Genomic DNA, 121,395 nt, shown 5'->3' on the forward strand with positions numbered 1-121,395 from the left:
GTCAAAGAAGATCTGTTAAGACAATTTTGATATGAATACATTTGTATTAAAAAAACTACAAGACAGATGTGGTGTTACTCTGGATTTAAGAGCGTGAATAGATTGTTCAGGGTGTGGAAGGGACTACTGGAGAAGGCTGTTGGTCTTAGGTTAGACTGATAGATTGGCCGGAGTTCAGATGCTCTATATATAAGTTAACTATATCTCTAATAACGACTGTTGTTAAGCTACTAGCAATGAATGACTATTAAGTGGATACTAGTGAATTACTTAGATATAAACCACAGCAGGTGTCTTTCAATCCCATCCCCTCACCCCTCCCACACCACTCTCTCCCTGTAGCAGCAATGCCATTTATCAAAGGCGGCCTTGAGGCCCCGGATAATGCCTTTCACAAACTCTTTGCAACACAGACACGCAAGTCATCTGGAGAGGGTTTAAAGTGCACACTTTTATTTTCTATTACAAAGGCTAAAAGAAGCAAGTTTGTTTTAAGAACAAAAACAAAATTGTTAAAACATCTACATTATTATCTTGGTACTAGACCTTATGAAAGGTACTAAGGTTTTCTTTAATAGTAAAGCGTGGTATTCTTAAATTATATTAATACAGAGACATTGTAAAGGACTCCATCTCATTACTATCCAGCTTAGAACTGCAGCAGCCCCTTGCAATTTTCCCCTTTCACATGCCAAAAGCACGTCCATTTCTGACACACTGTTCATATGAACTGATTTGTTGTTGTTTTTTGCTTCAAACATTTGGTTACTTCTGACACCAACTTCACAAATCCCTCCCTTCACTTGAAAGGATCAGGAGAAGGATTTGTATTATATCCCTCAGCATTTAACAAGCTGAACTAAATCAAAGTCTGGTGTGTGTGTTGGAGGGTTTTGGTTTTTATAAATAAAGGGACAAGATATTTTTCGTAACGTTAAAAAAAAAAGTTAACGCCGCTCGTTAGCCCTCAGATTTGGTTCCTTGCTGAAAATCCTCCCCTTAGCCCCCACATTGCACAGGCTAGATTGTTATTGTAGGAGGAGTGCGTGCTGGGCTGAGCGGACTGGGTTCGTTGTAGAGTTCCTTTAGAACACTGGAGCTTATGGTTTAAATTATCATAGAGCTGCTAGTGCGGTGTATTTTGGTGAGATGAAATATCATACTGAAAAAAGCTATAGTGAAAGAAAACGAGGGGTCAAATCTGGAGTCTCCTGCCCTTAACATACATATAAGCAAAGCTTTTAATCATAACTTTACTCATTAGCGAAGCACCTGAATATTCTTTCACTAGGGTGGAGTAGGAAGGTCATCACCGGAGGGTTTTCAGAGGCGTGATCAGGAAAACCTGTCCCAGCTTGAACTTTATTTCTGTCTATAAACTCCTCCCTTCCTCCTCCTTTCTGCCACCCCAGCCAGGAATTAAAAAAAAAAAAAGCCTTCACATTTAAACAGGAGATGCTGCATTTCCTGGACTGAGTCCTTTTCCTTTACCCTCATTAAAAAAGATTCCTTCGATACCACACACATATATAATATTATATAGAGCGATATATTTAATACCTGTGTATATATGCTTCACAGGGGTCACATATATACACACTAAAACAAGTCTGTGACAAAATACTGCAACACCACAGATCAGGTTATCATATCTGGGAAAACAAAAATAGATACGCAATGCTCGTGAGCATCCCCACCCCCTTTGCCCCCATAACAATAGCCCCTCCCCCCAGCTAACACTATCAGTCTGGAAAAGAGTGGGTGCAGAGCAGTTATTTTGATTAAAGAGAAGGGACATCATCCCGCTCCATAATCTAAACATAATGATCAACTCTTAAGTCCTGGTGCAGCAAACGCGACAATTACACTGTAAATGCAGATTTGTTTTTAAACTAAAAAACAAGCATTCCCCCTCCCTTGATTAATTTTTCCTCTCTTCTCCCCTGCACACGTCGCTGCCGCCACTCCAATGAACATGGTACAAGCCTACGCACTGGTGCTAATATCACTTTTTTGGTAAATTCTGCAGAGGGAGCAACCGGCTGAACACGTGTTGGTAAAGCAGGGATTAAACAGCTACAAAAAGGGGTGTGTGAAGGGAAGGCTGGATTAGTTCATTTAGCAGCAGCTGGGTTCCTGTTACTTTGCTTAATCCAGTGTCACAGCAATTCTATACATTATGAGTATACTTGGCAAAATAGAGACAAGCATCCCTCTCCCTTGCCATCTAGCCTTTCAATTTCAGTGCTTGAGACAATGAAATGTACGTACTAGGAGATGAGATGCCCAGTTTCAAATCTGAACAGAAATCGCGCCTCACCCTATCGGTGGAAACAAATACAGCATCAGCCTGCTCATAAACCATGGGCATCCAATAAAACTTGGGATTGGGAGGCGGATCAGTGGAGCAAGGATCTTTCCAGCTGCTCAGCCGTCCCCTTGGGGCATGCGAGAAAAAGCATCCTCCCTTCTCCCACCTCTCTATCATAAACAATGAATACATACTCAATCTCTGTGCTTCTAGTGCCACTTCCGGGCCAGGACCCCAAAGAGTTGTACACACACTAATGAATTAAGCCTCATATTGTTATTATCGCAATTTGGCAGCAAGGAAAACAAGCATGGAGGGGCTAGCGGCTTGTCCAGGGGACCCAGTGACTTAACAGCAGTGGCTGGAAAGACTAGACCCCAGGTCTCCTCATTAATACTCCCAGGTTCTAACCACTATGCAAGAACTGAGCCAGCTGCCTATGAGTGGTGTACATCCAGAGTTAGGTCTGTAAATAAAGATGCCAGCTGCCAATTCAGTATCTCCCACATATTGCTTCCTACCTAATATCTCTTGTCTAGGGGACACAGGTGTTCTCAGAGGTGGGGAGAAGAAAAGGGGACCCAACGCTGCTGAACCACCATGCAAAATACAGCCATGTTTTATTTATTGTACGTACAGCACTGGAGGGCTCTGACTTCTCACAGGCAAAACAATCTCATAAGACCCTATTAAAAAAAAACACAACTACACACACATTGCTCTAAGAAGGTGGGACTGTTTGTTCTTCAGCCGACGGTGCTGTATCAAACTATGTACACACATGCACACTGTATTAAACTGTAATCAGAGTGAGGGAAAGGGAGGCTCAGGACAAAGGGGGCAGATGTCAGCGTACCCACTCCCCAGTGACAGATGGACCAGAATGAGGCACAAAGCTGACCCCAGAGAAACTCTGGGGTGTTGGCATAAGCTCATTATTGCCATTAGAAATATTGAGATCCTGACTCAGCGGAGTTATATTTGAGACTCTACTCCGCACCCCGGTTCGGCCAATCGGGTTCCTCCATTTGAGCTGCCCTATTTTAACACAATTTATATCATTCCAGTATTGGAGATAGGATGTCTCGCAGGATTTTCTACCACCACTCCTCAAACAAACAAGGCAACAGTGCAGGTGGTATAGTAGGCACTATGGACAGTCTCTGCCATCTTCTTAACATATCCCTGCATCAATCCCACCCCATCCAAATGATGAGAGATCACCCCGCCAACTTGCTGACAGATGGCACGTGTTGGGCCACATCACGGATCTTCCCTCTGGAGCCACACATGCCACATGCACTAATGAATCCCCTCAGCCGGGCTCAACGGAGAATGGTACCAACTCTGACAGGAACAGCGTTCAGCGGGGCCACTTCATTTGGCAACACTAGCTTCACTTACAGCTGACACAGTCTAAGGGCTGGTCTACACTGGGAACATACAGCTGTACAGCTACAACTCTCAGGGCGTGAAAATTCCACACCCCTGAGAAAAGCAGCTATGCCAACCTAAGCCCTGGTGTAGACAATGCTGGGGCGACAGAAGAATTCTTCCACTGTCCTAGCTCTCCCCTCTCTGGGAGGTGGGTTATCGACGCCAATGGGAAAACTGCTCCTGTCAGCGTAGGTAGTGTCTACACTGAAGCACTACAGCGGCGCAGCTGCAACTTTGCCCCAGTAGCATTTTCAATGTAGACATACCTTGAGTGTCAACTGCTTCCCCTAGAGCTGACCTAATTCAAAATGCAAGTCAGCACAATACCAGCAGCAGACCTGACAGCTGTTGCCTCTCTTGCTCCACGAGGCGGGGTGATTCTATCAGAGGCTCCTGTATCCCCTGTGCACCTGAATGTTCCCATGGCAAAGAGGCACTCCTCTATTCTTCCTGCCAGCAGGGGCCAGCTTGCTGGAAAATGACATTACTTGCCACACTGGAAGTCTAGTGAGAGGAGGGAGGCACAAAAGCCTAGAAGCCAGTTTAAATGCAATGTTTATAATGATTTAAAAAAACCAAAACAATCAGAAAAAAACCACACTTCCCACTGCTGAACATTCCCCACCAAAAAACCAAGGTGTAACCTGATGGGGACACTGGGGCTGGGTGGTTGTGTGTTTCTATTTACCCAGAGGGACTCTCATATTACAAATATGATTTTCCTTTTCTCTTCCAGACAGTTGTTGGACATCTTGTCCTCTGTCTGACAAGGGATACAGGAAGAGTTAATTTCCTTTTTCTTTTCCGGGAGGGGAGACTGCAAGGGGAGACACAGTCAAAGTAAAATCACACGCTAAGAACAAACATTCTCCTTACTTGCATTAATAACTGGCTTCAATTTAATAATCTAAAAGAGCCTTTAAAATTGGTCTCTTCAGCACGCTATTGGTTTGTGTTTTGCACATCACTCAGCTCCAAACTACCCTGGTCAGTTTTGTCTTCCATTTCTAGTTAGCTTTGTTTTCTGGTTCCCAGGCACTCGTCAAATGCTATTGAGTTTGATTTTGCAACACTGCAAGAGAAGGTTTCAACCCCCTCCAGCAACCACATTGTATTCATTTCAATCGCGAAATCATTTCTAAACGCATTCTTTGTCAGACACAGACTCTGAATTTTGGGCCTATGCTACTTGATAGTGTCCTTGAATTGATTTATGCCCACTTCCTCTGACAGCACCTTCAGCCTCTACAGACAAAACCCGTATCCAAGTAACCAAGTATATAGACTATTTAAAGACATAATCCCCGAAGCAGAAGCTGACTGACTTTACACTGCTGACAAATACAAATACAAGCTCCTTTTCTGTTACTTCCTTTTTTCTGGCTGATCCCAAGGCCCAGAGCACACAGATGACAACAGCACCATAGTATTAGCTATACCCTGTGGACAGATTCAGTCTTACTTACATAATCACACTAGTTTAAAAAAAAAAAAATCTGCACTCTCTTCTGTCCATGAGAAAGTCAAATGACCCATTACTAGTTTGCTTTTTGGATACAATCAATAGTAACAGCAAAAAAGTCATCCATGATCACTTTCAAACTGCCCCTTCTGCAAAAAGCACCTTGGTTGTTTTCTCAGCTATGCTCCTTGCACCCATGTATGTGGGGGGGCTAGACAGCCATTACCCTCCTCAGCAGTTGTGTGCCTCAGGGGAAGACTTGGGATGTAATTTTGCTCCTTTGCGGTCATCCACAGCAGCTAACAGGCCAGGTGTTTTAAAACAACATTTTAAATCAGCTACAATTGTTTTTTACATTGTTCTTCCAGGACAGCGTGAAAGAGAAGGGGAATTTGCTCCATCATACGGAGGAGAATGAGCACAGAGGACTGCAGACACCTATGCTCCAGTAACCCTGTCCCCTCTCTCAGCTGCATTCATGACACTGCGATGTCCCAAAAAACCTCCCAGCCACACTTAGAGTCTAGAGACAGGGAATTAAAAGGAAAAGATTTTCTCTCTCTCATGCCCAACTGTGTTCATTCCTTTCAATTAGGAAGGAAAAAAAAAAAAAAAAAAAAAAGGGAAGGTGGGCAGAGAATAAGGAAAGAAAAGAAGATAGAAAAGAAACTTTATGAGCTCGGCATTCACTGGCCACAGAGGAATCAGGTCACAATTTTCACAATTTCATTCACCACCGGAAAATCATATTGGTAATCTTGAAACAAAAGGAAAAAAAAAAAAGTTCTCCTTGTGATACATGTCTCTCAGTTGCCCTGCCACAGCCTCACCCTTTGAAAACTTGCTTCTGTTTCTCCAGTCAATGGGTCCCCCCACCCCACTATACGCCGTCCCGCAATAGGAAGTTGTATTTGCCGAAGTCGTCATCCTTGGGGCACAGCAGCATGTCCTTGCGAGCTTTGGCCAGTTTCTGCTTCAGCACCTCCCGTCGGTCCAGCCACTCGGTCAGCTCGTCCTGGCCATGAGCATAGCAACATTTCTCCCCCTCAGGGCAGGCCTTTGTCTTCTGAAACCTGCCAGGAGAGAAACACAACTCACTGGACTATTTTATTTTTAAGGGGCAGGGTTTAAAGGGTTGCTCCATTTCTCTAGCATTGACATTGTGCTGGATTCTAAAGCACTTTACAAACGCTCTACCTGTATTGGGCTCATTGTCTGAATGCAGAAATGTAGCCACCACCTCTGGGGTGATGCCTGGAGGTTGTTTAACTTAGGGCTGGTCTACACTGGGAGGGGGGAATCGATCTAAGATATGCAACTTCAGCTATGAGAATAGCATAGCTGAAGTCGATATATCTTATATCAATTTACCTTGGGTCCTCACGGCGCGGGATCGACGGCCGCAGCTCCCCCGTCGACTCCGCTTCCGCCTCTCGCTCTGGTGGAGTTCTGGAGTCGACAGGGAGCGCATTTGGGGATCGATTTATCACGTCTAGACGAGATGCGATAAATCGATCCCCGATAGATCGATTACTACCCGCCAATCTGGCGGGTAGTGAAGACGTACCCAGAGTATAGCAATAACAGTTTTGGCCAAGAAGAGACATACCCATACCCAACTGAGACTAAAGGGGGATTTAGGACTGCCAAGTTAGAACTGGGCTAACATTTAGGGTTGGACAGCCCTACTCTTGAAAAAAATGCCATGGGATCTTGAAACAGACATGAGTGATCAGGACCTCAGTTTTCTACTTCACCTCCAGCAGCACAATGCCTCGTATCATCATCTTGAGGCATGGACAAAAGAGAGAGGGGCACTCTAGTGAGACATTAAACCCACTTACTGAAGCAGCTGGGTTTCCCAAAGAGGTGTCTCATGCAAGCAAGGACCCAGCCAGGCTCTGATTAGCTTGTGAGATCTGACGTCACCACAGTCATGGGTGGCATGGCTGTTGGGTTAAAGGTTCTTTCATTTCCCAAAGTACAGACAGACCGTGTGAGACTGGAGAAGCATCATTCATGCCTTTGAGCTTTGTAGTTTATCACTTTTAGGTGGGGGAAGGGGGTGTGAGCTTGATTCTGAAGCGTTATCGGAGGGGGTGTTCCCAATAACGTCTCCCACTTTTTGACCTTCCCAGAACTCCCCCGAGCTGCAGTTCCTTGGGGCTCCCCATTTAGGAGCAGAGCGACTCGGTACCAGATCTGCTCTCCTTTCACCGGCAGCGAACCCGTGTAGAACGGAGGTGTGGCGCACGCGGTACCTGTCACAGAGCCGGAATTCGCCCATGGGGAAGCGGTAGGTCCAGCAGCTAGAGTCGTTGTCAGAGGTGAAAACCTTCTCCTTATGCTTCTCTGACTGGATGTGTTGCTGCCATTGCTTCTTGCTGTTACTGTTCTTCCCACACAGCCAGCAGTGGTATCCCATCTAACCAGCACAGACCGAGCAGCCCATTAGCAGTGCCTACGCTGACCTTCCCAGCACTGGGGAGTGGAAAGGAAGGGCTGTCCCCCTCTCTGCCAGAGCATCCAGGGTCTCCCCACCCCACCCAGCACCTCCCTCTCCATACATATCAGTGTTGGGAACATCAAACTGCTGGCCACAGGGGACAGGACTGGATTCTTTGTCTGAGCCCACCAGTATCACTCCTTAGAACAGCCATAGGAGGGATTGTGGAGCAATTAGATATCGTTTCTCCAGACCTTAGTGACCTGCCCATCCGCCTTTCCCATACCTCTCCTCTGCACTCTCCCCCTACTTCTCTTCCCACCCATTGGTGGGCCAGTTACACCCTCATAGATCTCTCACCCCCAACCCAATTCTTTTCAAAATGGCCAGCCGTGGCTTTGCCGTTCCAGGGCTCCAGGGAAGGGCGGGAGCCCAGGAAGCAGGAGTTGATGCGTAAGATACAGTTTCAGCTGACTCTTGGATAAAAACATGTTTAACTGACAGAAAAGTCCTGGAGCAGCCTTGCTGACCCAGGCCTATGCCCTCCCGCCTCATCACTGCTACCCCAGCTGCCCTCCTCCTAGCTGGCAAAGATCACAGGCTCTTTCCCAAGGGAGCGTTCCAACCTCACTGGATTTCCAGTCAGCACAGTCTCCTCTCAGGAGACTCCTGCAGGGAAGCACAGGAAAGAGGGGGAGATGTCAGAATGAGGAAAGGGAGGAGAGGTATTACCATGATGTCGGCGTAGTCAGTGGGCATCTGGATCTGCTTCTCTCCTTCACGCGACGTGAGTGGTGTCCCCTCTCCTGGCTTCCCAGGGTTGTGTTTCTTTAGCCACATGTCATAGGTCTGCTGCATATCCAATACTGTGAGGAGGGAATCAGCCAGGTCAGCCAGGCAACTCACCTACCCACCCACTATGGACACACTCAGAACAAGGGACCTGTACAGATCTGGTGTTCTGAGTGTGCAGCCCTCCCCCGCCCACGCTTCCTTCAGTTACAGACACTCCTTCTCCAGTGCGGTTACCTCCTCAGGTGAGAGGCTGGGTAGAGAAATCTCTTTCCCTTGGTCTGGGGGAGGGAGGCAGAGTTCTGAAACCTACAGATCAGATCTGAGCCTGGTCCCTCTCACTGGATAGCTCACCTCCTGCTGCAGCAAAGCAGGAGATGAAACAAAACAAAGTAGTAGTTTGTTTGGGTTTCAAATGTTGTGATTTTTAAACAAAATATTAATTCAAACTGACATTTTCTTCAGAAACAAAGTATCCAAACACTGACCGGGGGGGAAGGAGGGATGGGGGAGGAGGACATTATTTTTTAGCCACAACTATTCACCAAATTTGACCCAAGTTTGTGAATAGTTTTTGAACACCCCCTCCCCCCCCAAATTAATTTTTTTAAGCAAAATTTCCATTAGCCAAAGCATTTTGGCCAGCTCTACAACTCATGACACTGGTGGGAGAGTGAGGTGGCAAGGGGAGGAGAAGAAATTTGGCCAAGACCATGGGGTGTGGTGCCCACCTATACTTCCAAGAACTATTAACAAGTGAGGACAAGCTTGGTTGTAAGGGGCACTGCCCAACTGGGTCCTCACACAAAGTTCACACACCTGTGTACGACCTTTCACACAATCAGCAGGGAGTGCTGCAGCCTGGGCATGAGGGACATTAGCAGAACTAGGTGAGAGGCCAGGACAGGCACAGAGGTCAGGAGGAGTGAGGTGTATGGAGCCAGGGCTAGCCTAGCAGAGGAAGAGCAGAGCTGTGGAGCGGGCAGGCGAAAATGGAATAGCACTGGGTGCAGGACTCGGGTGCGCTGGTGGAAGGGTGATTGCACAGCTCTAGCCCACGCTCTGAGAGCCTCATTTTTCGGAGTAATTTCACCCTCCTCCTGGAAAGGCGGGGGTGCTCAACGTCCTTTCCAGCTCTGGGACGCTGGGGAGAAGAGCCGTAACACACCCTGTGCTCTTCAGCATCCCTGTTCCTGCCCCCATCTCACCACTCACTTTTATTTTCTTTCATGAAGGTCCACATGTCTCTCTCCTCAGGGCTGTGGGCAAAGGAGCAGTTCCCAACATACTGGCACTTCCTGCCATTTTGTGCATGGATACACAGCTGTCAAGAGACAGAAAAGAAAACACAGCCCCCGCCCCACCCAGACCCTTCTGGTTAGGGAAAGAGAAAGGGGCAGACCAACCAGCAAAGGCACTGAGCAAGTGATGCTGATCACTCGTGCCTCTTCTCCCTGGGTCCCCTAAGACTTGAGGGATAAGATCTCTGTATAAACGTAAAGGAGGCTTGAGTTCAGTGACTGTCCTCTCACTACCTATCCACCAAGCCCACGGCTGGCCCGCTTACAGGTAAGGTTACTCATGGAGCCAGGTGAGGTGGTGGAAAGCAACTTTTGCTAACCCATCAGCGGCGTCTGAAGGGGACTCTCACCCGTGTCCTCTCCAGCCTGATGGATGAAGGTCTTGAAGGGGGGGAGAGGCTATCAGAGGGAAGTGGAGAGATGCCCAAGGCGAGTTAAGATTGATTCACAGCAAAAGTTCCTAATGACAAAACTCTAGTAAGAACAGCAAAGAGCTTTCCCTGCACACGTCCAGCCCACCCTTTGCTAGTTACACACTCTCCCCCTTTCTCCCTGTAAACAGTCCTACCAAGGAGAGTCAGCAAACGGAGGGTGGCCTACAGAGCCTCTCCTCTCCATTCATGGCTGTCCTTATGCACAGCCAAAGCAAGCAGCTGGTTGGGGCCCTGCCTCCTTCACAACTCACCGGCTGACCTTATCTCCCACTTCAGCACCAGGAAACAGCTCTCTCCCAGATCCCGGCTCCTCTTCCAGCAACTGGACCAGAAGTGGAGAAAACTTACAGCTGGGTTCCCCCCCATTTCAGCAGCTTAGGCCCTGCAAACTGTCAAGCTAGCCCTGACTAAGCTGATGGCTGGAATCCAGCCCAGATCAGCAGTGACCCTTAATTGTGACCCACCAGGAAGCTGCAATGTGGCCCCACATGAAATGAGCACGGCATGGTATGAAGAAGGGAAATTGCCTTTCGGAAGCACCTGAATGCAGAGGTTTTTGACACGGCAGCCCTCGGGGGGGGGGGGGGGGAGGATGAGGGCACGTCTACCTTGCAAAAACCTCCCCCGCTGTTGACACACACACTGACTCCCTTGTTGCAGCCTCAGCAGAAGGGCCAGGGCCTGAAGGCGTCACTGGAGACGTAGCCATTCTCTCGCCCGTTGGAAGCGAGAGAGACAGCAGCAGGGCCGGGGTGGGAAGCTTGCACTCTTGCTGCCCATGCACTGCCTACTGTGGGAACAAACCGAAGGGTTCACTCCCCAGCAAACACTGCCCACACACATGCACCTACACAGGAAAGAGGGGAAAAGCCCCCCAGACACTCCAGTGACATCAGTGCCAGCGGCAGCGTTTGGGGCCACAGGTCCATGACTCCCTCATGAGCCACACCCAAGGCTCTTGTCAGGCCCTTTTCTCAGGACACAGTTTACAGACTCACAAAACGAAAGCTGTCGCCCTAGAGCACATGTGCTGCCCCTGCCCGGGGTCCTTCCTTCTGCAGCTCTCCCACTGGGCACCTCCCCTTCCTCTAAAAGCCCTGCTGAGCCACGTGACAGGCAGGCCTTAGCCCTCCCCTGGCCGTGCCTCCCTGTCACAGGCTCTTTAATGGAGGCATGGTGGAGAAAACAAAGGGCTACTTCTTCTGCCAGACACTGGCTCCCATTTCCCGTAGCGCTCATGCCTCCTTTTGCACTACAGGGAATCTTAAAAACAAAACAAAAAACCCAAGCTAAGCTGCGAGTCCACACCCTTCCCCTCTCCCCACCCCACAGCTGGGATCTCCCCTGGGTGACATCTCAGCAGCAACTTAGTCTGACCTATCGCCCCCTCCCGCCACCAACACACACATGATTTTGGCTTTGGGCTGAGAGGGGAGAGACACAAAATCTGATTAGAAACAGACTGAAAAACCCAGGGCAGTTTCCCAGAAGTCAGCAGCCACTCTAGGAAGAAACTCCCACTCCCCCAGGCACCGCCTGCGACTGCCATGGCAGCACACGGAAATCTTTTATTGCGAGGCAACGGAACACACTCACGCAGCTGAGTGATCCGACTGACGGAGAGGTCGCAGGTGCTTTATAGCTACCCTGGCTGTGAGCAGGAGAAGGGGACCCCCAGCATTTTCACATGGGCTCCCCTCTGGCTCTAGATTAAGAGATGGCAGACACCTCTTCACTGAAGGGAGGGGAGCTCTCTGTTAACCATGGCTGGGGCCTGTCCCGATCTCCTCCTCCTCCCCTGAGGCAGAAAGGAGAAGAGCGCTATCCCACCTCCTATCACATGCTGAGCTGGGACTGGGCTTCAGAGCTTTTCACGTCGCTCTGGGGTTTTAATTTAAGGTGTGTGGGTTTTTTTTTTTAAATATCGGTGTCCAAATCACCTTTCAAGTGAGCTGTAAAAACTGGTGGAAGTGGCTGGATTGGAAGCCTAGGAGACTAATGCGCTCAGTTTACCAGCAGAACAGGTACAGCAAAAGCAGGGACAACACAAGCTTATCCTGTGCCTGCTGCCCCACCTGTGACCTGGCCTGGAAAGGCGTGACCTAAGGAGAAGGGCTAGACCCCATCCCCAGCCCCTGAGCCGGCCAGTCCTATAGGTGGTGATGGTGTTAAGAACAGTGTCAAAAACCTGGTTGCAGGGGTCCTTTCATACCATGCCACGGAGCTGACTGTTTGAGATGGAACTGATCTCTCTTCGTTTTCAGTTGGTCTCTGCTTTTCAGCTGAGTCTACGTCTACCTACCCACCTGTCCATATACAAAAGCACCTGCCCCAAGAGCATCGAAGCACTGGCTCCGTGCTCGGTGCATGCAGCGTTGCGATAGGAAGGGAGAGGATTCTGGAGCCGCGAAGGGGTACAGGGCTTACATCATATTGCTGTGGGAAGTTGCGGATGGAAGGCAGCGGTCGGACGGACACCCACTTCCTCTTTGCTTTGGACATCACCAGCAGGACGCGACGCTCCTTTGTCCAGCTAGGAAACGGGGAGAGGGGGGATTAAAACAAAAAGGCAGGAGGGGAAGCAAAGGGGGTTTAAAATATCCCATCACCACACCAGAACCGTCACTCAGCCTGCCCCTCGCACTGGCTGGTAGCCATGGGCTACAGGTAACTACAGCAGACACACTAGAAGAACAGACTGTAGCTCTACAGGGTGAGTCAAAAGGGAGCCTTTCCTCCTGCTTCCCCCCGCTCCCCCCACTTCTTGTGAGGTGCTGAACACCTCCCACATTCCATCCCCAGGGGTGGCTGAACCGGTCCTGGTCTACAGAGTCTGTCAAAAAAAAAAAAAAACACCCCACACTTCGGAACCCTTCAGGGCGAGAGCTGCTGTAGAACTGCAGGTCCTTACACACAGACACGGCACTGTGAACCAGATCCTAGTTAGGCAGATCACTCTTCCACAGTGTCCTACAAAAGGATCTGAAGAGGGTACTGTGGCAAAAAAAATCCAGGCCAATGCAGCACAGACAGAGAAATGACATCCCAGGAAGGGAAGGTAACCGTCCCTCTCTATGTGGCACTGAGGAGACCTCTCCTAGAGCACCACATTCACAGAACAAGGCATACAAATTGGATGCCTTTCAGAGAAATGCAACAAAAATGATCAAAGGGCTCATTTAAAAAGGATGTAAAGTACATACCATGGCTAAAATTACAACCAATAGGGATAGGATTGCCATCTACAAACAGCTGATGTCTGGAAACAAGTTTGGAGAAGAAACTTGGGGGGAGGGATAGCTCAGTGGTTTGAGCATTGGCCTGCTAAACCCAGGGTTGTGAGTTCAATCCTTGAGGTGGCCATTTAGGGATCTGGGGCAAAATCAGTATTTGATCCTGCTAGTGAAGGCAGGGGGCTGGACTCGATGACCTTTCAAGGTCCCTTCCAGTTCTAGGAGATATAATAATAATAATAAATAATGAAGATATCCTAACTGTTTTGGGTGCTCCAGTTGAGTATAGCTAGGAGAGATGGGATGAATTGAACAAAGGGAAAATGGAGGCTCCCTCTACCCTAGCTTGTAAGCTCCTAGAGAGGGGACTGTCTTTTTTCTCTCTGCAAAGTGCCATGCCCAAAGAGGGCCCTGCATACAAATGATAAATAATAGAACCTGACTGCAGAAAAAACCCAGTTACCTACCTTTTCATAACTGTTATTCTTCGAGATGTGTTGCTCATGTCCATTCCATTCTAGGTGTGTGCACACCCCATGCACAGTCATCAGATATTTTTGCCTTAGCGGTATCCGTAGGGCCAGCTGTGGCACCCCCTTGAGTGCCGCACTCATGCGCTGGTATATTAAGTACCGCCAGCCCTATGCCCTCTGAGTTCCTTCTTGCCGACTACTCCGACAGAGGGGTAGGAGGGCGGGTAATGGAATGGAAATGAGCAACATCTCGAAGAATAACAGTTACAAAAAGGTAGGCAACCGTTTTTCCTTCTTCGAGTGCTTGCTCGTGTAGATTCCATTCTAGGTGACTCACAAGCAGTATCAATGGAGCTGGGCTCAGAGTTCAAGGTCTTGCAGCTTGCAGCACTGTTCTGCCAAAGCCAGCGTCATCTCGAGCCTGCTGGGTAAGCGCACAGTGAGACGCGAACGTGTGGACAGGCGACTGGGTAGTGGCCCTACAGATCTCTTGGATTGGCACCTGTGCCAGGAAGGCCAACGACACTGGCGCCCTAGCCAAGTGTGCCGTCACGACTGCTGGCGGAGGCACCTTCAGCAGTTCATAGCAGTGGTGGAAGCAGGCCATGATCCAGGACAAAATCCTCTGAGCAGACACTGGGCGACCTTTCATTCTGTCTGCCACCGCAACGAACAACTGCGCTGACTTACGGAACAGCTTCATTCTATCTACGTAGAAGGCCAGCACCCTCCTGACATCCAGGGTGTGTAGCCTGGGCTCCTTATCTGACGTATGAGGCTTTGGAAAGAAGATGGGTAAATGTGTGTCCTGGCCAGTATGAAACTAGGAAACTACCTTAGGCCGAAACGCCAGGTGCGGTCGTAGCTGGACCGTATCCTTGTAGAAGACCGTATAGGACAGCTCTGAAGTAAGGGCCCTGATCTCGGAAATCCTGTGGGCTGACGTTATCACAACCAGGAATGAAACCTTCCAGGAGAGAAGCAGGAGAGAGCAGGAAGCCAGAGCTCCAAAGGGAGGCCCCGGCCACCTCAACAGCATGAGATTCAGGTCCCAGGGAGGGATGGGATCCTGGATGTGCGGGTAGACACACTCCAGACCTTTCAAAACCATGCTATCACGTCACGAGCAAAGATCGACCTGCCTTGGAATGGAGGATGGAAAGCCAAGATAGCAGCCAGGTGAATCTTGATCGACAGGGACAAACCTTGGAGTTTGAGGTGCAACAGATAATCCAGGATCTCCTGCAGTGGGGCCTCCTCGGCTCAGATACGCCGTTCAGAAGCCCAGCACGTGAACCTTTTCCATTTGGCCAGGTAAGTCGCTTTGGTGGAGGGTTTCCCGCTACTCAGAAAGACCTGCCCGTTTGTCCGCGCTTAGCCATGCGGTAGCCAAGCCGTCAAGTGCAGTGCCACCAGGTTTGGGCGCAAAAGGCTGCCGTGGTTCTGGGACAGCAGATCCAGCCAGAGGGACAGCTGCAGCAGGGTGGCTACTGAAAGACTCAACAACATGCCGAACCAGTGCTGGCGAGGCCACGCAGGGGCTATTAGGATCATTCTTGCACTGTCTTGCTTGATCTTCACAGGGACCCTGGGAACCAACGGCACTGGCAGGGAAGCATACATCACCGCCCCCGACCATGGAATGAGAAAGGCGTCTGATAAGGAACCCCTGTGCATCCCCCGGATCGAACAGAACATGTGGCATTTTCTGTTCCGGAAGATTATGCTGACCACCTCCAGATGAAGTGACCACTCATGGCGGGACGAGAAATCCTGCTAAGGTGATCTGCTATGACGTTCCTGGTTCTGGGCATGTGCGCAGCTACCAGATGAATGGCATGCCACACACAAAAATCCCAAAGGTGGAGAGTTGCTTGACAAGGGCCGAAGACCTGGCACCGCCATGCCTGTTGATATAATACATCGCAGCAGTATTGTCCGTCAGGATCTGCACCACCCTGCCCTTCAGGTGGGGCAAGAAAGTTGCAGAGTATAGCCCTGAGATATTATGTCCAGCACCCAGCAGTCTGAGGTGACCCGCGACTGAACAGTAGGGACAGAGATGGTTGAGGAAAGAACAAGGTGGATCCAGGGAATTGACTGGGGCATTGCTCTCGAGCGCACCTTCAAAATGAGTGTTTCTGGCCCTGGGACGCTTTGCCAGGCTGGGCTGCGCGGGTGAGCAGGCGGCGACGACTAAAGCTGGTGTCTCTATCCCTTCTCCTTGCACACCCCTGATGAGGCTGCCAAGGCCTTGGTGATGGGGGCAGCTGGAACTGCTTCCTTGCAGACTGCAGCATATGCATGCCCAGCGAGCGAAGGGTGGCCCAAGTGTCCTTTAACATGTACAGCCTCGCAGCAGTCTGCTTCGAAGAGAGACTGTTCTCATCAAATGGAAGGTCCTGAATCGAGGTCTGCAGACTGCCGGCCTGTTCCGAGAGATGAAGCCAGGAGCTGCGCCTCATGACCGCCGCGACCACCCTAGCTGCTGAGTCCGCCACCAGGGTGCCTCCTTCACCAGGGTGCCAAATTCCTGGGCCAAACCCTAAGGGAGAAATTCCTTGAACTTATGGAGGAAGTCCCACAAGTTAAAACTGTACCTGCCAGAGAGGGCCTGTTGGTTTGCCACCTGGAATTGCAGGCTGGATGTTGAATAAATTTTTCTCCCAAAAAGGTCCAGTCTTTTGGCCTTTTTATTTTTGAGAGTTGAATTGGTGTGTCCCTGCTTGTCCTTTTCATTGGCCACAGAGACAACCAGCAAGCCCGGAGGTGGATGGGTATGAAGGTACTTGAACCCTTTGGCCAGGACGAAGTACTTCTTTTTGGCCCTTTTGGAGTGGGAGGGATGGACGATGGGATTTGCCAGAGGGCCTTGGCAATTTTCAGGACCCTGTGCCAAGGTAGAGGCTGAGAGGATATTGAACAAGGTGTTCACCTGCCCGGCCATCTCCTCCACTTCTAGGCCCAAGTTCTCGGTTACCCGTTGAAGCAGGGCTTGGTGTTCTTTTAAAACTGTCTGGTGGGCTGGCCCTCGAGGGTCCCGCAACAGCCTCGTCCAGGGATGAGGACGACAACTGTACTGCTGGGGAAGGCTCCAGGGCATCATCCCCCCGTTGGGGAGGGTTTTTTTTTTGGGGTGGACGCTGTCTCCTCTACCCCAACCTCCAAGCGGGTCTCATGCACCGAACCCAGTGCCGCCAGCTGTTGTGCTGAGGTGGCGGCAGATGAGCAGTGCAAAAGGGTCATCATTACTGGCATGCCCCACGCACTCCAATAAGGCCACTGCACTGGCCATGCTGCCAAGGCAGCGCTGTAGATGTCAATGCAGCCTCAAGTGCCCAAACGCGCTGGTGGGGTCTTGACGAGGGGCTGAACTGCCCTTCCGTGTCGGAGGAATCCCCTTCCGGTGACCACAGGGGGGCCGTCACTGCCTGTGTCTGCCTGCTGACCGTCGCCGCTGGAGACCGGTGTCTGGAGTGGGGGTGGGGGAAGAATCGGTGCCGGTATTGAGGGGATCGGAATCGCGATGGGGAGTACTCCCATGGGGTAGGCAACCAAGATGTGTGCCGAGAGGATGACTGGCAGGAGGGTGAACGGTGACGGTAGAATGGAGACCGGCTCCTCCCTCAGGCGATCCGCGTTGAGATGGTGGGGACCGCGATCGTGGTGCCGATGACCGCGGGCAAGCCCCAGAGGATATGGGCTGCGATGCCAGAGATCTGCAGCGCGGAGATGGAGAGCGCTGCCTTGTCTCGGGGCATTGGTGGAGCTCCACTGCCCCCTGAGGGGTCTTAGCGGCTGGCTTGCTCTTGTAGGGAGCCTTTGCTGCTTCCTGTGGCATGGGAGGGCACATCCACATGGCTCCAGAGTGGCCTAAACTGGGTCCTTGCCAGAGGCCCCATGGCCCTTCTTGCCCGGTGCCGGGGAGCCGTGCTGCTTCTTTTTCTTTCTGGGCACCGGCAACGGGGAGCGGTCCCAGGGGTGCACTGAGGCCGAGGTACTAGGTGAGTCTCGGCAGGATGGCTCGGAAGCGGATGAAGGGCAGCCTCCATGAGGAGAGCCCGCGAACAAATATCCCACTCTGAGTCCTGGGTCAAAGTTTTTTACAAATATGACTCTTGTCCTTCACATGTGATTCCAAGCACTTGAGGCAGCTGCTGTGGGGGGTCCCTTACAGGCATAGGCCTGTTACAGTCCATGCAGGGCTTAAACCCTGGAAACTGGGGCATGCCCCGCTTGGGGCAAAGTCCCCGCTGGGACTCTAACTTCTAACTACACTTAACAGCTACTTAACACCAACTACTATGAACAACTATTTAAAGGCTCTAAGGCTCGAAGTCAGAAGAAACATAACTGTGAGCCCTTGCTATGTAAGGAAAGGCGCTCCAACTAACCACCCTGGGCAATAAAAGATAACGGAGAGGGCATAGGGCTGGTGGCACCTGATATACCGATGTATGAGCGCGGCACTCAAGGGGATGCCACAGCCGATCCTATGGATACTGCTAAGGCAAACATATCTGACGACCAGGCACGTGGGTGTGTACACACCTAGAATGGAATCGACACGAACAAGCACTCGAAGAAGAATGCTTGCTAATGGTGATGTCTATAAAACTGGAAGAGTCTCCCCAAGGGAATAGTCTGCCAAGATGGAAGCCCTCACAGATATTTCAAAGTAGCCTGTACAAAGCACTGGAGAATGAATATATGGCAGGGGGAAATCCTGCACTCAGGCTAGGGGGAGACAGAAGAGAGGACAAGAGCACTCACCAGTGGCGGGCTTTGGCACTACAGTACTTGAGGTCCTTGTCTGGCTCCACCACCTGCCCGTTCCTCCAGCATTGGCCACACACAAATTTCATCTGGAGGTCAAAGCTGCTTGATGTCGGAGCCCGGGGGGCAGCCTGTGAAGGATCACATGAAGAAACAGGATTCAGGCAAATTGACCTCAACACCTTGCCCCAGTCAGTACTGTGTACAGGCACAGGGTCATGCACGCGTTTGCCCTGGGATAAATGCCTTTCCCCATAGGCACTTGTACACTACAGCAAAGTGCATAGCATAAAAGCCAAGACAGAGGCAGATTGAGCTCTCATTTGGCAGTACAAGCCATTGGTCCATCAAGATACCAGATTAGATCAAACCACTGGTCCGTTTAGTCTGGTGTCCTACCTCTTGCCATATGATATGGGGCCATTGATCCGTCCTGTCTGTAGCCTCTAACAGTGGCCAAATCCAGGTCTTCAGAGGAAGACACAACCACCTCACAATGCACATGAACAGGCCACACACACTACTAGCACTGACTGAGGGTTCAATCCAGGCCCACTGATGCAGCTGCAGACAAGGGATGGGGATTCATTCGCAGGGAGGGTAGGGGGGCATCTGCACTGAACCTCCTGGGGATGTTGTCTATCTGGAGAAAGCAGTTTAAAGTCACAGTTTGGGCCTCTTAGGAGCTCTGATAGCAGAGGAGGCACCCCCGGGCTGCACTGAATCAACATGTCTCCTGGCCACACTACATCCAGCCACTGCCACCCACTTTTGGGTCACAGCTGGATGATGTAGGCCCCACCTTGTGCCTCTAAACTCCATTGTGGGCAGACTTTCCACCCCTGAGGTTCCTTTGCCCTGAGTTGCAGAACCAGACTCAACCCACCAGCCTATTAACCAACATGTGACCCGAAGCCTGAGAATTCACAGCCCTTTCAGCTACGGATCGTGATGTAAGAGTCACAAAATGTCCGTAGTCCTTTCATATGCTCTCGAGGGATGAAGGACGGTCATATGATTAAGATACATAATTTGCAATCAGGAGGCCTGAATTCTGTACCTGTCTCTTCCACACACTTACAGCAGAGTTGCATTTTGAATTTGCGCCACTAACTTGGGCACTTAGATCTGCAACAACAGGGAACACGTGATGTTTGAGTCCACAGCTCATTTCCCAAGGAAAAAGCAAATGCAGATGCAAGGAGCTACACTCAGCAGCCAACTACATGGGGTGCAGCCAAGAATCCAGAGCCAAGGCGAAATTTCCAAAGGAGCGCACCTGGAGGCGAGCAGGCTGTGAGAGCCCAATGGTTTTGTGCCAGTACATGTGACTGTCTGCCTGTGCCAGCTAACCAGCTTGCACCAGCTGTCCCACACTGACTTTCTTATGCTGGGCATTTACCAGAGAGCAGACAGAGGCAAACAATCTCCATGAGCAGCAGGTTTTAGTCAAAAGCGACAGAGTCCTGTGGCACCTTATAGACTAACAGACGTATTGGAGCATGAGCTTTCGTGGGTGAATACCCACTTCGTCAGATGCATGTAGTGGAAATTTCCAGCGGCAGGTACAAATATGCAGGCAAGAATCTAGTCTAGGTTTTAGTCAGTTTTCTCAACACAATGTGGATCCTAGGGACATTTGGGCCAATATCTGGCAGGTTGTGACGGCAGGCCAAAGGTCCAATGGACAATGCAGAGCCCAACTGCCTCAGTTAGGGACCTACGGGCCTCCAGTTGGCAGACTCAGTTCTTCTGATTGAGGCAGATCTGGTGGCATATTCATTTTCACCAGCCCTGCAAGGTCTGCTGTATTATCCTGCCATGTGGTGTATTTCACAACATAACCATGAGATGCAGGTTAGTTCTACCTGACAGGCCATACTGATGTGTCAGATCCAGAGCATGACAACGTTGAGGGACCAAAGAGGATTAGCTGAAAAATTCCTAACAGCGTCTGGCTGCTATTCCGAGAACTTCAGGCAGGAACTAACCAAACATGTTTTCTGACGTGAGTAGTGCAAAGACCTTGCATATTTACTGTGAGAATAAGGGTCCAGACACCCCAAGGGGAGAACAGCGACAAAGAGTCCTGTGGCACCTTATAGACTAACAGAAGTATTGGAGCATAAGCCCACAAAAGCTTATGCTCCAATACTTCTGTTAGTCTATAAGGTGCCACAGGACTCTGTTGCTTTTTACAGATCCAGACTAACACGGCTACCCCTCTGATACAAAGGGAGAACAGAAGGTTTAAACCCACAAAATGAGCAGTTAAACTAACTGATTTATAGCATAATACAGTACACAAAATATATCGAGTAAGGTCTTTCACGAAAGCTTGTCTGAACTTGCTGGTCAGTATGAGATGTATACAGAAGGTGGTTATGAATCTATGTGTATAGAAAACTGCATTCAGAATCTGTACTACGACTCCAACTACATCTCTCAGTAGAGCAGTGAGCAGTCATGCAGGGAGGGGGACACCACCCAAGCCAGGTGTTTTTACATGAAACCGGCTTTTTTTTCAACCCAGGAAAAGGCAACGATGGACCATTAGTGTTAGTGGGAAGGCAGAGAGACAGCCGGGCTATCAAGCCAAGAAGGAATTTCTCCACTCTGGCTAAGCAAGAGTCATCATGGACAGAGAGAAAAATAAAAGGGAAACCTTTTAAGAACAGGCTTGAGACTGAGGGCTTGTCTACACTTAAAAGGCTCCAGTGACACAGCTCGGCCGCTGTAGTGTAGACAACAGCCACACAGACGGGAGGGGTTCTCCCGTTGGGTTAGGTACCCACCTCCCCGAGAGGCAGTAGCTAGGCTGACAGAAGAATTATTTTGCCAACCGAGGGCGGTCTACACAGCAACTTAGGTCAGCTTAATTATGCCGCTTAGGGGCGTAGACGTTCCACACCCCTCAGCGATGCAGTTAAACCAACCTAGTCTTCCAGTGTAGACCAGGTCTGAGGTTTTTTTATCCAGAACTTGAGGGACAGTCTCTAGAGGTAGGAGGCTGCCCATGAATGCTGGATCCCTCCTATAGCTAGAAGGTATGTGGAGAAACTGTTTTAGGGCAATAGGTAACTTGTATTTGAAAAGGGATTTTATCTAATACAGAAGTGTAAAGTCGGAGGCTGCGTCTACGTTTATGTACTATGCAACTTGTACAGGTTTTCACACCTTTACGATTTCATCTTTGAACCGGTGTTTTTTTTCTACCCTAAGCAGGTCTCTAGCATGCAAACTGGGTGGAGCATGGGGGCCAAAGTGAACTGATAACTGGGAGCCGGTTTCATGCCTTTAGGGGTGAGGAACCAGATGGGAATAGTCTGAGCATCTAGTACTTAAGAACTCGGGGAGGATGGATTTGGGACTGGAAAGTCAGGTGGTGTCTCTCTGTAAGTAGCACCTAGGCTGGTGAAAGCCAGGGTGAGACCTTGTGCTTGTGGGCAGGCTGCTAGTGTCAGGGGATTAAACCATAGCTGACCAGCACAGGGACACAAGGTTACAGGGCAGGCAGTGATAGAACCCCTAACCGGGCGGGTGGATCCCCAGAACGTCACACTGACCACGTGCAGTAAATCCGGCATGCACGCATACTCAAGAGGGGACTGGGCGTAGAGTCAAAGCAGCTGCTGCTATACACAGCTATATTTGTAAGGACATGCTACACGCCTGGCAGACTGGTAATAAAACAAAATCGCCGTGACATGGAAATTAGGGTCTCGGGAGGTTGCTACACATTAAGTCAGTCAAAGGGCCTTCAGAATACAACAGCACCCATTGTTATGAAGCCAACACAGAACACTACAACAAAGTTAGCTACTAAACTGTAGCAACCAAATGAATCAAGACTTTGGCAGGGCCGTTCTTAGCTTCACGTTCTAAATAAAGCACCAGACACATTATAAGGGAGGTAAAAACATTCTCCTTCCCACCTTTTCCCTCAGTGCCTAGCTACCAACTCTGATGCTCACCTCAGATGTTGTTCAGCAGCTGGCTACTGTGATGTGGCACAGTAACTTCTGGAGTCACAGAGACCTCCGGGAGTCCGGGTAGGTCTACTGCAGAGTCCCCAAACCACCTCCTCTCCCACCCACGTCCAGCAGCGGTTTGCCTCTGCACTGCAGCAGACTCTGATCAGAAACTCCTCTGACCAGCTCTGGGTGAATGGCCTGAGATCCACACGTCCTCTGGGACTGAGCTGAGTTCCAGCACTAGCCTGAAGAGCAGGCCTTTGGCATGTGGCACCTCCTGTGTGAGCCTCCTCGTCTGCACAGCATTTCGAGTCAGCCCAGTATTGCGGCCTTACGCTGTTCTTCTCCAACCAGAGGCATCTAGCTCGTTTTGGGGCTCAATTAGCTGCTGTGACAGTTTAGGTTGCTCCTAACCGTATAGGCCAGTGGTTCCCAAACTTGTTCTGCCGCTTGTGCAGGGAAAGCCCCTGGCGTGCCGGGCCAGTTTGTTTACCTACCGCGTCCGTAGGTTCGGCCGATCGCGGCTCCCAGTGGCCGCGGTTTGCTGCTCCAGGCCAATGGAAGCTGCTGGAAGCGGCGAACAGTATGTCCCTCGGCCTGCACCGCTTCCAGCAGCCCCCATTGGCCTGGAGCAGCGAACCGCGGCCACCGGGAGCCGCGATCGGCCGAACCTGCGGACGCGGTAGGTAAACAAACTGGCCCGGCACGCCAGGGGCTTTCCCTGCACAAGCGGCAAAACAAGTTCGGGAACCACTGGTATAGGAGATGCCTTGTTCCTGCTATCTGAAGGACACCCCGAGAAGCTGACCTTGGAGCTGTTTAAGTTAAGGGTGGGAGAAGGGGCTGGTTTGCACAGTGCTCCTGGGAAGTTGTCTTTGCCATGCAGCCGAGTTGTGAAGCTGGGCGGATGTTATGCCAGATTAGCCTGCTCAGGCTGGAGAAAAATAAAGGCAAAAACAAGCCTCTCTCTGCCGAGTGGGCTAGCCCTGCCCTGCAGTCTGCAGCAGCGAGTTGCTGACTCTCCTGAGCCTATTGTCTGAACACTCATTGGTGCCAGAGCTGTGGTGTGCTGCCAGGCACACATGTGGCTTTAATTGACTGCAGGAGTCTCTCTCTCTTTTTAAAGACAAACAATGCTATGCACTGGCGTCAGGCTGGGGGCCAACCAGCGCCATGCTCGTGACATGGGACGGCATGATAAGCAAGCACCTTCCAGCCACACTGACAATGCATCCCACGTGTCCCACGACAAACGCGGGGACATGGGCCCTGCAGCTCTGTTATGTTGCAGAGCACCACAAAACTCAGTGCCTGGCTGTCATGCAGCTTTATGAGAATGTTAGCAAAGGGGCCTGGAAACTGTCAGCTCAGTCTTCAATCCCCACAGGCACGGATGTCCTCCTGATCCTGGCACTGCACATGTCGCTGCTACAGGCCTTTAGCAATAAGGGGAACCCATATTTCAGGTGTTATTTCCTACTCCCTAACCTTTGTCTTTATTGTTTGTACATTGTCCATTTTAGGACCTGATCCCTCTGCTAGGCCGAGGCACCTCAATTCACAGTGATTCTGATGGGAGCAGAGGACACTCAGTGTCTCACAGGACTGGATCCTAGATTTTCAGCTCTGCAGGGAGGGAACTGGCTCCTGTGGTCTCTACAGTGCCAACAAAGTATTGTTGCTCTGCCACCCAGGCACGGCCTCTACATCCTGGTTGAGCCACTCAACTCCTCAATATGTGGCAGACGGAAGCAAAGACCCCCTTGTGGTGGGAGGGTTTAACAAGGCCTCCCCTGCCCCCTCGGTGGGGTTTGCACGCCAAGGCCTTGCTTGGAGGCATAAAGAAACTCTGCTCCTACTTTTCTCACCTTGTCAGCTGCACCAGGCAATTAAAGGAGAGAGAACTCTGTGTTCTAATGCAAGAGCAGCTTTAATCTGACCCCAGGGCGGGGCCGGGCTCAGACGGTTAATCACCAGCTGGGCTCTGCTCCACAATGCAAGCCACCACCACCAAGAAAGCAAGCAAGTGGTTAGGGCTGTGGCTGCCTGACATCACCTAAACCCTACAGCTCAGAAGGAGGTAAATGTGGCCTCTGCTTAAAACACTCCTCTCCAGGGTCAGTGCTGCCTTGAAAGCCTGGGGAAGGGGGGGGGGGAAGAGTACAACCAGGGGGTCAGGCAATGCCTTCCATCTGCTCTGTCCCCCAGCTTCCCCTGGATTGGTTGCCTGGCATGACCAGCTTCACCAGCACCTGAGCTTGCATGTCCCCTGGAGTTGTTTTTAAATGGGCTCCTCCATCCTAACAGGTGTGTTTGAACCCGGCACCAGTATGACAGTTACTGCTCCCCACGGGATCTGGCTTGCATGAGCATGATGTCCTCCTTCCCTGCAGAGGCAATGCGGGGGTGGGGGGAACACAGGGTCACATGCCCCCCCAGATTTCTCAAGCCACCTCTTGCCGGGATGCCTAGCAGTGAGGAGGCAGCAGTGCTCACCATGTGTCCGCGGGGAGGGAGGGAGGGAGGGAGGAAGCAGCAGGGCGGCTGTGGCTGGCTGAGCTCCCCCACCCACTACATGGGGCTGCTTCTCCTTCTCTGCTGCTAGAGTCCCAGCGCTTCCTGCCGCCTGCTTTGCAGGCCGCCTGCTGAGGTGAGTCAGGGGCATCTTCAAAATCGGGAAGAGGAACTGCGACTTGGTGCCCAGCACCAGGCAGCTCAGGTGGAGCCCCATCCAGCCCGAGTGCCCCAGGGTGAGTGAAGGGAGCAGGCTGGGGGAGAAAAGGGGGGGCTGACCCTGCTGCTGCAATGCACCCCCAGCAGCAGCTTGCAGCTGCTGGGAGTGCATTGAAACAGCAGCAGCCTCCAATGTCTCTATTAAGGAGAAGGCGATTTGTGGGTGTCACATCCCCACTCCAGCCAAAAGTGGCTGATAATTCTGCAGCTTCTTGTTAACTGAGACAAGCCAGCCCCAAGCACCGTCCCACCCTGGCGCCACCCATCCCGGACTGCGCATCCCATCAGTGTTCAAGCTCTGCAAGGGGCAGGCCAGCCACAGGGCAGAGAGCAGGAGGAAGAGGAAGTTGCTGGCGTATCTTGTCTACATACAGATCAAGTTTTAGGGGATGGAGGCAGAGGCAACATGAAAAGGGTGGTCACATGCCCCCACAGAACCTTTCAGTTGTGTGACACCGCCCCCCCCCCTCTACACTCATGTGTCACCTCTGATTCCCCCCCCCCCACCATCATAACAGGCACCATCCTCTTTGCTCCACCCCAGGCACACAGCAGGGGGGAAGGCAGCCCTCACCGTGACTGAGAATGCGGGAAGTGATGCCTCACGCTAGAGAAGAAGCGAGCTCCTGCGCGGTCCCATCTCCTCCATGGCCGTGCAGAGCGCCATTCGCGCTGGAGTGTGGCAACAGCAGGGCTTCACCCTTCCCTGCAGAGCACCTCAGGTCCAGCCTGGGCCGCTGTCAGGCGCTCACTCCCACCCTGCTTGCTATGGTGCACAGGAGGCAAAGGGGCCCCGGTGGCGCCATATTTTCTCTCTGATAGGTGGAGAGCGGCAGTGGGAGGGGAAGGCACCGAACTGGCTAGAACAGGTGCGAGTAACAGCTCCAAAACCACAAACCAGTCCCAGGGTCTCCGTGGCTTCTTACCGTGCTGCTGGTGGCTTTGCTGGCGTGCTCCATCAGCTGCCAGTACTTTTTAGACTCCTGGACAATATCTTCATGGGTCATCCCTGAAAACGACAAAGCAGAGACATGACTGAGCATCCCCACACCAGTCTGCTGACCCAGGCACCGAGGAGGGAGGGAAGGAGGGTGGTGTGGCTCCTTTCCCATCACCAGCCCAAGACTCCACTTCTAGTAATGCTGCAGTTCATGTCTGAATCACATGGATATTTAGTTTACAGGCTAAAAAGGTGCTGGAGTCACATCCCTGGAGACTCCGGCCTTTTACTTATCACCAGAACAGGTTCACCACAGGCCGAGGAAGTTCACATTTCCTCTACACTCACTCTCTCTCTTGCCCATGTGAATCAACACCCCAGAAGAGAGAGAAGAATTCAGTCTCCATGACTCAGTCAGTCTTTGGCCTGCCTGCTGAGACAGAAATTGCCAACAAAGGAGCCAGTGGCTAAGATGTGGACACTTGTCCTACAAAATCTTGACAAAGACCCACCAAACGATTTCACGCAGAGCACTGACCAGTCAGCAGAGGTCTTGTACATTACTACCAACCTGCGGCCGGGTTGGAGCTGGTGCCTTAAGATGAAAGGCTGCATACAGTAGAACGTCAGAGTTAGGGACACCTCGGGAATGGGCTTCTGATCCTCAGGAGCACCGGGGCTCAGAGCTTCAGCCATGCAGGGGGCCCTGGGGCTCGGTGATTTAGCTACAAGGGGCCCGGGAAGGGGGCCAGTTTCAACCCCAGCACTCCCCCCGTAGCTAAAGCTCCAAGCTCCAGCGCCCCCACAAAACCAAACCCCAGCACCCCCCTGATCTAAAGCCCTGACCCTGGTGCTCCAGTGGGTCAGAAGCCCTGTCCACCCCCTGCCCAGAGTCCTGACCCCCCCCCCCACCATGCAGCTGCAACCCCAACCTCATCCCCCGCCCGAAGCCTTGAGCCCCAGGGCTAAAGCCCTGAGGCAGTAAATATTTGGGGGGAGGGGAGAGAAGATGTCTGTCTGTCTCTCCACTGCTGCCTCATGACTTCCAGTTCCAGAGGGTGTCCGGATGACTGGTAAGTCCAGAACTCTGGTGTTCGTAGCTTTGAGGTTCTGCTGTATATCACATTCCTCTGAGTCAACCAGTCTCTGATCGATCTTGAAAGTCTAAGCTAATTCCTGGCTCCCAGATTCAGTCTGTCTGTTTATGGAAAATCCCTAATCAAAACTGGGTGACTTAACAAATCCACTCAAAACAAAAACCCAAATAGCGGGCCGTACATTTTACTGGATACCAACTATGGCTCCTCCCACTAACAAGACATTCACATATTTAGTTGAAGATAAAGGTCTACAGTTTTTGTACCAGTATAGCTATATTGGTTAGGGGTATGATTGTTTATCAGTATAGCTCCTAGTGTGGACAGTTATATCGGCATAAAGATACCTTATACCAGCATAGCTTTTCCTGTACAAGAAGAGGCATAAGCATATTTATACCAGTAAAACTGTGTCCCGTATACAACTTGCGCCTGTAGACAAGTCACAAGGGCTGAGCTACACACAAACTGTCACTAAATAACTAAATCAGGTGTAATTCACACCTTGTCATACTTTCCTGCAAGTCTGTGTGTAGACACTCTTGTTTCAAAGTAAATGTCCTATTTCAATTTTGCTAAAGTTGGTAAGAAAAAGACTCTTACAGAAACATTGCCTTGGTCACAACTTATCTCAGGAGTTAACTCCTTGATGGGTTCAAGGATCTGAACCAGAGCCTTTGCCTACACTACCAGCGTGGAGAGAACCAACCAGCATTAAGATTCTCAGAGCACCGAACAGTGAGAACTTGTTAATTTTCTAGCAGGCGTACAAGCATGTAGTCAGTGGAGCATTATGTGGTGAGACATCTTTAACTAGCTGGGTTACTGCCAAGCCTAATTATCTCATTATTGTGCAGTTTAGAGATGGCGTATGAAGGATGTTTAAGATGTCTGACCAATTTCCAGCTCATTGAAACCAAAAACACCAGAAGTTTGCTTTAATAAGGCCCCACTGATACAGAAAGGCAGCAAAGCTGTATATATTACAGTCACTGAAAGCTGTTGTTGTTATGTTAGCTTTGCTATTACAGAGTACCACGTGAATGCTCTCTTGGCTCTGAGAGCCTGTGTAGTCCTGAGGGTCGGAAGCCAGGAAACTCTATACTTATGACCTGCTGCGTGGCCCTGGACGAGTCAGAATATTCTGTGCCTCAGTTTCCCCATCCATGAAATAATACCATCTGGCAGCTTTCCAAGCATGTTGGGGCATTCATTTTGTTAAAGTCTGTACAGTGTGTTGAGGAAATCCAAAGCACTAGGTAAGCATTTTTATTATTCAAGCACACCCAGAAATGCCTCTGGAGCAGCAGCTGCCCTATGTTTGGTACTCAAACCAGTGTTTTGTTGGTTATCTCCTTGTTGATAGAATGTGGGGTTAGCCCCCAGGAAAGACTGCATAATGTCATTCTGGGTTCACTTCTTCCAGCCCTCATGCATTCGGCAATTCCAGAATGTAGGATAAAACCAACCTCTTACCAGAAGATCCTGCTCAAAAATCTTTTTAGTTTTAAAATCACATTTCTTGACCTTGTGGTTGTGTAAAAAAAACCTACCAAGTACAAACAGTGCTGTCCTCTTGTGTATGAAGACAGCCTGAAACAATGGCTCTGAGCCCTGATCTACACTATGAGTTTAGGTCGCATTTAGCAGCATAAGATCAATTTAACCCGGCACCCGTCCACACGACGAAGCCATTTTTGTCAACTTAAAGGGGTCTTAAAATAGATTTCTGTACTCCTTCCCGACGAGGGGATTAGCACTGAAATCAACATCGCCGGGTCGAATTTGGGGGTAGTGTGGATGCAATTCGACGGTATTGGCCTCCGGGAGCTATCCCAGAGTGCTCCATTGTGACTGCTCTGGACAGCACTTTCAACTCAGATGCACTGGCCAGGTAGACAGGAAAAACCCTGTGAACTTTTGAATTTTATTTCCTGTTTGGCCAGCGTGGCAAGCTGATCAGCACAGGTGACCATGCAGAGCTCATCAGCAGAGGTGACCATGGAGTCCCAGAATACAAAAGAGCTCCAGCATGGACTGAACAGGAGGTACTGGATCTGATCGCTGTCTGGGGAGACGAATCCGTGTTATACGAACTCCGTTCCAAAAGTCGAAATGCCAAAATATTTGAAAAAAATCTCCAAGGGCATGAAGGACGGGGCTATAACAGGGACCTGCAGCAATGCCGTGTGAAACTTAAGGAGCTCAGGCAAGCCTACCAAAAAACCAAAGAGGCAAACGGCCGCTCCGGGTCAGACCCCCAGACATGCCGCTTCTATCATGAGCTGCATGCAATTCTAGGGGATGCCCCTACAACTACCCCACCCCGTCCGTGGACACCTGCAAGGGAGTCTCATGCAACAGGGATGAGGATTTGGGGGACGAGGAAGATGAGGGTTAGGAGGAGGATGAAGATAGCGCACCGCAGAACTAGCAGAGAAAAACTGTCTCCCCGACAGCCAGGAACTGTTTAGCACCCTGGACCCAGTACCCTCCCAACCCTCCCAAGGGGGGCTCCCGGACCATGAAGGCGGAGAAGGCCCCTCTGGTGAGTGTACCTTTGTAAATATAATGCATGGTTTAAAAGCAAGCATGTTTAATGATTAATTTGCCCGGAAGACTTGGGATGTTTTCCCAGCCAGTACAGATACTGGAATGCAGTCAAGCAACATCCGTTCTTTATCTCTCGGTTATCCTCAGGAGAGTGAGATCATTCATGGTCACCTGGTTGAAATAGGGGAATTTTATTAAGGGGACATTCAGAGGTGGCCCTTCCTGCTGGGCTGTGTGCCTGTGGCTGAAAAGAAATCATCCCCGCTGTTAGCCACGCGGTGGGGGGTAAGGGGGAAGCGATCATCCCAGAGAATTGGGAGTGTGTGTGGGGGGAGGAGGGGGTTAGTTGCACGTTAACCCAAAAACCTTAGCCTCTCCTTTTAAATGGCCAACCCATTTTAAATGGTCAACCCAATTCTCCCTTTTTTCCCTCCCGCAGCTGCAAATGTTTCAACGCTACCACTATCATCTCCGTCCCAGAGGCTAGTGCAGATAAGGCGAAAAAAACTGCACTCACAATGAAATGTTCTCTGAACTCATGCAGTCCTCCCGCACTGAAAGAGCCCAGCAGAATGCGTGGAGGCAAACAATGAGGAAAGCACAAAATGAATGCGAGGACAGGAGGGACGCGCGAGATGAGAGGTGGCGAGAGCAAATGCTGAGGCTACTGGAGGATCAAACTGATATGCTACGGACTATGGTTGAGGTGCAGGAAAGGCAGCAGGAGCACAGACCACCACTGCAGCCTCTGTGTAACCAATCACCCTCCTCCCCAAGTTCCATAACCTCCTCACCCAGATGCCCAAGAACACCCAACCACTCCACCCCAGAGGGCTGCCCAAGCAATAGAAGGCTGGCATTCAATAAGTTTTGAAGTGCAGTGTGGCCTTGTCCTTCCCTCCTCCACCACTGCACCCAGTGCTTTCCTCCTCCACCACCCCTCCCGGGCTACCTTGGCAGTTATCCCCCTATTTCTGTGACTAATTAATAAAGAATGCATTCATTTGAAACAACAATGACTTATTGCCTCTGCAAGCGGTGATCGAAGGGGGGAGGGAAGGGCGGTTGGCTTACAGGGAAGTAGAGTGAACCAGGGGGGGTGAGTTTTCATCAAGGAGAAACAAACAGAGCTTTCACAAAGTTTCATGAAACTAGTTTTCAAAGCTTCTCTGATGCGCAGCGCGCCCTGCTGTGCTCTTCTAACCGCTCTGGTGTCGGGCTGCGCATAATCAGCAGCCAGGTGATTTGCCTCAACCTCCCACCCCGCCATAAATGTCTCCCCCTTACTCTCAAAGATATTGTGGAGCACGCAGCAAGCAGTAATAAAGCTGGGAATATTGGTTTCGCTGAGGTCTAACCGAGTCAGTAAACTGCACCAGCACGCTTTTAAACGTCCAAATGCACATTCTACCACCATTCTGCACTTGCTCAGTCTATAGTTGAACAGCTCCTGACTACTGTCCAGGGTGCCTGTGTATGGCTGCATGAGCCATGGCATTAAGGGGTAGGCTGGGTCCCCAAGGATAACTATAGGCATTTCAACATCCCCAACGGTTATTTTCTGGTCTGGAAAGTAAGTCCCTTGCTGCAGCCGTTCAGACAAACCAGAGTTCCTGAAGATGTGAGCATCATGTACCTTTCCTGGCCACCCCACATTGATATTAGAGAAACGTCCCTTGTGATCCACCAGTGCTTGCAGCACCATTGAGAAGTACCCCTTTCGGTTTATGTACTGGCTGTCTTGGTGCTCCGGTCTCAAGATAGGGATATGCGTTCCATCTATTGCCCCACCACAGTTAGGGAATCCCATTGCAGCAAAGCCATCCACTATGACCTGCACATTTCCCAGAGTCACTACCCTTGATAGCAGCAGCTCAGTGATTGCATTGGCTACTTGGCTCACAGCAGCCCCCACAGTAGATTTGCCCACTCCAAATTGATTCCCAACTGACCAGTAGCTGTCTGGCGTTGCAAGCTTCCAGAGGGCTATTGCCACTCGCTTGTGAACTGTGAGGGCTGCTCTCATCTTGGTATTCTTGCGCTTCAGGGCAGGGGAAAGCAAGTCACAAAGTTCCATGAAAGTGCCCTTATGCATGCGAAAGTTTCACAGCCATTGGGAACCATCCCAGACCTGCAACACTATGCAGTCCCACCAGTCTGTGCTTGTTTCCTGGGCCCAGAATCGGCGTTCCACGGCATGAACCTGCCCCATTACCACCATGATGTCCAAATTGCCAGGGCCCATGCTTTGAGAGAAGTCTGTGTCCATGTCCTCATCACTCTCGTCACCGCGCTGCCATCGACTCCTCACCTGCTTTTGCAGGTTCTGGTGTTGTATATACTGCAGGATAACGCACGAGGCATTTACAGTGCTCATAACCGCCGCAGTGATCTGAGCGGGCTCCATGCTTGCCGTAGTATGGCATCTGCAGGAGAGCAGAGTGGCAGCGGAAGCGTGACGATGGTTTGCAGCCCTATTGTACTGTTTGCTGCCAGCAGCATCCAGAACACAACAGCGGCGGCTGAGCTGAGCTGCCGTGGTATGGCGCCTGCGCGGAAAAAAGGCACGAAACGATTGTCTGCCGTTGCTCTCACGGAGGGAGGGGCGACTGATGACATGTACCCAAAACCACTCGCGACAATGTTTTTGCCCCGTCAGGCAGTGGGAGCTCAACCCAGAATTCCAATGGATGGCGGAGACTGCGGGAACTGTGGGATAGCTACCCACAGTGCAACGCTCCGAAAGTCGACGCTAGCCTCGGTACTGTGGACACACTCTGCCGACTTAATGTGCTTAGTGGGGCCACACAATTGACTGTATAAAATTGCTTCCTAAAAAATAGACTTCTATAAATTCGACCTAATTTTGTAGTGTAGACATACCCTGAGAGATGTGAACTGCCCAAGCATCTCAATGGGATAGGAATGTGAAACCTAAAGCCAACTATTTACATTTCGACATTGTCACCTTCCTCTGTACCATCCCCCGGTATGTAGGGCAACTGCCCAAGGAGTCCAAAAAACCCCAAGTGTTGGATAGTGGCAAAAGAATGCCCACTACCATCTGCTACTCGCCAGAAGATTGCACCCATCTGGCTGTGGTGGCCCAGGCATGTGTGTCCTCCAGGCTTGATGAGTGCAATTCATCAGCCCTAGAACAAAGCCTGAGAAAGTTCAAGTGGCTTCAAAACGCAGCAGCCCACTTGCTTAGCAACACAGGTCACTGTGAACACATCACCTCCAGTACAACCACCCTTGCACTGGCTCACCAGTGAACAGAGTCCAAGTCAAGCTCCCAGCCCTGCTGGTCAAAGCTCTCCATGGGATTGGCCTAGGTCCCCAAGAGAGCCTCTCTCCCTCCATAACCATGAACTGCCACGGCAGCTACATTTCACTGGGACCGTCAGCCATGGAGGGCAGGGTCTGGAGTGAGCCGGAGACAAAGCTTTCCCAGGGCCTGCCCCTAGATAACGGCACTCAGTCCTGCAGAGACAGGAATGAGCATGGAGTGAGTCCCCTGCGCAACTAAATGCAAAACCCACACACACACACTCACACCCAGGCTGAGGAGGAGGATGGAGATTATATCCGTTATTTCTCTTTTTACGTACTCAGGAGGTGCTTAAATACTACAGAGGCCATGAGTACGACAGGCCACACAAGCACCCTGAGAGGCAGGCAGATATTTCTCTGCTTTCCCCTCCGGATGGGCACCAAGTGGAACTGCCACAGGTTTAGGAGCCTGCCTAAATGGCCTTTGCCTGCCTAAACAGGTCTTCTCATTTCGACCGAACCCCTCCAAACACACTGCTGGGTTCTCCGTCAACTGCTCCAACACAAGAAAAAGAGTCGGGCTTCATCCTGGGACAGGTCAGTGAAAATCTCTGCTCAGCATGCAGTGAGTCAGAGAATCAGACAAAGCACTTGGAGGGGAGAGAAAAATCAGACTGAAGAGATCTCCGTGCCATTATGTAAGTGACCTGAATTGAAGAGCGTGCTCCAAGAGGGGGCGGACGGCCTATTGCCAACTACATAGTTTCCATAACACACTCTTGGGAGTGGCTTTATCAAAGTTTTTTGAACGTTCAGAGAAATCCCATTGGTTACCACTATTTTGTGACGGTGTACAAAGAAGCGAAACATCAGAGGGGCCCACTTTCCTTTCACTACAGCTGCACCAGCTTATCCCTGCCATGTCCCGATCACCTAGCTGTTCTAGGACTCTGCTTCTAACGAGCATTTCCTCCAACAAACATGGTCCTGAGGTAAAGGCTCGCTGGGCTAGAATTCCCAGGATTGCCCCTAGACAGACAAACCTGGCAACCGCACTGGAAGAGCCGACCTCTCACGGTCCCATCTCTATCTCCTACAAGCCGGGAGAGGGAAGGGAGGGGAGAGAGTGCGTGTATTGAGAGAGAACATAAAATTTCCTGAACTCTGACAGAGCCCCCTGCCAGGCCCTCTCTCTGTCCCCAGTGGCACAGTACCTGGGCTGGAGAAGGCACAAGCACATGCTCTCTGCTTCTCTTCCCTTCCCTCCCCACCCCACAGCCACACCCAGCGGCACGCTTACCCGAGTATTGCTGCAGCAGCCAGACCTTGAGCTCGATGAAGCTGTGAGCGAAGTGGCAGCTGTCCTCACGCAAGCAGCCGTAGCGCACCTCATGCCGGCACACGTCAAACTGGAAGTGCTCCTGGAACTGGCGGATCTTAGAGTATTTCAGGGAGGTGGAACGCACAATATGAACCAAACACCTACAGTGGGGAAATGGCCGAGCCAGAGAAACACAAGGATCAACGGATTGACTCTTCACCCTTCCTCCTCCCCGCATTCACTGAGCCGGCTGAGGCACGGGTGGGTGTTAAAGCCGATCCTAGGAGTCACTAACAATCTGGGTGGATCGAAGTCCTGGGTCATGCCTTGTCCCCAACCCCGGAGCACTTCAGGCAGACACCTTGCACCACCTTGTTTAAAATATCTGACCTCTGAACCCCTGTGCAGCATAGGCCAGATCCAAGCTCATTGGAGTCAACTGCAGTCTTGCCACTGACATCAATGGGCTCTGATCTGGCTCCAAATCCCTTGGCACCAGGGGTCAGACATGCAGCGCAACATATCACACCTTGTGCTTTCATGTGCTGGGGATGAGAGGAAGAAATGGGCAAGTAACATGAGCTAGCTGGCTGGGCTCTAGCGGGGTTACTCCGGCAGGCACTGCACGGGCCAGTTCACTCACTTGTTGTCGTAGAAGCTGTGTTTGGCAGCAAGGTTGGAGCAGACAGCTGGAGAGTCCTTGGTCCCTTTGCTGATTATCCGGGGTTTGCTGTCAAAGCAGATCTGAGAAGGGAACAATCAGCACACTAGGAAATCTCAGAGAGCAGGAAAAAGGAGAGATGCTGCCAGAGATCTCACCCAGACTGGGATCATTTCACTTGGAAGGGAGAAGAGCCAGAGGGAACTTACTCGAGAGGTCCAAAAATTAGAACAAGCCTGATGGAAACTTAAGCAGTAGAGCTGCTTGGAAACCAGTAAACACATTTTGCAAACATTTCCAAACAGAATTTTTGGCTTTTTTTTTTTTGACATTCCAACAGTTTTTTCATCACAGTTGGAAAATTTTCAACCAGGTCAACCTATAATTCCCTTCTTTTTATCCAAAAATGCAAAAGCAAGGGGAAACGATAGGGGAAATTAAAGCCGCGTACGTCCAAAACAAAAGTCATGTTCCTTTACACACACAGTCACCCTGGGGAACATGCTGCTGCAGGAGGTCAAGACAGAGAGGGCCAGATCCTCAGTTGATGTAAATCAAGGTAGCTCTACTGGTGTCAAAACAGCCTGTGTTGTGCAGGAGGTCAAACTAGATGATCACAATGGTCCCTTCTGGCCTTAGAATCTATAAACAAGTGACACTAATTTGCTTCAGACGGGGATTTTTCCCATCACATGGTTATGGTTTGTCAAACAGCCGGGTCAAAGTTATGATTATTAAACTACCTTGCTAGCTATGAAAACCCAAGGTAGTCAAACTGCATGCTGCGGGCGTGAGCTGACCACCTGCAGGGGGCAGGGAGGAGTTACTCCCCCCACACCTACAGCATCGCACAGTTGCTCAGGTACATCACGGATTGTTCCGTTTTGTCACCTTCCTCTGAAGCAACAGGGAACAGCTGCTTCTGGAGGCCGGATACTGGCCAGGATGGACCAATGGTCCGGCTGCACACCGACAGCTGATCTAGGGTGGGATGAAGCAGAAGGGAGCCTGCCTCTTTCACGCACTTACAGTAGAGTTACATTTTGGATTTGCACCACTAACGCGGGCACTTATATCTGCAACAACAGGGAATGTGTGAAGTTTGTGCCTACAGCTCATTCCCCAAGAAAACGGTGCTCCCCCCTCCTCTTCCTCCCTTTACCTCGCAGAGGAAGGTGAAGATGCCCTGGTGTTCCTTCAGGAGCTTGGCAATGGTCAAGTTGCCCCGCTTGATCCCTCCCAGCGGGTCAAAGAGGAGGTCACGATTGAGTGTTCCCTTCCTTTCCTCCGTCCACACGTCGATCTCCTCCTGGTGGTACGCGAAGGTGCAGTTATCCCCGTACTTACAGTCCTGCTTGTTAATCATATCTACAAAGCAACAAAGAGCAGAGCACCCCGCATGGAGGGGGGCCAGGTCAGAAACTGAGCTCGCCCTTGTCAGCTCGCCCTGCTCCCCACAACTCACAAGGAGCTAAATCTGAAGAGTTAAGAAAGACACAAAGCCTGAGCTTTTGGCCCCTCGTTAGACACTTTATAGTTACACCACCTCAGAGATTAATCTGGTTACATCTCATACACTGAGCAGGGTCGGGCCTGGTCTGGCCTAGGATGGGGAACTTCTTGGGAAAGCCCCAGTGCCCCGCAGCAGGGTTGGTTACTCAGCAGGGAGGGCTCTGGCCAGAACCAAAGTCCCAGCACGTGCTGGTGGGAGCAGTATTAGTAGTTCAGTGCCAGCGGGAGACAGGCTCTCCGTCTCAGCGGGGCACCTAAAACTGGTTGCTTTGAGAGAAGCAGGCTGCAGTCCTGCCATTCCCACCACCCTGCGAAATTTCCAGCGGCCAGGCGCATCGCTCTTTCCAAGCCATCCTGTACCCAGAGCGATAGCACCAGCTGCTGCTCCGCTGTGCGAAGCTCCCGTTTTCTACCATGTGTTACGGGTTCATCTGTCTTGTCTCTGGTTCTCATTCCCCCCCCCCCCCCCCCAACCCCAGCGATCATTTCACGAAGGAGCGAGAAGCCTCCAGAGGGAGCACGCGATCCCTGCTGCAAGCTCCCCTGCTACCTCTGCTGGCATATGCCTCACAGCCCCCCTTCCAAGCTCACCTTTGCACAGGTAATAGGATCCCACAAAGTTGGTTTTGGTGGGTCGGGGCCGGATCCTCTTCCAGGTCTTGTCTTCAGAGTTTCGCAGTCTCCCTAGCAATATGTCCCTCTTACACTTGTGCTCCAGGCCTTCCCGGTAAGTGTAGTCACCAGCCTTGGGGCCTATGGGAAAGGAGGACCCGATCAGCAAGAGGGAAAACAATCCCCAAGCCCTCGAACTGCTGCTGATGTCATAAGCACATCACCTGTTTTGGGGTAGCAGAGGTGGCAGGCTTGCTTGAAGACATGAGTGGACGCCAGGGGGTTCTTCACGAGCAGGGCAGTGTTGGGCATCACCGCCTCTGGCTGAGACTGCAGTAGCTCTGCCCCCTTGGGGATGGTAGGGTGACTCACCCCACTGAGGCTGACCTGAAAGACAAAAAAACCACACACATCCCTCTTCTAAACCTAACAGCCAATGGACCGAAACTGGCCCCCAGACTAACACTGGGCCCCTTCATGACCATGCAAACACACAACAGAGCTCGTGCCTCAGCAAGATGGCTGCCACCAGCAGCAGGCGGTTCAGAAACGGCAACAGGAACACCAGAGTTGTGTTTTCAAATACAATCAATGAGCAATTTATCTGCAGCAGAGAAGGACCTCTCCTTCCCCACGGAAGGGCCAGCAACTCAGGAGACAACAGCTCTTTCTTCATCCCTGAAGGAAGGGCTTCTCTCCCCCACCTTCCAGCACAATGAGTTGTGCATTCCACGGCACTTGAACAAAAGAACTAACCCTGCCGTGCAACGTGTCAGACAGAAAGAAAACAGGAAGGACGGAGGTTCAGCGATGTCCCAGTCCCACTCAATAACCTAGTTTAGATAGAGGCAGATCATCCTACCCACAGAGCTCCTGAGGGGAAAAGCCTCAGCCCAACCTCAGACCCGGTGAGACCAATGTACAATCCCATGCATGACGGAGACTGGAGTGGAGCATTTAACTCCATGCAGACCCTAGTGATACAGTGGGGGAGGGGACAAAGAAGGAAGGGGAAAATGCTGTGTGACCACATATGGAGAAAGGCCTCTACACAGCCCTGCCACCACACGGGGCGAGTGGGAAGGAGGTTACGCACACAGGGCAGGGTAACTGAAGCCACCAGATTTTGGAACTGATTAAGAAAGGGCCCAGAGTGCAAGAATAGCCCCGTGCCCTCCCCACTCCCATGGCACATGGGCACCTTGGTACATCCAGCAGGGGTAGCAGCTCACTCACCGCAGGAGATGGTTTCTGGCTGCCAGCAGTGTGTCGCAGTTCCTGAGGACCAGCTTCTTCTGGGCAGAGGAAGAAAAATCCCAAACACATACATCTCACTTTCAGAAGCTGCTCTGATGCCCGAGACAGAGATTTGAGCTTGTTCAACAGTTTTTTAATTCTTTTTATCTTCCAGGAACATCCAGTACCCAGGGCAGAGACTTGAAAACTTCTGCAAGAGCCTCCCCTTTTCTGAAATCCCCAAAGGCAACAGACCCCCACTGCCAGCTGCCTGAAGGGTACTTTTCACAAACAGCAAGAGACCAAAGGAATTCAGCGCAGACGGGAGCCTAGGTTCCAGCACAGTCCTCACTGGGCAACCTCTTCTCCGCTTGTGATGCTCCAGCATTCAGTCTGCTGTAACATCCCCATGCAGCCTACCTATGCCCCAAGGGGCTGAAATGCTCCTTACCTGATCTCCCTCCAGAGCCCGGCTCCACAGAACATGACTGGAGTGCTCTTTGGGCTATGACACTTATTGCTCACAGAGATCAAAGGAGGCAAAGACTGACTAAACCATCTAGTCCATCCCACCCTGCCCAATGCAAAATCCTGCCCTACAGTAGATTTGCCAAGACTTTGCCAAAGTCTGTTTTAAATGACTTGGCATGAAAGGGCTCCCACAACTTCCCTTAGGAGACCAGTGTCAGGCAATGTTTCTTTGATATGAAGCCTGAATGTCCCCTCATTACTCGAGCTTTACCCCCTGGGATAACCCTGAACAACAGCTCTGCCTCCTTGGTGTCTACACCCTGCAGATGCTTGTAATCAGCGGTCACACCCCACCACTCCCCCATTATCGCTCAGACAAGCCATGCTGATATTTAGTTCTTTTAATCTTTCCTCCATCTCAATCAATTATCTGGAAGCTTAATTATTGGTCTCTTTCTTCTCTGGCATTGACATCTGTCTGCTGTGGAGATGCTCAGAGCTAAACACAGTGTTCTAGGGGCACTGTCACAGCCACAAATGCCTGCAACCCCGACTCCTCTGTGCCCTGCACCTACCTATAGCAAAGGAATCCAGGGCATCCAGTGAGCCCCTGCTAGTCCCAAAGGTGTCCAGGGCATCGAGCCGTGGCTCTGTGTACGGGAGCAGGTCCAGTGAATCCAGAGAATCCAAGGGGGAGCCACCACTGCCCCCAGTGGGCTCAAAGGCATCCAGGACAGAAGAGGAGAGCTGCTTGGTGGGATCCATCACCAGGCCGAAGGAGGCAGGTGGCAGTGGATGTTGGTTAATCGGGATGTTGGCTGTCACCACAGGGGGCAGCAGAGGGGTTCCGCCCGGAAACACAGGGATCAGCTGGGGCATCTCAGTAGGCAAGTTGGTGGGAATGGTTCCCTGGACCAGAGACTTTGAGAGTTGTGAGGAAAAGGGGGCAGAGAAATCATATTAGAGAAAGGACTGGAGGAAGCATGTTTCAGAGAGATGGGTGGATGGACAGAGCGCACTACAGCAGCGAGTGTAACAGTCTCCCACTCCAGAGTGCACAGCACTTAACTTCAGTTCAGAGCAATAAGCCAGCCTCTACCCTCCAGGCCCATTTTCACCCCCAAACACTGAAAAGCAGGGGGTGGAAGGGGGAAAGGTGCTCTCTTCATTCCCATGGGGTCTAGCCCCTCCATCTGGATTTATGTATTCCACTCACACTAGGCCGTCCAATGAGTCAAGATCTAAGATGGGCTCCTTAGAGACACACAAGCCAGCGATGGGAAGAAAGAAAGGGACTGAGCACACACTGCCAGACGAACACGTGACAGCGAGGAGAGAGAGAACATGCTCTAAAGGATGGATTCAGAACACGACCGGAGCTCTTACTAGAGGGTACTGTGACCCGTCAGCCAGGGAATCCAGAAGAGAGTCCAGTTCTTCCCCAATAACCTCCCCATCTGTGAAGTCCTCCACACTCTCGGGCACGGGCAGGGATACGCAATCCGGAGAATGGAGCAGTGGGGCGGCAGGCAGAGAGGTGGGCAGGCCCTTTGCATCCATGTCAGAAGCTGAAAGGGCTGCACCCTCGCTCACAGGGATGGAGGTGGCGAGGGGAGCAGGGATGCACTGCAGGTCCATGGAGAAGTCTGCAAGGGGGAGAGGGGGGGGGAAGACACAAAGCCAGTCACATGGTGCCTGGGGGTGAGCCGAGTGCAGCTTGGCCAAAGAACACAAGATGTACAACTTAGTTGGACCTCAAGCACTTAGCAGGTGAAACCTTTATAGATTGGCAGCTCCAGTTTCAGGGATTCTTGGCCTTTGTTTTTTGTCTCAGACCTCCCAAAGGCCTTCGCAGAATGTCTCGTGAATAGCCAGACAATGCTCACCTCCCATGATGGTGCCTGGGAAGTGTCTGCAGGCCAAATCTTGGTCTCACTGAAGTCAACAGCAAAATTGCTATTGAATTCAGTGGTGTCCGGTCGTGACCCCATGAGTCCAGTTACTCTATACCCCATTGTCCGGTGGTTTTTAAATGCTTCTGAACTGCCTCCTCCTGCAGAGCTCAGTTGTCCTCCCAGCACCTCTGCTCCTTGCTGTCCCTGTGCCCGCTCCCCCCCCCCCCCCTAAAACCCACTTCTCCTCAGGCTCTCTAAGTTCTGAGCTTCCCTGTTGGGGAAGGGAGGGAGACACCCAAACCCTGACTGGGGAGGGGAGCAGGGTAAGGAAGCCCAGACAAGCCTCCCAAAGAATACAGAATATTGGGTCCCCAAACATACATTTGAAGACTCACCAGATGCCCTTGCCAGAGTGGTGCCTAACTCTTGAGTACCCCTCCCCTCGATGTCTGCAGGAGACAGGCTTAAAGATCTTTACTGTGTTACTGAGGCTTCCCTCAATAGTTGTAGGGGTGATGGGGGGGAAGGAGAGACAACTTTCCCTACAGCTTCCTTCACCCTCTGGCCCAGTGTTCTGACTATTCGAAAATGAGGCAATTCTCCCCCCGCCCCATCTCCCCACCCCCAAATACTCTGTTAAGGTGAAGTTAAGGTGGCAAGCACACGTTTGTCACCTGAGCACGCTCCATCCTGCAAAACTGTTAGAATTTAAAAAGAAACAGTCCAAACGTTAGACCCCCAGGAGATGCAGAGTTACACATGTAAGTCTCAAACCAGGCACCCAAACTACCTTCATTCTGCCCCTGTAGCGATGCCCTGAAAAGAAAAAAAATCAGAAAAATACTACCACCTTCTCCATCCACTCTAAAGAGTTCCATGTTCAGAGATTCCAAGGCCCGAAGGGACCCACCCCTGTGATCATCTAGTCTGACCTCCTGTATAACACAGGCCATAGAATCTCCCCAAAACATTATCAGCAACCCCAAAACTAGAACGCCTTCATCTCCTCTGATTAGTGATTGGGCTGCTTTGTGGTCGTACACAGTACATATACCAATTCCTGAGCAGACAAATAGCAAAGCGAAAGCAATCATTCCTCACTCTGCATTAACAGCCCAATTCTGCGACGTCCTGAAGGCTCATAAGAGACGCTCATCACCTCACAGGTCTGGGTCTTATGATTCCATGTGATAGTCAATTATTCAAGAGTCATTAAGCACAGAGCTAATGTGTTTCCACATACAAACGTCATACACCCAGATCAGAAAATGGAGCCCTTTAATGGGGCCCAGCCATAGTTAGCATTGCAGACATTTATGCAAGGAACAAATAAAAACCAATGTGCTGTGGAGCATGGTTTTCAATACGCGGTTAAGAAGGGCGAGTGTCGGAGTGGCATTTCTACCGGGGGGGGGGGGGGGGGGGGGGGAAATAGAGTTAAGGTAGTTTAGTCCCTGGCAGGAAGAGGGCAACCTTGCAACTTTCACTCTGCGTTTCCTGGGGTTCTAAACATAGAAGGCTCCAATTCTAATGTCTCTGGAGGGGAGAGTGTATTCAAAGCACGGCTCCATATCTACAGTCTTAACTTTAAAGTTGTTTTGGTTGGGAATGTACAGCAGAATCGCATGTGTTCAAACCCGGCTTTAGAGCTGAAAATAGGTTACGTCCCCATGTGTTTGTTATTTGCATTGATTAGTCCCCATTTATCCAAAAATATGACATGTCCCTTGTTCTGCTTGGATAGCTAGATTTCTGTTGTACAAGGTTCTCCTAGCAAGTGCCTTCTTAACCTGATTTCCCCCTCTATCAGTGTCTTAACAGTTTACTGAGGATTCTGAAGTGAAGAGAAACCAATATAAAGAACAGCACCTCCATATACTCCTGCTCCATACCACCTCCTGCCCCCATCCCCGCTAGGCTGGTTTCTTCCAGTCTCCAAAGTCAGGAAGCAAAAGAGGTCCAAATGAAGACAAAGCAACTATTAGTCCAGCCAACCTGAGCAGGTGCCTTACGGCTGCCATGAGAAACAGAAAGGAGAAAGCTTTACCTGTTTCAATATCATCTATGGAGCCCAACCCATTGGAAGTCATCTGTAAGGCAGGGAGGAGGAGAAGAACTCATCACTACAAAGACATCTTTTGAAAGGTGTTAGTGCTTCACAGCCCCAAATCTCCCCTCCCAAATATCTTCAGTGCAGTCTGCTGCTGCTTCCCTCCTCTCCCCCCACCCCCGCCCCCGCCTTTCAGTGCTGGAACCATTAAACTGATGTACTGTTAGACCACTATTCCTCCAAGCCTGGTATTTCACCTTCAGCAGTGACCAAAACCTGTATTCCTCTGAAGTAATAAACCCCCATAATACCCGACCTTCTCAGTAATTCTGCACATGGGATTTCATGTGGGTGAGAATATTCCTTCCTGATTCCCAGAGCCAATCAGCTAGCCCCACAAAGCATGAGATCTGATTAGCCTTATCTTACATAACTAGCCTTTCTTAGCTTACATATCTTTCCATTTAATAACCACTAATTTTTACAGCAAGACTAAAAACAGGAAAAGGTTCCCACCAAAACAACTGCTGACTGTGAGCCCTAGGCAAAGAATAAATGAGCAACTTTACAGAAGTCTGAATGCTGCTACTGGAAATACATTTTCCTAATAATTGTATTAGGCCTACCATGACTCCGTTTCCACACAAACATTCCTGTGTTAGTCCAAAGGCCACTTGGTGTTGGTTATATCCAAAATACAAAGATAAGCAAATATACCTATATTCTATACGCCAGCAACAATACAGTTCTAAGTATTTTGGCCAAACAGGCTCCGGTTCGGGAGACACCATCCCATCATGGCATCACTCTGACAAAGAACCCCTAGAAAACCTTGCCTTATATGCACTCTAACAAACAAGTGATATCATTGCTGGTTACCGGACCTTGGCTAAGGTCAGATGAAGCAGCTTAGAGCCGAGCTCTATCCTCTGCCCTGGTCGAGACAAGATTAATGACTGGGAACCTCTTTCCTCGAGGTTTTCTTATCTCCTCATTTTACCATATTTTGCTCTCATTACTAAACTAAGCATTTCTCTATAATCAACTCAACCAATTATTTACTGCACCTGGTACCCAAATAATAATATTTTTAAAATTTCTATGACCTCAGCCCAAACCTTAAATAAGATAACACTAGTATTTTAAGGGTCACCACAAGTTTAACACAAACAACTCATCCTTCTCATAATCTGACTCTTTTTAAAAAAATCACAGGCTTTGGACCTATTCCTTATGCTAAGATCCAAACTCAAGTTAAAACCACAGTTCACCCTGGTCTAATGTGAGCCTATATTCCAACAGTGCAAACACATTTTTCTTCCTGCTTTCAGTTAAAAATGATAGACACCAGCACAACAAATATTTGAGATTACACATTTGCAACTCCATCAGTTACAACTTCAGTTTTTGCAGTGTTCTAATTTTCCATAAAAGGGAAAATTTTCAATGGAAGAAGATTATGGGTGGCTACAAGAAATGATCTTAGGCTGATTCTCACTGCTAGACAGATATTAAGGCAAGTCACTCATCAACATAAACTTCAAATTGTATTGCTCTAGTATCTTTTAAGGGGTTTTTAGGTTCATTTAAAAAGGGATAATGTCAAATAGTGCTAGGTCCCAAATTTAAGAGCCTAAAATGATTGTCAAATATTTTTTTTTAAATATGAAGCGTTTTAGTGAAATCTCTTAAAAACCAGCAATGAAATCAGTGATCTGATTATTTTTCATTCTGTGTTTGTACAGTGCCTAGCATAATGGTGTCTTGTCCATGACTGGAGCTCCTAGGTGCTACGGCGATACAAAAGAGTAAATAATAAATTAAGCAATGTTTAAATTTGCATGCTTCACTCGGCTTGGACAGTGAAATCCTCCAGTCTAGTTTCATTTTATAAGTTTCTTCATCTGTTTCATTTCCTGGTTCTTGCATATTAGCACTTTGTAATTGTACCAGAACCAGAGAGGGAAACAGAAAGTGAAGTCATCCAGTCTAGATAAGTGAAATGTAAGCTTTGACAGTGAAAAGCAAAATTAGATTAAGAATTTTTCTGCTTTAATAATGTTATCAGCACTGCTGCAATGGAAATATTTAAAAAATAAATGATTTTCTTGATACTGTTCCTTGAAAAGGGAAAAATAGATAAACACTGATCTTTTACTCCTAAAAGATGGTAATAAACTTGCATGAAATAAAATATAGAAACTCTCATGTAAAATAACGTATGGACATTGAGAATGTCAGACAGGAACTGTACCTGATTTGCTAAGCTGGCTGATGTGCCATTACTGAGTAGAGAGAAAGTTTCCAATTCCTGCTGCAAGGAAGAGAGAGATTTCATGACACAGGGATTCCGTGAACTCCTGCAAATTAGGTAGTGACTGATTGGATCTTGTCAGCCACTGCTATCCAACGGTACACTTCCCTATCAGGCATTCTCTACAACCACAAACCATAGGGAGAGAAATCAGGACCACCTGCTTTTCCTTAGTGTACACCAATCATCCCAAAATTCATGTGATTGTACCTGAAGCCTGTTGCTTGCAGGATTATGAAAGAGCCCCAGATTCAGTCCAGCCATCCTGGTGCAAAATGCACATCGATGCAATATCCCAATGTGAAAACACCCCTGTACAATGCTGCATCATGAGATGGTAAGTTTGAACCCCACCCCACGACAGACACATTCAACCTTGTCATTTAAAAAATTAGTTGTGGAGTGCATTAAAGCACTGGAATGAAAAACAGAAGCTAGAGTAAACTGCAGCAAAATGCTACTAAAAAGGTTTCAATTAATTAAAAAAGGGAGTCTTGTGTTTTGCTTGCATAGACACAGTTTAGACTCATCTGCGGAGTAACGAGGTAGAGGGAAAAGTGCAGAGGGCCAATGGAGTGAGTAAGTATGAAAAGTATTTCAGGGAAAGTTTCCCTTCTCTCAAGATTCAATAATTACAACATTTTTAGAGCTCTAGCAAGTGGAGGATTTTCCTCTAATCCAACAACACTTGCAAAACATGCAGAGCTTACATTTATATAGCATAGCATCCGTTACCCAAAAGCACTTTACCAACTACTACAAATCATTTCACTTGGCACAGAAATGCAGCCACTTCTCAGCTGGAATGTGCCAGCTGTTTAACACTGCACAGCAAGATTACACAAGAGTTAGAGACAGGAACTGAAGAAGAATGTTGCATCTAAATAAAACTGCAGAGAGGAATTTGAGGGACACAGAATATCAATCACTCAAGCTGGAGTTCAGCCAGGGCCTTGGGGCTAACATTCCTATTCTTGAGAAATGTGTCACAGGAGCGTCAGTGACCAGAAGTAGTTTTGCCTTATCTAAAGGAGACTCCCATCTGTAGCTCAGCACCCCTTAGCACAACCCTAGGGCGTATGTTTCATACTGATAAACAGAAGAATGCTCCATTTTGAACCACCACATCCATTTATTGCAGCACTAGGGTTTTCCTTAGAGCAGTGGTTCTCAAACTTCATTGCACTGTGACCCCCCTTCTGACAAAAAAAAAAAAAAAAAAAAAGTTACTACACTACCCCAGGAAGGGGGGACCGAAGCCTGAGCCTGCCCAACCCCTGCCACCCTGGGTAATCTAAGCCACACTGCCCAAGGCTGAAACCCTCAGGCTTCGGCCCCTTGCCCCAGCAAGTCTAAGCCAGCTTGGCGACCCCATTAAAATGGGGTCACAACCCACTTTGGGGTCCCGACCCCCAGTTTGAGAACTGCTGCCTTAGCGCTATCCCCTCAAACAACATCCAGGCTTCATTCTGCTTAGCTTGGGATATGAGATTGCGCACCAAGCCAAGATGCTTATGGCTCCAAGCCAGAAATGCACCTGCAGGGGTGCTGCAGGCCAGGACTGAAGAATGACTGGCAGATCTGGGAGTGGGGGCATTCCCAGGAGTGGAATAGCAGGAGGTGCTGAAGGCTGTACCTATGGCAATGCAGCCGCTCAGAATCAGTAGCCTTTACAGAAACATATCAGTGGAATCCAAGGGACAGTCTAGAAAGAGTCATACCTGAGGCCTCTTATATGCTTTCCGAACCCTTAAACCCAGCTTCTGTGCGAGCTCCTGACCAAGCTGCGTAACGCTCTCATCCTAGAGAAAATGTAATTCAAGGACATTGTCATTTTAAAGCATGTGGTTTTATTTTACTGCACATACAATAATCAACCAGAAACAGACCACAAGTTATACAAACAGACCACAAGTTACAGCTACACAGACTGAATTACATGCTAGTATTCTTATTGATATGCAAGACGAGAGGTAGCCAATTGCCCGACTCCATTCCAGGAGAGGCTGTGCAGATCTAAGACATCAGTCATTCAGCCCTGCAGAGATACAAAGCTGCGGAAATGGAGAGGCAATATCCTCTCTCCAACAAAGTATCGAGTCTCCAAATGCAGGGCTAGTGATCCTTATTGACACGATGGCCCCACCTTCAACCCTGCTTGCCCCTCCAATCCCAGGATCTGGGTGGGAACACTGGTTCCGAGACACCTTTGACCTTCCCCACCCTCTGCTGCACTGAGCTCTGCTAATGATTTAGCTCATCACGTCCAGTCTGTGCTCACTTTCTCAGTTTCTCTCTTTAAAAAAGTTCCCAATTTACACAACACATAGATGCTACTTCCTGGAACTACACAATCCACAATGTAAATTCAGCCAATCACTGCCCCTCTCTCCTGTTAAAGTCCTATTAACCCACAGCACTAGGTCACTCCGAGCATCCACTCCTGCTCCCATGTTGCTCAACACCTTTGGAGGGTGGCCCATGACCACACTGCATCCCCCACCACAGTTTCATTCTCTCTTCCTTCAGCTCTTTCATCTCCCTGGCCAAACAAAAACAGGCTTCCTTCCTCACTGAGTCCCACAAGCACAATCCCCAACACTTATTTTCACCCTCTGACTGCCTCCTTCAGCCTCCTGTTCCCCACCCTTTCTTCCCTCCTTGCAAAGTATTTGGTTAACTTTGTCACAGGGAAAAAATCAACTAAATCCTATATGATTCACCCCCTGCCTCGTTCCCTTGAAACATCTTCTCCCTCATCATCAAACTTTGAAGTCTGCCGCCTTCTCTCCACCACTAACCCCTCCACCTGCCCCAGCGAGTCCACTGCTGCCTGGCTCTTTACCTACGTTGCCCCCATGCTCCTCCCCTGCCTCCCCCTCACGATACTAGTATGCCCTGTTTTTCCCTCTCTTTAGAGCACCATCCTTCAACCGGACCTATTTCTCCAACTACTGCCCTGTCGCCATCCTCACCGTCTCTGAACTCACTGAGCACAATCTAAAACCAACATGTTTACTTCCTCTCCTCTAGCTCTGTCTTGGACCCCTTCCAATCTGGCCCCCACCTCTCCTCTCTACTGAAACTGCTCTCGCTAGTGTCTCCAACAACCTCTTCCTGGCCAAACCTCAGGGCCTCCAACTCTGTGCCGCTTTTGACACGGTCCATTTCCCTCCCCTTCTTGACATCTTATCCTCTTTGGGTTTTCAAGATACCACTGTCTCCTGGTTCTCCTTCTACCTCTCTGTCCATTCCCTCAGCTTCTCTTTCAGTGGGGCCACCTCCTCCCCTCTCCCACTCCTGGTGGGGGCTCCCCAGGCCTCTGTCCATGGCCCAGAGACAGGATGTAAAGTGAGGACAGCACAGGGCCAGCTTGTCTGCTTATTGACCTGTTTTCTTCTGTCCAACTCCGCTTCCCAACCTGTCTGTGACATCTCCTTTTGGATGTCCCAGCGTCAGTTAAATAGATGTGGTCAAAACTGAACTTCTCTCCCCTCCCAAACCTCCTCCACTTTCCCATCCTTATCTCTGTCAAACAGACCACCCTGTCATTGTCACACACCCCTGTCATTGTCATTCAGGCCTGCAATTTGAGGGTTTCTTTTTTAGCTTCCCACTCCGCTGCCACTAATACTCAAGCCATAGCCAAATCCTGCTACTGCTCCCTCCTTAACAGCTCCTTTGTTTTCCCATTTCCCACAGTAAAAACCTCCATTCAGGCCCTCCTTACATCCCATCTCGACTACTGCCGCACACTCCTCTCTGATGTTCCAAACCATGCATTGCTCCCTTCAGTCCATACATAATACAGCTGCTAAAATCATCTCCTTTACTCAATCTGTTTAGTCTCTTCCCTCTTCAGATTCCTCTACCAGCTGCCCATAAGCTATTATAGCAAATTCAATCTGCAGGTCACCACCTTTAAGGCTCTAGGGGACTCTGCCCTGCCCCAATTATCCTCCCTTCTCAAACTCTGTTTCCCCTGTCAGTCTATCCCACAAATGCCTCCTGGGCCCCCTATACATGGGCCCAGCTCCCTGACCTTAGCCACAAGACCCCTACTCTGTCCACATTTAAGTCTCTCTTAAAGACCCACTTCTGCCATGCTGCCTACACTGAATCTAATGATTTATTTAAACAATTTAAATAATACCCATACCAAATGCCCTAAAAATTCCTTAACATTACAACAACGAGGAACACACAGAAGCATTAAATACTATATAGCACCACAGTATTATTTACTATTATTTATATTTTAAGCTCTTTGGGGGATAGAACTTTTTTTGTCAAGTAGGTGCACAGGGCCTAGCACAATGGTGCCCTGATCCATGATGCTACAGCGATACAAATAAAATCAATATCATCATCATAGTGGTAATGTATTAACCACACAAGCCAGCAGCAGGAAATAGCAGAACCAGGTACCAAATTAACTCAGTCAATCACTTGAAGTCTTTAGATAGTCTATAGCTCAAACAGGAGATACGGGATTGATGCAGGAATTCCTGGTGAAGCTCTCTGGCCTGGGTTATACAGGAGGCCAGACTAGATGGTTACAACAGTCCCTTTCTGGCCTTAAAATCTAGGACATCAAAGCAACATTACAGAATCCCAGAAATGTAGGGACTTTGAGAGGCCATCTAGTCCAGCCCCCTGCACTGAGACAGGACCAAGTAAACCTAGACCATCCCTGACAGCTGTTTGTCCAACCTGTTCTTAACAACCATCAGTGACAGGCTTCCAAGGGATGGAATCCCCATTCCAGAGCTTTACTATCCTTATAGTTAGGAAAAACTTTTTAATATCTAACCTAAATCTCCCTGGCCGCATTACTTCTTGTCCTACCTTCGAAGGACAATCAATCACAGTCCCCTTTATAACAGGCCTTAACATATCTGAGGAGTGTTATCAGGTCCCCCCTTAGTCTCCTTTTCTCATGACTAAACATGCCCTGTTGTTTTTTAACCTTTTCTCATAGAAAACCTGACCTAAACCTTTTATCATTTTTGCTGATCTCCTTTGGACTTTCTCTAGTTTGTCCACATCTTCCCTAAAGTGTGGCATCCAGAACTGGACACAGTACTGCAGCTGAGGCCTCATCTGTGCCAAGCAAAGTGGAACAGTTATCTCCAGTGTCTTACATATTAACAGAAGTGCCATATACCCATATTAAAGCCCCTTTCACACACTGACACCTCTCATCCCCGAGAAACACTGGCCCCTGAGGACCTGAACTCTGCTCTTATTAGGTAAAACAACTGCTATTTATCACTTAAAACATATGTATGGTGCTCTACTGAGACTCAAGGCATTAGGAATAGGGTATTAAGGGTATGCCTGCACTAGAAACTTAAGTCGACCTACATTAGGTCGACTTGCACCACTGCAGTAATTACTGCGCTGGCTGTGTGTCCACACTACCCTCCTTGGGTTGGTGGTGCACATCCTCACAATGAGCACTTCCACCGACCTAAGAGGGGCAGCGTGGAGAGATGAAAGCCCGGTCTCTCAGCTCCACTTGCAACTTCCTGCCCGGAGCCCAGCTGCCCCACAGGCTCCTGGACTCCAAGTGGGCCGACTGGGGCTTCTCGCCTCCCCGTTCCTGGATGGAACAAGAAGCCATCTGGGGCTTCTCACCTCTGGGGAGTGGGATCCAGCTGTCCCAGCTTCTTGCCCTGCCCCAGGAGTCAGGAAGCCTTGTCAATTTCACAGCTACAGCTACAACAGGGAGCCATGAAATTGACAAGACTGCCAACATTTCCAGTCCAGAGATGAGCTGCTGCCTGGGCTTCTCCCCGGTTCCCAGCTGGGAGCAGGATCCCTTCTTGCCCCTGCTCTCCTGCCATGAAACTGACAAGACAGCCAGCAGCTGACGTAAGTAACACAGTGTCTTCACAGTCACTGTGATGTCCTAACTACACCGACATAAGCTCTAAGCCTCTCGTGGAGGTGGAGTTATGTCGTCAGTGTAGTAGGGCACTTACATTGACGGGAGCAAGGCTGTAGTGTAGACACTGACCTAATTAGGCCAACATAAGCTGTTCTATGTCAATGTAAACTGTGTAGTGTAGACCAGGCATGAGTCTCTCTCTTCCATGTCTCCAGTTCCCATCTGTCCTGGACTGGTAGTGACTGACAGTCATTCCCACCCGATAGCTGTTCCAACATGAACATGAAGTGCGTTGATCTCAGCTCAGTTCCAAGTGGGACAGGCTTTCACATCACAAAGCCAGCTCAACTGGAACGAGGTGGCCCTTTTGTTGGCAGCCTCAGCAGAGATGACTTGGGCTGACAAGGACATGGAGTCAGAACTCCCCAAGAGATGAGATTACTGGGAACGGGTGTATCATATAGAACAGCCAGCTTCTCTCTTCCACTACCATCACCATTCACACCGCACTGGACTGCGGGAAAGGAAAGACGGAAAAGTGCCTCAGAGGTTGGGGTAGACAAGCATGTCACACACTTACATGTGGGAGGGACAGCAGGCAGCGGCTATTACATTCATACGCCTCCTTGTGCCTCCCTAGCTCTTTTAAGGAGCGGGCTTTGCGGAAGAGGGCACGGATGTTCTCCTTGTCAAGCATCAAAGCCTTCTCACTGTCTTCCAATGCCTTCTCGTACAAGCCCTGCATGAGAAGAAAGAGACCACCTGAGCAGGCAATGGTGTGTCACACACTGGAATCCACCTCCTCTCCCCACTTGAAAGTTCTGCCCAACCATTTACTGCAGTTCACTGGAAACATGTCATCAAAACCCATGAATATAAAAGCAATTGGAGATTAGATACAATTACACACAACACACCAAACTGCATTAAAAGATTATAAAGGTTGCAGAGTCAAGCACTCAAAAGTTAGGAAATGCCAGAATTAAGGGTGTCTGTGTGATCTTAATTCAGCCCCTTCTGTGTATACAGTAGTCTTTTGTGATCCCATACTACTTTTTCCACAGGACCCCTGCACCATTCAGTGCACAGGATGGCCCTGCTCTAGGAATGAATAAGGGTTGTGTAGTGAAGGGGCCTATTGTATGTAGGACTCCTGCATGTAGGGAGTTGGAAGGTGTGTAGTAAGAGGCCGGCAATCGAAGGAAGGGAAAGGATGGTCTCATGGTTAAGACAGGTGAATGCTGCCCTAGAGAATGGGATTCTAGCCCTGCCTCTGCCAATGAGTTCTTATGTGATGCTGGGCAACTCACTTAAACCAGACTTTTTACAGGTGGTCACTACTTATGTGTTCCTCATTTTCTTGGTGCCTGAGACCCTGGGATCCATTTTGGAGAAGTGCTGAGCTGCAACTGAACACAATGAGAACCCTGATCTGAACATTAAAAGTGCTATGTAATGCTGAGTACTCTGAAAAAAAATCAGATCCTAGGCATTTCAAATTAGGCACCCAAAATTAGTAGAACTTTTTACTTTAATCATTGTGCCTCAGTTCCCCATCTGTAAAACTGAGATAACCCCCCTCCGCCCATCTTACAGGGGTGTGTTGTGAGAATAAATTAATTAACGGTTGTGAAGCACTCAGATACTGTACTTATGAGTGCCATAGAATAGCCTATGGGGAAATTAACAACTCTGTCTTCAGAGCAGAGTTTGACTAGTGAACATTAAAATAAGGCCTGGGGCCTCACTCTGTCCAATGAGGAGAAAACAATATATTGACTAGCCACTCATTCAGTAAGCGCTGCCTGTTCTGTGCACCATACACACTGAATGAGGCAGGAGTTGTGTGGAAAAGTTAGTATGCAAACATGTAACTAGAGACTGCCTAATAATGCCAGGCACACGGGGGCCAAATTAAGATCACACAAGCAACCATAAGTCAGGTATTTCTTAACTTTTGAATGCTTGACTTAACCACTTAATGATGTTTTTTTTTTTAACATGTGTGTGTGTAATTTCCTAGGTTTAAAAAAGGCAAATCAAATACTATCATGTGGCATCATATTGATAAATTTTTAACAGTGAGGGTAATTAACCTCTGGAACAATTTACCAAGGATCATGGATTCTCCGTCATTGAGCATTTTTAAAACATGATTTGATTTTTTTCCAAAGATATGCTCTAGTTCAAATAGAGTTACTTTGGGGGATTTTTACGGCCTATGTTATTCAGGAAGTCAGACTGGATGATCACAGTGGATCCTTCTGAGCTTGGTATCTAAGGGTCATCAGCAGAGTTGGAAACTTTAGATTTATATCACAGACCTCTGCCACTTGAGCTAGTGGAGTAACTGATAGCAGAAGTAGGTTGTCATCCTCTTTGTGTACCAGCACTCCAGGGAGATGAGACAGTCAGTGGATTTCACAGATATTTGCTGACAGCAGAGGAATGCTGAGACTCAGGAATCCTACGTTCCATTTCAGGCTCTGGAGGGGAGTATTATCTAGCAAGCACAGACTTTTCCACCCACTTCCTCCAAGCTTAACCCCTTCTGCCCCTGGCCCCTCCAGCCCACACCTGGCCCAGTCCCGTCTCTTTCTCACCCCTCATTCCTCATCCCAGTCCCATTCTCTGCATACCTAGCCAGTCCCAGTCTCCACTCCTCATGCTTCTCATCCCAACCTCCTTGCCCAGCCAGTGCTAGTCTCTCCCACTGGACTCCTTGTCTCAGTCCCCCCAACTTTCAATCTCCCCCCACCCCTGCTCAACCAATCCCAGAGCCCCCCTAGATCACTGTCCCTAGTCTCCTTGCTGAAAGAGTCTTAGTTCCCCCTCCAAGCTCCTCATCCGGTCTCTCCCACATGCTGGCCTCCAGTCATTCCCACCCATGTTCCAGTCTCCCACCCCAAATTCCTAGACTAATCACAGCATCATCCCCCACAAGCTTCTTGTTCCAGTCTCTTTACCCAGCCAATCTCGGTTCTCCCATTGCACTTTGGCTCCTTGTCAGATCGGTCTCCTCTCCTCACACAGCTACTTCCCCCTCAACCCACTAGTTCACAGTTCCGGTCTACTTGCACAGCCAGTACTAGTCTCTCTCTACCCCAATTTCCAGTCTCAGTTTCCTTCTCCCACCTCACCTGCCTGCAGTCCCAGTCTCCCTCCCATCAGGCTCCTTGTCCCAATCTATTCTCCCTTCCCCCACCCCAGGTCGGGCTGTTGTTCCTTCTGTATTTGAATCAGTCAGCTTCTTCCACACTGCATGGGCCCAGCAAAGAGGGTTCAGTGTTAGCACAGGAGAGACAGGCCCTTTGCTCCAGTGCCTGGCTCCAGACTAGCTCATAGCATCAAGGAGCAGTAATTACAGGTAAAATCCTGCTCAGCCCTAGGCTAGAGCAAGCTCAGTGCCCACAGAACCTTTGGGAATTTTGTTACAACGTTTCAGCATGTCTCAGTTGGGTATGTGCAAACTTAGAATTTTTCAAAAGCTTAAAAGTGGGCTAGATTTTCCTAGGGATGGCAAAAGACACCTCCCTGTCACAAAGGCCATCTCGCTGCCAAATTTAAGTCCCCGCTCCAAAGCACAAGGGAGCAAGAGCATCTTAAAGAAAAGCTTGTCAGCAATTTTGAACATGGGCAAAACATAATTTTTCCCCTCGCCTTGTTCTCGGAAACAGCTGCACCGTTTGAGCTGAAGTTTTCCCAAAACATTCAGCCAAAGGCAGACACCCAGTGTGGAAAATTTCAGCTTGAACAGTTAGTCTGGCAAAGTTATAAGCAACTTGAAACAGGATCTTATAACGGGATGGAAGCAACCTTAATAATAGAGGGTGCCTACCAGTCCCACACCTATAACAACTTTGAAATGGGCATCTGAAGGGAAGAAATCCTACTGGTTGACTGAAACCTCTACTGCAAGAGTATCTGGTATGACCACATTGGGATCCTGGAAGGGTAACGTTTAAAACCAGTTAGACAGGAATATAGAATATACTACCATACCAGATCACAGCACTGATCCATCTAGTACAATATCCTGCCATACCAGTTCAAATAAATAAATAGTCCACCCAATCCAGCATCCTTTCACTTACCATACCAGCTTTGATCACTGGTCTATTTAGTTCAAGAGCTTATCTCCACCAATGCTTGATACTTCAGAAGAAGGTGGCCCTGTAGCCAGGGGATAAGAAGAGAAAATTTCCCCACAACTGCCTCCATTTTTCATCTTATCTCCAGAGACACTGCAGCTAATAACCCTTTTCTTGACCTGTAATGTTTTATTAAATCTGTCTTTAGGAGAAGGAGTTATAATGGATGCCAGCAATTTAACTAGGAGGGGACCAGGGGCTCATGGCATACTTTGCTGAGAGACTTATGAAGTTAGGGCTAGTAGAAATTTTTTCATCTGATTTGGGATGGGGGGGGGGGGTGTTGACAGAAAATTAGGTTTTCACTAAACAAAACTTTTGCAAAATGTCCTATTTCCACAGAAAACTCTAATGTTTCCCATTGAAAAATTGAACATTTGAAATCTAAAATATTTATTTGTTTTTCATACAAAAAATGAAATATTTTAGTTCTGAAATGCCTCATGGAAGCGGTAGTTTGGGTACCACATGTTCCTATACTCCTCTCTGGGTTGAGTTCCCAGGCAGACTTCACCTTCCATGACTCATTGTGATCATGACACTACCATGATGCACCACCTCCACTTACCAAGAGGGGAGACTGAGGTGTATTATGGGAGATGTAGTCTGACCAGGGAACCTGGTGTATAGAGAATGAGGCCCTTGAACTACAGCTCCCATGAGCTACTACTGCAGCATTTCAGAATGAACATATTTCAGTTTTTGGTTGAAATATTTCAAATTCAAAATTTTCTATGGAAACCCCCACACCCACCATGTTCATACCAGATCTAGATTAAATGTATTTTCCTCAAGCGCAGGAGAAAGAATAATTTACAGAGCAACGCTCCCCAAGATTGCATCATCATCATGAAATACCTGAAGGAACTGGCCCTTTATAGTTCAGAACTCCACAGCACCTCAACCTCTCCCACAGCACTGTGATCTATATTAGTGCACTCTCAAGGCCTGTAAGGGCACCTCCTCATGTATTCTGTCTTTATCTTGTGACACCTATGTCATAATGAGAAGAGTTCCGAGTTTTCTGCATTCCTCCTCCCATGCTGGAGGCAGGAAGAGTGGACGGGATCAGTCCAAACCCCCATCTTATGCATGGCCATCTGTTGGGTCTCCCCACTTCCTGAGGTTTTTTGTCCAGTTCTTGGGAATGGCTCTGGTAGGTGCTCACCATGGCAAAGTAGCAAGCAGCCCGGTTGACGTGCAGCTTACATAGGAGCTCCACTGGGATGGTCACCTCGTCCGAGGCTGCATAGTCCGCCACGTTCAGCCCTTCTACGTACTGCACCAGTGCCAGCTTGAAGTCCTTCTCCCGGAACAGGTCATTCCCCTCTGCAAAAAGGTTCCGCACCAGCTTCTGTAAAAAGGCCTGGGTGGAGAGAGAATATAAACAGAGTGGAGTAGAAATTCATAGATTCCGTGGCCAGAACAGGTCACTGTGATCATCCAGTCTGACCTCCTGTACAACATGCCCAAAAACTGAGAGGGGTTTCCCCAACCCCTCATTCACCTTCACGTGTTTCCTCAAGTCAAGTCCTCCTGTCAAGAAATTAATTCCCCATCCTCAAATTCCATCTGTCACCTAGCGGGGAGGCTAATTCAACCAAATCTCCTTCCCTCTTAAGGCTAAGTGCCATCATCCAAATTCCCCCTCTCTTAGATGTTAACTCCTCCCAGTATTCTCCCCCTTAAAGATCTTCCACTATAGACAAATGGCACTAGACCACTCCCACACATAACTAGCCCCTCTTGGCTCTCAAATGCAAGGACATGAATTTATAACATCTGTGCAAGAGGGCAACACGTATTGACCGAAAGCTACCATTATGTGGTTTCAAACGCCTTCAGAAAAACAAATCTTAAATTACCTCATAATCTTCTTGGCTTAGGGGTAATGTGGACCTGAAGAGAAGAAGAGGAAGGTTTCATGAAACATGGATCTGTGCAAGCACATGCATCTCCCTCAACTAAAGAGGCAGTCTTTCTGGCTCTGCGTTATGGATCTCATTACGCATTTACTCCACATTTACTATCGATTACTCGTACTGCTGTTATGCCAAGAAGGCCAGTTAGAGATCAGTGCACCACCGAGCTAAGCACCGGACACACACAACAAGAGATGGTCACTGCCCCAAAGAGTTTACAATCTGACTAATTTAGGAGACTGCATTTTCATGGCTATTCCCTATGCAAACCAGCTGCTCTGGGGGCTGCATTCAGACAGCCAGGTTTCAATCTGTGATCCAAACAGATATTGTCATGATAAAACGTTTTTATAAAACAACATCAATTTTTAAGAGAATTTGGCACCAGTGAAAGATGTTGGATCGGTAGTCTCAGAACGCTGAATTCCTCTGTTTAGCAACAGAACAAGTAAGGCCAGAGCACAGCAAGCTTCTTCCACGCTTCCCCCTGACAAAGGGTCTAAACCAGAGGTTTTTCAGGACAAAATATTTGGTGGCCTCTCTCACACTTTTTCCTAAAATACTTAATTAGCTTTAGGAAAACCAAATAAATATGCACATATACACATCCAAATCATTGTAATTTATTTATTGCTAGCTAGTAAGTCTGTTGTGAAAAGTGATATTAACATACATACAAGTATCACTTTTCACAGCAGACCTATTCAGCCCTGGCAAGTCAGAGACTGATTAATCCCTGGATGGGGGGGCCAAGGAAGGCAGCGGGGGGGCTAGAGCCTGAAGCCCAGCTGCCGGAGTCTGGGGCCTACTGCTGCACAGCTGGAGCCCGGAACTGGAATCTTAAGCCCCTCACCCACCACACCTCCCCAGGGCTGAACCCCAAAGACTGAGCTCCACCACCCCTGGGAACGTGGAGAAATGCTCCTCCAGTGTTTTGTCCCAGGTATCTCCAAAGGGGGGCAGGGCCCAACCCCGTGTCTCCAAAGGGGGGCAGGGCGCAACCCCTGCTGGCGGCCCCAGCAACCAACACCAAGGCAGGGCATCCAGGAGCAATAGGGTGGGGGAGTGGCCGCTACTTTGCCTCCCTCCCACCCCACCCCAAGCCCAGGAGGTTGTGGCCACAAGAAAAGTTCCTAGTGGGAACTCTGATCTAAACCCTCCCCAGGGGTGAGCACCTCACAGGAGCTCTGGCTCCATAGGCCATCAATCCTTGCCTTTTCTGCAGAGACCATCAGCCAGGGGGCCAGTAGTGCTGGGTGGCTAATGTGGTGAGAACACATGTCCCACAACAGGACTGAGATTATGCCATTTCATACAGACCAAACAGCAATCTGACAGTAAGGACTTTTGGTCACTCTCAAGATCGGACCAGACTAGAACAAGTGACCCAGAGGTGAAAGACTCCATATCCCAAACCCAATCCTTAGCTCATCCAGTCACCTTCAATAAAAAGTGTCTTTTGTTTAACCATCACAGGATAACCCATGTTCCCTCCCCTTGATCAACGCACCAAAGCCCAGATCCACAGTGTTTCTTTTCTTCAGGGAAGAGAATGCCAAGTCCCCCAAAAAGCCCATAATTTCCCCCATACCTTTCTAACCCCTGTCCACCCTTGGAACACTACATCATAATCATCTCATTAGCCAGATACACCGGACTCTCTTCTAGAGCTCATCAATTATTGCGCCTTAAAATTAGCCAGAAGAATTTGCATGGACTTCATAAGTAAAGTGGGGGCGAGGGAATCATCAGGCCACTAAAATTTGAAAGCCCCTCCTCCGCAGTGATCCCTCGAACCAAGCCATTAAATGAAAACTTACACTGCTCCAAGATTCAGGAATACTACTTCACATTTCTTCAGCACTTTCCAGATGAGGATCTCAAGGCACTTTAGAAATATGAACAAATTAAGCCTCACAACTTCCCCTGTGAAGCAGGAAAGCATCATTAGCCCCCCATACTGAGTCTGGCAGAACTAGGGCCAAAATAGCACTGTAAGGCCAAGGCACCAGCGATGGTTTTAAAGTCCTATATCTCACAAATTGATCCATTGGAAGTACAAATACACATTACATGCTATTGGAGAACTAGCCCTCTCAGCTTTCCATTACACCAACACAATTCTCATTACCACCTTGCTTCTCTCTTACACACACTGGAATTTTGACCTGAGTTTACAGCATTTGCTAACTCAACTGTTGGCGAAAGAATACAAAGCTGTATTCCATGTAAAAGCAACTAAGACTCCTAGCTTCCAAACACTGTACAAACTTTCATCTCAAACTCTAGCAGTCCATGGATAGTCACATAAGGATGGTCTGGAAATTAAATCCCAGGACTGGCAGTTAAGGGATCGGAATTCTTTTTCTGACATTTGGCACCCCTTCTGCCTTGGTTTCCTCATATCTCAAATGGAGATACTACTACTTACTTATCTCACTGAGGGAGTGAAAGGCTTAAATTATCAATGCTTGACCAATGCTTTGAAATCCTCAGATGGAAGGCTTTGAAGAAGTGCAGAGCGTTACTATTATTATTATTATTACTGCTACACTGGCTATTAAGATCACATTGGAATACCAGTAGTGGGCAAAACCAAGATGGGAATTGGAATGACGTGATTTTAAGTTTGGATATCTTGCAGGACTAGCAACACTTGGAAGGATCAGGATAAATGCTCTCTGGACCTTTCCGAGCATCAGCCCTGGACTAGTGAACAGAATTAAAAGAAAATGTTATTTCTCCTTATACCATATGTTGTAAGAACTATCTCCAAAGTCCAAAGAAAATAGCAGTGAACCTGCTGACTTACTGAATGAATTGAAGTCCCTTCTCTATTTCCTCTTTCCTTTTCTGTCTCTCCATTATAGCGTCTGCAGAGAGAAAAAGACAAAGCCAATTATTACAGATCTTACTGTCAAAGTAGCAGTGCAGTATTTAAGTGAATCTAGCACTAGCAAAATGTTCCAGACTGCCTGCCTTAGACACCAAAATATTTTATTTACCTACATCGTGGGAGGCAGCAGCAATGCAAACTTGCCACCCATGCATCTCCCCCCTCCCTATATGCCACAATGTTGATTTGCAGGAGACCATCCAATGGGGTGAAAAGGAATTCATTCCCACTGGCCCATTCAGTCCAAGCTCTCTGCTTAGATTGCCAACAAGAGTAGCATGTTGTCTGTGCACGCAATACATGCATGGCATTCCCCAGGACCAGCCATGCCTGCAAGAGGATTCCATCCAGTCCCCAAATGCACATGGAGGATGCCGTTTTGAAGAATAAAATGGCATCTTCTGCACAGCATGACCCTGTATGTACCGTACGTGCGAGGTCACGCCACATCAAGGATACAATTTTGCATGCAAGTGTAGAAGTGCCTGCCTGACTAAAAATGTCACGGTATGCCATTGGCCAGCATGGAAGTCAATTAGTGAAAATTGTGATGGCAGATGTTCAATAGAAAATTAACTCAGAATTTCCCCCCACTAACTAATTTAATGCAGGCTACCAAGCCACCATCAGATGATAAGCAACTTTGATCACTACTTATCTGGGTTAGATTTTAACCTGGTGTAAGATGCGGGGTTCAGATACCATGGGAATATAGGTAAACTGTCTACAGTATTTGAGAGATGTGAGCACCATGGCAGCTGAGGAATTGATTTGTGTGTTACAAATAAAAGTACAAGGATGAAACTGGGCAAAGAGAATTTCAGGCTGACTATTGGAAAATGTTTCCTAGCGGGGACACCTGTTAGACTATGGAATATTCTCCTAAGGAAAGTGGTGAAAGCCCCATCATTTAACATGGAATGAACAGAGCCTAGGGGAAGACACTGTAGAGAACAATCCTTCATTGGCCAAGGATGGAAAAAGACCAGATCCATTCTCTTTCACCTATTTTCCATGACTCTATGAATGCAAGCAAGTTAACCATACAAAGGGGCCAATATTCCCCCTACCTTAGATTTGTGAGGAGTGAGACTTAGAAGGCCCTGTTCTCAACTGAAATGGGTTAGATTCAAACAGTTACATTTGCATTGTCCATCTGCTGCAGCTTTGGTGCAAAACCAGGAATAGCCCACTCGCCACACCCACACTGCTATCTTAGCAAGTGCATAGGAGTAGCAGAGAGAGATAGGAGGCACCCTGGAATTCTGTGCCAGGAAAGATCTGTTAAAGCCCACAGATCCACACTGACATAGAGAAGCCATGTTCATGAAAGGTGTTCAACCTGGTGTGTGGGGGGAGGGGAAGAGGCAGATAAACAGAGTGAGAGCAAAAACAGGGAAGTGAGGTGGAATTCAAGCCACCACGTTCTTCAAGGCATGATTTATACTCCCAGTCTAGGGTTGCCACTGAAAAGGTTGGGGGGGGGGTCACCCCTCCAAGTCCACACCAAAACTTCCAAGAGATATGGTCTACTTCTTATTTACATTAAGGCCATTTCCACCCATTTAAGTACTGTATTCTTTATATTAAAACCAGAACAGGTTGAAGGAGCCTTACAGTAAATGAGAATTAAACCCTTGATGTCTAAGCAAGAAATGGCAGCAGAATCTAACCATTATCATTTATTGAAGCCCCTCACCGTGCTCTGCATTGTACATAGAGAAACAGAGAAAGGCATGGCCCCTACTCCAAGGAGTCTTTCCTTGGAAGACTGGATAGACACTAGTGCTCAGATATGTAACACACCAGGGATCAGGGGGTAAAGTGGGGCAGATAGTTTAAATCTCTTTGAGGATTCTCTTTATTAGGACCCGTGGAAGAAGGTCAGCTTTATAAGGGATCTGGATGAGGAGGGAGAATATGCCTGATGCAAATGAGGTGACTGTTCCAGGGGAAAGTGGAAGAAGGTATGAAAGCTAGAGCTGGAGATGGCTACAAAGAGAGCAGTGAAACAGGAAGCTTGAACAGAACAAAAGGAGCCAGGGGGAGAGTAAGAAGAAATGCAGGGAGGTGCCAAACTGGGCAGGGCCTTGAAGGTGAGGTTGGGAAGCAGGTACCTGCCCCAAGTGATGGGAAGCCAGAGGTCAAGTTCAAAGAGAAGAATGGCATCGTCCGAGCAACAAGTGGAAAAAGACTATTTTAGCATCAGCATTTGGGATGGACTGGAGGAAAGAACCAACGAGGCCAGAGAGGAGGCCACTGTAATGAACGAGGCAAGAGATTATCAATGTACAGACAAGGGCTTTTAGCAGAAGGGATGGAGGAGACCGGACGCATATCAGAGAGGTTGTAATAGAAGAACCAGGAGGATTTATCAACAACCTGGGTGTAGGTCAAGAGAGAGAGGAGATAAATGTAACAATGAAATTGTAAGGCTGGGATGATCAACCATGATAGAGAAGGGAAGGCTTGGAGAGGGGAGGATATGGACTTGAGTTTTGACCAAAGAGTTTGGTTTGTTGTCAGGAAGAGGTAGATTTAGGAATGATCCACATAGTTGAAGTGATGAGAAAGAAAAAGGTAACCCAAGGAGGAAGTAAAGAAGGAGACAAAGACCCCTAGCCAAAGAACCTTCGGGGACATGACAAAGAGAGGGAGAGGAAGTGGAGAAGCTACCACCAGAGACACTGAAGCAGCAACAAGAAAGGCTAGAAAGGCAAGAGAACACAGAATCACAAAAATCCAGAGAGGAGAGAATGTAGAGGAAGAGGGAGTTATTGGCCATATCAGATAGAACAGGGGTGGTCAAACTACGGCCCGGGGGCCGCATCCAGCCCTTCAGACATTTTAATTTGGCCCTCAAGCGCCCGCCAGGGAGCAGGGTCCAGGGCTTGTCCTACTCTGGCGCTCCAGCTGGGGAGCGGGGTCGTGGGCTTGCCTCGCTCTGCATGTGCCATGGTGCCACGTGGCTCCCGGAAGCAGCGGCATGTCCCCCCTTCGGCTCCTACACGTAGGGGCAGCCAGGGGGCTCTGCACACTGCCCTTGCCCCAAGCACCGCCCCTGCAACTCCCATTGGCCTGGAACCATGGCTAATGGGAGCTGCAGGGGCGGCACCTGCGGATGGGGCAGTGCGCAGAGCTGCTTGCCTGCCCCTCTGCGTAGGAGCTGGAGGGGAACATGCCACTGCTTCTGGGAGCTCCTTGTGGGAAGCACCACCCGGAGCCTGCACCCCTGACCCCCTCCTGTGCCCCAACCCTCCGCCCTGATCCCCCTCCCGCCCTCTGAACCCCTCAGTCCCAGCCCGGAGCACCCTCCTGCACCCCCAACCCCACCCCAGAGCCCGCACCCCCAGTCAGACCCCCCTCCCTGAACCCCAACCCCCTGCCCAGCCCGGAGCCCCCTCCTGTACCCTGAACTCCTCATTTTTGGCCCTACCCCAGAGCCCACTCCCCCAGCTGGAGCCCTCACCCCCTCCTGCACCCCAACCCCCAATTTTGTGAGCATTCATGGCCCGCCATACAATTTCCATACCCAGATGTGGCCCTCAGGCCAAAGAGTTTGTTCTATCTCAGGGGTGGGCAAAGGATATGAAAATAAAGCAGTTGCCCATAGACTTGGCCCACTGGGGACCATGGTGAGAGCAATCAAACATTGGCAGGTCATTGCAAAGCTAGTGGCAACAAGCCAAAAAAATGCTGTGGCAGCGCTTTGAACTCCTGTTTACCCACACACCGAGTACAGCATGAGCAGCAGCTATGAAAGTTTCCTGTACACATCACCTAACCCAACCTCTGCCACTTGCATCAACCCTATTCTCAAGGGACCAGTAGGAGTTGGCGGGGGAAGAGGAGTTCAGCCTCCATTCTATTACATCCTTAGCCTTCCTGCCCAGACACCCCACAAAATGGCCAAATGGGGGGTGGCCAAAGGTTACAACAAGAACTGGACTAGGACTCCTGACCTATTTCACACTGAGAATGACTTTCAGTCACTACGAGGGCTGCAGGATTGTTACGGTGGTGACAATGTGACAGACACTGTGCCTTTTCAGACGGGAGTGAGGGGGCATTGACAACACACAGCAGCATCCTCCGTCCTGGCACAGCAACCCTAATCCTGGCCAGGTCTCAGGCACAGGGGCTGCAGAGCCGGCTTGCCCCACACTCACTCTGAAGCAGCAGCTCCTGTCCCACAGGGCTGGGTCTGGTTCCCTGCTCCAGGGTGTTGCAACCTGGGAAACAGAGCCACAGTACCGCTCAGGTTTGGTCTGGCCGTTGCTCTGTCATGACTCATACCTCATGACTCCTATCCAGGACTTTACATGCCATTTCCCCTTAAACCCATGATTTTTACTAAATTTACTATGACTGCTCTGTGATTTTTGATTAAAAATGCCACAACAAATCTGCACCTCATGTCATTACTGACCAGAGGCCTGGTTGGAGCCACTGACTTTGCAGGGAAAAGGCTCCATAACTCTTCTCTGATCCCCCAGACTCACTAAGCTCCCCTTGGAGCTCATTTCAGATTTTCACCACCCCTGCTTCCCCCACACCCATCTAACCTGCCACACCCCACATACCTCCCCTCCAGAGCTCCTCACTTTGATGACTCACCAGCCTAATCTATCCCTGCTGTGACTCTCTACCTGACCACTGATCCTCACTGCATAACCCCACATAAAAGACTACTATCTCCAGCTGAATCCTGCATACTGTCTCCTCTGCACCATCCTCTGTACCTGAGAGGTGCTCTTACCTCTCTGTACTGCAGGCATAGCCAGCCCTTTCATTGGCCTTTTTGTGCTCTACATGCCTAATTGTACCCCTCCTATCCCACATGATTAACCAACCTCCTTTACTGCTGACCCTGATGACTTTCCTTTGCTGTTGAGCCCACCCACACCTTTTCATGCGCCTCCATCCCTGCTTTATATAACCCCACACACAAGAACAGTCCTCCTGTGGCCCATCACCCTGCAATACTACCCACTCCGTTACATATCTCAGACATGTCATCTCCTTCCACTATCTTTCACAAGGATCACCATCATTTTCCACTGTGCTCCACTCCATGAAGCTGACCGCTCCCCCATTCTCCCTCCATAATGGCTGTCACCTGCCTGCCTGACCACTCCCCTATTCCCACATTTGACTACACCCCCAACCCCTTCTGCCACCCCTCACTCTGCAAATCTGACCACTTCTCCATCTCCCGCTGTCATTACTTACTCTGGGAGCCTGACTATTCCCCAATCCCCCCTGCCACATCCCATCCTATGCCTCACAAACTTCAAACCGGCTAATGTGGAACACCAGCAATCCAAATGCATGACAAACAAGCAATATGTGAAGCACCTGGATTTTGTGGCATGTCATACCATAACTGACACATAACTGTTTTTAATTATAAAACCTGTTTTAAAGGATGTGGTCACACCATCTTAATTAAATAAGTTAGTTTTGTTTTTTTAAAGAAAAATGGAAAACCATACTATACCACGTGCAACAACACAATACTCCCTCTGACTGAATCAGAAGCAAGGTTTAAACCCTGGGCCTTCACATCCCCACCACAGACCTCTACCACTTGAGACACAGAAGTTAACTGTTTCCATCTGTGTGGATTAACCACTAGAGGGGGACTTTACACACATTTTGCCAAGGAGTTACAAACTATTTACTAGACAGCAGCAAAACATTGCCAACCACACATCCTAAATTCTGTCCCTGGCTCTGGGAGGGAAATGTGGTCTAGTGGTTAGACAGGGTAACCCAAGCACACAGATTTGGCACATTCAGTCTGAAAGACAGTATGACAAGAAAAGACTTGAGTCTGCCATATTAGAGATCTGGTTTTTATTCCCAATTCTGTCTGTGCAAAGTTTCTGTGAATTTATTTGAAAAATGGGGATTGAGAAGGCTAATACTTGACTGCTTTCCAGGGTTTGGTTACAATGCTTTGGTCAGTATTATGAGCTATAAATGCATTGAAATATAAATGGCAATCAGTAGAGAGGAGATCAGAACTCATGGTCTTCTCACTCCCAGCTTTCAGTAGGCACAGAGTATTTAGATAAGGAGTCGCTAACCTGCAGAACTGTACCAGATTTGGTGCAGCAAAACAGACACCCTAATTCGGCTCAAATGCGGAAGATTCTGCATAATCCAGTACACCAAAGAGCTCTCCCCAATCCTGCACATTTGATTGTCCTTCACTCCATGTGCTTGAACTCTTCCCCAGTCCTTCTCCACCCTGGCCCATGCCTGACAACTCCCCATGTCCACCCTGGAAGCCTGACCACCTCATCCCATGCCCCACTCTCCATGTCTGACTAACCCCCATCCCCTCTAACATGCCCATCCCATATGCCTGGCCACCCTCTCTCACCCTACCACCCCTCCATCCCCCTTCCTGCCATGCCCATTAGAAATGCTGCAAGCCACCGAGGTCATCATTACCACCTGAGTGCACCCTCCCCCCATATTTAAAAGCACACACAATAATGCCATTTAGACACACTGCTGGACAGGCAGCCAGCGCACCAAGCCACCCCCTCCCCTACTCGGGCCTTGCCCCACTTTATAGCAGGCTCCCACCTGCACTGAGTGTTTCCCCCAGTCGGTGGGTCCGTGCATCTCCTGAGGGGGTGACATTTCAATGCAACAGGCACCCAAAGGGGCAGGGGTTTTTTCCCCCCAGCCATTTCTTTGTATTACAGGCGCTGCAGCCCTTCTCCCCGCTCCTCGGGGCGGTGTCACTCCCCTGCCCCACTGAGGGCCCTAGCAGCAAAATAGCCTGGTTTGATCTCCCAGGAACAAAGTCATCGCCTCTCCCCTCCCCCACCAGCCGTAGGCCGCCGATCCCCGGGCTCGCTTGGCAGAAGCAACGGGCGGCAGGAGCATCTCGGCCGGGGACATGCGCTAAGGCAGCGCCGCCTTCCTTTGGCAGCAACAAACGTCTCCCGTCTAGTCTTCCAGGCGTTGATCACCCCAAAGTCAGCTCTCCCTATTGCTGGGAGGTTTCTCCCATCGCCAATATCGCCCAGCTCCACCACCCACTTAAAAAACAACTCCCAGAAAATTTCAATAACAAAAAAATCACCTATTTCCAAGAGTTTTGGGAGACAACTTAACCCCCTTTTTTAAAACCAATCGTCCGCCCAGAAACCATAAAAAGGATCAAAGAATAAAAACAACCTTTCTTATTTGATGAACTTTCCAACCCCTGAGAAACGTACATCTGAAAAGCTATTTCACAAGCATTTCTTTGCTGTTTCACGGGGCTTATACCCACAAGAGGGGAAACTGCAGGCAAAACACAGAGACGGATAAAGCTTTGCAATCTTAAAACCACACCAACATAAAACCAATTACTATCCAGTGTTCACATCAACCCTAGGGGCTTTTTTAGCTCGCTAGTAACTTTTAAACTTCAGTTGCATTTTTTTTCTCCAAAGGAGGGGATTAGGATCTTTGACAATTATTTCCTGCAAGCCCCACATTTTTGGTAGGAGGTGGCCTCGAAAATAAATCGTTTTCTCTACTTATTTTTTGCTACTGCAAAAGATGTCCTCTATTTAATTACTATTAGGAAGGGGGGATTTTGCTAGTGTAAACAATATTTAGCTTTTCTTCCTGGTTCTCAGACCTGTCCCTTTTATGTCTAGAGTTAGAGAAAAAAAATCCAAAAATATAATAAAGGACTCACCTCTGCTTGGGTTTTCCCCCACTCACACTATGTATAACTTTCCTTGATAAATGGTATTATATTAATAGAGATATTATTAGAGTATTATTACAATTAGTAATAATAATAGTAAATGCTATTTAATTACAGAAGGAAGCATTCTGCTTCCGGATCTGCTGCCCCTGCAGCTCCCTCCATGTGCCTCCTGGTCTCTTTACTTTCATTTCCAGGTCTCTCTCTCTCTCCCTCCCTCAGCAGTAACAGCAGCTTCCCTGAGCTTCCTCTAGGTCCTAGTGATAACCGGGTTCGCCTAAATAGACCCTTCCCTCATGGCGTTGGAAATCGGTCATTTGATTTTTACCAAGACAACTTTCTTGCTACCGCAAATGATCGCAGTGTTTGTTACGGTTGATATTATTTTGATCACCGATTTCAATAGTTTTTACTGCTCTTTTTAGTAAATATATGTACAATAACATAGGCCTGGAATCTTTGCATACACACTTGAGTAACTTTATGCAAGTAAGGCATCACATTGAAGTCATCAGTGAGAGAATGCCACCTAAAAGGACCATCACTACATATCTGTGTGCACTGGGACTATCATATGCATGAAGTTAAGCAACTGCAGGTGCCTAAATTATTTGCAGGATGCGGGTCATGAAAATTAGAGATGGCAATTACCTAGTTCATAACCAGGAGTCTGGGGGCCTCAAGCAGGTTTCGGGGGGCCTCCAAGCAGGTCCAGCATTAGACTTGCTGGGGCCCAGGGCAGAAAGCTGAAGCCCTACCACCACATGGGGCTGAAGCCCAGGTCCCTGAGCCCCACCGCCCGCAGCTAAAGCTGAAGCCTGAGCAATGTAGCTTTGTGGGGGCCCCAGTGGCATGGGGCCCCAGGCAATTGCCCTGCTTGCTACCCCCTAATGCCAGCCCTGGCTTTTATATGCAGAAAATCAGTTATTGTGGCACAGGTGGGCCATGGTGTTTTTATAGTGTGTTGGAGGGAGGGGGGGCTCAGAAAGAAAAATGTTTAGAACCTCTCCTTTACACTACACTCTTAAACTCTTTATCTCAGTACAAAAGACACAAGCAACATATCCAATTTCAATTATTTTCAAACTTCTAATTGGCTTCTGGTGGGGACTGATTGTTGCTAGAAATATCAGCTGTGAAATACTTTTTGCTGATTTTTAAAATCCATACATATTTCCAGTTTAGGCCCTGATCCCACATAAAGCTCCAGGCAGGCAGAACCCTGCATCCATGTGGAGCACCACTATCTACAATGAATTCCATTTGGATCCCATTCCAGGATGGGGGCTTAATCTAATATTGCTGGCGTTTTTTTCCTCTCAACAATATTGTTTAATGGCAGATGTTTCTCTTTGGACCAATTCTGAAAAGACAAGACATAACAGGTGGGTAAAACAATAAGAGGGACAGGGTGGGGGTTAAAGAAGCAGGGTTAAGGGCCTAAACCCTAAAGGATTGTGCACAGTTCTTAGCCAGTCAGGAGCAGTACTCCCAACTCACCACCTGCCTCTCGGGCGACTGACATTGAGTCTGAGACAGTGGCCACAACCTTCCATCTGAACAATTGCCTGGCTAATCAACCACTTACAGCCTGTGTTGTGGATTGTCTACTCCCTTTCCAATCAGTTGTCACTTATTTAGGAGTCAAACTGGACCACACTCTATGATACCTGTTCCATCTAGAACACTTAAAGATCTGCACTGTCTTGATCCAGAAGCTAGCAGGAATCTTTTTTACGAACCTCAGTCCCTCTTGGTGCTGGTATTTGCTCCAGCGGAATATTTTGTGCAGCAGTTTGGGGCAGAAGTTGGCTACACATCTCATTGATTCGGAGATGAACACATATCATTAGTGGCTGATTTAGCCACACATTAACATCTAATTTATATGTTGGCTCATATAGCTCCCCCAAAACTTTGCCAAGATGCCATCACCCTTAAAACTGCACAGAGGGACTGTGGTGGATGAAAACAACCTGCTGCACACAAGGCTGACAGTGGTCCCAATAGGCGCAAATAAGCAACACAGAAGATCTGCCCACTTCCAGAAGAAAACACCTACACCTGAAGTTCCTGCTGACTTGGCACAACTAACTTTGCAGCATCCTTTTGTGGTGGCCATCAATGCATCATAGCCAATGCTGCCTGCCAGTGCCAATCTTGGATGAACAACAGAATATCAAGGCCAACAACTATGTCCTCACAGAGTGGCAGCAACTGTGGGATAGAGAGACAGGCATACTGATGAATTTCAGTAGCCCCTACTTACAGCCACCTGTTTGCAACCAGGGATGTAGATCTTGAACTAGGCTTCACAGACTGCTGACTGGAACAGCTAGAGCGGCTGCCAGAATGCAGAAATTTGATTTAGTCCAATCTTCACAGTGTGACCATGGGGCAGCGGTGCAAATGGCCACACATGTGGTGGAGAAGTGCACAATTAGAAGATTGGAGGGTGGACTGCAACACCTTGCTGCCCTTGATGATGCAGCAGTAAGATGGTTGAACAATCTAGATATTGGCTTGCGACCCATATGAAAGAAAAGGACAACCTGCCTAATAATTAATCTAGTTTAAACTCATCCTCCAGCTGCCCATGCACTAGGTTGGAATAAGGACTAAATTTTTCATATAAGAATGTTCAGTTTCAAGAGGGAAATACACAACTGCAATCTGTGGGAGTCCTAACTTGCTCCTGCAACAACCCTTGCCTGTAACAGCAAGGTGTATCCAACAGTCACATGCCCTAATGTGTACTGCTCCAACTTGGTCAAATCATGTCTTTCCCCATTGGTTAACCCCAAGATTCTACCACCAGCAGTCAGCCGGGAAGGCTATTCAGGCATTATCTATACACACAAAGGTTGTACTGCTCGATCTATAACAATGCAGTTAAAGTGGTACAGCCCCCTACCCCCATCCCTAATGTTAACACAGTTATATAAGAATGTTCACAAAATCTTGTTTCTCTCAACACAGTAAGATCAAACAACAGTAGGCAGTTTCCTTGCTCACAATTTCCAAGTCTGCTTTTCCAGCCAGCATTCCGTCCAAAATAAGCCCTCTCTCCTGGTTTCCTCTTAGGACGGCATTACCAATGCTTCTCTTGCTATATGATCCTGACTTCCTGGTTGCTTTATACTTCTCATTCATATGGCTAAAATCCAATCAATGTCCCATTGTGACAATCTGCTGGGGTTCCCAGAATTGTGAGTTCTTTGTCGAGTGATTGCACATGTCCATTTCACTGTCGATATGAGCACACCTCATGCACAGTTGCTGCAGATTTTTTCCTCAGCGGTACCTGTTGGGGCAGCATGAGTGCCCTCTGGTGCCTCATACAACTGCTTGAGGTATAAAGGGCTGTGCTGCCCCAGATCCCCTCAGTTCCTTGCTTTGTTGGAGTTCCAATATTTGTATCTGCAAGTCTTCCCTCTTTCAGTCTATATAGTACCCGCAGAGTTACTTTTCAGTCTAGGGTAATGTGTTTGTACTATTTAGATATAAGAATAAGTTAAGGATAGTAATTTTCTAGAGTGGAGTTATCAGTTAGCGGCTAGGTACCGGGCTTGGTACCAGACTAATGCATTGTTTTCCCGGCTTCAAGGCCTGTCATTCATGTAACAAGTCTATGCCAGTGAGCAACCAACACTCCAGCCGCCTTAAGTGTCTGGGATAGGCACATGTGAGTGACAAATGTGACATTTATAGAGGGGTCAAACTTTGATAAAAAAAGGACGAGGCTGGCAGACTCAAGTACCCGCTTATGGTGTCTGTGCTTCACCTGCCATAGGAACCTGCTCAGAATAGGTACTGAGCATATCCAAATCATCTAGGAGTGCTCCTCCTGTTCTGACTGAATCCAGAGGCAGATCCTCATTGCCGATACCTAAGACAAGACAATGTAAAGTCTCCCATAGGCTCAGTACTGGGGCTTTGAAGTCGACAGTGAAGGCACCAAGCAGAGGCAATATCTCAGAAGTGCACTCAAAGAAGAGGCACTCCTAGACACAGTCCATAAACCAGGGGGGGATTGCTGACTTGGGAGTCCAGGAAGGGTCCATTGATACCAATCCCTGAAGGACCGGTGTGCACCTTTTGGTACTGCAGACTCAGGAGCCCTTTCTGGTGCTGTCTACACCTGAAGCTTTTGAGGCAGCCAGAGAGTTCCTTATCCTGTCAGTACCAGCTTCCCCTGCTGTTCAGGAATCTCAACCAGTACTGGAATTGGAAGTGCATGCCCCCATGGTCCCAGCTCTAGCCCCAGAGCACCATTCGGTGGGCTTCTACAGTTGCGGCTCCTCGCCAGGGGTGCTAGAACAATTTGTATAGTGGGGGTTCTGAGAGCCATTGAACCAAACTGTAAACCCTCTATATGATGGAAACCACTTCAAGACAGGGGATGTGGTAGCACCCCTAGTTCCAGCACTTATGCTCCTCTCCGTAGGGTTCCACCTAGAGGGAAGCCAGTGATGATCTCGCCAGAATTGCCATCTCCAAACTTGGAGCCAATCTCCCCAGTACCAATAGGGTCAGCTCACCTATGGTCTGAGAAGTGGACTCTACATCAGACCCCAAGGTCGGATCATCTGTGTCCCGACCTGAAAATGCCCAGTAGCCCCAGTGGGGCATCGGACCACTGTGGTACCGGCCACAGCCTCAGTACTCTAAGGACCAATGGCCTGCACATAACTGGGTCCCATCTCCATATTAATGGCCCTTTTGGGCCCTTTGGGGCTTCCCTCCACATTCTAAAGCCTCTATGCTCCCTTCCTGCCCTTCTACATTGGCAAGGCACCAGGAGCATCTGCAGCAATGTCACTGTCTTCCCTCCCCCAGTACAGGGACCGGTACCATGCATGGGGAACTGCATGCTGACAACTCACCTGTGGAGGAATTGGAGGAGGAAGGTCCTCAACAACCCTATGCCTCTTCTTCTTCGTCGCCTGATGAGGTGGTACCTACTTCTTCCACTCCTGATGATTTCAAAGCTCATCAAGTCTTGTTGAGGAGGGTGGCTGCAGCTCTGGCTATCTAACCAGAAGAGGTGCAGGTAAGGTCACACAGGCTCATAGACATTTAAGCCCTAGGGTAAGCCAACAGGATCCTCTAGGGTAGCTCTCCCTGTTAATGATGCTATCCTGGAGCCTGTCAAAGGTTTATGGCAAACTTTCCCTTCCTCTCATTGCTAAAAGGGTGGAGAGAAGACATTATGTCCCTTCACAAGGATTTGAACATGTCTAGAACCACCCCTCCTCTAGGCTCCTTAGTAGTCACTGCTGCTAATGAAAAAGAGAGGCAGGGACACCAGGCCTCTACCTGAAAGATAAAGAATTAAAAAAGCTAGACCTATTTGTCAGGAAGTTTTATTCCACAGAAGGTTTACAGCTTGGGATCACAAACCAGCAGGCTCTGCTGGGTCGATAAGACTTCAGCCTGTGGGATAATATCCTGAAGTTCAAAGTCAAGCTTCCTGATGAGGCAAAGCAGGAGTTGACTGCTGTGGTGGTGAAGGGCAAAGTAGTTGCAAAAGCAGCACTACAAGTGAGCCTTGATGCGGCAGACTTTATGGCTTGAGCTATGGCTTCTGCCATCACTATGCGGTGTTCATCTTGGCTGCAAGTGTCAGGTCTTCCCCCGGAGGTGCAACAAACCATTCAAGACCTCCCATTTGAAGGCGACTCATTCTTTTCTCATAAGACACAGAAGAGGCTTCAGAGCCTTAAGGATTTACGGGTGACCTTTAAGTCCCTGGGGATTTATACACCGGTGGCAAAAAGAAAGCTGTTCCGTCCATGGCAGTCCCAAGGGTTTCAGCCCTTCTTGCCACAAACCCAGGACCTGTCCAAAGAGAGGAGCAGAAGTTACAAGAGGCATCATTCTTCTCCTCCCATCTCTTCTGCAGCTAGACAAACTGGATATTCTAAACAATCATTGTGAGCAGTCTACCACTGACCAGAGTACCATCTTTCCACACCCCAATTTTTGCTAACCATTTCTTAAGTGCTTGGACCTGCATCATCATGGATCAATGGACCTTAAGCACAGTGGAACGGGGATACACCCTTTGATTTATTTCTATCCTCCCTTCCCAATCCCCTTCTCCATCCCTCTTCAGGGACCACTCTCACAAGACCATGCTACTTCAGGATGTCCATTCTCTCCGCCTCATGAGAGCTACACAGGAAGTTCCCATGTCATTCAGAGGGAAGGGATTTTATTTCCTTTGCTTCATAATCCCAAAGGCAAAAATGTGTGTGTGTGTGGGGGGGGGAGGGGTTTGGAGGATTTTAAAGCCTATTTTAGATCTAAGGCAGCTAAACAAGTTCCTAAAGAAAACAAAATTCTGGATGGTCACTCTAGCATCTATTATCCCTTCCTTAGATCCCAGGGACTGGTATGCTGCTCTCAACTTCAAGGACGCTTATTTTCTCATGGTGATTCACCAGAGCCACACAAAATTTATCAGATTCACGGTCAATGGATCCTATTACCAATTTGCAGTACTGGTTTTTGGCCTGTTTACCTGGCTGCAGGGCAGAGGATTTCCAACAGCTGACCAGAGTGGTCAGGATGGGCATTTTGGGACATCTCATGGAGGCCATTTACAGCGACAAAACCAAGCGCGGTATCTACACTGATACTTCATCGATATAACTTTGCCACAAAAAGCTCTATGCCTTTTGTCAAGGTGGTTTTATTTTATCACCAAAAGTTCCATTGTAGTGTGTACACCTCCACTGTTTTATTGAGAAAAGCTACCTTTTTTCAGCAAAACTCTGTAGTGTAGACAAGGCCTAAGTCTCCATATAAATATCACAGAGCTTCCAGCCATCCATTTACCTTGCATGGCATTCCTTTTATATATCAAGAGGCAGAATTTGTTGGTACTCACAGACAGCACAGCAGCCATGCCGCACCTCCCCTCCCCGGACCCCAAGCCGCTGCAGGGAAAAGCGGACTGCATGGAGGCATTCAGTGGCAGAGTCCAGGAAAGCATTAAGTGAGCACGATGAGAAGAGGCAGGATGCAATGCTGAGGCTAATGGGGGAGCAAACAGACATGCTCAGGCGTCTGGTGGAGCTGCAGGAAAGCCAACAAGAGCACAGACTGCCGTTGCATCCACTGTACAACCGCCTGCCCTCCTCCCCGGGTTCCATATCCTCCTCACCCAGATGCCCAAGAACGCGGGGGTGGGGGGAGAGGGAGGCTCCGGGCACCCAGCCACTCCACTCCAGAGGATGGCCCAAGCAACAGGGCCCAAGGCTGTCATTCAAACAGTTTTGATTTGTAGTGTGGCTAGAATAAGCAATGTGGTCTTGTCCTTCCCTCCTCCCCCACCCCACCCGGACTACCTTATCAGTTATTTCCCTTTTTTTTTAATTAATAAAGAAAGAATGCATGGTTTCAAAACAATAGTGACTTTATTTCCTTTGCCAGCTGTGATCGAAGGGGGGAGGGTGGTTGGCTTACAGGGAATTAAAATCAACAAAGGCTTTCCGTCAAGGAGAAACACACACAATTATCACACCATTGTCTGGCCAGTCATGAAACTGGTTTTCAAAGCATCTCTGATGCGCAGCGCACCTACCTGGGCTCTTCTAATCGCCCTGGTGTCTGGCTGTTCAAAATTGGCAGCCAGGCAATTTGCCTTAACCTCCCACCCCACCATAAACATCTCCCCCTTACTCTCACACATATTATGGAGCACACAGCAAGCAGTAATAACAATGAGAATATTGGTTGCGCTGAGGTCTAACCTAGTCAGAAAACAGCACCAGCGAGCTTTTAAATGTCCAAAGGCACATTTTACCACCACTCTGCACTTGCTCAGCCTATAGTTGAACTGCTCCTTACTACTGCCCAGGCTGCCTGTGTATGGCTTCATAAGCCATGGGAGCAAGGGGTAGGCTGGGTCTCCAAGGATAACTATTGGCATTTCACAATCCCCAACAGTAATTTTCTGGTCTGGGAAGTAAGTCCCTTCTTGCAGCTGCTCAAACAGCCCGGAGTTCCTAAAGATGCGAGCGTCATGCACCTTTCCCGGCCATCCCATGTTGATGTCGGTGAAACGTCTCTTGTGATCCACCAATGCTTGCAGCACCATTGAGGAGTACCCCTTGCAGTTTATGTACTGGTTGGCAAAGTGGTCCGGTGCACAGGGCCAGCTCCAGGCACCAGCTTGGCAAGCAGGTGCTTGGGGCGGCCACTCCGGAGAAGGGTGGCAGGTCCAGCTATTTGGCGGCAATTCGGCGGATGGTCCCTCACTCCCGCTCGGAGCGAAGGACCTTCCGCCGATTGCCGCCGCAGATCGCGATCGCGGTTTGTTTTTGTTTTTTTGGCTGCTTGGGGCGGCCAAAACCTGGAGCCGGCCCTGCTGGTGCCAAGATAGGGATATGCATTCCATTATTGCCCCACCACAGTTAGGGAACCCCATTGCAGCAAAGCCATCCACTATGACCTGCACATTTCCCAGAGTCACTACCCTTGATAACAGAACGTCAGTTATTGCATTGGCTACTTGAATCACAGCAGTCCACACAGTAGATTTGCCCACTCCAAATTGATTCCCGACTGACCGGTAGCAATCAGGCATTGCAAGCTTCCACAAGGCTATCGCCACTCGCTTCTCAACTGTCAGGGCAGCTCTCATCTTTGTATTCCTGCGCTTTAGGGCAGGGGAAAGCAACTCACGGAGTTCCAGGAAAGTGGCCTTATGCATGCGAAAGTTTTGCAGCGACTGGGAATCATCCCATACCTGCAACACTATGTGGTCCCACCAGTCTATGCTTGTTTGCTGGGTCCAGAATTGGCGTTCCACTGTATCAACTAGCCCCACTGCCACCACGATGTCCCAATTGCCACAGCCTGTGCTTTCAGGAATGTCTGTGTCCATGTCCTCCTCACAATCATCCTTGTGCTGCCGTCTCTTAGCCAGGTTCTGCACATACAGCAGTATAATGCGTGAGGTGTTTACAATGCTCGCAACAGCAGCGGTGAGCTGAGCGGTCTCCATGTTTGCCGTGCTATGGTGTCTGCATGGGTAACCCAGGAAAAAAGGCACTAAATGATTGTCTACAGTTGCTTTCACGGAGGGAGGAAGGGAGGGGAGACTGACAACATGTACCCAAAACCACCCGCAACAATGTTTTTGCCCCATCAGGCATTGGAAGCTTAACCCAGAATTCCAATGGGCAGCGGAGACTGCGGGAACTGTGGGATAGCTTCCCACAGTGCACCGCTCCGTGAGTCGATGCTAGCCACAGTAGTGAGGACACGCTCCGCCGACTTAATGCACTTAGTGCATTTCTTAGTGCTATTCTAAAAATCGACTTCTATAAAATCGACCTAATTTCATAGTGTAGACATACCCTTAATTGCATCTTCCATTTAGACAGAATGAAGAGCAGCTAGCATGCCCATCAGCTTAAATGAAATGGCTAGTTACACATTTGCTAGTAACTGCCGATACTCTCTAGCATAACAGTACCATTTTAATAATTTTGGTAGAAATATTTCACCCCTAATCAAAATAGTTAAACTGGTATAAAAATAGTGAATATACCAGGCCTTTGTTGACACTGCTCAGACATGAGTATGGCTCTCAGGAGCGTAGCAAGTTCATGCAGCAGTGCCAATTCTGGTGATTTTTATCATGGATCTTATGATATTTGTTGTTTTTTCTTAAAGCCCCAGATCCTGAAGTTGTTTGGTTATGTAGGAATATCAGCAGGGCTGGTTCTGGACCAAATGGCACCCCAGGTGAGGAGCGTCTTTGGCTCCTCCATTTGATAAACTTTGGAATACCTTTTTCATTGCATCTGTAGCCCATTTCACGACTTTGATGGACGATTTATCTCTGTCATATAAGACAATACATTTGCATGCTAGGATCTGTGAATCTGTATTTATTTATGCCATATATAAACAAATAAAAAAATTATTTCCTCTAACCTTATAGAACCTTTTTAATGTTAAGAATAATTGAAATGTACTAACATCAAGAAATTGAACTGTGCACCATCATTGGGTGGACCAGTATTAAATAGTGTTACAGTAGGTGACAGCCTTGGAACATTAACCCTAGTCCTTTAGTTCAAAAGGTCGCTTTTCTCGCCTTTGCCCTCACAAATTGAAGCACAGCATCAGAGAGATCCCAAGACTGGACAATATTTTCAAGCAATGAAATAGCAAGTGATGTCAGTCTCTGGTCAGCCATCGTCAATCAAAGATATGTTTTAATGAGCCTGACCTTTGAAAAGCTGTGCTCACCACTCGTGACTGTGACCCGCAGCGTGAGCAGAATCCTCAAAGCTATCCACACATTAGGAAAAGTGTCCTTCAGCTCTGCATCATGAATGAATTGCAGAACTTGGAGTGGAGAGTGCTTCCCATTTGGCAAAATGTATCGGACGTTGTCCAGTTTGACACAGAGGTTTTTATCATTGATGTCCGAACAGTCCCATGTGTCAGCATCTGGTGAAGGTCCATACAATTGTTCAAGAGTGTTTTCCTGTCCATTGGCAGCTTATTAGGTCATACAACTCCCCCCCACCCCCCGGCCAGGTCTTTTTGTGGTGCTTCATTTGTCCAAACCTTTCTTTGATGGACACTCAAGCAGTGTCAATGAGGGAGCAAAAAAAAACCCTCTTGAATTTTTCTTCCGAGCTTCTCATCACCTCATTTCTGCCCTCGTAACAAATTGTCTCTTCTTCCAGTGAATACAAGTTTCCTTGAAGATAGGCTCAACTCCTAAGTTGTCTGCCATTTCTTTTGCAGCAATGATGACATCTTCAAATCATGGTCTCTGTAGACCATAACAAAATCAAAGCAGCTTCTCATCAAAATATTAGCGGTTGCAATGTCAATCGATTGAGTTTGTAATGACTTGCCTACAACGTTTACTTCGAACAGGATATTGTGCCAAATCACAACTGAGACCAGAAATTTAAAGTCAATAATCTAGTTTGCCAGGCTTTGCAGCTCATGTCAGATTCCGGCCTTGGCTTTACTTAACTGTGCTAGTTCCATTAGGGCATTGTAAACCTCACTGGTCCTTACGCTGTCAATGCAGCTCTCCCAGCATGTTTAACTTAGCTGCTTCATGGTCAGATTTGTAACATTATCTGTGAGGATCTTCCACCTGATAGTTGATGCTGAAAACAGGACATATATCCTTTGTAGTACTCCGAAGAGAGATACTGAATATAAAGAAGATGATGATGCATCTGACACAACCAGGTTGAGGGAATGGCAGCCACAAGGAACAAAGAAAGCTCTTCAGTGCAAGGATCCTTTCCTAGACGCCACTGTTTCTGCCCTTCATATCTATACTGTTGTTGTAGCTTTGGCCACGGCAGTCCTGAAGCTTTATTTTATTCTCATTCAAAATGTTCATAAAGAGTTCTGTCAGGCCTTATCCAGTAGAGTTGTCCACAGACTGTAAACAGATAAAGTGTTCCTTTACTTGGATAAATCTTTGTTGTCAACCAATCTTACTGTAAATTACATCTTTTCATTGTGACTAATGTCAGGAGTGCAGTCTATTCTTACCGTTTAGTACTTTGCTTTGCCAGGCCACATCAATATGTTATCAAGCACCTTCCTTGCCATGTCAATCAATTAATTTTGAATTGTTTTGTTGCAGTAATGGTCCATAGCTTCATTATGAACTAGGTGCTCTTGAATGACACTGTCGTATTTCCCAAGGAGCGCTACCAGACCAAGGAAATTACTGTTATGTTCAGTGAACAACTTATCTGACGAGCCCCGGAAAGCCAAATTATTTGCAAGGAAGAGGGTAATTAAGATCAGACACTCAAGCACATTCCTCCAGTGCTGGGTTTCTAGATTAATAATGATCTGGTTTTCTGTATCTATGCATTTATTCAGCTTGAGCCTGGACACAACCTCCATCCATTTGGAGTAGGCCATAAAATGGATGGGTGACTTTTCATGTTGCTTCAGAGCATCAGCTCAATAGGTATCTCTGGTGTCTCATTAAATATGTCCTTTATTAGTCGCTACTTACATTCTTCAAATCTTAAAACATAAGTACGCTTTCACAATTACACAATAAAACAAGGTTCACAATATGGCAGCTGGGCTCTCACTTCCCTTCCCTTTTATATCTCACTGACTGAAGGGTGACATTCCGCCTCTTATATACCCACAAGGCCATGGCTGACAACATTCTAGGAGGTTCAAGGAAAATATAGTTCTCAGAAAGTCTGTAAGGTGCCCCGAGATTCTACAAAGGTCCAGAACATTCTAGAATGTTAGTGAAAAACGACAAAAAATATTTTCATCAATTGTAATAAACGTTTACAGCTAGGCAAAGTAAGAAAAATGCTGTTTGAAAACTTATTAGAGTTTGATTTAAGACTATTTACTTTGTATGTTTTGATATGTGATGTTCACAATTTGTGTTTTAAGGGTTATAAAGCTTTATCTTTTTGAATCTGTCATTAAATAATTATCTGACCCCCCCCACAGTGTCTGACCCCCATAATTTCCCACAACTTTGAAAATTTAAAATTGATAACAATTGGGGAAAATGCTTAAAACCCATAATTTTGCACAGCTGTGAACATTTACATTGATAAAAATTGAAAAAATACTTAAAAATAAATATTGATATGTCAAAATTACAGACTAATAAAAATGGAATTCTGTCAAGACTACTTAAGTTACATGTTACATTCCTGAAAATGATGAGTGTCCTTGTTGTGCCGCAGGGCCAACCAGTAGACCAAACTCAACCCCTTAAAGTCTTCATATCCAACAGCTGGATTAATTGTACAGATTGCTCCAGCTGTAATTTGAAATGAAATCCAGGTCAGCGTCAGTAGGCAGCAGCTGTGTCCCTATTGGACCAAGCCAAGAGGAGCTATGCTAAGCTTGTTCCACCAGGGAGTAGTTTGTTGCATAGCTTACATTGTCGTACAGTTCATGCCTTTTGTTTTATTGGGCTCTATTGATAGGGGAAAATATCACACAAATATATACAGTCACAGTCCAAAAGCATGTATTTTTTAATCATAACATAAAATCTCTAACACTTGGTAGGATGGCCATCTTTCCCATTAGGTAAGTGTGACAGCAAAATATAAGACAAGGGAGATCTATAAAGATAATATTATTTAAATGACAATTTAGTGAAAATTCACAGAGTAGGGGGTCACCTACAGTAGGGTACCCCCTACTGGAGTTTTTCACCTGGGACACATTAATTCAGCTAGATAGTTGCCTGCGTTTACAACAGGCTACATAAAAAGCATTAGTGAAGTGTGTTCAAACTAAAATTTCATACAGACAATGACTTGTTTATACTGCTCAATATACTATACACTGAAATGTAAGTACAATACTTTGATTCCAATGGATTTATTTTGTAATTATATGGTAAAAGTGAGAAAGACAGCAACACTATTGCTGAAAAATTGCCGAAACACTTTTGTCAAGTATCAGAGAGGTAGCCATGTTAGTCTGAATCTGTAAAAAGCAACAGAGGGTCCTGTGGCACCTTTGAGACTAACAGAAGTATAAGGAGCATAAGCTTTCGTGGGTAAGAACCTCACTTCTTCAAATGCAAGAAGAAGTGAGGTTCTTACCCACGAAAGCTTATGCTCCCTATACTTCTGTTAGTCTCAAAGGTGCCACAGGACCCTCTGTTGCTTGTAACACTTTTGTATTTTTATGTCTGATTTTGTAAGCAAGTAGTTTTTAAGTGAGGTGAAACTTGGGGGTACGCAAGACAAATCAGACTCCTGAAAGGGGTACAGAAGTCTGGAAAGGCTGAGAGCCACTTATCTAACAAAACTGAGATGATTCTGGAAATATCAGGAGGGCTGGCAACTGTATATTCACTAGCAGTTGCATAAGTCATGTTTGCAATCCTGTTCATAATTCATATTATCTCATCTTCCACAAAAGCAGACAATCAGTTACCAATGCACATCCTTCCCTCCAGATATCTGGAAAGCCTCTAAACCATTGCGCTGATTCTTTCTGTATTAAGTACAAAGCACAGCTAACGGAAGCCATGCAGGAGGAACCACCGCAAGGGATTCCTGAGTGCTTGTGCATGGCATAGGCTGGCAGTGAGCAAGGAACAAAATCATTTGGGTACCTGCACACTATACTAATACACACAGTTCAGGAGGAGTTCATAAGTTTGGGGGCCTTTGATGACCCAAGCAACTTGTCCTATGGGCTCAAGGGGCATTTGTGATGTGGGGTGGAGAAGAAGATCACAGCACATACAGCTTCAGTGACAGACAAGTTGACACTGAATAACATAACTTTTCTGAAAATCTGAGTAGTCAGACTGTAAAAGGCATGTCACTGCCTCTGGGGATGATCTCTTTAGGGGCCTCAACTTCTCCTGACTGACCCCATTACAAGGCATTATTTGTTTAAAGTTGGTAACAAGTCATTTTAAGATAATTTAGGGTGTGCTGAATCCAAATACGGTTGTTAGCAAACTGCACGTTGTGTATAAAGGCCTCTACAAAGAAAACAAAGTTGGATCTTAATGGGCTGTGGGACGTAATAAAAGTAATCAAATAATATGCACAACTTTTTTATAAAGCTATTGAATTTCAATTTCTTATTTGTAAATATTGTAATATGTTATACAACCATGAAAGAGCACGTTTAGATGGCTCTTATAACTTGAGCATAAGCAACTTGAAACAAACGTATACAAATTGATTTATTAATTGATTTTCTATCAGAAATACAACACAACCTGAAAACACCTGTTTTTTAAAATAAGTGAAAATATTTTCTTAACTAAACATTGAGTTAACATTTTAATGCACACAAGTTAAGCACATGTTAATGTTGTACTATTTCAAGAAACCCTGAAACACAGTGGCAGATTGAATTAATGTCTTAGGCCTGGTCTACACTACGGGTTTAGGTCGACTTTAGCAGCTTTAAATTGAATTAAGCCTGGACACGTCCACACGACAAAGCCCTTTCTTTCGACTTAAAGGGTCCTTTAAACCGGTTTCTTTACACCACCTTCGACGAGGGGATTAGCGATAAAATCGGCCTTTGCGGGTCGGAATTGGGGTAGTGTGGACGGAATTCGACGTTATTGGCCTCCGGGAGCTATCCCACAGTGCTTCATTGTGACAGCTCTGGACAGCACTCTCAACTCAGATGCACTGACCAGGTAGACAGGAAAAGACCCGCGAACGTTTGAATTTCATTTCCTGTTTGCTCAGCGTGGAGAGCACAGGTGACCACGCAGAGCTCATCAGCACAGGTAACCATGATGGAGTCCCAGGATCGCAAAAGAGCTCCAGCATGGACCGAACGGGAGGTACGGGATCTGCTCGCCATATGGGGAGATGAATCAGTGCTAGCTGAACTCCGTAGCAGTAAAAGAAATGGAAAAGTATTAGAAAAGGTCTCCAAGGCCATGAAGGACCGAGGCCATAACAGGGACACATAGCAGTGCCGCGTGAAAATTAAGGAGCTACGGCAAGCCTACCACAAAGCCAGAGAAGCAAACGGAAGGTCCGGGGCAGAGCCGCAAACTTGCCGCTTCTACGCGGAGCTGCATGCCATTCTAGGGGGTGCAGCCACCACTACCCCAACCGTGTGCTATGACTCCGTCAATGGAGAAACACACAGGGAAGACGGTTCGGGGAACGAGGAAGATGAGGATGGAGGTACTGTAGGTAGCTCACAGCAGCAAGGAAGCGGAGAAACCGGTTTCCCCAACAGCCAGGATATGTTTGTGACCCTGGACCTGGAACCAGTAACCCCCAAACTCACCCAAGACCCTCAGGGCACACAGGAGACCTCTGGTGAGTGTACCTTTGTAAATATTTGTAAACATTACACATGGTTTAAAAGCAAGCGTGTTTAATGATTAATTTGCCCTGGCAATCGCGGCCAGTACATCTACTGGAAAAGTCTGTTAACGTGTACGGGGATGGAGCGGAAATCCTCCAGGGACATCTCCAGAAAGCTCTCCTTCATGTACTCCAGGCCAGTAGCACGTAGTCTGGAATCATTGCATAACAAAGCATGGCAGCGTATGGTCCCGGTGTTTGCTGGCATGCAGACAATATCCATTCCTTATCTCTCTTTGTTATCCTCAGGAGAGTGATATCATTCACGGTCACCTGGTTGAAATGGGGTGATTTTATTAAGGGGACATTCAGAGGTGCCCGTTCCTGCTCTTCTGAACAGAAATGTTCCCCGCTGTTAACCACGCGGTGGGGGGAGGGGTGAAGTGATCATCCCAGAGAATCGGGTGTGTGTGTGTGGGGGGTGGTTTACTTGGGTTTGTGCCGCATGTTAACCCGGAAACCGCAGCCCCTCCTTTTACATTGAAAACCCATTTTAAATGGCCAACCCAATTCATCCTTGATATGGGAAATGCGCTGCTGTTTGAAACCTTTCCTGCATGTTAAGAAGGTTAAAAAAGCCAAAAGACTGTGGCCTACCATGGCTGCCTGCAAGCTGAAATATGTTGCCTGGGGCACTGCGTGAGTGATCTCTCATACCAAACCGGCAGGCAGAGGAAAAATGCGACCTTGTAATGAAAGAGTGTACCCATTGTTCTCTAAAATGTGTCTTTTTTAACCACCTCTCCCTTCTCCTCCACCAGCTACAAATGTTTCTCCTTCGCAGAGGCTAGTGAACATTAGAAAGAGAAAACTGAGGACGCGGGACGATATGTTCACGGAGCTGCAGATGTCCTCCCACGCTGATAGAGCACAGCAGAATGCGTGGAGGCAGTCAATGTCGGACATGAGAAAAGCACAATATGAACGAGAGGAGAGGTGGCGGGCTGAATGGCGGGATGGAAAGAGCAAGTGGCGGGCTGAAGATGATAGGTGGCATCAGCTTGCAGACAGACGGCAAGAGTCAATGCTCCGTCTGCTGGAGCATCAAACTGATATGCTCGAGCGTATGGTTGAGCTGCAGGAAAGGCAGCAGGAGCAGAGACCGCCGCTACAGCCCCTGTTTAACCAACAGCCCTCCTCCCCAAGTTCCATAGCCTCCTCACCCAGACGCCCAAGAACACGGTGGGGGGGCCTCCGGCCACCCAGTCACTCCACCCCAGATGATCGCCCAAGCATCAGAAGGCTGGCCTTCAATAAGAGTTAAAGTTTTAAAATGCAGTGTGTCCTTTTCCATCCCTCCTCCCCCACCCATCCCAGGCTACCTTGGCAATTATCCCCCTACTTCTGTGAGGAATTAATAAAGAATGCATGAATGTGAAAAAACAATGACTTTATTGCCTCTGCAAGCGGTGCTCGAATTGGGGAGGGAAGGGTGGGGTGGGGTGGTTGGTTTACAGGGAAGTAGAGTGAACCGGCCGGGGGGGGGGGGGGGGGGTTGGAGGGTTCATCAAGGAGAAACAAACAGAAGTTTCACACAGTAGCCTGGCCAGTCACAAAACTCGTTTTCAAAGCTTCTCTGATGCGCACCGCGCCCTGCTGTGCTCCTCTAACCGCCCTGGTGTCTGGCTGCGCGTAATCAGCAGCCAGGCGAGTTGCCTCAACCTCCCACCCCGCCATAAATGTCTCCCCCTTACTCTCACAGATATTGTGGAGCGCACAGCAAGCAGCAATAACAATGGGGATATTCTTTTCGCTGAGGTCTGAGCGAGTCAGTAAGCTGCGCCAGCGCGCTTTTAAACGTCCAAATGCACATTCCACCACCATTCGGCACTTGCTCAGCCTATAGTTGAACAGGTCCTGACTACTGTCCAGGCTGCCTGTGTACGGCTTCATGAGCCATGGCATTAAGGGGTAGGCTGGGTCCCCAAGGATCACGATAGGCATTTCAACATCCCCAACGGTTACTTTCTGGTCCGGGAAGAAAGTCCCTTCCTCCAGCTTTCGAAACAGACCAGAGTTTCTGAAGACGCGAGCATCATGTACCTTTCCCGGCCATCCCACGTTGATGTTGGTGAAACGTCCCTTGTGATCCACCAGGGCTTGCAGCAGCATTGAAAAGTACCCCTTGCAGTTTATGTAGTCGGTGGCTTGGTGCTCCGGTGCCAAGATAGGGATATGGGTTCCGTCTATGGCCCCGCCACAGTTTGGGAATCCCATTTCAGCAAAACCATCCACTATTGCCTGCACGTTGCCCAGAGTCACTACCCTTGATATCACCAGGTCTTTCATTGCCCTGGCAACTTGGATCACAGCAGCCCCTACCGTAGATTTGCCCACTCCAAATTGATTCCCGACTGACCGGTAGCTGTCTGGCGTTGCAAGCTTCCACAGGGCTATCGCCACTCGCTTCTCAACTGTGAGGGCTGCTCTCATCTTGGTATCCTGGCGTTTCAGGGCAGGGGAAAGCAAGTCACAAAGTTCCATGAAAGTGCCCTTACGCATGCGAAAGTTTCGCAGCCACTGGGAATCGTCCCACACCTGCAGCACGATGCGGTCCCACCAGTCTGTGCTTGTTTCCCGGGCCCAGAATCGGCGTTCCACGGCATGAGCCTGCCCCAGTGACACCATGATTTCTACATTGCTGGGGCCTGTGCCTTGTGAGAGGTCTATGTCCATGTCAATTTCCTCATCACTCTCTTCGCCGCGCTGCAATCGCCTCCTCGGCTGGTCCGGGTTTCACCTTGGCATGTCCTGGCTCTGCATATACTCCAGGACAATGCGCGTGGTGTTCATAGTGCTCATAATTGACGCGGTGATCTGAGCGGGCTCCATGATCCCAGTGCTAGCTATGGTGCCTGGTCAGAAAAAAGGCGCGAAACTAGTATCTGACGGACCAGGAGAAGGAGGGAGGGCGGGAGGGAGGGCCGAGTGACGACATGGCGTACAGGTACAGGGAATTAAAATCAAGAAAGGTGGCTGTGCATCATGGAGAAACACAAACAACTGTCACACAGAATGGTCCCCCCAAAGATTAAACTGAAAACCCTGGGATTAGCAGGCCATTGATTTCACGGAGGAAGGGGAAGCAAATGAATACAGAACAAATCTATTTTTACATCTTAAGCTGGCAGCCGACGGTGCAGCATGAGTGATAGCCTCTGCAGTACGATGACGACGGATACCAGTCGTAATATACCATCTTCTACCAAAAGGCAAGGGGCTGCTGCTGTGTAGCAATGCAGCCCCACGTCTGCCAGCACCCAGATCGCCCTCGGCCTCTTCTGGGTGCTTAGCAGACAATACTGGGCAATTGGCAGAAAATAGTATACTACGACTGATAGCCATCATCATCGAGACAGTAGCATGTCTGCCCAGGTGCCCATGATTGACAGCCACTGCAGTATGATGACGATGGTTACCAGTCATAATATACCATCTTCTACCAAAGGGCAAGGGGCTGGTGCAATGCAGCCCTACGGCTGCCAGCCCCACAGCTATTAGTCATGCTACACCGTCTACCGCCAAAAGGCAGTTAGCAGCTGCTGCTGTGTAGCAATGCAGTCCCACGTCTGCCGGCACCCAGAGGACATATGGTGACGGTGAGCTCAGCTGAGCTGAGCGGGCTCCATGCTTGCCGTGGTATGTTGTCTGCACAGGTAACCCAGGTAAAAAGGCGCGAATCTATTGTCTGCCGTTGCTGTGACGGAGGGGGAGGGGCCTGACGACATGTACCCAGAACCTCCCGCGACACTGTTTTGCATCATCCGGGCATTGGGATCTCAACCCAGAATTCCAATGGGCGGCGGAGACTGCGGGAACTGTGGGATAGCTGTGGGATAGCTACCCATAGTGCAATGCTCCGGAAGTCGACGCTAGCCTCGGTACTGTGGACGTGGTCCGCCGACTAGAGCACTTAGAGCATTTTATGTGGGGACACACACAATCGGCTGTATACAACCAATTTCTATAAAACCGGCTTCTATAAATTCGAACTAATTTCGTAGTGTAGACATACCCTTAGTGTATTTGGTCACTTACTGTGACATTACTAATTTGATAATACTGTCCTTAAGCACTAAGGTACAGGTACATCGACACAACCTTGTTCCAGTGCTCTACATTTGTATGCTTCTATACAAACAAGTCATGCTGTTTTGCAGTGGCATTGCTGACTTCCGCACCCTGTGCAGCCACAGAATACTGCCTCCATGTAGTCTGCTGGTATTGGTGGCAATGACATAAGCTATAGCAACAGACCTTTGTTCTCCTGTTTCCAAAGCATTGGATTTGGAAGAGGAAGTACTGAATTTGGACAGTGGGCCCGTCTCCAAACTAGTGCCTACTAATGAGCTCTATCTGTGGAAGAAAAGAGCACCCCCTGTTGGGAGTACAGCTTCTGATGACCACAAGTATGTGAACAAAATGGCATGTGCTTTGTCAGTGGTGTGGACCTCTGGCAAGCTATACATCTTACAAATAAACTCTGCACTTTTAGTCTTTTCTGAGTCCAGGCCACCCTGTCCAAGGTGTGTTAAAAGCTGATGGTGTCACTGAATAACTTTTCATGTGGTCTTTTTTGCTGGGTCCTGCAATAAAAGACGTAGCATCACAACCAGTCAGGGCATGAAATGGGAGCAGAGTTTCCGAACAGTAGTCCATATTGTAGTTTCTCACAAATGGCATGAATAGGAAAGTACTCTGGCTCCTTTGATGTACCAGCTTTCATCCAAAGCTGTTTATATGCCATTTAGCTATAGGGAGCCAGCAAAAGAATAAGCACAGCGGTGTTCCTGGCTGTGGCTTCAACAACCACACTGATGGCACTCACTGTGGACACAATGTAAAATAATTCTTATGTCTGCTTCTTCCCGATGAGCACACAGCTGATGGGTTGCTGTCAAGCACCAGACTTCAGCTTCATCCTGAAAGCCACTACCCAGAACAATGATTTTACCTTGTGGTGCTTGTGTCATTAGTTGCTTAGATAAAATATTCTACGGTCCTCCTTAAAGCTTCTCAACAGGGGTAATGGTGGGTGAGCAATGGACATCTGCTGTCAGACTAGCACCCAGTATTGCTTTTGTGCCTGTTCTTAGACTGCCATTTCTTTGTGCTAATGCCAAAGGGACAGGCATTAACTCATGTTTCAAAATCTGTTGCAAATTCACAGCCCAGATAGCTTCATAGGCCGTGATTAGTTGCTGAAGAATATTTCTGCCTGCCTTCATGGTTGAGGTCTTTCCTTTGACCTCTTTCCCACCTCATATATCATGGAAAAAGTTGGAGCATTATTGTTTGGCAGTGGATCATGAACATATACACATCCAGGCTCCCCCTCTTGTGTCAAACTGTTTCTCCATAAAATTGTCCAATTGCACTTTTCCTAGGATATTTACATTCAACGGTGTGTCTTGTATGGCTTCAGCAGCCAGCTCTTTTGTTGCAATGTTTGGCAATGAAGTGGGTGGTACATCCCCAGAGAAAACCTTGAACCTTTGAAGGTATGTAAGAGTGCATCCTCCTCTTCATTGTCACATTGCTTCCCGGCCTTTCTTGACTCATTGCAAATAAGTTGGTTATCCAAGCCAACATGAAACACAGTTCTGGTGTCTGCTGCAATATGGGCTCTCCAGTTGTAAGACAAAGCTGATCTGCTGAGAGAGACTTGGTGATGCCTACACTTCCACTTCCTTTCTTTCCTATGCCATTAAGCCACTCTTGGGCTCTGATCAGGGTCCACTTGTTTTAACTTCTCATATGATCTCTTGAAAACAAAGTTTTCTTGCAGGAACTTCTTGAACATGCAGCATCTTCAGTCCATATGTTTCACAGAACTGGACTATCTTCTTTTGCAGACAGTGGTGTCTTTACTGGGATCACTAGAGCTTGCCACACATGATACATCAGTTGCAGATGGTCTTGCTTTCTATATCCTATGGATTTTGCCTTTGTCAGTTTATTGGGCACAGCAATTTCTGTGCCACATGTACTCCTGGGGGAATTCTGGGCCAAATATTTAAAATTCTGCGCCAAAAAATTAAAAATTCGGCATACAATATTTTAAAATTCGGCCTATATTATTTGTGAAAATAACACAATATAATCACGTCAGTTTCAATTATTTTGGTAATTTATTTCAAAATACCTGTCAGCAAATATGTCTCTAATAATACAGACAACAAAATTCAGGATTTTTTTTTTTTTGGACAAATAGATTCCTTACTAGGCAAATTAATACAGAACTTTAAGTAATTTATTTAAACGACAATAAAGAAACATATTTCCTGCATCACTCAGAAGCAATGCAAAGGCTTTGAGGAGTGAGAGGTAACAGAGGAGCTGAGGGAGAGGGATGGAGCCTGGGAGTGAACCTGGAGGTTGCTAGGTGTGGATGGGAGAAGTATGGAACTGTTTTTTTGGGGAGAGGGGAAGCTAGGGAGCCTCCCCTATGCAGACCCTGACTGACCCCTAGCCTCTCCCAGTCAGGCACATCTGCCCCCATTCCTGTGTGTCCCTGCAGCCCCCTTCCCCACCCTATCCCCATGTGGGCCTACAGCCCCCCTCCCATTCAGCCCCTGGCTTAGTGCTGTTACCCCACTAGCTCATGTGCCCTCGCCCCAGTCTGTGACCTCCCCAGCAGTCCCATGTGCCCCGTTCTGTCTCTCCTCCCACATCCTGTGCTTCCTAACCTGGCTCCATGGTCAGGGTGCTGTGATGAATGCAGCCGGCTGCTGTCTGTTACTGCTGGTCAGCTGCTGCTGTCTGTTCTGGTACCACAGTGGCCTCTGGTGGGCAAAAGGCAGAACGACAGCACTTCTCAGACAATGTTTTTTTTTTTCTGTGCAAAAAAAAAAAAAAAAAAAATTCTGTGCCAGACAAGAATTTTGTGCATGTGCAGTGGCGCAAAATTTCCCCAGGAGTACATGACTCAGTTCTGCAAGGTGGACTCAATTCTGTCACTGGCCTCTTTGTATTTGACATCTTGTAGTTTCTTTCTAATGGCTGTTGCCTCCCTTTATTCTACACAATCCTTGTTCACCTGTTTTATGCACATCTTCTTTACTTAATACTTCACAAATAATGTAGAAACTGTAGGAAAACCAGTATTGATCTCTTGAGCCTTACTACTGGTTCCATGGTTTACCTACAACCGTAATCAATATGAGTGTTATAAAACATCACCTCATCTAACCACTGTTTCTCTCTCTGTAAAAAATGCCATCACTATCATTTCTATGTTAATTCTACTCTAACTACAAAGCATTATATACTATAAAACAAATACAAAGTGTGCAAGAAAATGGCTTCACATATTACAGGAAAAATAAGTTATGATTAACTTACTTACAATATTATGACATATGAATAACCAAATGCTATAAAAAGTTGAACATTAGGGTGCAGTAAGTGTTTAAACCATTTCTGTTCTTAATAGACTGACAAGGAACGTCATGTTGTTGTAGTCAGTCCCAGGATACTAGAGATCAGGTGAGTGAGGCACTATGTATTATTGGACCTACTTCATTCAGTTGGTGAGAGAGACAAGCTTTTGAGCTACACAGAGCTCTTCTTCAGGTCACCCTGTTAGCTTGAACGCTTGTCTCTCTCACCAACAGACATTGGTCCAATAAAAGATATTTCCTCACCCACTCATCTCTCTAATGAATTACATCAAAGCGTTTGATTGCACTGACAAGTTCATGCATGCGCTGTTTACATACCAAACGTTTCTGCTGAACTTTGGCAGCCGTATGTGTTTGCGACCTGCAGGGTCTGAATGTCAAAGCTGGGGCTTGGCAACCACCAGGTCTGAAACCAGCAGATTCACACTGTGTTAGAAAAAGTTGTTACCAACTTTGAACAAAAACGGCCTCCTGGCGCCAAGCCCCCACAGAGGCTGGTTCAGCCATTTCAGTCCACTCGCTAGTCTAGAGGCTGCAGTGCAGAACCTGGCAGCGCCCGCGTGCCCCCAGCTTGCCAGGCCTCTGACCTCCAGCTCTGCACCCATCCTCGCCTACCTCCCACACCCCTTTTAGCGGCTGGCGCTGCGCGAGGCATCCTGGGAAGCACAGTCCACGCGCACGGCTCACCCACCAGAAGGCCTCGTTCTTCCTTTGTAGAACTGCAATTCCCGGTATGCCTCGCGGCACAGCGAGCCCCCGAGCGGTGCACCACGGGACTCGTAGTCTTCCCAAGGGCTCGGCGAACCTGGCTAGGGTCTCCAGGGGAACCACAGTTCCCAGCGTGCCCCGCGTGGAAGGGCAGGCGTCAGCGCCGCCGCGGCGCCCGGGCGAGCGAATCAGAGCCGGCAAAACAAAACTGCCGGGTTTGAAATCCTCCGCCTCCCCCCTGCGCCATCGTCCTCGGCGTGACGGGCCAGAGCCAGGCGCGTCCGACCCACACACGGCGGCACCGCGCGCAGGTGAGCGGGCCCGGGGCCGCGGCTTGTTTATTGTAGGGTCGGCCGGAAGTTGACGGGGTCGGGGGGATGGGCGGGTCCTGGCGCTTCTCCAGCCCGATCTCCGCGGGCCCCCGCCCTGCCGGGTTTCCCAGGTAAACAGTTGTTGTTGGAGGGGGTGGGTGTGCCCCGTCCCCCCGTAACCCCTTGCTGCCCCGGGGCGGGGGGGTGCCCCGTGCGGCTGGTCCTGCGTCCCGTCCCCCGGGCCATGCGCTCCGGGAGACGCGCCTCTGGCTCCGCATCCCTCCCTCCCGGTTGTTTCTCTCTCTTGCTGCGTTGCACAACTGAAGCCGCCCTGCTATTGTGCCTGCCGCCTCCCCTGGGCTCCGCCAGCGGGCCGGGCGGGTGAGTAATTGTGCGCTGCGTAGGCAGGGTTGTTGCATCACAGAGCAAGGAGGCGCTAGTCCCGCCTCTCCCTCTTACATCCTCACCTGGTGTGCTGTGCTCGGGCCGCCTCGCCAGAGAGCCATTAATCACAGCGCGATGGAGAGCAGCGGCAGGCATGATCAGGGGGTTGGAGCGTCTGACATAGACAGAAGGACAAACAGCTAGCTGTGTTGTTGTAGCCCTGTCGGTCCCAGGATATTAGAGAGACAAGGTAATATCTACTACCAGATCAACTTCTGTTAATGCTGCTATGCGCGCACTACAAATTACTTCAGTATCACTTGCGTCACTCTGGGGTGTGAATAATCTGAGCGACATTAATTATATCCATCTAAGTGCCAGTGAGGACTGCGGTATGTTGGTGGGAGAGCTTCTCCCGCTGACATAGCCACGGCCTCTCAGGGAGGCAGGACCCATCCGCTTAGAGCATCTTCACCAGAAGTGCTACAGCAGCAAAGCTACAGTGCAGCTGTACCACTGTAGTGTAGACATAGCCTGAGAGAGACAAGCTTCAGAGATCGCTTAGCTCAGCTTTGACTAATGGGTGGCCTAAGAATCCACAAAAACATGGTGTGTAATTGCCAAGTGGGGGGGGGGAAGGATTATCTAGTATAATGTAAAATATTTCCAGCCAGGATCAGAAGAACGAACTAGCCAAAGGGAAATCTTGGACTGTCTGCAAAATTTACCAGGTGTGTCAGGCTGTGGAATACTATATCAGGGAAAGAGGTGGAAAACCCCTTTGCTTGTTACAATCTGATTCCAGTACTGTGCTGACAGGTGAGTACCAGCCAGGATGTAAGTGAAAAGGAAAAACAGTTGTGTTTAACTCTGGCTCAGCTTGCAGAGGAGGGGAAACTCACAGGGCTGGATCATGGCTTGTGTTTAAAGGCCATGATTTTGGGGAGAAAGGAATACTGTTTTGCAGTTCTAACAGTATTGCAAACAGAGTAATGTCTTATGGGATGTTGTCAGGTAGTTCAGGTGCCCAATTCAGTCGTGTTGATTAACAGTAATGACTAGATTAAAATCTAAAACTTTCCCTGCAACACACTTTCAGATTCTGAAACTGACCAATCTAGTCTCACTGTCATGATTGTTACTGTTTGGGGGTTTTTTAATAGCTGAATCAACTAGATTTCTAAAAAATCAGTGTTGATAACCTGAGATGCTATTTGTAATACAGATTAAACCTGTTTCTTCAAGTCAAAGTTTTTTTGTTTATCTTGACAGTGTACTCCCTTTAAATCAACAGTTCTTGGAGGTTGGTGAAGTGGAGAAAATGGCATCCGAGGACATTACTAAACTAGCGGAGTCACTTGCCAAAGCCCAAGTGGGTGGAGGGCAGCTGAGCTTCAAAGGAAAGAGCCTAAAACTCAACACCGCCGAAGATGGTAAGAGAAAACGCTTGTGTTGGGGCAGCGTTCCCCATGGGTACATGTTAGTGCCATCCCAGAGCTGTGTTTCATGAACCTCCTCCTAACTAAAGGTGTCTGGACACAGCTGACTCCAATATGTGAGAGTCTATGTAATGTGGCAGGGGGATACAAGGGTCAGCCATCTGAGAAATGGGGACTTCTGATAGAGAAGTAACCCCTCCCCACCTTTCCCCCACCACACTATCCCAGCATCACTGCTACAACTGGAGAAACTGGTTTTGACTCTCCCTGACTTATAAATGTCGATTTTGTTCTGGGAGTGTCTCTTGTACTTCTAATACACACACTGACGCTTTAAATTGCTAGAGGCAAGAGACTTTCCTCCTACACTAAACGCTTCAGGAAGCCTAGTAAAACTCGGAATGATTGAAATGCCAAGGGATGCTAGCAAGGCTTTACAAGCTCCGTGCAGAGGGATTGGTTAGTCTCTCCTGCCTGCCTCCTCAATCCCCCTTGCCCTAGGATAGAGTGCCTCAGTCCTAGACAGGCTTGTTGTTGTTTGCCTGGGGTGCTCTTCCCCCTGCACATCTCTTGTTAGGATAAAGCACTGGCTGGGCAGTGGTGTCCTTGTCTTGCAGTGGCGCGTGGGGGAATAAATCCCTGAATCACAGTTGGAAGTAGGTTGTTCTCAAACCCGTGACTAACTTTTCCCACTAGTTTGCATGGCGATGCTCTCCCTCTTACCCCTCCTTGGTAGTGCAAAACCACGTTAGTTGTGGGTGAAAGACCTAGAGGCTGGGGAAAAATGAGTAGTGGTGGGAAGAGCGACTCTGCAACCTGCCCTTGTATGGAACCTAAGATGACCTTGGGTTAGAAAGGAGGAGAGTAAGGCTCTGCTTGCTCTGTGCAGCCAAAGCGGTGTCTAAGGAAATTGAGGAATTTGATGGCTTGGAAGCCCTGCGCCTGGAAGGCAACACCGTGGGTGTGGAGGCAGCAAAGGTCATTGCCAAAGCCCTGGAGAAGAAAGCTGAACTCAAGGTGAGATCTTTTAGTAGTACTGAAGGGGAGGGGAGGATATATTGATGAGATGTTGAAGGCCTGTCTGTTTTTGAGCACTGACCCAGGACAGGTCCCTGCAGGAGCAATACAAACTTCAAATTCCTTCCTTGTCCCACCAGCAGATAAGAATAGACCCAGGAAACTGGGCTTGTGTATGAATAAGTGGTGGCAAACCCATAGGACCTCATAACTTGGCTTAACAGCCCTGTGAGTAGCATTTGCTGAAATACTGCATTTCAGCCTTGGGCAGCGCTCCCTGGCTGAGACAAGAAAGCCATGAGAGAAGACTCACACTAGGGTAAGCCTCTGTAAACCAGAGGGGAGCGCTCCAGTAATGCAGTGTAGCCCCTTAGGGCTGTGATCTCATCAGATCTTGCAGAGTCAGACCTCCTGCTTGGGTAGGAGACTTCAAGCAAAGCCCAGAGTGCTGCAGGAAATGGTGATGGAGGTTTACCACAATGTCTTCTACCCCCTGAATTATTTGTCCAGGACTCTAGCCTGGTATTGAGGTGGGTGGGTACTGTGCCACTGGAAATGCTATCTTCTGAATGAAACCTAAACCTGAAGCCTTGACTGCTTGTGGTCACTGAGGTTTCTATGGCCCTTCTCATAAGTTTAGGCTTCCTATCCTGAGGAAATTCTCGTTCTGCATCCTTCAGTTTTCATTGGGTGTGGTAATCTTCACTTATGTCCTCAGTTCTTGTGTGTGGTTGCTGTGCACTGTTAAACAGCTGATGAATTCTACCCCAGAAATTACTGCGTTTCCTTGGTGAGTGAAGTGAATTATAGTTTTGTGTAGCTCTTTGGCATAATTAGGTGACAGGCACAAGAGCAGTGTAAATTGTAATATATCATGTCCCCTGTCGAGTGCTGGGAGCTAGAGGACCTTTGTGTGTGCTTCTGATATTTGACAGTCATATCTTTTCATCCCTCTCTTTTTAGAGATGTCACTGGAGTGACATGTTCACAGGGAGATTGAGGTCTGAGATCCCTTTTGCTCTGGTAAGTGGGAGAATTGGGGGTTAAAGTTTCAGATTTGTGATTACTCCTAACCCTAATCTCCTCTCGCTCCTTATGTTTACACTTAAAATTATCCATCCTTTCCATGGATCCATGTGCTGTCAGAGACCCAAATACAAACATAACCTCGCTGATAAAGCATGAGCATGTATGGCTTTCCCTCTTCCTCAGCCTCTGGGATGATGGGAAGAAGTGATAGCATAACACCTTCTGGCTGGATCAGTAAAGCAGTTCTTCCCCGGAGGAGGATCAGCAGTATGGCCATCTGATGGGCAGGGTGGGAAACTAGGACTCCAGAATAAAAGGATACCTTCTTAAAGCAGCAACTTGGAATGATTCTGGGATGAATCAGGAGGTGGCTTCTGTAATCTTAAAATCAAAAAGAATAATTGCTCATTTAAATAGCATATATTTGGATCTGTGAAACTTGGTGCTTGGGCAGGTGACTGAAATGTGTATGGCTCCTGTGGCCTTCTTTTAAAAAGACCTGGATAACTTCATGGTATCTAATACTTAGAGCTGTGCACATTCAGCTAATAGTAATCAAATCCCATGCTTCAGGGCACAAGCTAACTGCCTTGGCAATCAGAAAAGATTCCTTCTTCCTCATGCAGCACTGCATAATACTGGGGGGGGGGGCTCCTCTGAACCACTGGGTAGTGGTCTAAATGGGCCTGTGGAGCTATGTTACTAAAAACCGAATCCCTTATCTCCTCACAGACTGCCCTGGGGGAGGCCCTTATCACCGCAGGTTCCCAGCTGGTGGAGCTGGACCTGAGTGACAATGCCTTTGGGCCAGATGGCGTGCGTGGCTTTGAGGCACTGCTGAAGAGTCCTGCCTGCTTCACTTTGCAGGAGCTCAAGTTGAACAACTGTGGCATGGGCATTGGAGGCGGCAAGGTAAGTGACACTTCTCAGTCCCAGCTCGCTTGCATTGGTCATCCTATAAAGATTGGATGCGGGGGGCCTTATGTTCCAACTTCCCTCTTTGTTGTCTTGATTACCATCATACTTCAGACTGATCTCATGAAGTGTCCAAGATGAGCAGAGTTGGCCTATCCCAGTACCTGGACAGGAGAGTCCCCCATCAAGAGTATTCTGATGTTCTTCTGTCTGAACCCAGTGCTTGAGCCTGGCTCTGATGGAGGCTGTCGTTTTGAAGTGTAAAACCAAGGCCTTGACAATTCATGGTCACTAAAGAGCCAGGGTTGTTTACCCAAGTTTGTGTTTAGACAGGGCAAAGGGACTATTGCGTTTCTGTGCTATAAAATTCCCTCTATGGTCTCAAGTATGACTACACTGTTAATATTGTGTAATAGTGGTGGTGTAGAATGGTTCCTGTTTCCCACACCTGAAGCAGCTTCACTTCAGTGGTGTCCTAAATGCTTCCTATATATCCAGTTCATAAAACATTTCTGGGATCCTCCAGGATGAGATGCTATAGTAATGTAAAGCTGTTAATGTTGTCTCTAGATCTTAGCAGCTGCCCTGAAAGAGTGTCACAGGAAGTCAAGTGCTGTGGGCAAACCTCTGGCTTTGAAAGTATTCGTGGCTGGCAGGAACCGCCTGGAGAATGATGGTGCCACTGCACTGGCTGAGGCATTTGGGGTAAGCTCCAAAGTAGGACTTCCTCAGAGATGGGGTACAGGTGTGTCAAGTGTATGTGGGCGCTGGTTCTGGGAGTGAGGGGGGAGCAGTGTGTATTCAGACATGTATGCTAAAGAAATGTGCACTGAGGAGAAGGGTGTCCATAAGGTACTGGCCCTCAGTTCATCTTTACCCCAGCAATCTGTATGCTGCTAAAACAGTCAAGCATTTGAGGATGGTAACACCAAGAAAAGGAGAAGACTTGGTTAGAGGAGGCATAACTGAGAATAATGGGACAAGACTGAGCACAGAAAACAGGATTAGTTTCCATGATGAGTAACTACTCCACACTATAATCTGCTAACTGTTAGGTGAAGTGATGTATTGCTAGAGTATCTCCAACTGCATCACTTGTTCTGTACGCTATTAAGTTAATCTGGCACTGGGAGGGGGTGGGCCAGTTGACCAGTTAGATCTCTAATCTATCTCTCTATATCTCTATCTCTAATTGCTATGATAGCTGGCCCAGGCATAGCTTTTATCTCTCTCTCATAAATCTCCTGCAGGGGACACTACCAACTGGGGTCTCATTTCTTCCTTTAGCCCCTGTTCTGATCAAGCTGCTAGTGCTGCATTTGGGTGGGGGAATAGAAATTGGGCTATCCCATGCCCACCTTTCTATCCAGCGAGAATGAGTGAGACTGGAATTTGGTTTAGACTTGTGCTAGTTTTGGGGGACTAAGTGACAAGGAGTCTCAACGTTTCCTCACCAGCAAACCGTACATTGCCTCCCTCTTTCCTCCTGTGACCTCCATATCCTAAATCCTTTGTGCCAGATCTCAGAACACTGTGCTTTTCAGCTAAAAAGACCCATAATGATGATATACAGGTCTGACATAAAAATTAGGATTTAAATTCAGTGCATGGAAATTTGAGATACACTCTTAAAGGGTGAAATTATCCTGAGAGAGATGGGCTGCCCTCCGAAAGCTCTTCTAGGCAGAGAATGTCTGTCTTCATCCTGTTTCTTTCAGCCATGAGTACTAAGTAGGGGTGGTATCCAGGAAGGGACAAGGTGTCGCAACACTGAGCATCACGGCGCCTAAATTTTAGATACCTAGAAAGTCACAGGAATAACACAGCATTCCACAAAACCAAGTGAGTGGCCTAGGCTCCCTACACAATGAATGGGGAGAGTGAGATGCCTAAGCATGTGATCCACAAAAGTAAATGCACCATGAAACCGATGACGATATATCTGAGATCTGTTAATATTTTCATCCTCTGGACAGAGGGCTTAAACTCCCTCATAAATTTCCACCATAACTTCAACAACCACCACCCATCTATTAAACTCTCTCCCTCGAACACTCCCACACTAGCATCAACTTCCTGGACACCAATCAGCTTCAGCAATGCAACCCTGCAGACAACCATATACAAGAAACCCACATAGCAAAACACCTAGGAATCTGTTATCTACAGCCAGGTACTCAGATACCACAAAATGTTCTCTAAGGAGAAAGTCTGGGATATACAACTTGACACACTCAAAACCGCCTTCACCAAACAACAACACTTCACCAGAGAATGAGATCGAAGCTTGGATCGGGCCACCACAATAGCCCCAGAGAACGTGCTTCAATACAGCAATAAAACCCCTTCTGACTGCACACCGCTAGTTGTCACCCATCACCCTACACTGGAACTCATATGGGGTATCATCAAATAGTTACAACCTATGCTCAATGGGGATCCATCCTGAAAGAAATCTTTCTTGAATCCCCTCCTCTGGCCTCCAAATAAAGCCCCCAAACTTCTCCAAACTCATCAGAAGCAAGCTCCCCACAGACCAGGACTACGCTAACTTAGAGCAGCACCAGACCCTGCAAGAACAACAGATGCAAAACCTACAGACATATATCCACTGCTTCAATGATCATTCCTCCTCCTCTCCCCCCCACCCCCCTTTCAAGATCCAGGGGTCCTACACATGCCTATCCCAACATGTGGTGTACCTCATCCAGTGCACTAAATGCCCCAATAACAACTGTGTGGGTGAAACCCAGGCAATCACTATGGTCTTGAATGAACTCTCACAGGAAAGTAAGACAAAAACACCATATCACCTGTGGGTGAACACTTTTCACAAAACAATCACTCTATATCTGACCTATCAGTCCTCATCCTCAAAGGTGTACAACACTTTCAAAAGCTGAACCTGGGAGCTTAAATTCATTACTCTGCTAGACACTAAAAATTAGGGACTGAACAGACATTGGATTTGTGGCTTATTACAACCACCTGCAACCCACTAATGCCCTCTTCTTGTCCTCTGACTGCAGAGGTGTTAATGGGACACTCTACCTTGAATGGTTTCAGAGTAGCAGCCGTGTTAGTCTGTATCCGCAAAAAGAACAGGAGTACTTGTGGCACCTTAGAGACTAACAAATTTATTAGAGCATAAGCTTTCGTGGGCTACTGCATCCGAAGAAGTGGGCAGTAGCCCACGAAAGCTTATGCTCTAATAAATTTGTTAGTCTCTAAGGTGCCACAAGTACTCCTGTTCTTTCTACCTTGAATGGTCCCTTTTAGAATATGTTCTAACTACTTATGCTAAACTATCTGTTCCACCTTGCATTTTGCTGTGTTGCTGGCTGGGAGTACCTTTCCCAGCCCTGAAGAAGAGCTCGGTGTGGCAGGAAAGCTTGTCTCTCTCACAGCAGAAGTTGGCCCAATAAAAGAACAGATTTAAAAATTTTATTAAAGTGAATGTTTAAAATTAAATATACATAAGTTAGGAGGGAAGGTACTGTACATCTGGGGTCAGGCTTGGGTTATGAGGGATTACAGGTATCCGTTGCAAGGGTGAAGAGATATATACATATCACATAACCGGCATAGACCCAGATTGGGGTGCAAGAGTTTTTCCAGTGTCAGTGGATAAGTGGGCTCGGGTACACCACCCATGGAATGTATAAAGAGTCCAAGTCAGTAGCGGTGTAGCAAATGAGTACATGGGTGGGGTGCGTCCCTTGGTTCGTCAGGGAAGGAAGTGGGTTATTTCCCTGGTCGGCGGTCTCAGTTACTCAGTGTGGTATTGGCGGTGTCCTGTGATGTGTTCCGTATAAATGTCTCTGGACCACCTGATGGTGTCGGACACCATGAGCTGTCTCATGAGCCGGGCGTAGCGTCAACCGACTCCGCACGCTCTCAGAACCAGCTCGTTGTGGGGGTCCCACGAGCCCAGGGCACCTTGTTCCACAAAAGCCAACATGCTAGCTGAGCAGCTACCTAAGCTAGCGAACAGGAGATGCCAAGAAGAGGGGTGTGTGTTAAGCCTTACCTAGGTCTCAGAAATAGGCACCTAAGTCAATGGAACTCGCTGCCTGGAGACAAGCATCTAAGGCCTTTTCTTGCAGGAATGAGTTAAATGCCTGTCCTGTGCAAAACAGGGTGGTGCTGCTGGGGCCCACCTCATAATTGTTAGTTCGGTGGGTAGAGCACTGACCTGCCAGAGAGGGAGAAAAGCGGGAGACCCCTGTTCAAATCATCTGAGTGTTCTAACCACTGAGCTAGGGGGTATTCTGATGTGGGGCTCCCTCAGTCTCTCCTGTCGAAGCTGTTGCACTCTGGATAAATAATGGGAGAGTGATAGGAGCAGGGGGACTGGACTCCGGGCCTCCCGTGTGGGTGTCCTGACCACTGGACTACAGAGTCATTCCCATTCTTGCTCATTCTGTCTGTGGATAAATACTTAAAACAGTCACTGGGCCAGATAGAGCAAGTACATGAGTGAGAATGACTGACTGTAGTCCAGTGGTTTAGACACCCACTTGGGAGGTGGGAGACCCTGGGTCCAGTCCCCCTGCTGCCATCACTCTCCCATTATTCATCGAGAGTGCAACTGCTTCAACGGGAGAGACTGAGGAAGCCCCATATCAGAATATCGCTTAGCTTACCGGGTAGAGCTCTCTTCTGAGAGGATTTGAACAGGATCTCCCACATCCCAGGCAAGTGCTCTAACTGTTGAGCTAAAAGTTTTATACGGTGGGTACCACCTCCTCCAGACTTGGAATGGGAGCTGATCTGGTAGGCCCTTCACCTGACTTCAGGGGCCAAATGCCTGTCTTCCCCTGGTTCATGAATCGCTCTGGGGCTTAGGCAGCCTGAGTTATGTGTCTGCCTAGAGGGAGACAGCATCGCGTGTGCCCAGAGGCAGGAACATAGGTGCTGAGGGACTCTGAAAAACATATTCACTGAGTCAGTTTAGGCACCTATATGGTTCAGCAGGAGTTTTGTGGACCACAGTGGTGCCAAAACTGGGACTTAAGTGCTGAAGTATCTTCTTGGATCCCACCATAGCTGCTCACCACATAACTCCCAATCCAAGGCAACAGGAGTTGTAGGCACTTGTTATTTCTCTGGCTCATGTCTTGCAAATGTACATTTTCCATCACCTAGTGACTTTTTAATTGTCTTGCATGCTGTCAAATGTGCCAGCAATAGTGTTGCAGAATCTACTTATTGGTGACCCCATCAATATGTGTATTGTTGCATTTAAATAGGTAGATATGATCCTGCCTGTGTAACAACTACAAATAAACGAGACTCTCTATCTCTGGATATTATATAAGTATCTTCCTAGGCCTGTCTTACATATTTATATAATGCCATTAGGTGTGTGGACAAAAGAGAATTCTGCACATATAACAGCGCTAAACCTGCGTGCAATCCCTAAAACAATGACAGGTTTGGGGTTTTTTTTCCATATAGCAAGGCACTTAGACTTGTGTGGGCTAGTGTCTTATTTTCGTGTTATATATTGTATGTGCCCTACTGCACTAATTCCCATTTTGGAGGGTTTCCTTTGCGACCAGAAGGGCCAGAAGCAGAACTAAAAAGAAGCAAAAGATTTTGATTCTGCCAAGTGGTCATGTGCCTTGACCTGGAAAGCAGCTTCTTCAGACACTTCTGGCTTATAGCCCCAAGGCTCAGTCTCTGGCCAAAGAACAGATGGAAAATGACATCCTAAGCCCTGACACCAAATAAAAACATCCTTTCCTACCTTGATTTGTCACTGGAGGCATAGCTGCTGGGGTAGGAGGAGTATATTTGTAGCAGTTAACAGGATTGCAAGGGTTCTGGCGAGTGATGTAGTGGCCTCACTGTGGGTGGCAGAGAAGCAACTTGTAAGGTAATCCCATGGGATGGTGGTTGTCTCTGCCTGTGTTAAAGTGTCGTTTCTAATGGCTAATCCTGTCTGAATCTAGCTCATCGGGACACTGGAAGAGGTCCATATGCCACAGAATGGAATCAACCATCCTGGCATTACAGCTCTGGCCCAGGCCTTTGCTGCCAACCCTTTGCTGAGGGTTATCAATCTGAACGACAACACCTTCACAGAGAAGGGGGCTGTGGCCATGGCAGAGGTGAGTTACTAGCAATTGCATTGGGTGTCTCTCTCTGCTCCCTCCCCATCCCCCCACTCCCGGTTAACAATGGAAGGGTCTCTTCAGTGCTTTGGGACCGAATGTCCTTGTGAAGCAGGGAGGGAGAAGAGGCTCTTTCTTCTTTGAGTATGAGTGAGTTGATCGTTCCCTCTATCCCTCACCTGAATTTCTGCCTTCATGGACGTGCACTCTCACTCTCTGCAGACGCTGAAGACTCTCCGACAGGTGGAAGTGATCAACTTTGGGGACTGCCTGGTGCGCTCAAAGGGTGCCATCGCCATTGCTGAAGCAGTCAAAGAGGGGCTCCCTAAACTAAAGGTATCACATTCTGCTGCTCCATCTTCAAATCTCTTCCCAAAACACCCTGTATGTTTCCCCTCCCTTGTTCTATGTCCACTCCCCCGCGCCACCCTGTAATCCTAAAACACAGTACTTCCAAGTGCAGGCCCGTCTAGTTCTACAGCTCTGCCTACTGCTGATCTCAGAGATGTGATCTGTGGAAACTACACCTCACAGCATGCAGTGCTCCAGCATGAGCTAAGTGGTGGTCTGTTCAGACCCAGGTTGAACAATGTATTTAAAGCCACTTGTCTCATCTACTCTGCAAGTTGCTAACAAGGTTCTTGGATGGGTTTGGAAGCAGCCGTTCTAAACTACGGGACAGCATAAATCAGGAGGGGTACAGGATGAGTGACCACTACAGTAAGTTCATAAAATGCAGTGTCTATATCTCCGTGTTACATCTTGGATGAGACCCCAGTTCACTAATATTTGTATTATCCTGGCACCTATGGACCCCATATTGACTGCAGTTCCTGTCCAGTACCATACCCTACTATTTCATTGTCCCTACAGTACTAGCATTTCTGTCAGCCTTTTCCAGGGTGTATCTTACTCAGTCACCTGTGAGGTGTTTGGTGTTCCTCTAACTCCAGCCATTGCATTATTATTTACTTGTATTACCAGTGCGCTTTTGGGTTCTGGTCCATGCCTAGGGCTCCTTTGGCCTCAGCACTGTACAAACACAGAACAAAAAGATTGGTCCTTGTCCCAAGGAGCTTACAATCTAAATAGAAAATAAGAGACAACAAATGGATACAGACCAACAGGCAAGTGAAAGAAAACAGTGAGACCATATTAGCTACGCAAGGTCATCTAGTGCAGAGAGTTGAGTTAATAACAACTTGCCTTGTGAGTTTGAAAAAAAGTGTCCACCCTGTAGTAGTACCCATAGCTCAGGCCTGTACTGTGCCCAGTGGAAGTCACATTTTAAAAACAATGGGGTTCGTTCATGAATACACCTGTTAAAGTAAAACACAGCCATCCTTTCTCCCGGATCAAAGGATCCCAGGATTAATAATAGGCGAAGGGAGGAGGACATCAAACCAAAATAATCCATTCCAGAACAAATTCCCTTCAGCTGTTTAATATTACATCCCTTCTCAGGGATCATCTCATTCAATATGTCTCAAGGGAGGTGGCTGCCCGTTGAATAATTTGTTCTTATTAGCCTGTTGGCCTATCCATATTGTTTAGTCTTTGCTCACTGCCTGAGTCCCTTCCAAGTCTTTTTATAACTTAAAAAAATATTACCTCTGTGCTGAGACCAGCTCCAAAGGAGAGAATTCCTTAAACAATTCTGAGCATGCCAAGCTGGTATTTCTAATGGAGAATTGGCATACAGTGTCCCTATAAAGCAACTTCTCCTCTGCTTCTCAGGAACTGAATTTGTCCTTCTGTGAAATCAAACGAGATGCTGCCCTGACTATTGCAGAAGCTACTGAAGATAAGTCTGAGTTGGAGAAACTGGATCTCAATGGTACGTGAGCATGAAGTTAGATCAAAGCTTATCCAGTCCATGACAAACTCTAGAAACCATTGGGAAGAAGCCTGTGGGATTGAAATATCTGTATTGCTGCCAGAAGTGTCTCTGAATAAAATATTGGTGCTGCTTAGAGCAGCTGAACCAACTAAGTGAATAAGCTCTTCCCTCTTCCCCTAGGCTTTAGTGGTTATACTTAAACCTCTTGAGCCACAGTTTCAAATCCTGACTGCTTATCCCTGACACTTCCTGAAGTGAATAAATCTGGGTTCCATATGTCTGTGCCTCTCTAGGGTGAGAATTTAAAAACAAGGTCCTGTCTGCTCTGTATTGGTATTAAAGATCCATTGATGTTATTAGTTTTGCATCGAGGTCTGCTTCTATGTGCTTGGTCACAGTTTCCCGCTCCTTGTGTTGATTGTTGCCTTCCCTCCCAGAGGTGGCTGCATTTCTATGGTACTATACATATATAATTTGAGAAGTGCTTCAGAATCACCCAGGATTAAAGGAGCTGTATAAATGTACAGAGAGGGCAGTCTCCAAGACTCAAATCTCTTCTGGTTAATTACATTTTTCCTTCTTTGAACTTCCCTTGCAATTGGATTCTGTAATGTTCTCCTTGTCTCAAACTCTTGTGTGGTGTCTGAGTTGGTAAACAGCTGATAGATTTCAATGACAAGTCTGCTGTCCGAGCAGTTTATAAAGTTCTTTGGGTGAAAAGTGTTTATAGAAATGCAAATCAAGCCGCCGTCCTCCCAGCCAGACACAGGTTGGATTTATGGACTTCACTGAGTGCTCTAGTTAAACTTTTTTTTTCTCGTGACAAATTCAGCACCCGATCTGTGAATGTGTCCTCACCCCCAAGCTGACTTCTCTCTTGCATCCTAGGTAATGCTCTGGGGGAAGAAGGCTGTGAACAGCTCCAGGAGATTCTTGAAGGTTTCAACATGGCAGATGTACTGGGGTCCCTGAGGTAGGCCATGAGAAATGGCTGTGGCACGGGTCTGCTCACCATTCATGTCAGAGCTCTGGCTGTCTGCCTTTTACATCTGTTTCATGCGAGTTCCTGTTTTTATGGGGTCTGGCACTACTGAGAGATGTTGGATTAACAGGACTGGAGATGGAAAATTTCTATCCCCAGTATATATGCAAGTCCCACCCCCTCAGTGTACCTCACACCTTCATCTGGAGGGAGTTCCATAAGGGTGAGATGAGAGCACGGTCTTCGTGGCCTGCTCCGCTCTTGACTCTTCTGCCCACACTTGATGCAGCCTGCTCTGGTGTTTTGTGGACACCTGTCCACTAGGAACTAGGTTGAGACTCTCACCTCCATTTTACCCGCTGCCAAAGGGCTGTCCGATGGGAACCAATCTGCCCCTGCTGGTCTGAGGCCAGATTAGAACAGGTGACCTAAACATGCCAGGCCCCATAATCCATTGCAGTCCCCAAAGACTCACACTCACTGCCCTAGAAGTGATTTGCTGCCAGTCACCTTAGTGTTTTAAGGCTTGGAAGGGTCTTACTGCATTTTGTAATGACCTGAAGAACTATTCTCAGGAGCCAGTGCATGACCAGGAAGTCCGTATTGCGGGGCTGCTTTTCATGTGAACTCTTCTCTTAATCCTTTTTAGTGATGACGAAGGGGAGGACGAAGAGGATGAAGATGACGAAGGAGAGGACGAAGAGGATGAAGATGACGAAGGGGAGGATGACGAGGAGGAACAACAACAGCTGGAGGAGAGGGGGCAGGGAGAACAGGAATCGTTGCCTTCTAAGAAGATTCTTGACTCACATGTAAATGTGCTTTGAGGGATAGCCAATAATCCTTTATTGGGAGTAGGGGAAGGAGGTTTGAAATGGGGGGAGGCTGTTATGAACTTGTAGAGAACAAGTGGGGGTTCACATACCTCTTCTTTGATCGGAGGGATGTGTCAGAGCATGGGTGGAGTAAGAGAGGAGAGGGGAGAACAATTCCTCAGGAATGTTTGGTGGTGATCTGAAGAAAATTAGCAGGAAAATCTTATTTCTTCTGTCACGTTCTGTAGCCACGACAGCACTGCCTGGAGCCAGATAGTCATAGGGTTTGCAGTATAAGCTTTCTCCTCACAGCTTAGCTAGTGCCATTCCTATCCTGGGCTCACTTTTCCCACCCCTTCACAAGCTCTGACTGTGCAGATAAGTACTGACCTGCAGCACCATCGCCCTTTCCTACACATTCATGCACCCACAGCTCTGCTGGTGCTCTGCAGAATGAGCTGGGATCTGATTTGCTCTTTTTCAGGACTCTACTCCCGTGTCTCCTTCTCCTCCTGTGGATGTTGCCACGTTCCTCGCCTTCCCATCTCCAGAGAAACTGCTGCGACTAGGGCCCAAGTGCTCTGTTCTGATAGCTCAGCAGGTAGGTGGGTCAGTGGCTTTCTGATGGTGTGGTTGGTACGACATGTATTGGGATAAATTGTTTAACCGCCAGAGGTGATCTCTTCCGGGAGTCTTGTGACCTGGATTAGGGTCCTCCCATTGTCCAAATGAACAGAATGGAGGCTGACACTCAACTTGAAGCTGCATGTCTATGAAGCAGATATGGTGCCAGCCTAGCAGCTGCATTTCATGGCATGGCTTATGCCTCCACGAGCATCCTGATACAGCCATGACAGTTCCTGTCATGTCCAGCCAGTTGGAGGCAATTGTTGCACTACTCATTGTTGCTTCTGTAACAATCGTGTCTCTTCTGCCCTCACTCTGCCATGCACTTAATGGCTCCTGCTTTTTGTCTCTTACAGACAGACACATCTGATATGGAGAAGGTGGTTACAGCTCTCCTGAAGATCTCTTCTGTGTTCAAAGATGAAACCACAGTGAAAACAGCAGTGCATGAAACAACAGGTGATGCAGTCAGTGTCTCCATGCAAAGGTGTGGGCTGAAGGAGCCTAACTTGCACCTGTGGCTTCTAAAGAGATCCTAGGGATGGCCTCCCTGGACCATGCCATTTTTCTGGTAGTTCGATCTCCCATGGCAGCCAGAGGAAGACGGTTCTGTCTCCGTACTGTGCCAGATTGTGCAGTGCTGTTTTGGGGGGAGTGAGGGTGTGAAACCTCAATAGATCTGTTTATGCCCCCAAAGCATGACGATCAATATCCCTTATAGCTTAATTAGTATGGCTGTGAGTGTTACTCTTCCTGGCATTTTTTGGTGGGGGAGATGGGATTTATTAGGTGTTTTGGTTTTGTTTTGGCCTCAATATCCTGTCAGTGAGTTCCATAGATTAATGATACTGTAAATAGAAAGTGCCCCCTCTATTCCTGTATCTGGGAACAGTGTAAATAGAGAGCACCCATTTGGTGTTCTTTGTACTAGTAACTGTCTTAGATCTTTCGTCTCTTTCCAAAAGGACTGGGGCTGGAAAGGTGTGGGGCGGGGCACAGAGGCAGTGCGGGGGGACCATGTACCCTTTGTATGCTGTGGCGCACAGCACTGGTGCACAGAATAGTAGAGGAGAGATTTGGGTGGGGTGTGGCCTATGGACTGTGTGAATCCACTGAGCAAAACCCTCCTGTGGAAGTGTGGATGTTTCCATAGCCCTGAGGCTGCTGTTGTGGCTGCAAAAGGTATGTGAAGGTGCTCGGTGTACTGCCGCGGGGTTGAGGAGGAGGAATTCTCCATCCATTCTTCCCGAAATCCCCAGTAGCCGTATTCACCTACATGCAGTCTGCTTATTGGAGCTGTGTGCGGGGTTCAGGATTTGGCCCCTCCCATCTGGCATCCCTTTAAAGTCTCTTATACTGATTTACACAACTAGCTATTGCCATTAACAGACTCCTAGTGGGTAGGCAGGACAGAAACCACTAAAGGGCTGTTCTGTGCACACCAATAATGTCCCTTGTCACTGAGGCAACAATCTGTGGTTGATTGTATCAAAGGCTGTTGCAAGGTTCAGCACGACCAAAATGGCCAGCTGAGCTTCCTCTGAGGTCAGCAGGAGATCACGCATGGCTCTGCTAATCTCTGCCTCTGCTCCTGTGGGTGACTGACACCCACGATGTGACTAGTGTCCACATGCACCTGGAACTGAATACTCTTCGCCTTCTCTAGCAAGTTCAGGTCATATCTGGCAATTGCTGCAGTGTCAAGAGATGGCGGTTTCAGGGTGAGGCATCTGTGTGTTGAAGGAGGGCTGACCCTTCCTGAGGGAAACATTGATAATGTCTGACAGGGTACCGCAGCCACTCCGCTTTCCTTAAGTTAACAAGTGGGGCGAGGGCCAGAGCCACAAGTGGCTGATCTTGAGGAACTCTGAAAACCACAGACCTCCTCACTGGAAACCAAACCAAATGCACACCCAGTGGATGACAGTCCCATGGGAGCCTGTTGCTCTTGTCATTTTAAAGGCCAGTGAGACCAGCTCACAGCCAAATTGTCAAACCCATCACAGCGAGAGTGAGGCTGTGTGCTACCCAAACGCATCCAGATCGACCATTCCTTGCATTGTCTCTGGCTGAGGTCAATTAACACTTCTTGGCCTCAGCCATAGTTCTTCTCTAGGCCTTTATGCAGCCCCCATACTAAAGACTGAACTCCATGTGACTTCTTGGCTTTCTCTCTGCCTCATCTCTTTCAACTCCCAGCACTCACTGGTGGACTGCAGTAACCTCTGGCACCAGAGACAAACAGGGTATATAAAGGGGTGTGGCCTCCCACGGCCCATCTAACAGCTGATTATAGTCAAGGTCTCATGTACTCAATGGCAAACTCGACCTAAATTCTGCACTGAGCCCCCGGTCTGTGTGGCGTCCCAGTGCAGTAGACTGGAGATTGAGGCAGCTTCAGATAAGCTGAATGTAATTGAATCCAATAGTGAAATGAACAATAGTCACCACAGTATCTCATGGTGCTCTTCAGCTTTACACCTTTATTTCTCTCTCTAGATGCCTTGATGAGAAAAGCCTTCACTTCTGCAACGTTTAATTCTGATGCATTCATCACCAGCCTGCTGATCCACATGGGCCTGCTCAAGGTGAGAGGGCAGGCGGGAGTTAAAAGTGGGCTGTGATGGGTGAGCTGGGCTGAGTTCTGATTACATTTCTGGTTAAAAGCTAAGGCTTGCTGGATTGTGGGTAATCATGTTCCTGTCTCCATGGCAACAGTAAGACTCCTATGTATGCCCAATGCCTAGGGACAATAGAAAACTGCAGGGATAACAAATTCCAGAGTGGGATTATATTTGGGTGGAGGGCATGGATTAGCTGTTCCCAATTCTGTTCTACTTGGTCTATCTTGTATATTCACGATCAGATATCTCTATAAGGCAGGAAGGGGCATACAGACAAACTGGGATGCTGCTGGACAAAGCTTTTATAGAGTTAGGAGTTACTGGTTGTCAGACTCCTGGGTGTAGCCTCATGAATATCTATTCTTCACCCTGGTATCCAAAAGGGCCATCTTCTCTTTTAAAAGGACCACAGCAAGAATAAATGAAAGACATCTGACTGACACTTTCAGTTTCATTCTATCCAGTGTCCTTGCTAATGCCTGGAGCGTCCAGTTTGTGGCTGCACAGAATACAGTAAAACCTGTTAGCAGAATTATTCTTTTTGAGAATCAGTTGCAAATTAGCTAACCGCATTAGAACCTGCACGTAGGCTACAGCATGAGCTGAGCTGAAGGGGGATTGGAGTTGTCTCCATCGGCAAGCTCAGAATAGGCTTCAGTGGTCTGGCTGTTCTGTCGTCATAGATCAGTCTGAAGCATCTCGGAGCCTCAAGGACTAGAAACATCTGAAAATAAAGTCTGGAAAAATCAGCAGAAATACTTGGAATACTCTAAAGCCACAAAACTTGCATCATCTTTTCGATCATGTGGCTTTCTGGGGTTCTCAGTGATGACTCTGAACCTGGGGAAATGCACAGCTGTGACATGGGTTAGGGACTAAGACACTTCCTTTGGATGTTCTACTCTGTTCTTTCTTCCTCGGTCCCCCGCTCACATGAGGCCTGGTCTAGTCCTCTGCTCCATGGACAGGGTTTTTTCTTTCCCACCCTGCCTCAGATTGCAATCACTGTGGAGATGCAGAGATGAATTGGAGGGTAGAACTTTCTTGGGGCTGGGCTTCAAAGTAGAGAATTGATTGGGGGAGCAGTATCAACAGTCAAGTCCTTTCTTGGCTGACCAGTTGTTGATTGTGATCCATGTGCATCTATGGCTCAGGTTTGGGGTGGAGAGGGAGGCTGTTTCCATACTTCTTTTTCACTCGAGACTCGAAGCAATAGCTAGGGTCGTACAAACAAAACACACTTTCAGCGTACCCTAATGCAAAGGGATCCATTCAGGAACAGGGAATGCAGGGCATCCTGGAAAGCTGTGATTCTGAACAGGATATAGGAGTTGTGGTGGACAAGCAACTCAACATGAGCTCCCAGTGCAATGCTGTGGCAAAAAGGGCTAGAGTAGAGGTAGGGAGGTGACTTTACTTGTGTATTCAGCACTGGTGAGACCGTCAGTGGAATACGGCATACACTTCTGGTGTCAGCATTTTAAAAAGGGTGTTAAAAATTGGAGAGGGTGCAGAAAAGAACCACAAATGATTCAAGGGCTGGAGAAAGTGTTTTATATTGAGCAACTTGAAGAGCTCAATCCTAGCTTATCAAAAAGAAGACTAAGAGGAGACTTGATTCATGTACAAGTACCTTGATAGGGAGAAAACACTGTGCACGGAGGGGCTCTTAAATTCAGTGACGAGAAGTATAACAGGAACCAGTGGCTGGAAGTCAGACAGACAGTGTGCCTTGTTTCTAGTTTGAATTGAACAGTGAGGGTGATTATCCATTAGGTCAAACTCCCAAGGGAAGTGGTGGATACTCCATCTCTTGGTGTCTTCCAATCAAGACCCTTTGGCCTTTCTGGGAGACATGCTTTAGCCAAACACAAATTATTGGGCTCCATCCAGGGGCTACTGGGTGAAATTCTGTGGCCTGTGATAAATGGGTTGTTGGACTAGGAGAGCTAGTGGTTCCTTCTGGCTTAAACTTGGAATCCATTCTGGGAGCGACTGGAAACAGCATGCTTGGGTGAGAGAGGGGCCTACAGGAGGGAATAACTGCCCCTTTGGATCTAGCAGGAACTGTAGGCTTCCTTCTCAGCTGGAGGGAGGGTCCTGACAGGGTGTCTATGCAGAGGAAGGTCTAGAAGAAACATGCATGTGCACTGTCTAAATTGCTTGCACCTCACAAGACTGTCAAGCCCTAATTGAAACAAACTGGAGTCTTCCTGATGCCTGTGGTGGAAACATTTCCCTTCAGGTTGATTGCTCATCTCCTAAATAACCCAATGTGTATAACACAGGGGCCAGCTCTCCCTCCTGCTGCCGAGGGAAAGGCTAATTCCAGCAAAGAATTAGATAGTTGTGTGAATAACCGTAGCATCTGTCATGATGTAAACTAAGATGATCTCCAGAACTAGTCCTTTCCATGACTTAGTACGGAAGCTGAGCCTCAGCTGGAGTCAGGTTTCTCCCTTTTTGCGTGTATTGTGCTGTGGAGGGTCGCTTGCCTTTTAAAGGCATCAGGGGTCGGTCAGTCAGACAGCATACTGGATTAGATGGAGTGAGGACTGCGTTTGGTGTGGCAGTTACTATGTGCCTGATTTTTCTGTCCTTCCTCATCCCCGTCTGGCAGAGTGAAGAGAAGATCAAGGCTGTCCCAAGCCTCTATGGTCCTCTGATGACCCTGAACCATATGGTCCAGCAGGATTATTTCCCCAAATCCCTGGCCCCAGTTCTCCTGGCCTTCGTGACAAAGTGAGTATTGCCCCTTGCCAAGCAATCCTGTTCTACAGGAAGTTAGACACCTCTGCATATGGTTGAGTTAAAAAGAAAAATACATACTCTTCCCTTTGAGCCTCCAGTGGGCGGGGGTTCTAGAATAAAAATGTGAACAGCTTAAAGGAAAGCTGTTCCTATCTTGCTTAGTCCAACATTCAAAGCTTACAAGGTAAGAAGCACTGATCGTGAGGAATGAACTGGGAAACTGACTTTCTAAAAGTGGTCTTAAAACTGACATTTATGCAGAGGCAGGCAAGTTAATGAATAGTGATATCAAGTGACCATAGCAGTGTCTTAGCCCAAAGGAAGACTAGGATCTAATTTCCAGTCACAAGTTTAATGAGTTAAAAGGACGCTGCTGAATCAGATTTAGCCCCAAATGTATAGCTTGGCCATTACAAAAGTAACATCCAAGATTAATATTAAAGTTTTCATGACTTCAAGTTCCAATGGAAACTTCTTGAATTCCCATGCATTGCATTTACAAATGAACACTGCCCTGTTGTGACAGGGCATGAGAGCTGGGAAATAAAAACAAAATTGACAAGTCTGTTAATTATCTTTGGAGAGAACGGCAGAAAGTAAAGATCATGAATAGTGAAAATTTTAAGCCTTGTTCCTTTTTTTAAATTCTCTTTTTAATACTAAAATATTTCTTATAACACAGATAAGGCAGTGCTGCTTAGAGTGTCAGTTTTAACAGTTTCCTTCTAATACTTATGCAAATGTTGTTTAAAATCATTAAAAGGGAAAGTTTTAAATTTAGCCCTGGGGCAAAGTTACAGATTGATAGGGCATTGGTCTCCAGAGCTATTCTCTATCTCCCGCCCACCCCCAACAAGTTAACCATGGAAGCCACAGTGGAAACTTAATGTTTGTATAGCACTTAGAAAAACCAAACCAGTGAGTCCCCACGCACTCCGTTGCTGTAGATAAGTGTTGGTATCCGTCTCTTCACTAATGGAGGGGGAAACTGAGTCCGAAAGGCTGTGACTTGCCAAATCAACACACAGTTAGGATCCATGTCAGGGAGTTTGGTGGGTTTCTTAATCTGATTATATCCTGTTCAGACTGCACTGAACAGTGGACACCTTTTTAAATAAGTTCCATAACCAAGCTAAAACTTGGGGCAGGCATAAAGCTAAAATTGGCCAGGTACAGTATTTATTCCATGTATTCCCAAAATACTCAGAGGCTGTCATGAAGGTGAGGATCCCATTGTGCTGGTCACCATACAAATACATAGAAAGACACTGGCTTAAAAGTTGTCCCTCTCCCCAGCCCTTTGTAAGTCGTGCACACTTCTATATAGCTGGCCTTACTTAATAGCTAAATGGAAGGGCTGATAGTTAACTGGCTGCCCTCTAGCCGTCACAGCAGAGATGTGAAGGTGGAGATAGCTGGCCTTGCAGGGCCAGTTCAGGGGCTCATTCCACATGCAAAGGACAGTATGGCTATAGCTGCAGAGCTGGCTGGATATGAAGCTGCCAAAGGATGATCAAACCTGGCTCCTGTAGCAGTATTGCAGGTTGAGCGGGGGCTAGAATTCGAGTTCCTGATTCCTAACCTAAGGGGGAGAGACTATGGGAGCTATTCACATCTCTCCTGCAAACATGCTGTGCACTGTTGTTGCAGTCCGCAAAGGAAGGATGGGGAAATGGGGCTGGTAGTAGTTCCTGCTGAAGGGGGGCAGGATGTAATAAACAAGCTGCCGTAGCAGTCCTGTCTGTTAGCTCTCTTTCCTTTTCCCAGAGCCTGACCTGTAGCCCCACTCACCACCTTGCTGGCTCTGAAGCAGTCCCTCCCCAAGTAAAGAAGAGCAGGAATTGTGCTGTCCCCAAGCCCCCAGATCACTGGATCTGTCTGCACTATGTAAACGAAATGTTCAAGGGAGAGGCGTTCCCATCCCAGACCTTCAAGCCGTGTGCTACTGCCTGTGACAAAAACATGTCTAAGTAAAACTGACCTGGACGATGGGCCACGCTGAGGACTACTTGTAACATTCACTTCTAGTGATCTGCTGTGGAGTCAGGTGCACCATTAACGAGCTCTTCCTCCAGCATAACCTCTGACCTGAGAGTGTCCAGTGGCTGCGTACTCTGAGAAGTTCATTCACAGCACACTCTGCCCTGGGTGTGTGTACACCCCTTTCTTAGGCTCTGGGCCAGCAATTAACCCTACGTATTGCTCTCGGAGCTGTGCCCATAGCGCATTAAACACGGTGGCAGCCATGATTTTGCTGCATTTAGATCAGTGGTTCTCCACCGATTTACCTCTCTCCGTATTATGTGGCCACATCCACGCTATATACATACTACCTGTATGGCCCTGAGGGTCTCACATGCGCCGCAGCTGTGTGCTGACAGGGCTGTAAGTGGGCCGCAGGTTGAGAACTACTGATCTAGATGTTTGGATACCTCAGTGACAGGCATGGTGTAGATAGGTAGCGCTTCCAGAGTGAAAACGTGGCCTCACTGATGTCAGTGGCAAAACTCCTGACTGCGGCTGTAGCAGTATTTCATCACAACTTTGCTTAAGAATAGGGAAGCAGAGAAGTCTAGTTTTGCTGGGGGGAGAGGCGGTGGCGGCGAGGGGAGGAGGAGAAGCTAGAGGGAGGAATGTGTGTGTCTTACAGTGATATAGTGTCAAATCATAAAATAGCCCAGTGACTTTAGCAAAGGAAATGTCTTAACACATGGTGAGAGCAAAAGGAAAAAACAAGCTAGTACCGAAGCTGCAGAGTCAAGCAGTTAAGCCATGCCATTGTCCAAATGAGAACTTCCTTCCCAATGCTAATCTATGGGGGGCAGTAATATGGGGTGGGGGATGTGCGACAAGCCCAAGGCAACATTTGCTGCTTCAGGGCTTGCTCTCTCTGCCGTAACACCTCACTCCCGGCTGTGGGTGTTAGAGGGAATCGCGAGCTATGCAGCTGAAAACTTTGCAGAGTTCTCTAGTGATTTGCTATGTTCCTTCAGCTGCTCCTGCAGTCAAACCTTATGTGTCCAAAGGACTTCACCAAAGCTCTTGGTAATCCAAGGTCACCTGTGTCCCTTGTTTGCCTGGAGCTCAGATGCTGAGGAGCTTGTCCTGTTCTTGTCCAAAACTAACGGGCTGGTCCAGCTCACTACAGAGCCAACTTTTGCTCATTGGAGTGCTCAGGTAACAGCCTTGGTCAGCCTCCCTTGGGAATCTAGTCAGACCCTTCAGCTCATTGGCCTGAGCTTCCATGGTACAATAATCCAGCCACTCCAGCAGCTCTCCTGGCCTTGTTAGACTATCAGCTCCTTTGTAATGGGCTTGTGGAGCTACAAAGTTCTTGTGAGCTGCTTCAGGCAAGGCAGCTGTCGCTTACTGTGTCTCCAAGCTCCATTACCGCTCAGTAGGAGAAGTTATAAATGCCCATAGCCAGGGCCCTCTGGGGGCGAGGAATTGGCCACAGAACTCACTCAGTGTGACAGAATTTTTCCTTTTAAATTGTTTCTAGCCTTACGATTGTTGAGTAAGAACCTAAAAAAAAAAAAGTAGTGAGTGTAAGTGATGCCCATCTGACTCTGCAAAGGGCCTGAATGCAGTGGCCCTGATCATCTCAGATGGGGGTGCTTAGGGCTGGTTCTCTGCCTGGAATTTCTAATTCCCCACCCCCCACAGATGCTGCAGAATTCATTAGCTGGCTGCAGACAGGCCCCCACCATTTTGTTTTGTGTCCCTGCTCTGCTGAGCTTTGCCTGCGGCTGCCTCTCTCAGCTCCTTTCCCCACAAAGGGAAACTGATTATGTACAGTGCATGCTCCCTTCACTATTCTATAGAGCCGGGCTGCAGAGAGCCCAAGGTAGAATCCAGCTGAGGAGAAGAGGGAGCCTTAGAAGTGCAGGCTAGTGCAGCAGAGGTTCAGGGAACTCGGATACAGTTCACTTCACTAGTTCAAGCTCCCCTCTTTCTCTCATGCACAAAGCCTGGAAAGGAGATTCCAAGTTAAGCCCCACACATAACATCATAGCTGAAGCCTGCAGAGCTGGGCTGGCTGGAGAACCTGGTGAAAACTCCATCATCCAAAGTCATGTAATGAATTGTCCATCAGTGTGCAGCTTCAGCAATGAACCACTTGGGGGCAGGAAGGATGGGAATGAAGGGTAGGGCATGGAGATGCAATCCATTAACAGTGCTACAGAATTTGGTCCATTGGACTGCAGAGCATACGGGGTCCTGTCTCTCAGCAAATACCGTAAAGTGCACAGCTAACAGCTTAGCAACAAGGAAATACTGCTCAGTCCCATATTTCAATGTTTCCGGCTTCATTTGAAACCCACTTCTCCCTCAGACGGAGCACCGCACATATTGCTGTTCTGTCCTTGGGGGGGAAGCTGGTCAGAATGTTTTTCATTGGTGGTATTGGATTCAAGTTCTTCAGGAAACATCACCTTGGGGTGGGCACAAAGCATGGAAAGTTTCAGCCTAAGCAGTGAATGTGTTCAAAGGATGAGCCTGTGAAAAGCGGAAACCTATCGCAGCTGTAACTGTAGCAACCTCTACCCTTACGCTCTGTACAGTAGTAAGAGAGGCCAGCTGGCTTGGTAAGTTTCAGGAAAGGATGAGAGAGCTGAGGAAGCACAGTATAGCTGTAGTTACACTAGAAGAACCATTGTAGGGCCAATCAATCCTCATGCTTCAGGGCACAAGTAGATCACTTGTTTAATACAGTGTGACACAATGCACTGCATTGGTGGGGGGGTATTTTCCTCTGAACCAGCTAGCGTTGGCCACTGTCTGATGTGGGATTCAGGACTAGACGGAGCAATAGGCTGATTCAGTGCAGCGATTCCCATACCTCGTCCGACCCTGTCTCTGAGTAAGAGTGAAGTCCCTTGCAGGTAGATACTCCAGCTGGCTGGCTCTTGAGTTCCTGGCACCATACTGAGCCCCTTAACCCACGGAGAGCTGGCATTCAGTGAGTCAAAGCGCAGTCAGGGGGTAGCTTTTAAATGAACTTTGTCTCTTCTCTCCTCTCTCCAGACCCAACCGTGCTTTGGATTCCTGTTCCTTTGCCCGCCACATGCTGCTGCAAACCCTCCACCAGCTGTAGTAGAAGCGCAGCTCTGCTCCTTCCCCCTCATAGGACTTTTATCAGCGAGAGCTCTTAGCCAGCTGGCAGGAGAGGATGTCAGCGCCCATGGAAACATGCTGTCTGTCTCACGGGGATGTCCATCTTTCCTTCTGCTTTAACAAACTCGGAGGAATCCTGCTGATATTTTTTACTTTGTTTTTCCATTTTTTTTAATTGAAGGCCCCACTTCCAAAGTGCATCCCTGGGCTCCAGCGCCGGCAGTTGTGCCAGAACTAGTCCTCCTGGGGCTGTCCATGAATTGGAAAGAGGGCCCCATTAAACTCAGCACTGCTGGAAGGGGTTGTGCCCAAGCTGCTGTCTTGCAGAGGGTGCTGGACACGGGCTTTCTCTGAAGCAGTAGCAGCAGCTGAATCAAGCAGGGCTTTTGCATGGTGCTGTGGCTTCCATCTCACGCTGCCCTGAGCCACGCACCTGGAAATGGCAGCATCGGATTGCTCAGCTGCCTCCTGCTGCTCCAGGCTTGGGAGAGGGGGATGCTTCCCCCCTGCTCTTGTATTCCCAATCTAACTGGGAGAGGCCGATCGGTATTTTAATCTGCTACTCCCCTGCTATGCTAGAGTGGAGCTCCCTCGGGTAGGGCTGGCCCTGGTGGTCTTTGCCTGTTCATTGTGATACCGCCATAGCCTGCATTCCCCCACCCCCATTTCCCCATTAAAATAGGCTTGGTTTAGAAATGAGTAGAATCAATTGAATCGAGTGGGGGGGGGTCCATGTTCAGCACTCAGGCCCTGGGGATCAGTAAAGGAAGAAGGGGAATGGCATTTGGGGGCTGGAATACTTTGCCAGCAGAGCGTCTCAGGGCTGGGCACTGCAAACTTAGCAGCTTCAGTGCCAAGAATTAGCCGAGGGTCTCTAAGCATGTTAAAATATGGGTGAGGGCTCTGCACCCACAACTGCCCCTGCCAGTCTGAATTTTTCCTGTTGATTGTCACCCCAGCTGACCCTACATATGCACCTTGAAGTCTGGGGGAAGGGCAGGGATGGGTTCCTGGTTCATGAGGGGTAGTAGAGGACAGGAGATGTCCTAGTTTAAGGTGCCTCTCAGCTCATTCTCCATCCTTCTTCCCTGCTCCCCAGCTACCTTATTACGGTAGTGCAGTTCTGGGAGTTTTGTCAGAAATCTTTGCTGTGGAAAGGGGGCCAAGGAGCCCCTCCACTTCTACCACAGCTGATAAGGGCCCAGCTTGGCCTTAAAAACACAGTTGCCTCTGAGGGAGAAGCAGCTGTAACGTGATTGCTGATGAGCAGCACATTCTGCCAAGGGCAGAGGCTGAACCTAGCGTGTAGGAAAGCCCAGTGTTTGCGCATGCAGTCTTGGGGGAGGGGCAGGGACTCCATCCTTTCTGCCCTGCACAGGCTTCATGGGGCAAAGTGGTCACTCTTACCCCAGCTCACTCTTGCTGGCTGTCCCTGCCATGCTGCTGCATGGGGTGTGGCCTTGATTGGAGCTGCCCTAGTCCAGTGACCTGGTGTGTGTGACCAGCACCACCGGTGGTAGCATCTCACCCCTGGCTGGTGTGTGCTCCTACCTTGCTCCGGTTCATGTTTATAGTACAGCTTGAGGTGCCCCATACGCCTAGGGGTGAGTGAGCTCTCTTCCTGCGCCAGTTCCTGCGGGAGCCAACGTCCTGTGCCATCTGCACAAGGCAGAGCCAACACTCTTGGGTGAAACACTGCCTGCTGCTGTTGCAAAGGGTGTGGTAGGTTTCCAGGCACTGACAAATGCGTGCCTTCAGCTTGGGCCTCTAGCAGCATGGTGGAGTCAGCCGCAGCTTGTGGGAACCACAGGGCCGATGGCTGCGGGATGCTGCAGATGGGATGCAAGCCGGCTCTTGTTAGGTGCTTTAGGGAAAGGTTAGTCATAGCCCTGGGTGGAGGAAGCACTACAGTGGTGGACTGTTGCTAGTAGCCCTTGGCATGCTGGGCCTACTCTGACCGTGGGGAGAACTAAACCCAGGAAGTAACTGGGCTGTGATGCACCTCTGCCAGCAGGCTGGTAAGCAAGGGGGTGGGGCACACCTGAGCAACCTGAACCATGCAGCGGGGGTGTGGCTTTCCTGAGGCCTCTAGCCACACCCACTTTCTGTGTTGAAGTCCCTGCATGCTGTAGTCCTGTTCAAGACAGCCACTGGGGCAAGGCGGTGTGTGTGTCTGCGGGAGGCTTGCTAGACCCTTGCTGTGGGTTAAGGTTTCTCAGATGGGAGTGCCTGGCATGTGTCTTCACCACCCAGGTGTGGCTCTGGGCTTCCTGTAATAGCTCTGCCCCCTCCCTCACCCTGGCCTTAAGGCACTTAATGCCATGAGGAAAGTGCACTTCCTGGTAGTGAAGCCAGCGTTTCTTGTACCAGCTCCATGGGGGGAGGGAGGAGAAGAGGCTGTGTGTATGTAAAATGGGCCTATAGGTCCATGTACAGACTATAAAAAAATAGTACAACCTGGACTAGTGCCTGCAAACTAAACCCCACCCAGCGTAAGCCTCGCCTCTCTCACCCCATCAAACCCACCCATCCCCTTGCAGTGAGACTCAGAAACCACAGGTGTCTGGCAGTGGGGCCTGTAGGTCAATATATTTGGGGGCTCGGTGTCAAGCGTACTCGTGGAGAGTGAGAAATTGAATGATCTTTATTTCCTACTAGACTAGAGCTGTTACATCTCCCTGCAAGCGGTCTGTCTTCCTATGGCTTGAGGCAGCCTGAGGGGAGGTGCCTGGTATTGTCACAGAGAAGCGAGAGGAATTCTAGGTTAATTCTCGGCTAAGGCACTAGGAGTTTCCCACATGTTGCCTCCCCTGCCAGTGAGCCTCAGGCTGGGTCCAGGTATAGGGAAGTTCAGCCTCCATGGCCTGCGGCTAAGACTGACAGGCTGTTGGTACAGGTTTATTTGAACATGGCTACCTGTCCATTGGAGCAGCATCTTCCTACGCTGGAAGGCTGGGCTCCAGCTAAACGCGAATGGCACCATATTGCTGGCATGCAAAATTAACATCGGAGAGGAGTTTTTAAACTAAGGGCTGGGGGAAGCTGACAGGTGCGGCAGAGCTGATGGTTTAACAACTCCTCCCCCAAGGAATGTGGCTGTCCAAAGTGGATACTCTGTTATATCCTAGTAAAGAGCAGAGGCTAGTAGTTGATAATGTGCAGGTGGGAACTGAGAAATAAATGCAAAAGACCCATTCAATTACAGCATATGAAGACGGACAACTGACTATTGAATGCAGTGTTGTAGCCAGTCCCAGGATCTTAGAAAGACAAGGTGGGTGAGGTCATAGCTTTTATTGGCCCAGCTTCGGTTAGTGAGAGAGGCAAGCTTTCAAGATGCTTAAAAGCCTCTCACCAGCAGAGGCTGGTATGGAACAGCTTCCATAAGAGGAGAGATTAAAACGACAGGGACTCTTCAGCTTGGAAAAAAGACTGCGTGAGGATATGATAGAGGTCTATAAAATCATGGCTGGGGTGGAGAAAGTGTTATTTACCTCTTCCCATAACACAAGAACCAGGGGGTCACCCAGTGACCTTAATAGGCAGCAG

At 48.4% G+C, this 121,395-nt stretch overlaps 2 protein-coding genes across 30 annotated transcripts; one reads left to right on the forward strand and one right to left on the reverse strand.

The window, feature by feature from the left end:
- Nucleotides 1-431: 431 nt before the first annotated feature.
- ZC3H7B (zinc finger CCCH-type containing 7B) lies at nucleotides 432-92,011 on the reverse strand. 14 transcript variants are annotated; one of them, XM_065579060.1, is made up of 24 exons: nucleotides 91,859-92,011; nucleotides 91,486-91,593; nucleotides 72,779-73,733; nucleotides 60,086-60,146; nucleotides 56,520-56,717; nucleotides 51,781-51,939; nucleotides 47,029-47,109; nucleotides 45,248-45,307; nucleotides 42,991-43,033; nucleotides 40,435-40,694; nucleotides 39,624-39,969; nucleotides 38,578-38,636; nucleotides 37,566-37,728; nucleotides 37,321-37,482; nucleotides 36,380-36,585; nucleotides 35,200-35,300; nucleotides 34,536-34,717; nucleotides 26,299-26,381; nucleotides 18,663-18,796; nucleotides 12,611-12,716; nucleotides 9,664-9,772; nucleotides 8,389-8,522; nucleotides 7,472-7,635; nucleotides 432-6,283 (listed from the first exon to the last, which is right to left on the reverse strand). In XM_065579060.1, the coding sequence occupies exons 3-24, from the start codon at nucleotides 72,886-72,888 to the stop codon at nucleotides 6,091-6,093; spliced, it is 3,114 nt and encodes a 1,037-aa protein (XP_065435132.1). In that variant the 5' UTR covers nucleotides 72,889-73,733; nucleotides 91,486-91,593; nucleotides 91,859-92,011; the 3' UTR covers nucleotides 432-6,090. The 14 variants fall into 14 exon arrangements, 13 of the variants coding, with proteins under 13 accessions (XP_065435132.1, XP_023955790.2, XP_005302631.2 ...); XM_024100022.3 differs by lacking the exons at nucleotides 72,779-73,733; nucleotides 91,486-91,593; nucleotides 91,859-92,011 and adding exons at nucleotides 57,217-57,250; nucleotides 67,370-67,477; nucleotides 67,881-68,100 and having other exon boundaries at nucleotides 38,578-38,633; nucleotides 45,248-45,304; XM_005302574.5 differs by lacking the exons at nucleotides 72,779-73,733; nucleotides 91,486-91,593; nucleotides 91,859-92,011 and adding exons at nucleotides 57,217-57,250; nucleotides 67,370-67,477; nucleotides 67,881-68,100 and having other exon boundaries at nucleotides 45,248-45,304.
- Nucleotides 92,011-118,542, forward strand: RANGAP1 (Ran GTPase activating protein 1). 16 transcript variants are annotated; one of them, XM_008179259.4, is made up of 17 exons: nucleotides 92,011-92,186; nucleotides 93,241-93,389; nucleotides 93,843-94,003; nucleotides 94,899-95,026; nucleotides 95,990-96,049; nucleotides 96,788-96,967; nucleotides 97,541-97,675; nucleotides 102,928-103,086; nucleotides 103,312-103,425; nucleotides 104,827-104,926; nucleotides 105,818-105,902; nucleotides 106,561-106,723; nucleotides 107,211-107,327; nucleotides 107,710-107,812; nucleotides 109,853-109,941; nucleotides 112,598-112,719; nucleotides 117,757-118,542. In XM_008179259.4, the coding sequence occupies exons 3-17, from the start codon at nucleotides 93,892-93,894 to the stop codon at nucleotides 117,824-117,826; spliced, it is 1,737 nt and encodes a 578-aa protein (XP_008177481.2). In that variant the 5' UTR covers nucleotides 92,011-92,186; nucleotides 93,241-93,389; nucleotides 93,843-93,891; the 3' UTR covers nucleotides 117,827-118,542. The 16 variants fall into 16 exon arrangements, with proteins under 16 accessions (XP_008177481.2, XP_008177479.2, XP_008177484.2 ...); XM_008179262.4 differs by having other exon boundaries at nucleotides 92,021-92,186; nucleotides 93,865-94,003; XM_065580397.1 differs by having other exon boundaries at nucleotides 92,066-92,317; nucleotides 93,245-93,389; nucleotides 93,865-94,003.
- The last annotated feature ends 2,853 nt before the right edge of the window (nucleotides 118,543-121,395 follow it).

This window comes from Chrysemys picta, chromosome 1, assembly GCF_011386835.1.
Source record: "Chrysemys picta bellii isolate R12L10 chromosome 1, ASM1138683v2, whole genome shotgun sequence".
Classification (NCBI taxonomy): domain Eukaryota; kingdom Metazoa; phylum Chordata; order Testudines; family Emydidae; genus Chrysemys; species Chrysemys picta.

What these genes read in the sequence shown, in the direction of transcription:
- RANGAP1 (XM_008179256.4), top strand. Translation starts at nt 92,253, where the DNA reads ATGGGCGGGTCCTGGCGCTTCTCCAGCCCGATCTCCGCGGGCCCCCGC. An exon ending in CTGAGATCCCTTTTGCTCTG is followed by an intron (nt 96,050 to 96,787) that starts GTAAGTGGGAGA and finishes ATCTCCTCACAG; the next exon opens with ACTGCCCTGGGGGAGGCCCT. An exon ending in CACTGGCTGAGGCATTTGGG is followed by an intron (nt 97,676 to 102,927) that starts GTAAGCTCCAAA and finishes GTCTGAATCTAG; the next exon opens with CTCATCGGGACACTGGAAGA.
- ZC3H7B (XM_065579092.1), bottom strand. Translation starts at nt 72,888, where the DNA reads ATGAGCTTTGAAATCATCAGGAGTGGAAGAAGTAGGTACCACCTCATC. An exon ending in GCCTGCTGTCCCTCCCACAT is followed by an intron (nt 47,110 to 51,780) that starts GTAAGTGTGTGA and finishes CATTTTCTCTAG; the next exon opens with GATGAGAGCGTTACGCAGCT. An exon ending in GCAAAGCCACCAGCAGCACG is followed by an intron (nt 18,797 to 26,298) that starts GTAAGAAGCCAC and finishes GATCCTTCACAG; the next exon opens with GCTGCCCCCCGGGCTCCGAC.